Source organism: Macaca mulatta, chromosome 2 (assembly GCF_049350105.2).
Source record: "Macaca mulatta isolate MMU2019108-1 chromosome 2, T2T-MMU8v2.0, whole genome shotgun sequence".
Taxonomy (NCBI): Eukaryota; Metazoa; Chordata; class Mammalia; order Primates; family Cercopithecidae; genus Macaca; species Macaca mulatta.
Window position 1 is genome coordinate 27379731 of NC_133407.1, and position 144179 is coordinate 27523909.

Here is a 144179-nt window from a genome sequence, read left to right on the forward strand (position 1 = left end):
CAAAGGTCATGTTTAGTAATATTTTGGTTTGAAGTCATAACTAATACCATTATTTAAGTAAAATAGCCAATATGCAAATAAGTCCACATCACAGTCCGAGACTTCTCTATGATTAGGGAGGGCAATGATTTTCTTAATATAGGTTGTTAGAGAGACTCCTCATTTACATTCATCCCTAGCTAACTTTTAAATTCTCAGCCTCAGTAAATATTATCTAGGGGAAAATTAAGAGAATGCTATGATTTAATGGTACCAGGAAGACATGACAAGTTAAAACTTAGAAATGTCCTAAATCTCAGACTGAAATAACTCAAGGAAAGCAGGAAAATTTTATGGCTACAGTTTGTAAAACAAAGACAGTGTGTTAAATGAGGTTACGCAAATTCACTGGGGAGAGCTAAGAGCTCACAGAGAGCTCATAGTTACGGAGCTATCTAGAAAGTACCTGAATATCGAAATAAAACTCCTTATAGAAATCTATTTAAGGTTCTTTTAAATATTTGGAAAGCCTTTCTGAAATGGTTCCAAAAGTGTTATTAATATGAAAAAAAAATTGTTTTCCTCTTGGCTCCATGCTCACTGTCCATAATTGTGTGTAGCCAAGGGGCTCTCAGGAGGTTCAGTGAGTGGCTTTATTATGTATATTGGGTAATGAACGTAAGTGTTCTTCACTAGGAGCATTTGCAAGAAAAATTTCTTTCCTTGCTCAAAACTCTTTTCCTGTAGAAAATTTAATGCCTTTGCTCCAGTAGTTATCCAACAATTGAAGCTTCAAAGGCAAAAAATAGACTTTCCTCTGGGACCTTTATTTAATTATCAAGCACTGAAGATTATAGAGAAAAATGTTCCTTTTTTTTTCAGACATTCACTTAAATTCACATCCTTGATTTCTAATTAATGTATTCAAGATCTGAATCTAATTATCATTATTATGAGTAAAATTCCCTCATTTTATCTCATGTTCTCTAAGACTAGGGCCCTCTTAAATCCTGTAAACTCAATCTCTTTGATTAAACCTGTCATCTAAATTCAACTGTCATTTTCATTTATTTAAGCCATTCAAGAAGTGTGTATTCAAAATGGGGATACAAAATACATTAGTGCAGAATTAACTCTATGTTCTCCACAAAATAATGACCAATCAAAGATCTAGAATCAGGACAATTGCTTTTTACTGGGAATTAGACTCTGAGATGGAGTTTAGTGTGCAGGAAGTTTGTTAGGGACTGTTCTTGAGATACAACCTATGGAAGGAAAAAGAATAAGGCAGGATTGGGCAAAATGAGAACCTGACCTGCAACACAGTCCCAATGATATTCACAAGATCCTGCAGGAAGTTGTGAAGCTGGGATACACCTTCAAAGTTTTCCAACTTGGGGGTTAGACAGCTGGGCTTTGGGACCTTTGATTAGTCATTGCTTATGGGCTATCCCAGAAAGGTGACATGACTTTGAATATGTCGGGTCTCTGTATCTAAGGCAGTACCTGAAAGGGGTAAAAGCTGAGGCTTCAGTAGCTGGGAGATTAAATCCTTTATTACTGAAGGATAATGTTGGTACCAAATCACAACATCTATCACAGTGTTTTTTTCTGTTTTGTTGTGTTGTTTGTTTGTTTTTTGAGACAAGGTCTTGCTTTGTCACTCAAGCTGGAGTGCAGGAGCACGATTATGGCTTAGTGCAGCCTCAACCTCCCAGGCTCAAGCAATCCACCCACCTCAGCCTCCATAGTAGCTGGGACTATAGGTATGCACCACCACGCCCTGCTATATTTTTTTATTTTTTGTAGAGATGGGGTTTTGCCATGTTGCCCAGGCTTGTCTCAAACTCCTGAGCTCAAGCAATCTGCTTGCCTTAGCCTCCCAAAGTGCTGGGATTACAGATGTGAGCCACCGTGCCCTCTTACTATACTTGGGTAGAGTGTTCCTGAGAGCTTAAAAGCCACAGAAGTAAGATGCAAATAAGTAGTTGCAGTTTGTGTTAAGAGCAGTAGTGGAGAGTGGTTGATGTGAAGCAATCATCAGGAAAATGCACTCATTACCCCTTCCCGGGAAACTCTAGAAATACTAGAAAATGCACATTACATATCTGCACTTCTGTTTTTTCACTTGGAAAGTTGAAATGTTAATACATTCCTCACAATCAATGTTACTGGAAACATGATTGAAACCCTTCCTTTGGCCAATTAAACATCTCTTCAATAATCTCAAGCACTGAGGAAAAACAAGAGAAAGTTCTTCTCAAACAACAAAATAGGAACTTTCCACAGAGGCCTCCCAGCAAGGCAGATGCTATCTCAAGTTGATCTGATTAACAATCTATTGATATTATTTTTCACTAGCTTCTATGCCACATTTTTCAATGAAAACACTGGCTACACCAACTACTGGAACCTTGCTAGACTCCAAGTCACCAGAGCAATAAGGTTTCTCTTCTCTAAAAGGCAGATGACCAAAAGGGCATTTAACCTGCTCGTGGGAAGATTAGATTCAACACATTTTAATAGGCCTTTATCTCATCATCTTTTTTGTAATTATTCTTCTGTGAAGGAAGTGGAATTGCCCATTACATCCTTACCCTTGTTTAAACTTAGAAATGTTTGATAAACTGGTATGGTGGTCTGACCAAATGAAATCCCAGCCCATGTATCTTGTGGTATATTAACCTGCCCACTGCTTCTTGATATTCAAATCCAGAGACCATGGAAATTATATTTTAAATAAATAAAATAAGGTTAAATTAATGGATGTAAATATACTACAGAGTCATTTGCAGAACAAAGTGCATACAAGAGTGCCAGATAGAATGTAAGTGTTGTATCATTAAAATTGTGCTGTGAATGACTTTAAGAATAATAAAAATTCACTTCATAAGCTGGATTCTATTAACAATAAATGCCCAGTTACACTATTATACTTTTACTAATCCATTAAGCTGATGTTCTAAAATGACTTATACTGAAATGTTAGTATAGGATATAATAAAATACCATACTGTAGCTATAACATGTTGGATTTTAATTACTATTCTTATAAAATATGAATTAACATGGTGGCAATTCACTTGAAATCTAATTAACTTGCCTCAGTTATCTTGCTCAATTCCTGCAATATTCAAATAATCTTTACAAAGTTAACATATTAATAAGAATATGATTATGCATTTTCCCCAATTTAATTTCTATTTAATTACATTACTAAACTTGGTTTGTCTCCCAGCAAAGTATCAGTTTTGTAAAGTGTGTCTGTAATAGTCACTTGATTGTCAGTCTTAAAAATAACCCGGTGTCTTATTAATTCTGTGTAAATTATTAAATGCATCTGTGCTCAATGTCCAATGCACCAATTTTTTGCCACTCTGCACCATTGCTACTCTAGATCTTTCACAGAGTTCTTACTGCGTGAAATAAACACCATGTGGAATCATAATTAACCCATACCCTGGCATCTGCTCCAATAAATAGACTGGTATGGAAAAGGTAAGAGACTGGCAGGAGAAAGAGATGCCAGAGCAAGAGCAGTTACCACAGTCAGCTTACAGGCCATGAATAAAATAAAATAAGATGCTAAGTTATAAAGCTTGACATTGCATGTTTTAAAAAACACTGGTGATACGCTGAGTTGCTTTCATTGTTCAACATTCACGCAAAGTAGCTCAGATTTCTCTGCTAACACAGAAAAGAACGTGTTATGTAGTAGAGGAGAGGAAATCTAGTGTCCTTCTGTCAGCTAAACAGAGGCCCATCACCTGAACCCTAAGGTAACTATGTGGCACAAACTTACGGGCTTATTATTTTTCTGGTAGGATGATACACATCATGGGAGTGACCAATATGTCTTGTTATATCCAGTTCTGAGAGATTTTTCTAAGATCCCAAATTACAATAATTTCTCAGGTCTCTTTAATCCATGTCCTCCCATTTACCTGCATGTTGAAGTGAGGAGGATGGCACAAGAAGGTACAGAAAGAAACTTCTCAGGTGCATTCCTAACCATGTGCCACTTTTGCCCCTTGTCCTGGGACATTTCTAATGCTACCTCGTGCAAATGAATTCCTGACATTTTATGATCTTTAATGTCTGTCCAAAGTAGTTGTGCAGATGTCCCTGACGATTTTAACAATCCTCAGTTTATATCCCTTTCTGTAGACTGACTTACAGAGACAACTGGAAATGCATCTCAGGTACAAAGATAAGTTTTGGTCTGTTTGTTTTTCAAACAGATTTTTACTCCATTAGCTAAGAAGGAAAGGAAAAGTAAGTGCAGATGTAGGTTTCTGGCCATTCAAAGTCATCTAGCCTTGAAGATATTTGAAAGATTATTATGGGCAGATTTAGTGGGTCTTTTTTTTTTTTTTCCAATCTCAGACAGCTTTAAAATTAATATCAGCCTTTTGGGTAAATGTTTATTTTATAATTCAATAACAAGGTCTAATCAAACAGGGTCATAATGAGATAAATTGATAGGAAAAAAATCAGAAATCAGAAAATTATTCCCCCCATCCCACAGTAGTTACAAAAATTCACAGTTTAAAATACGGATAGAAGTAAGTAAATATAATAATCATCTTTTAATTCACATAAAGCCTTAGTTTCTACCAAATATCCTTATTAGTACATCAATATTGTCATTTGAGCCCAACAGAATCCTTCAACAAGATAGTCATTATAATCTCCAAACCAAAGCTCAATGAGATTAAGTGATTTAAGCAAGTTTACCTGGCTACTAAATTATGCTCCTAAAATTTGGCTTCAGAATTTTGTACTCCAAGCCCAGTTAGTGTTCCTTCCACTCTCCCTCACAGATGGGTCTTTTAAACAGATTTAGAGAAATCACAGCAAAGGCTGTAACTCATCTCTCCCTCACCTGTTGCTTCTGCTGGGAAGCTGTCTCATTAAAATCTGTGTCAGTGTCTGAACCTTTAGGCTTAATACTTTTAGGGTATTTGTGTCTATATATGTATACACACACACACACCCCCATATATATGTTTGTATGAATGTATGTATGTATACACATATAGGTACACATATATAAAAACATTATATATGTAAAATAAAACATTATGTACACACACACACACACATTTGATGTTCCATACAGATTTGGGCCCTTTCCAAATCAATGGGATTATTGTGGTTTCTTGTTCAGAATCTTAATACTGGCCGGCCTTGGTGGCTTGGGATCTGGAAGTCAGGAAGACAATGCTACTGCTGGAAAATTAAGATTAAGGCCTATGGTGACACAGGAGTAAAGCTCATAATGGAAAAGTTTTTTCTTCAGTTTCTTGCCCTCCCACTAAGAAATTCTGGGATTTGGAGACTATGAAATAGGCTCACATAACCATAAGCATCAACAATGATAAGAATATTTGCGACAAACTACATTCTAGGCAATATACAAAAACATTGACATCTATGTCCTCAAAAAATTCTCTAACATTGGTTCTGTAATGTCTCATTTATATATTAAAAAAGAGAAAAAAACCCCTGAGACCTAGAGGGTGTAAATAACTTGTCTAAGATAACAAATCTTCCTCAATGAGAGTGATAGGATTTGAAAACATGCTATTTGACTTCAGAACCTGTGCTCTGAATCACTAAGTTACACTGCCTTCGCGGTACTGGGGGAGGAATATGAAAAATGAAGTTTGGGGCACATGACTCCTAACGACTTAAGAGAAAAAATAATTGCTGTAAAAATATGACTATGCAAAGTACATAAAATCAGCTACATAAATTCTAGACTATAGGTCAGCTTTCTATTTTTTTAGTCTGCTAAATTTATGTCATGCATTTCAAGGTAGAAGCCATGGGTGATAGGAGTGGAGGGATATCACCTCTAAGGGAATCAAATTGGTTCTTGTGGGAGACAGAAGAACCTTACTCTTTTGAATGTATAAAGCTCAAGTATACATACAGTACATCAATAGATAACTAGTATATCTGTGGTATTAATATTTCATGAGAAGGTCATTTAGGAAAACAAATGCTTAGAAAGAATTCTTAGGAGAAAAAATATTAAGAAGTATTAATCTAGATAAACAATTTTTAAAATTTAAAACTAGGACCACTTTGGTAGACTTCAATGGAGACTAAATTGTAAATACCATATGAAAATGGTTAGTGAATTAACCCATCTCCAACAATTTTTGTTACATCTCTCTTGTGAAAGTGTCCATAGTTTCTTCTGATTCTTGTTCTATAAAACCATTTTGGGGAATGTAAGCTTGACTAAATTTGCTGTAGCAAAGCGGGACATGAAGGTTTGGGTAAAATCTTTCCCAGCACGCCCTTAGTGTTCATTGTATGCTTCACCATATTTCTCAGCCTCTTTCTGGGTAGGTAGGGCCAGATGACTAGGGCTGAGGCCAGTAGGCTCAGAGCAGAGGTAACGAGTCTTAACTTTTACTGCAAAGCATTCAAGAGCTGGTGGCAATGCTCCAGTTTTTCTCTTTCTCTGCCACAGGAAAGGCATATGTTCCAGATGGTGCAGCTACAAGTTGGCAGAGCCTCCATCAACTTGGGTCCCTGTGGCACAATGTGAAGTGGCCCCTGCCCACCTGCATTAGAAATATAGCTTGGGTAAAAAATCCACTATAGTTATGTTGTCACTGAAATTCTGGAGTTAATTTGTTACAGTCTGATAGTCTGGACTGTCCTGAAACATACAATGTTGGTAACTCATTTTGAGATGTGGAGTTGATATTGAGGTTTTAGATTTATTAATCCCTCCAATGACTTTACAGCCTTTGTAAAACATACTGTTGTGTAAAGTCGTAGCTTTGTGCACCACATCTGTTTCAAAAATTTCCTAATAGAAAGCCCACAGGTCTTTCCCAGAAGCAACTTGTTCTCTTCTGTTATTTCTTAAGTACTTCACTGCAATGCCTTCAATGCTGAATCTTAATAACAGAGTCAATTCACAAGGTGGGGTCCACAGGATTAAAAAGGAAAACATCATAAAGCAAATATTACCAATGCTTAGGGAATTATTTTTTATTTTTATTAAAATGTCCTTGCCTCTAGCATTCCTTTTAAGCCTAGTCTCATTTCTTTTAAATGCTGGGACTGTGGGCCAGTGCTTATTTGCATGCTAATTGCCAGCTGAAAACATTTTATGCTGATCCAAGGTCTTTAACCAATTAATGAACTGAGGAATGATGATCTTTCCTTGGAGGAAAATTGCTTACTTTAATCATCATTACTACTGAACTGCATGCCTTGTACCCATTGCCTCACACTTCAGGCTCTTTCCTGAATATATAAGTAGAGAATTAAGTAGCTGTGATTGGATGCCACTGAGTATCTCATTGCATGTATCTATACTTAGGAAACATGCCAAGCACTGGAGATATGTAACTGACACTAAATGGGCAAAAACAAAGTCTAAAAATGGTCTTCCTGCCATGTCAGAATCTTCTCAGAAGTGATTATACTCTGCCAAAGCTTTTAGATTTGAGATCATCTATGTAACCTTTAATCACACAATTATAGATGATATATTTAGAGAGTACAGAAAAATAAGATGGTTATTTCAGTGAAAGAAAAAAAAAGGAAGTTAGTGTCAAATACTAAGTGAATATCTAATCAAGATTGAAATCTGGGATGTGGCTAATGATGCTTAGGCAGAGGACCTAAATATTTGTTTTCCATACTTTATAATAGTGTTTCACTTAATCATGAGAGTTTTTCAAAATCTGTAGCACTGAAACAGCTATTTCAAAGAATTGTAATATACATAGATACACACAAACTCCTTGGAGCATGGCAGTTCCTAATTTCAATGGCCAATAGCATAATGGCCATTTTCCATGGCCTAATTTCAGTGGCCAAAAGTAGCATATCTATTCTGCTCTTTTTCCTAGGAGTTAATCTTTGTAACTAGGGACAGAGATCTGGTTCTCAATCTAAAGAGTTATTGGGAAATATACCAATATAGATAAACATCAGCAATGTTTTGTTTCTCCAAACCACCCATTTCTTGATGCTCTTCACTGAGTCCTCCTAAATTTACCAGTGCTGACAATGGGCTACAACAACTCTCTATCTGAGACAATTCCTTTTCCCAGGTATTGTGTTGTTTCACTATATTATCTGGTTCCTGAATGTAAAGAGTTGCAAAATTACTAGTACGTGTGCAGAGAAACACAGTTTTGTTTGCTTGTTTGTTTTATAAGTAACTGATATGATATACTTTAGAACATTGTCTGCCTTTGGAGGAAGGGCATTCAAAGTTTTCTATTAATTTAGGTCAGTAATCTCAGACCAATCTAATATTTTAGTCTCTGAATAACTCAGTCTCTGCTTGGGTAATCCAACAGATGTGTCTTTCAGATTTAAGTCAACCCCCTAACAAAGCTCCTCTCTTTGACCTCCTACATAGAAACTGAGAGAGGGTGAAGAATGCCTCACCAACCTCTGCTGAGCTGCCATGTTGCAAAGATTTCTGTTTATTTTGTTTGCTGCTTTAATCTCTGTCATCTAGAGCATCAATTTTCACAGAGTAGTGACTCAATAAATATTTGTTGCATCAATGAATGAATGAATATACAGGATTCTCCTTCAAAGACTCCAACCAGTAGAGGCACAATTGTGGTTCCTTTCACTGTATCACAATCTATCGAAGTCCTGGATATTACCAGGAATAAAGGAAAATAATTTTAGGTCTCTCTTCTTTTGCTACTTTTTGTCTGCCTTCTTCTCTCTGATGCCATGAGAGGAGCCTTTCTCAAACTTCCTCTTCCTGCCTGATCACCTTACATAAAACTTTTTGCTACTCTACCTACCAAGTATAGCCCCCCATCAGCTAAAGAAGGAATAATGGAATTTACTGAATTCCCTCTTTTCCCACATCTTGTTTTATAATCCAGTGTCATGCCGAACAAGTCAATATCAGATCAGTCTATCTTCTATTTTAGAAAATAAGCCTCAAGACTCAGTTTCAGGGGAGGAAAGCTGATTATATTAGGAACTGTAGGAACATTTAAAATGACCAATAAAATAAAGGTCAGGGCCATTTTGAAAGAGAAGTTCACAGTTCTTTAGAAAATGACTTAGAGAAAAAAGTGAATGGTGTAAATTTGGTGAGAGATGTCTTCCCACTAGTCACTTCATGCAGTCTGCGTTTTCTCCCTTGAGTACATACCCAAAGTGCCAATGTCAATGACTGTTTCCATGAAAAGAAAGTAGAATGGTGTACAGGTGATGGGAATTGTGAAAGCAGGATACTCGATGGAGTCCACTAGTTAAAATCTTCTCTTGGTTTGCTTTGTATGGCGTTCCCATTGTATCAAGGGTTATTTTAGTTATTAGCATTATACATCTCCATGTTTTCATCGTATCCTCTCTCCTAAAAAAGTACACTAATACCCTTTCTGAAGGAAAATAGGAAGAATGGTGTGCCAGTTGTTTTGCTTTTAGCTTGCTTGCCTATGACACAAGATGTAGAGTTAATTAGATCATCTATGTTCCAATATGACCTATGATAAACGAAGCCATTCAGATTAGTGCTATAGGTTTCACCCTTGGCTGCTCATAAGTATCTTCCAGAGAGTTTCTAGAATATACTGTTTTTTGTGCCACATCCCCAGAGATTCTGATTTAAGTTTTTCTGGGTGGGGGCCTATACATTATTTTTCTCTAAAACTCCCCAGGACTTATAATCAGAAGCTTTGGAGGCAGGATTTGGAACTGCTGTTGTAGTGAAATAAGCATTTGATTTAGGGCAGTTGTGTCACCAATTGTCTGATCCTAGGCAAGCCACATCACTTCCTGTACCTCAGATTCCTCATCTGAAAAGTGAAATATAATAATGCTAACTCACAAAGTTATTTCAAAAAACACATTTGATGGTGCACAAACATATGTTTGGAAGCTCCTAAGTTCTTTAGAAATGTTAGCTATTCTACACTTAAATCTTAAATGGTAACTTAGACTACCTTAAATGATTTAAATTAGAAAAACATGATGATGATGATGATGATGATGATGATGATGATGATGATGATGATGATAATAAACTACTGCCAACCTCAGGAGTTCTTAGTAAATCTTATATAGAATATGCTTTTTTTGTGATCTCAGAGAAGCAGTGCAATGATGGAGTTCTTTTGTTTCATACTCTGTAAACAGCTCTCCAGAGATCATAGCTAATATAAATGAACTTTATTTACAATTTATTTTTACCTGGGAAATTCTTATTTTTGTGTCTTTCTCATTACATTTATTTCCTGTGTTCAGAATGAAGTTTTAAAATGCTATGGGTTCTCAGAGAAGAGCTTGCAGATGGAATGCAAAATCTGTTTGTTATACCCATTGCTTATTTATGAAGTTAAAGGGCAGCAAGGAGCCATTTGGGTGTGCTGTTGTTTGCAATGATAAACTATTGGAACATGAAGAGGGAGAGAAACTGCCTTAAAATAGGTTGTGGGGGGAGTCGAGAGGATAGGTTACATTTGTTGCACAGCCTTCCAATACAAATATCTTTAGTAGATTGCTGAATGTAAGGAGACCACAGAAAAGGAGAAAAGCAGAACTAGCTAAGCAAATGAAGAGTTCTTTTCAGTGTCACCAAGAAGAGGTAATTGGATTCTGTAGTGAGGGCTTGATATACAGGAAATCTTTTAGACACCAGCCTAGAAACACCTATACCCCATGGCATGATTTTTACTTACCCTCTCTGAGTAGCTTCGCCTCCAGGTCAATGAGCTCTGAATCAACTTATTACCCAAGGCCATGAAACTGAAGTTGAGTCCTGGGTAAATCCCACACATACCATACCAGACAGAACCCATATAATTCCTGGGCAGATTTCTGCCACAGAAACAAAATGGAAGACTTCCAGTGGTTGAGCTAATTATGCTGTGCTTACCTCTCAATGTTGTTGAAAGACATTATCAACACATTCATCCGTTTCAGTGAAGCTTTTCCCTGGAGAGCTGTGTGACACTTAAACTCTGACTCAAATCAAGAATCCAGGACCACATATCATACGTTGGTGACCTCATGTTAAGACATCAACTGTTACCAGGATATTATTAGCATGTTTAAATCTTGACATTGCACGCTTTTGAGTGAACTTGCCCCCCATTCTATGGGCATGTCAAGCTAATTTTAGGACGAGTAAAATATATTTATGTATGAACAATCATAGAAGGAAATGGGCACGTGATCTTGAAACTATGTATGCAATAAATAGCCTCTTTGAATGAATCATCCCAGGAAATAGAGTGTTATTTCTATTCCAAGCCTTTGCTGATCTGCATTTGCTTTAAGCTTCATATTTCAACATTGCTGACATCTAGAAATGCAGTGCATAAGCTGTAGCTCTTACATCTGCCTCATCTCACTTTCCCTCTTCGCCTCAATTTTAAGGCATGTCATACATTTGACTCCAAATGTTTCACAGGTTCTTTTGATTATCTTACGGTCAGATGACCACACTTAGTGTGAGAGAAGGCATTTCAGAAACCTCAATAAATAGGTTTTCAAAAGCAATGCCAATGTTAGAAAATGATGAAGCGAAGATATGACTTCCTGCCAAGCTCCATGAAGTTTAAATCCTTCTGAAAAGATGATGAAGAGCAGGTCCTTCTGTCTCTCTCTGGATTGCCTTAGTGCCAGCCAGATGCTCAGCGGAGCCAGGCTGTTAGCACATGCCTTGCCAGGGAGCTTTAGAGAGAAACATGAGAAACAGCACACAAAGACCTTGTTCCAAAATGTTGTTATTTGGGAGGAAAAAAAATGTAGCAAAAACCTCCTGATGTTCAAATAGGATGTATTTTATACACAAACCAAATTAATAAAATGATGGATTCAAAAAAATATTTTACTCTTTATTTGGGACAACACCAGATTTTATTCCTTATTTATACCCTCAAGTGTTCCAGAATTTTTTTCAAAGCAATTGGTGAAACAGACCTGGGGTGCCACCCTTTCACTTATCGGCTGACATGAGAATGGAGACCGTTTAGATGACTGAATTCATTTACAGTGTCAGACGCAGGAAAGGCTAAAACCAGATGATTACCTTCAATGATCTTTCCATATCTGTGATAACTTGGATTTTAGTCCCAACTCTGCCACTAATTAAACAAATGGCCTTGGTCAAGTTTGCTCTACTTCATAGGGATTATGCGGGTTTATTAGTTGTTTTTCTTCCATACCCTCTACTCTATAACATTTTATGATTTCCTTCCTTCCTTCCTTCGTTCTTTCCTTCTTCCCTTCCTTCCTCTTTCTTTCTTTCTTTTTCTTTCTTTCTTTCTCTTTCTTTCTCTTTTTTTCTTTTTCTCTACTTTCCTTCTCTTTTTTCTTTTCTATTTTCTTTTCCTTCCTTCCTTCCTTCCTTCCTTCCTTCCTTCCTTCCTTCCTTCCTTCCTTCCTTCCTTCCTTCCTTCCTTTTCTCTCTTCTTTCCTTTCTTTCTCCTCCTATCTGATTTTTTAGTTCTTTCAATCCCTTCCTTCAGGTTACCTTCTGCCAGAAACATTTGAGGCAGATCCCTACCCTAACTCAGGCTTTTCATTCACTATGTCAGTGGTTCTTAGAGTGTACTCCAGCAATCTCAGCATCAGGCTGCTGCAATGCAGATTCTCAGGCTCTACTAAGATCTGCTGAATGAGAAACTCTTTAAGTGGGATTCAGCAGTCTGCATTCTATCAAGACCTCCCAGGTGCTTTTGATACCCTCTAACGTTTGGGAACTACTGCTTTAGGGCTCTTTCCTCCTTCTGTTTAACAGCCTTCATCTAGTAAAGCTATTTGAGTCCAGGTGTAAATTTCTCAGAATTACTTATAAACTTGCAGAAGGTAGAATCTACAGCCAGGAAAACTTGGAGTAGAACATTGGTTATGCCACTGTGTTCAGTCAAAACTGTGTAACTTGACTCAAGCCATTATTCTCCCTCTCTTAATCTTTAAAATGGTGATAATAATAATGCCTAATTCATAAGCCTGTGTAAGAATTATGTGTGATGCAATTTGTATCTTTAAAATGATACATGAGAGCTATTACTCTTGGGTTACATATATATTTTGGTAGGATTATTTAATGTTTTACCTAGGAAGTAAAAAGAAGAGCATTGCGAAAATTTGGGATCCACTGAGTCTGGTAGGCAGAATAAAGACCTCTTAAATATATTCATGCCTTAGTAATCCATAACCCATGAATATGTTACCTCACTTGGCAAAAGGGAATTTGCAAATGCAATTAATAATACAAGTCTTGAGATAAGAATATTATCTCAGATTATCTGAGTGAGCCAATTTTAGCACACAAGTTCTTAACAGTGGAGAACTCTTCCCACCTGCGTTCAGAGAGGGAGCGATGTCATAGCAGAAGAAGAATCACAGAGATTCTACATTACTGACATTGAAGATGGAGGAAGGAGGTCAAGACCCAAGGAATGTGGGGACTATTTAGCAACTGGAAAAGGCAAGAAAAGTCTTTTTTACAGGCTCCAGAAAGGAAAGAATATCTTGATTTTAGCAGAGCAGCACCTATGTCAGACTTCTGCAGAATTACAGCAAAATATGTTTACATTGTTTAAGTTACTATGTTGGTGATAATTTGTCAAGACAGCAATAGAAAACCAATACATTGGATCACTGGAATTATATCTGTTCAAGTGTCCTTTGATTTACCCTATCAAATAACTACCTAAAATTCTTCTAATGTGTGACTGACTAATCTTGTCCCAAGGTCTTCCTCTTGGTTAACAATTTTGACTCCCTTCTATACCAAAATGCCTCCAAGGCTACTTTGAGCTTTATCTCCTCGTCTACTCTATGAAAAGGAACTATGAGCTTTACATTAATGACAAGAAAAGCAAAGGACTTGGATTATCCATAAAAGAGATAAGCAGCCACTGAATAATTAACTGCAATCTAACTGTGGTTAAAGCTTCTTATCTAAACCAAAGATATAGTATATTCCAAGAAACTTAAGGCTGTATAGCAATATGCTGTCCCTCAAAATTCTTGAGAGTCTTTCTGAAAGATACTCACAATACATGATATTATAACTTCTATATAATTGGTATAATGTAAAGTATTACTACTACTAATGATGAGTATCATCGTGGTAATCACACTTATAAAATAAAATAGCTATTTAATAGTTCTAGTGACTAGGGAACAACAGAGAAAATCAATGATAAATTTAGGCCAATAACCTGTCTTTTAAAAACTGTTCTTTAAAAAAATGAGAATAAAACAAGCTAAGGTTAAGTATTATTCTGCTGCTTATTAGTTTTCTGTGATGCTAAGTCAAAAAGTAAAACCAATGTTTTGTTACAATCTTTACAGGCTTTTTCATATGTGCACCAACCTTGTATTATTGTGCTTCACTTCATTGCACTTCTCAGATACTGGGTTTTTTCACTAATTGAAAATGTGTGGCAACACTACTGGTGCCATTTTTTCAATAGCATATGCTCACTTTTTGTCTCTGTGTCATATTTTGGTAGTTCTAGCAATATTTCAAACTTTTAATGTTATTATTATATCTTTCATGGTGATCTGTGATTGGAGATTGTTGACATTACTATTGTAATTGTTTTGGGGTACCACAAACCACTTCCATATAGGATGGAGATCTTAATGTGCATTGGGTGTATTCTCATTCCTCTACCTACTGGCCCTTCTCTGTCTCTCCTCATTTCCTAGGACCTCCCTATTTCCTGAGACACAACATTGAAATTAAGCCAATTAATAACCTTACGATGGAGTCTAAATGTTCAACTGGAGGGAATAATCACATATCTTTCACTTTACGTCAAAAGCTAGGAACGATTAAGCTGAGGAAGGCATATTAAAGACTGAGACAGGCAGAAAGCTGGGCCTCTTTTGCCAAAGTTAGCCAAGTTGTGAATGCAAAATAAGTTTTAGAAGGAAATTAAAAGTGCTACTTCAGTGAGCACACAAACGATAAGTGAGCAAAACAGTCTCACTGGTGATCTGGAGAAAGTTTTAGTGGTCTAGACAGAAGATCAGATCAACCACAACATTCCCTTAAGACAAAGCCTAATCCAGGGTGAGGACCTAACGCTCTTCAATTCTCTGAAGGTTTAGAGAGGCAAGACAGCTTCAAAAAACAGTTGAAAGCTAGCAGAAATTGGTTCTTGAGATTCAAGAAAATAAGCTTTCTCTGTAACATGAAAGTTCAAGGTAAAACAGTAAATGCCAATGTAGAAGCCACAAGTTATCCAGAAGATCTAGCAAAGATAATTGATGGAGGTGACTACACTAAACAAAAGATTTTCAATATAGATGAAACAGCTTTTTATTGGAAGTAAATGTCATCTGGGACTTTCATAGCTAGATAGGAGATGTCAATGCCTGGCTTTGAAGCTTCAAAATACAAGCTAACTCTCCTGTTATGGGGGAATGCAGCTGGTGACTTTAAGTTGAAGCTAACGCTCACTTACCATTCTGAAAATCCTGGGGCCTTTAAGAATTAAGCTAAATCTTCTCTGCAGTGCTCTATAAATACTCAGCAAATCTGGATGACAGCATATCTGTTTACAGCATGGCTTACTGAACACTTTAAGCTCACTGTTGAGACCCACTGCTCAGAAAAATGATTCATTTCAAAACATTACTGCTTACTGGCAATGCACGCTATCTCAAGAGCTCGAATGGAAATAAATGAAGTTCTGATGAACATGAAGCTCTGATGAACATGAAGATAAATCTTGTTTTCATGCCTACTAATACAAACCCATTCTGTAGCCCATGGGTCAATAAGTAATTTTGACTTTCAAGTCTTATTTTTTCAGAAAGATCTTTTGTAAGGCTATAGCTGCATAGGTAGTGATTCCTCTGATGGAGCTGGGCAAAGTAAATGTAAAACCTTCTGGAAAGAACTTACTATTCTAGATGTCATTAAGAACATTCATAATTTACAGGAGGAAGTCAAAATGTCAACATTAACAGGAGTGTGGAAAATATTGGTTCAACCCCTTTGGATGACTTTAAGGAGTTCAAGGCTTCAATGGAAGAAATAACTACATATATAATGGAAATAGCAAGATAATTAGAATTAGAAGTGGATCCTGAAAATGTGATGAATTGTTGCAATTTCAAGATAAAACTTGAACAGATGAGAAGTTGCTTCTTCTGCATGAGCAAAAAAAGTGATTTCTTGAGATGAAATCTACTTCTGGTGAAGATGCTGTAAACACAAGAAAGAATTTAGAATATTACATAAACTTAGCTGATAAAGCAGTGGCAGGGTTTGAGAAGACTGAGTGGCTTGATCCCAGTTTTGGAAGAAGTTCTACTATGGGCCAGATTCTATCAAACAGCAATCCAATGTTACAGAGAAATCTTTTGTAATACAAAGAATCAATTGATATGGCAAACTTCATTGTTAGCTTATTTTAAGAAATTACTACCTCAAAAACCTTCAACAACCACCACCCTGATCAGCCAGCAGTCATCTACATTGAGGCAAGAGCCTCCACTAGCAAAAAGATTATGCTTCTCTGAAGGCCCATATGATTGTTAGCATTTTTAAACAAGCGGATATTTTTATATTAGGGTATGTGCATTTTTAAAGATATAATGCTATTTGACAATTAACAGACTACAATATAGTGTAAACATAACTTTTATATGCCCTGGGAAACCAAAAAAAAAATGTGATTCACTTTATTGCAATATTTGCTTTATTATGGTGGTCTGGAACTGAACCCACAATATCTTTGAGGCATGTCTGTAATTATCTATAAAAAACTTCCAAATATAACAGTGATTAATATATATAAAAGTTTAAACAAATTATTAGTGTATACTCTAATATTAGGATTTTATGTACTAAGTGTGGGATCTTGCTGTGAAATTCAGGTTGTGTAAAATTTCAACTTCAAAAAAATAATTACATTTTCTTTTAATGACAAGCTCTAATGACTTAAAGACTAATTTAAGCAAAGACAAACAAAATTACAACAACAAAAAAAATCACAACCAAAAGAGATTCTGCTAAATTCTTCTCCTAATTAATATAGAATTAATTGTAATAATAATAGAACACTAATAATCATTTTTCCTGTTTTAGAATCTATATTCTTTTGCTTTGGTTATTTTTTAGTGTATACTTTTTAGATTCCTTTTTTGCTTGGTTTACTCCTGTATGTTATATGGTCTCTAAGCCATCTGCAGCAACGAAGTAATGGGTAAAAGATGTAAACAGCTGATACTGCTTTTCATTTTTATTTGTATTCAAACTTGTACAATACATTTGGAGCACACATATTTCAAGCACACAGATGATAATTTTATGTGATGGCAAATCAATTGATCAATAATATTGACATGGTAATACTTTCATTTACAGGAAGCCACACTGGCCACTCAGATTCACCATATTTAATTCCTCCAGCCCCAAAGCCCCAAATTTTCTGTCTATTAATCTGGGTGACTTTGACTTTGAGTCTATGCCAAATGTGAACCGGGAAAAAAAGTAACCATCTAAATATTCAACCAAACACTTATTGTTTTTCAACCAATTTTTAAATTTTAGAATTAAGAATTTGAAATTTTTGAATTATATTTAATAGATAATGAGCTTTATAGTATTCTTTGTGTCTAAATCCAGGCTTTGCATGAAAGAGCCCATGGGGAAGAAAACAGAGATATATTGGGTAACATATAATTGATTTCAGGATATTTATTTTTGGAGAACATTTTCAAAATGATGTACTTAGTAACAAATTAAATATTGTACAAATTTAATTTTGAAAGCACCCTGAAGTTTTCAGCAAAACCTGTATCCTCTTAATCTTCTAATTATCCAATACATAGTGTGATTATTGACATCTAAAATATGGCAGTAAAACATTTAATAATATCATCCCATCCAGTTTGTAATGTATGAGACGGAGCTTTCCAGCTATAAATAAATATAGAAAAACCCAAAACAACTAGCTTGAAGCAAAAGTACCAAATGAGACTCCACATAGTTATTTCAGGTTTATTTATTCACATCTGTTGCTATTACTATAAAATGGTTTAAGTAGCCTTAAAAAATACAGTGTCCGCTAAGAATGTCCATGCTGGAGCAGCCTGTTTCTCCTTACTAGCACCCACACATGCTGTACCCTCAACCTTGCAGAAAAGCTTTGGCTTCAAATACACGTAACTTATTGCTAGATACCTAACTAACTGAATAATGCGGTTAGCATTGATAGGCCATGACCCAAGAGGTTTATCTGAAAAATAATCATTTTTCTAAAAAGTGATTATTTCTGTATAGGCATGATACATTATCTCTTGTTAATCCTTGCCCTATCCTGTTTATATTTCTCCTACTTTATAGACTATCTCAATAATTTAGAAGTGACTCTGGTTCCCCATCACCTGATGAATTATGCCTTAATAAAAACATCCTCAATTTATTAATCAAAGATGACAAATTGAGTTATTTTTTCCTTAATGTTCATTGCCGAGTGTATGTATGCACAGTTTTGGTGAAAAGTCAAGTACTCATTGGTAAGAATATAATGAATGACATAGAATGGACTATGAAGTGTACATCTTCTGGATTTCACACAGAAGTGAAAGTTCTCTTGATATTAATCTGCAGTTCAAATGCACCAGGTAGCTCCCTGAAGTGTAAAATTGCTAACCTCAAACTCATTTATATATTCAATGAGTATACATTGACTACCATGGCACCTCTACATTTTGTTAGGTATGGAGATGTGGCAGTGAACAAAGCAGACAAATTCCTTTTCTTTTTTTTTTTTCAGAATAAAGCTGCCAGGGAACATATATTCAGCTGAGAGTAGGAACATTAAACAAAATGGCTAACTAAAGTAAACAGCCTCTTAAAGAGTGATAAACAATATATAAGTGATACATAGTAAGTATAAAGCAGGATAAAGGAAGATGAAGTGTGAGGAATAAAGGCTAAAATTTAATATTCTACCATATGGAAATATAAAAATAAAAACTCATCCATTAACTTGGAGGGGATACTAAAAGAAAACAAATACCCCTACCCTGGTGGAGTTTACATTCTAATGTACTGGAGCAGAAAATAAAATAGATATAATCAACCAGTAAATTATATAGCATGTGAAAGGAAAGTGTTACAAAAGAGAGAGACAGAGACAGAGAGATAGAGGTAGACAAAGGGAGGAAAGTGGGATTAGGATTGTGGTTGCATGAAAGGATAGAGTCAGTTTGCAATTAAAAATATGGTGGCCAAGGCATATGAAAATGTGAAAGTAAGGAAAGAATTAAGGAAGTTGAGAATTAGCCATGTAGATATTAGGGAAAGAGCATTCCAGGCAGGAGGAATAGCTGGAACATATAATCCAAAGATGGAGTTTGTAGATTTGTTCCAAAACACCACTGAGACCCATGTGATTGGAGAATGGTGACAGTTGGGAGGAACTGTAGGAGCTGAAGTCTCAGAGGTGATGGAGGGGCTGAGGCATGTACAGCTTGGTGGGCTGTTGTGTTTACTCTCAGAGAGAATGTGAAAGCTATTGTTGAGTCTTAGCAGAGAAATTACATAATCTGACATATTTTAAAAAGTTTTTTGGGGTGTTATGTTCAGAATAGATGGTAGAGAAGCACAGGTAGAAAGAGGGAGGAGTGTTCAAGGGGCTATTTTAGTACTCCAGACAGAAAATGATGGTGGCTCAGAAAAGGATGGTAGACTTGGAGGTGGGAGGAAGTGATTAGATTTTTTGACTACTAGGGCAATATGTCAAGAGATGAGTAAAATAATGATAGATAAAGTAAAGAAGGCCAAAGAAAATAAAATTCAATACAGAATACTTTTTGGCTTTAGCCATTTGTTTTATTTACATAGGCAAAATGATTATTTTTTCTAAATGTTAGGGGACCTCAAATAGATTATTCCCTTGTCCTGAAATTCCTTCTAAAAAGTAGTTAAACAGTTTGTTTCTGAAATGAATGATTATTCATAAATTCTTATTTCAGTTGCAGACCTTGCTTACTTTTATATGTCTTTTAGGAGGACTCAAAAAATGTTCAAGAGCATATCTTTTTCTTTGTGATGAATGTTACTGATTATGACTATTGAACTACTGCAAAATGTTTCAGTTTGTGCTTGATTTTCCAGGCAGTTATATTCAAGTTTTAGTTGCAAAAACAAATAAATATATGATGAAGACATAAACCAAACTGGAATATGCAAGTGTATATTACTATTAAATAGTATATTCTAGTATATAAGATTAATAAGGCAGCATAAACATGATTGTGAGCAGACCACAGAAATATTGTTGTAATATCAGTACATGAAGTCCTTTTGAATAATGAAATCCTGTGCCATTTATTTATTCTCCAAGATGCTCTATCCAATGTAAGAATCATTAGCTAGTGGCTATTGGACACCTGAAATAAAGGTAGTCCGAACTGAATGCATTGCAAGTTTAAAATATACACCAGATATTAAGCACTTATTATAAGAAAAGAATGTAAAATCTATCACTAGTATTTGTATATGGATTACACGTTAAAATAATATTGTGAATATGTTCTTTTACATAAAATTTACTATTAAATTAAATTTTCTTTTTTATACTTTAAGTTCTGGGATACATGTGCAGGACATGCAGGTTTGTTACATAGGTATACACATCCCATTGTGGTTTGCTGCACCCATCAACCCATCATCAACATTAGGTATTTCTCCTAATGCTAATAGGTATCCCTCCTAACACAAGGAAGGGACTATCACACACCGGGGTCTGTCAAGGGGTAGGGGGCTAGGGGAAGGATAGCATTCTATTTCAGAGTAATAATAAATAGAAAGCATCTCAGGTTACAGAAGAAACACACCACCAGGGATTGGGCAGGCCTTGTTTTGAGTTCTGATAGTTTTTTACCTGTGAAGAAAATAATCTTTAGTATACTTTGTAATCTCTCTAATCAATGGTATAGCTTATTTGGAAATAATGTCCCCACTGCAGAATTTGATGAGAAGGATGAGGCAAAAAAAATACACATGAAGTGACTTAGCACATGATAAATGATTTTAATCCTCCTTCAATTTCTGGATCTATATAAAATACACATACATACTCCATTTACCCTGCCTTCATGTAGTGCTGATGTGTTATAATTCTACTCATTTTTTAACGCTTTACTTTAAATATAAATAGATTCTTTTTCAACATAATGCATTTTCTTCATGTGCTCTGAGTGATGTATTTTTTTCCCTCAAATGATATTCTACCATTCTGTTGTAAATTAAATTGTGTCTGCAACATGTGTCACTCTACTGCAGCCCCTCTTTATTTTGTTTTCTATTGAACTGTTTTGAACCCTTAATGGATGCAAAAGCTATGTGTCTTAGTCTGTTTTGTGTTGCTATAACAGAGTATCTGAGGCTGGGTAATTTATAAGGAAAAGTAGCTTATGTAGATCATGGTTCTGCACGCTGGGAAATTCAAGGAGAATGGTGCCAGTGCCTACGTAACTTCTGATGAGGGCTTTTGTGCTGTGTCACAAATGGGAGAAGGTCAAGGGGAAATGAGCATGTATGAAGAAGCAAAATCCAAGGGGCATCCTGCATTATAACAACCTACTGATGCAGGAAGGAATCCACTCTCACAAGAACTAATCCAGTCTCACCAGAGCAAAAAGTAACTTCCTATAATGAGAAGAGCATGGCACCAAGTCACTGATTAGGAATCCATCCTAATACCCCAAATGCCTTTCTTTAGGCCCACCTCCCAATTCCATCACATTGGGGATCAAATTCAACATGAGTTTGGTGGGAACAAACCATCTCCATACCATAGCACTGTGCAAATAAAATTATTTATATTACCTGACTCAGGTAAATAAGGCAATCATATAATGCTGAACATTAAAATGCTAGTTTTATGATGAAGGAAGTGGCCTGTAAGACAACTAGTAGGAAATAAATAATAAAATCTATTCCAGCACTTAGGAATAGGTGGACATTTTTTGACTTTATGAAGGCATCATAAACTGATCAATTTTATGAAAGGAGCTGAAAGACACTCTTAAGGCAGGCAGGTTATGGCGTTAGAGTCATAAAGAGAATAGAAGATAATTGGGCAAGATAATTCTGAGAACAAATATCTGCTATAGCTGAACAAATCTCTGCTATCACAGTGTTACACAGCACTAATTCAGTTGGGGTTCTCATTTTAAAAAATTCATCTTCTAAACTAGAAAGGGCTAGGTATAGTTTTTTGGGGTTTTTTGTTGTTGTTTTGTTTTGTTTTTTGTTAACTTGCTGCTGCAAATGAGGTCATAAGGAGGAAACGCAGCTATAAGAATTATACTCGCAGCTTCAGGATACAAATACCATTAAGAACTTTAATCTGAATCAATGCATACAGAGTCATGTAAAATAATGAAATTATATTTTAGTATGACTATGAAGATTTGCATGACCACCCAACCTCTCAGTAAACCAAGTTATCTTTCTTGCAATATGGGGCTTTGTTTATACTTCTATTTTAGAAACTATTTCCATTAAACAAGAATTGTAACTTACTTATGTTTTCCTGCAGCAAGTAGCACCAAAAAAAGTCCTCAAGAGGTATTTGTTGACCTGAACTAAACGCAGGAAGATAGGCTATAGGAACTGAAATTTTCTGACCCAAAGGTGATACACACACACACACACACACACACACACACAGATATATATATCTATATATACATATACATACATATATATATATATTTTGAGTCAAAGTCTCTCTCTGTGGCTCAGGCTGGAGTGCAATGGCACCATCTCAACTGATGCAACTTCCACCTCCCAGGTTCAATTGATTCTCCTACCTCAGCCTCTAGAGTAGCTGGGATTACAGGCGCGTGCTAATTTTTGTATTTTTAGTAGAGATGGGGTTTCACCATGTTGGCCAGGCTAGTCTGAAACTCCTGACCTATAATTTCTTTCTACCACAACTTTATACCATATAGAAGTATTTGAGTATAAATATCAAAGAGTTATTCTCCAATTTTACTAACTCAGAAAAAAAAATTTACCATTATGCCAAGAAGAATTTTTATAAGTTACATAAGAACTTTATGACCCAAACTAGCAAGACAATAAGCTACATCCAATAAATTGATTGAAGAACCTTGTTTTAGAGTGTTTAAAAAATATATACATATATAAACATACACACATATAGTTTAGGTACAGTGTAATATTTTCTAGAGGAAAATGAAATGACTGATTTCTTTTTAAATTAAAGTAACATGCCTATTAAATTATTTGGGAGAGTAAGATATAAAAATATATGTATCCCCCATGTTCACACTACCAAAGACAACCATTGGGCCAAATTCTATCTTCATATTGTTCACTTTTACATTGTAATGTTTCTAATTCTATTCATGTCCCAATTCCTTATTTTTTTAATATTATTTGTTATTTTCTTCAGTACTATTCTGTCTAATTGAAGGCATAATCCTTGTTATTGTATATGATGTATGATATTGGTTTATCTTAAATTTGAAAACTAATGGTCCCCGGATCAGGCTCAAACTATTTCTTAAAAAAAATATTCACTGCTTAGCATCTGCAAATGATTGTATGAGATGCTAGAAATGCAGCATGAAAACAGCAAACATAGAGTCTGCAATCATAGAGCTTATATTCTTAAAATATACACAGTTATTAATTACTTAGGAAGAATCACAGATAATAATGAAGTCATATAACAGGGACCTGGTTTGTTTTGGGTTAGGTTTGGGAGAATAATCAAGGGAGCTCTTTGAACTAATGGTCAATTGAACTCCAAAGGGTAAATAGAAGATATCTAGATTAATATGGAAGAGAGGAATGATAATCATGAAGCTTATATGTGAAGGACCTGTTGTAGGAAAAAGCAAGTCACAATCAAGATGTCAATAGAAGACCAGGGTGGTTCAAAAAGAGACAGAATGCAGGAATCGTGATCAAAGGTTAGGTGGGTAGGAGGTAGATTAACTCAGAATGAGGACAACGTGAACAATGTGAAGTCACCAAGGGATTTTAAGCAGGGAACTCATGTGGCATATCAGATTTTCATCTTCATAGACTCATTCTAGCAGTTTTGAGTGGGAAAATTTCATGTCTAGCAATATGACAAACTAGTTAACCATAGAAAAATTCCTCCTGGTTCAGGGAACTAAATTGCTTTATAACTTATTTAAAACTTTTTAAAGCATGTCTGAGCTTATGGGAAAGTAAGAGACTTTCTCCAATGCTAAAATAAAATTGCAGATTCATAAGAGAAAATGAAATGGAGAGCCCCATATGTCCTTAAAGATATAGGCCAATTCTTAACAACCCTGAGGGTGAGTCTTAGAGATCCATGCACAGGTCAATATATCTAAGCACAGTGGGGAATCGTTGGAATACCTACATAAAGACAGAATCCTTGAAGGATGAACTAGAAAAAAAAAATCTACTACATTTGAGGTATACTCACATCTCTACCCTTTGGATGTGTGGCTACAGATAGAAAAATATGTCTCCCCTGAGAATCCTTAAGATGACCAAAATATGTGACTAAAATCTACACTATCTAAAAAACCCAAGTTGAAATTTGGGTTGTAATTATCCCATAGCTTACCAGAAACATTCTCAGCTCCTCCCAGGAAAATCACATTGAAAAATGTGACTGCAGGCCACCTTCCATAGACCCAAAATTCAAAATAAAACATAATCATGAAACACATGGGGAAATACGCCACTCGAGAAAAAATCAACAGAAATAATGAACTGAACAATCAGAAAATCAAATACTGCAGATGTTGGAATTATCAGATGTAGAATATAAAATATCTGTTTTCATATTCTAAATGAATTGAAATACAGAACTAAAAGCAATAAACAAGGGCCTCAATGTGTGCAAATACATAGACACTTGCTTAATGACACTCTACAAAAAGATAATACAAGCAATGTTGAAAACTCAAAATTTTTTCATTAAAATAATAAGCAAGGATGGTTATGGTGGCTCGTGACTATAATTCTAGCACTTTTGGAGGCCAAGGTGGGAGGATTACTTGAGCTCAGGAATTCCAGATCAGCCTGGACAATTTAGTGAGACCTCATCTGTACAAAAAAAAAAAAAAAAAAAAAAAATAGCAGTGCTGGTATGTGCTTGTAGTTGAAGCTACTCGGATGCCTGAGGCGAAAGGACTTCTGAGCCCAGGAAGTTCAGTGAGCTATAATGGCACCACTGCATTCTAGCCTGGATCACAGAGTGAGACCTTGTCAAAAAAAAAAAAAAAAAGAGAAAATGGGCAACCCACCACTATAGCTATTTTCATCCAACATTTTGTGGAAGGTACTAGCCTGTACAATAAGAAAAGCAAAAGAAATACACAACTTGAATAGTTGGAAAGGAAGATGCAAGACTGTCATTATTTGCAAATGATGTGCTTGTCAATATAGAAGCCCAAAGGAATCTACAAATAAAATATTTAAAATAGGCCAGGTGTGGTGGCTCACACCTGTAATCTCAGCACTTTGGGAGGTGGAGGCAGATGAATCACCTCAGGTCAGGAGTTCAAGAACAGCCTGGCCAACATGGGGAAACCCCATCTTTATGGAAAGTACAAAAAATAGCTGGATGTGGTGGTGGGCACCTGTAATCCCAGTTACTCAGGAGACTGAGGCAGGAGAATCGCTTGAACCTGGAAAGGGGAGGTTGCAGTGAACTGAGATCACACCACTGCACTCCAGCCTGGGCGACAAGAGTGAGACTTTGTCTAAAAAAAAGAAAAAAAATTAAAATAATGCAAGAGTTTAGAAACTTTGCTAAATACAAAATTAATATAAAAATCAATTGCATCTTTATATATTATCAAACACCAGGAAATGAAATTCAAATGTCATTTGTAATAGTGAAACAAAATTCATATTGAATGAATAAACATAACAAAAATATGCAAGACCTTGAGGTAAAATACATGTAACTTTATTAAGTCATTTAAAACATATGATGTTTTGGAGTAAAAACCCAATATAACAGAATTGCTAATTTTCCTTAAATCGATTTGATCAATCGACTTTCCTTCATCGATTTGATAAAACTGCAAAGCAAAATGTAATGTGTATTTCAAAGAACTGACTCTAAAAGATTTAAGGAATAGCAAAGAGCTAAGAGGAGCCAAAACACTGCTGTAGAGAATCAACAGGAAAGATTTTTTTGATGTTAATTAAAATAGTTGTGATATAAGTATGGAATAGATCAAAGGGATGGAGAGAGCCCAGAAAAAGGTTCAAACATGGCAACATGTTTTATAATATGGCTGACAGTGCAAATCAGCAGGAAAATGCTAAAATATTCAAAATATAGTGTTGCAACAATTTGTTATGTACATGGAAAGGAAAGTTATAAAATATTTCTAATATTATATACAGAATTCAATTTCAACTTCATCAAAGATTTAAATTTAAAAAGTAGATTTTTTAGACTTTTAGAAGAAAATAGAGAATTTGGGGTAGACTTTAAACATTGTAGGATTTCCGTCCGGGCGCAGTGGCTCACGCCTGTAATCCCAGCACTTTGGGAGGCTGAGGCGGGCAGATCACGAGGTCAGGAGATCGAGACCATCCTGGCTAACACAGTGAAACCCTGTCTCTACTAAAAATACAAAAAATTAGCTGGGCATGGTGGCAAGTGCCTGTAGTCCTAGCTACTCGGGAGGCTGAGGTAGGAGAATGGCATGAACCCAGGAGGTAGAGCTTGCAGTGAGCCCAGATCATGCCATTGCACTCTAGCCTGGGTGACAGAGAGAGACCCCCATCTCAAAATATATATATATATATATATATATATATAGAGAGAGAGAGAGAGAGAGAGAGAGAGAGAGTTATATAGAGTTATATATATATATAATATATATAGATATATATATATAAAATATATATATAGAGAGAGAGAGAGAGAGAGTAGGATTTCCTAAACAAGAAAAAAAAGGCATAAAGTACCCAAAGAAAAAAATTGAGAAAATTTACTACATTAAAATTATGAATGCCTGGCTGTGTGCAGCAGCTCAGACCTGTAATCTGAGCACTTTGGGAGGCTGAGGTGGGTGGATCACTTGAGCCTGGGAGTTCTGAGACCAGCCTGTGCAACACGGCAAAACCCCATCTCTACATATATATATTTTTTTAAATTTTTATTTATTTATTTATTTATTTTTTATTTTTTAAAATTTATTTATTTTTTATTATTATTATACTTTAAGTTCTAGGGTACATGTGCATAATGTGCAGGTTTGTTACATATGTATACTTGTGCCATGTTGCTCTGCTGCACCCATCAACTCGTCAGCACCCATCAACTCGTCATTTACATCAGGTATAATTCCCAGTGCAATCCCTCCCCCCTCCCCCCTCCCCATGATAGGCCCCGGTGTGTGATGTTCCCCTTCCCGAGTCCAAGTGATCTCATTGTTCAGTTCCCACCTATGAGTGAGAACATGCGGTGTTTGGTTTTCTGTTCTTGTGATAGTTTGCTAAGAATGATGGTTTCCAGCTGCATCCATGTCCCTACAAAGGACACAAACTCATCCTTTTTGATGGCTGCATAGTATTCCATGGTGTATATGTGCCACATTTTCTGAATCCAGTCTGTCACTGATGGACATTTGGGTTGATTCCAAGTCTTTGCTATTGTGAATAGTGCCGCAATAAACATACATGTGCATGTGTCTTTATAGCAGCATGATTTATAATCCTTTGGGTATATCCCCAGTAATGGGATGGCTGGGTCATATGGTACATCTAGTTCTAGATCCTTGAGGAATCGCCATACTGTTTTCCATAATGGTTGAACTAGTTTACAATCCCACCAACAGTGTAAAAGTGTTCCTATTTCTCCACATCCTCTCCAGCACCTGTTGTTTCCTGACTTTTTAAAGATCGCCATTCTAACTGGTGTGAGATGGTATCTCATTGTGGTTTTGATTTGCGTTTCTCTGATGGCCAGTGATGATGAGCATTTTTTCATGTGTCTGTTGGCTGTATGAATGTCTTCTTTTGAGAAATGTCTGTTCATATCCTTTGCCCACTTTTTGATGGGGTTGTTTGTTTTTTTCTTGTAAATTTGTTTGAGTTCTTTGTAGGTTCTGGATATTAGCCCTTTGTCAGATGAGTAGATTGCAAAAATTTTCTCCCATTCTGTAGGTTGCCTGTTCACTCTGATGGTAGTTTCTTTTGCTGTGCAGAAGCTCTTTAATTTAATGAGATCCCATTTGTCAGTTTTGGCTTTTGCTGCCGTTGCTTTTGGTGTTTTAGACATGAAGTCTTTGCCCATGCCTATGTCCTGAATGGTACTACCATAGTGTTGGAAGTTCTGGCTAGGGCAATCAGGCAAGAGAAAGAAATCAAGGGTATTCAGTTAGGAAAAGAAGAAGTCAAATTGTCCCTCTTTGCAGATGACATGATTGTATATTTAGAAAATCCCATTGTCTCAGCCCAAAATCTCCTTAAGCTGATAAGCAACTTCAGCAAAGTCTCAGGATACAAAATTAATGTGCAAAAATCACAAGCATTCGTATACACCAGTAACAGACAAACAGAGAGCCAAATCATGAATGAACTTCTATTCACAATTACTTCAAAGAGAATAAAATACCTAGGAATCCAACTTACAAGGGATGTAAAGGACCTCTTCAAGGAGAACTACAAACCATTGCTCAGTGAAATAAAAGAGGACACAAACAAATGGAAGAACATACCATGCTCATGGATAGGAAGAATTAATATCATGAAAATGGCCATACTGCCCAAGGTTATTTATAGATTCAATGCCATCCCCATCAAGCTACCAATGAGTTTCTTCACAGAATTGGAAAAAACCGCTTTAAAGTTCATATGGAACCAAAAAGGAGCCCACATCTCCAAGACAATCCTAAGTCAAAAGAACAAAGCTGGAGGCATCATGCTACCTGACTTCAAACTATACTACAAGGCTACAGTAACCAAAACAGCATGGTACTGGTACCAAAACAGAGATATAGACCAATGGAACAGAACAGAGTCCTCAGAAATAATACCACACATCTACAGCCATCGGATCTTTGACAAACCTGAGAGAAACAAGAAATGGGGAAAGGATTCCCTATTTAATAAATGGTGCTGGTAAAATTGGCTAGCCATAAGTAGAAAGCTGAAACTGGATCCTTTCCTTACTCCTTATACGAAAATTAATTCAAGATGGATTAGAGACTTAAATGTTAGACCTAATACCATAGAAACTCTACATATATTTTTTATGTATTTTATTACATAAAAATACAAAATTAGCTGAGTGTGGTGGTGTGCAGCTGCAGTCCCAGCTACTCAGGAGGCTGAGGTGGGAGGATGGCTTGAGCCTGGGAGGCAGAGGTTGCAGTGAGCTGAGATCAAGCCACTGCACTCCAACCGGGGTGAAAGAATGAGACCCTGGCCCCTCCACCAAAAAAAAGAATGTCTGCTAATTGAAGTGCAGCATCAAAATAATATAAAGAAAAGCCATTTAATGGGAGAAGACATTTGCAACACATGTACCTGAAAAAATATTTGTTTCCAGAATTTAGAAATGATTGCTACACACCAGTAAGATGAGATAGAAATTTAATTTTTCAAATGAGTGAAGGACTTGAAAAACCTCTTCACAAAAGAAAAAATATAAATTTGCAATTAAACATATGGAATAGTGGGCAACCTCATTAGTAATAAGAATAATTCAGAATTAATACTCAGAAAGTTACCAATTCAGGCACAAAGTTAGCAAAAATTAAAAATTCAGACATTCTTAGTGTCCATAAATATGTAAAGCAATGATAATACTATACACTACTGATTGAAAATGTGCTGAATCTGTAATCCATCATTTGTCAAAAAGAAGCTATTACACACAGGTACCAGGATATATATATATATGTTATATTGTTATTTTTAACAGAAGAAAAAACAAAACAAAACTAGAAATAACTCGAAGTCCTTCAGCAGTAAAGCAAACACATAAAGCATGGAATAGTCACAAGAGAAAACCATATGGCAATGAAAATCGTTTTTAGTAACTTATCAACAAAAGTTTAAGTAATAAAAAGCTATTGTTACAGAGTATGATTTCATGATTTTACTTATATAAAGTTTTTTAAAATGCAGCTGAAAAAATTAGCCAGGTGTGGTAGTGCATGCCTGTAGTCCCAGCTACTTGAGATGCTGAGACTGGAGGATCACTTGAGCCCGGGAGTTTCAGGCTGCGGTGAACTGTTAACATGTTCATGCCACTGCACTCCAGCCTGAGCAATAGAGCAAGACCCTTTCTCTAAGAAAAAAAAAAAAAAAATGCAGCTGAGCAATTGCTTGTTCAGAGATATAGATATATCTATTGCAATGGTTAATTATTAACACAACGTTCTAAAAAGTGGTAACTTCTGGCAAGAGCGGTGGCCAAGGAGGACAATTTTGGCAGGGTTACTTAGAGCCTTTCGATGGTGTTGGTAATGGTCTAATGCATGATAGTCACATTCGTGTTCATTTTATTATTTTTTATAGTATGTGCCCATATTTGGTACTATTATATATTAATTATAATATGTGTTATAATGTGTGTTAAAACTCTTCTATAGATAAAACATATTTCATAATTTTAAAATATCTTTTTTTTACAAAAGAAGAAAGAATACACAGAAATGGATGATATTTGAAATTTTAAAAAATCACTTGATAACCTACTGAAATTTTAGAAGAAAAAGATAATGATGATGTCTTTTTCTGTTGGAGACAGAAAAGAATCAATTACTAGAGAAATATGTAGGGTTTTTTTTTAATTGACAGTATTTGTTTGTTGTTTTGATATTGTGATTGAGGCTATGTTTTAATAACAATTTCTAGTTTATTAACTTGTCCAACTTAGTGGATTTTGAAAGCATTTGCAGGAATATAGAATAATTATGTTGGTTTAGGGAGGCATTTTTTACTTATATGCCTCAGATAACTTGGACTAAATATATAATTAGCTCAGTAAATATTTGCCAAATAAATTAGATTAAAGTTTTGGAGAAGATGTAATCTTACTCATCTATAGTTAGAATTGACAATCTTAATTTTAGTAACTTGAAGTACTTTTGTAGAGTCTATATGTTATACTGATTTGCATGTGCATTCAAACAAATATGCAAATGTGTTCTCATGCTTGAAGCTTGTGCAAGTTTCTGATTTATTTCCTCTTATCTCCAAACCATGCATTTTTGCCCTGCTTTGTGATACTGTCGATGGACCTTGTAAATATTTCTTCCTTGCAGCTGGAACAATGTTAAGCTTTGTTAGTAGATGGCACCGGAGAGACCCTGCAGGAGGAGGAAATGACTTTATTTGTGCTTCTAGTGTCCTTTATTCTTCCTCCTCATGCAGCACTTGCTGATGTGCAAGACACTCACTGGCACTTACCTACAAATGACACTGGCACTCATCTGCAAACGGATTTCAGTGGTTCGCAGAGGGTCGTTTCCTGGTGAGTTTTAGTGGTGCCCATAAGAGTAGCTTTTCAGTGGCTCTCACCAGCACCCTACCAGCCAGTTTTCTGCCTTGTAGGCCTACCCTACAGCACCTCCAACAAAATTCTCTGCTATTCAGTGTGCAAAAGCCACCTTTTTAAACAAGATTTGAATCTCAACCTTGGTTAGGGGCTGGGGTAGATCCTCCCAGTGTATTTCTTTCTTAGTACTATGTCTTAGCCCTAGAGGTCATGGCTGCTTCCTAACTTCCTTGTTCTTGAATTCTTTAGAGTTTTCTTTACCTTAGAGTTTTCTTTACTCGTGGAGTTTTCATTATCCCAGAGTTTCCTTGATCCCTGCTAGTGAAGAAATTAGCAGTTAATCTCTGTGGCCATATAATAAATCTTTGTGTTAAAATTTCCCATTCAGTTTACTCAATGGTTTCTGTCTCCTGACTGGATCCTGACTGATGCTCAAATCAAATGTCTTTTTGTGATGGGTACTCCTATAATTTTATAAGAACTACCTGACCTATCACCGCTTATGTGTTCATTTCAATCTTAATCCTCTCCACTCAAAGGCTAAATTTAGAATTCTATTTAAACAGTTTTTTTTTTTTTTTTTTGCTATTAAGTAATCAGGTTTTTCACCTTTCACATAATGACTATGACAATTTTCTCTATTGGCAGCAGGCAAATTACCTCTGAAGAGTCCTTTGGAGAAACAGAATATCCAAAATTTCCATTAATTTTTTTTTTTTTTTTTTTAGATTTAAAAGCATCACATTCTCTTTGAACAATGGAAAAATAAATAAATAACAAGGGTAAATAAAAAAAACAACACCCAATACATTTAGACAAATGATATATTTGTGTGCCACACAGAATAAATGGCTTCAATAATCATAAATGAATGTCTCTGAAATCACAATATTTTTTCTCAAATCAGACTTTATTCCAGGAGATAAGTAAACTACTCATCATCATCTGACTTTGTCTTCATTTGCCACTGTTTTTCTGCTCATGGAAAATGAAAGGCCCCTTTTCTTTCACCTAAATGATTAATGGTGCATGCTAATCAAGGCACTTCTTCCGCATAGTTCACTGCAAGTGTGAGAAATATTGTCAGAAACTAAATGAACCTTTTGGAGTTGACTGATTTCTCCCAATTTTTGTGATATTACCCAACATGTAAATGACAACTTTTTAAAAAAAAAGAAAAGTAGAAAACTTGCACCAAGTAGTTTCAGATTTCTGCTACACATTTGCAAGGCAGCTAAAACACAATCTAAATAAGTTACTTTTAGATTTTTCCTGATAAAATCTCTTGCATTTATAAGGCCTTAACAAAATATATTATAAGGAAATTAAAATTTTTCTCTTATTTTAATTGCTCCACTTTCTGTTTGGGGCAAATGTGAAGTTAACTACGTTCTATGTAACCTACTTCTCTTCCAAACTTATTGTACCATTCTGGCAAACAAAATTTTACATATATTAAATCAAATATATGCTATTGTAATTGTTAAACAGAGAATGAGATGTTGAATGTTCCACTAAATTTTGTATGTATAATTTGGAAGATTAAATATCATTTCAAAAAATTCACAGAATATATACTTATTGACTAATAATTATGAATATATTATCTCTATTTTATATTCACGTGCATATATATTATTTGTGTTTATATCAACACATTCAGAAGCTCACACAAAGGTGTATGCTTATTTTTATTAAGGGTCACTAAAACAGTTTAGAAAAAGTAAAATCCATGGAATTCATGGATGTTAAACATTGGTATTGAAAGCAAATTGAACTGTTAGGATTATGGTATATTGGAGTCCAATTTGTCTATGATGAACTATGGATGTTTTTCTGTTTTATTTCTTTTTAAACCAAGATAGATAGTTATCTCACTAGAGAAAAGTTAATCCCATGGTAGTACAGAATTCAGAAAAGGTTTGGACTTAACTAGAGAGTCTGGGTTCAATTTTATGTTTGCCCTATGAATTTAGACCAATTAGCTTAGTAGTTTGGGCCTTAGTAGCCCCATCTATGATATAGGCAATACTTGTATTAGGCTATTCTTGCATTGCTGTAAAGAAACACCTGAAGTTCGGTAATTTACAGAGAAAAGAGGTTTAACTGGCCCACAGGTCTGCTGGCTTTACAGGAAGCATGGTGCTAACATTTGCTCAGCTTATGGCGAGGCCTCAGGAAGCTTACAATCATGGCAGAAGGCAAACAAGGTGCAGGTGGACTTACTTGGCAAAAGTGGAAGCAAGAGCAAGCAAGGAGGGAAGTGCCACACACTTTTAAACAAACAGATCTTGTGAGAACCCACTCACTATCATGAGGACAGCACCAAGGGGATGGTGCTAAACCATTCATGAGAAATCAACCCCCACGATCCAATCACCTTCCAACAGGCCCCATCTTGATTACATTTCAACATGAGATTTGGAGGGAACATTCAAACTATATCAGTGCCCACCTCAAACTGTTGGATGGACTAAATTAGGTAATGCGTGTAAACCACAGAGTTCAAATCTAATAACAATGTAGGTTACTTTCTTTGTCTATTATAGGCCTTTAATCTCATCTCCAGCACTTAGAGAAGCATTTGGTGCAAAAGTAATTGTGGTTTTGTCATTGAAAATAATGGCAAAAATGCAATAACTTTGGCACCAATCTAATATATAATCAAAAAACCTTTCTAAAATGGGATAGAAAGCCCAAGACTTCTGCAATTATAGTATATTTTGCCCTTTTAAGGTCCATCTAGGGATGGCTCACACAAATGAAATTGTAATCATCAATTTTTGATGATGAATTCTTGTTGCCAATTAGTGATAAGACCTGATAAATTTAGAATGAACTGAAGAAATGGAGCAAAACATAGGTCACTTTAGAATCTTATAGATTTCCCTGAATATTACTGGAGTAAAATAAACATACAGAAAATGTGCAGCCTGATGGATTTTCATACACTGAGCACCCTCGAATAACCAACACAAAGGCCAGACAACAAACACTGCAAGAACCCCAGAAGTCCCCATTCATTTCCTTCCAGCCACTACTCCCCACCCCACCCCAAGGACAAGCACTATCCAGGATTCTAATGGCAGAGATTAGTTTTGAGAATAAGTTCCATTAAAAATTTTTTCAGTTTTCTAGTCATTTAAGACCTTTAGTTAACAAATATTTATTTGGTCACTTCTAATGTTCCAGGAATGATACTGGATATACTCTAGTGAATAAGATAACATAGTCTCTTCCCTCATGGAACGTATGATCCAGTAAGTTACAAAATGGTGAAGTAAAAAAAAATAAAGAAAGAAAGCAATTCTCACCCAATAATATGCCTTTATGGAGTCAAAAATCTCAATTTATTTAGATAGCTAGAAATTGATTTATTGATACCTATAAATTACGAGTGATTTGGAATTCTCCAGATCAGCAGTCAATCATCTTTTTCACAACAGACTTAACCCTAAGGCATTATCTCTATAAATTCTACTTAGAATCCACAGTAAACTTAAAAGCTTTTATGAGCAAACAAGCAGGTATTTTAGTAAAATTATAAACTTATTAAGAAAAAGCAGGGAAATGTGGGACTATGATATTTTCTCTAGCTCATCATATTCAGTTATGTTCTATGGAGTACAAGCTGCATCATAAGTTGATAATGTTCTTCAATAAATATTTGAAAGCCACATAAGTCTAGAATATGGTGAATTATACAAAGATAAACAGATTTTAAGTAAATTATAGAATTTTACATAGCTTTTAATGTTAATATTATTTCTGATTATCCAAGGGTGAAGGGATTATATGTATAATTTTCCAAGCATATTATATCACAGAAAACATTTCTTCATGAGCCATCTTCTTAAAACAAAATTCTAGGAGAAAGATAATGTAGCATAATGGTTGTAGGGGCAGAACGATATGATACCTTTCCTCACTCATCACAAATGTCACGGCCAACACTCATATAACAAAAGACAGCTTAACAAGAGAAAACAGCAACATATTTATTTAATCAAAGTTTTATGTGCCATAGGAGTCTTCAGAAAGGCCGTTTAGATTCTTCTTGGCCTCTCTGTGTAGCTTTCCTTTCCTCTGGGTATGGGGTAGAACGCTTGTCACGTGAAAGTCTTCAGGGAAGAAGGAAGAATTTTAGAGAGTGACCATTTTAGGTTTTATGGCTTTCATTGGGAAGAAGAGTTCCAGTTTCTGTGAACCTCGGGCAAGAGGAATTTTGTCTTCTGTAACTTGTTTTGGGAGGAAAAAAAAAGGCTGAGACACCTTGCTTCTGAGACTCTAGTATCCAGTTCAAAGCACTCAGCATACCAAAGTACTATACTTGGGAGTATTGTGTTCCAAGCCATGACAAAGTTAAGAAAGTGTTTTGGTGCATAACATCTCTGTATTTAAGTATCTCCCGTAAAACAAAGTCTGGACATTTCTGAGCTATAATTCTATCATCTATAAAATAGAATTAATTTTATAAAGCACATAGAATGGTCATCAAAATCAAATGAGATACCATAAATAACCTGTTTTTGTATATTCCTTGTTGCAGAGGAGACACATGTATGTGTGGGTATGTGCATATATCTGTGTATGTGTGTCACAATAAACAGATTAAACAGATAGATAATAACAGATATTTAAGAAGATGGAATCCACATTACATGCAAAATAACTTGTTTTAACCCAGGAATTAGCATATCTGTTTGAGTGGTATAATATTGAGACTTAAAGGATCAAATTGTAGATGTAGAAATGTTGTCTTAGGCTTTCCTCCCCTATTTCCCACGTTCTTATTTTATGCTAAATGACAGGGTATCCTTAAATAGGCTCAAATTATACCACTGTTGTTCTGAATTTTAAATTACAGGACATGATAGAATACAATGTATATATAGTTCCAAGTGTTTGGTTTTCTTTTCTTTTTTTCTACTTTAATATACCTCTTTTATGATTAAATGACATCAGATATTAAAATGTTACTTACTGGAAAATGGCAAATAATCACAAGGAAATCTATGGGAGTTGGCAACATTCCTGAATATGAATAACAATGTTTGCTACTTATAAGGCACCTGTCTTCTCAAAAATTCAATTGCCTTAATGGTGTTCTACCATATCTCTTTGTAGTAAATAGGGGGCAATATTACCTATTTATTGAATTAGACATTAGAAAAGGGGACCATTTCAGTGGCCTGAAATTTCAGAATGAATGACACAAATAATATTAAAATTCAGGTATTTAAACTGACCCTCACTCTTTTGCTAGGTTGAATAGACCTTATTTCATTCATTAACAGTTAAACTTGAATTCCTTATTACTGCCATCTAAAAAGGGCATGTTAACCCAACAGAGTATTATTATTTCAATGTCAAACATAATATTATGATAGCAGAACACACTTTCATTTTCCAATGTATTCTTTTTCTCTTGAGACTTCAGATAATCGAAAGACAATAAAATACTTATATAAAAATACCATATATTTATTTTTGGAAAAACAAATATAAAAGATAAAGGGAAGATAAAAATAAATCAAAGGCAATCACTATTTCAGAGAAAGCCTCATGGAATCATTCTGGCGAAGTGGAATCTCGGTAAGTTTAGAAATGGAAGAATATTCAGAGGTTTTTATGCTAAATTGTGACATATTGAGTGCAGATGTTATTACTGGGGTCCTGGTACATGTTTAACAACAGGCTCTCAGGGACATAAAAAGTAATGGTTTACAACATTTCTCAATTTTTGTGTTGCAAATATTCCTATCTTGGACAATTTCAAACTGCCAAATTGGAGTTACTGAACAAGGAATTGGAAAAGGATATACAAACTGGTATGCGCTGACACCAGCATACCATTGGATGTTGCATTTGGGTAAACCCAAAATAAGATATATCACCAAAATCAAGGGAGTTATATATGAAATAGCTTTATTTATAGAAAGATTCATAAATTGCAATTCTATTGGAGTCAGGAAAAAAAGTAAATGGAAGAATCTAGCCAGGTGTAAGAAACAGAGAGAGATGGAGATATGGTAAACAGAAGAAAGCGATAGCTCCTCATCCTCTGTCCATAGTTTTATGCAGAAATGTGCACCTAGAAACCAGATCTTCTGATTTTTACAGAGAAGCAATATATAAAGATAATATAAATGGGCAAAGTTGTAAGATTCTAAAAAGCTCTGTGTACAACATGAATACATCTATTTCCTGCATACAGAAATGGACCTTGAGTTTGTGATCAGTGATTAGAGATTCTGGACAAGGCTCCTAAGTGCATTTAACATGTGCAAATGCAAGAATAGATATCACTCCTTTGATGCTATTCACTTTCAACAATGACTTCTTGATCTTCCCCTATTCTGCCTTTTTATACTTGCGACCGAATTCCAGGGCTTATGGCCTATAAAATGCAGTAAGAAAATAAGTGAGTCTACATGGCATCAAGTGCCTTGCATGGTCTATTTATGTGAAGGAATCAAAAGACAAAAGAGTTTTATTCTTCTATCTCAGTCATAAAGCCTCTGATGCTTCAAGAAAAGAGACAAGTGGAGAGAAGTCTTGTTCCTAAATAAAATGTTGCTAAGATAAAAAGGACCCCCTGAAGACCAAACTTTTTATGATAACTTGAAACACATGAAACTTTCTCTTGCTTTCAAATTGTATTGGTTGTATCTGTTTTTCCTCTCACTTTAAAAAAGTGGTTCCCTTGCTATTGGTAAATTATATCCTGCTGTTTTCACTTCAAATCTTTGATGCTACAAAGTTTTCTCTTCACCTTTCCTGCATCCAGTATTCCCTTGTCATTCTTTTATTAAACCCTGTGCATGCTTGAAAGTGCTCACCTCTGTGAATTCTTCCTTTCCTGAGGATCTCAGCAGAGTTAGGAGTGCCAAATGTCCAAAAATACTTGCAAAAATCTCTTTGATAATGCTTATATTATATAATAATTATTTGCTTCATTTTCTATCCCTCTACACAGGAATCCTGTTGAGGACTGGGCTATATACTTTTAAGTTTTAAAGTCTAGCATAGAGGCTGCCATACAGTAAGTGACTAATGCATATTTCTTAAGTGAGTAAAAGTTCCTGTCTTAACCTCCATTTCTTCTTCAGATTTCCATCTTCTCCATTTTCTTTCACTCTCATGCCAGCAAAGCTGATGATGAAAGAAAGAAAATAGGTATCACAAGGCCTACTCCACTGTACCCCATGGATACTGACATCTTCCTCTCTCCACTTTCTTTTTGACAGCCTGAATGGAAATATAAGGGGAAGAAATATGGGGAGCAAAAAGGACATAGATGATGGAGTCATTGATAAAGGCCATGTTGACAATTTTGAGAAATTTATATTCACTTATTCTTGGAATAGCAGAGTTATTCTCAACACTGTACCTTATTTTAGCCTTACAAATATCCTTAGAGATAATAAGAGAAAACATTACGATCCCTGTTTGAAGATGAGAATGCTGAGGAGTAAGTGCATGGCCCAATATGTCCTCCTCATCCTTTTCTACTCATATAATGCCAGTATTGATTTCTTCCAATTTAAAGGCCAGGGGATCTTCTTTCCCACGCTTAAGTCTCCTCTGACTGACAGCCTCCATGTCACCTTTTTGTTTCTTTGCCTCTTTTCCTTTGCCGTTGTCTCTATTAGCCAGCTGCACTGCAAATCAAACCCAGTGACAACTTGGTAAGAATAAGTGACTAACCTGCTAAGAAATGTCACATGGCTTCTTTTATAAAAAGAATTCTACGCTGTCTTGACATTCATCTATCAAGACTGGTTAGAGCTAATAAAGTCAGGCCTCCCACCGTACAGGTGGATGGGCTGGCTGACCCTGTATCTCAAATGACTCATGGTAATTTATAGTTCCTTGTGATAATTAGAAGTCCTACAAGAGGAAAAAGCTAAAAGCTTTCTCCAAATGATGGATGCTGTCAGGAAACAGCCCTATGTGCCTTTATTTCTTTGTGCCTCTCTAATTAAGTATCTGGAGTAGCTCGTTATAAAAGACAATGTGTGGTTTCAAAACGGCAAAGTGGGTCAGAGAGAGGGAGGCTAGCAAGAAACTAGGGATGCCTTGAGTTCCACATCAGTCCTCCACTCTGCTTGTGAGAGCATCCACAGGTGTCCACAAGCAGAGCTTAGGGCAAAACATACAACCTTTAAAGTATTCTGCTCTCCTTGCAGGATGGAGAAGAATAACAGAATCAGTAGAGAAAATCCTTTGCTTCTGGGAAGACCGAGTAGACATACTTTTCCCTATTCTTTCTACTGAGTATAACTAAAAATCCTAGATATTATATATAGGTCAAACTTAAGAACACTCTGAAAGACAAAGAGAAGAAAGTAGACTGTCTGTAGATCTTGAGACTCAAAGCTATCTACATCACTACTCTTAGTGTTGGAAATTCTAGCCAGTGCAATAAGACAGAAAAGGAAAATGAAAGGCACACAGTTTAGAAAGAAAGAAATAAAACTGCCCCTATTTGAAGATGACATGATGGTCTATGTAGAATATAATGGAGAATATACAAAAAAAGTTCCTAGAACCAATAAGTGAATTCAACAAGGCCACAGAATATAAGATAAGCTTCTGATGTATGAGAAATCAACTGTTTTTCCATATACTAGCAATAAACACACGAATGCAAAATTTAAAAAAATGCTATTTACAATCATTCAAAATAAAATGAAATAGGTGTAAATCTAACAAAATAAGGATGCTGAAATGACAATGCTGATGTGAGAAATTTTAAGGTATTTTGATAAATAAAGAAGCATACTGTTCTCATGAATTGGAAAGCACCACATAATAAGAATGTTAATTTCTGCAAATTGTTACACAAATTTACAGAAATTCCTACAAAAATTCCAGCAAGAGTTTTGATAAATATGGATAAACTCATTCTAAAATGTGTATGAGCAGGTCACGTAGCTAGAATAACTAAAACAAATTTAAAAGAAAAATGAAATGGGAGATACTAGTTTTTATTATTTCAAGATTTATTGTATAGTTGATTGCAAAATTTACTGTATGGCAAGACTGCATGGAACAGAATAGAGTGCATAAAAATAGACATACAAATATGTTCCACTGATTTCTGACAATGTTACAAAAGAAATGCAATAAATGAAAATCCACAGGTTAAAAAAATATTTTTGTGGATTTGGAAATTAGTGTTTGGACAATTTAGAATTGTCTTCTGGATTCTTCATAACAATCAATACTTGAACCTATAGGGGTGGACTCTGCCCATACACAGAAACTGAGAGTGAACAGTATTTTAAAAATTATCTTTCAAAAATGACAGTGACCAGTAAATTGAAAATAGAAAAAAATGTCATTTTTCTAAGTTGAAATAGGACTCTTTGGTTAAAACTAAGTGCTTATATGGATGCATTATTCCTGAAGTACAGCTATTTGGTTCATCATTATTAGGGATTGTCTACATTAAAAAGGGAGTAAGAGAGCTATATCCTCAAAACTACATCAAGGATTTTTCCATTGCATTCTAATCACTTTTCCTTATGAGAAACAGGGTCTTTGTCCTCTCCTTAAAGTCATGCAAACTTTTAAAAAATGGAACATAGAAAAGAGAGACTATTTGAAATCTTATTATTCTTGTTTTATACCTTAGTGGTGTCCCATAGAAATACAATGGACCACAAATGTGAGCTTGTCATAATGTGTTTTGTGTTGCTGTAACAGAATACATGAGACTGGGTAGTGTATAAGGGACATAAATTTATTTCTTACAGTTCAGGAGGTTGAGAAGTCCAAGATCAAAGAGCTGCTATCATGTGAAGCCTTTTTACTGTGTCATCCTACGATAAAGGCAAAAAGGGAACAAAGAGTGAGAGAATAAGAGGGGCCCCAACTGACTTTTATAACAAAGTCTCTCTCAATAATGAACCGACTCCCGAGATAATGGCATTAATCCATTCATGGGAACAGAGTCCTCATGACCTATACTTTTTAAAGTCCCACCTCTCAACATGATTGCACTGGGGATTAAGTTTCCAACATGAAATTTGAGAAACACATTCAAACGATGGCAAAGCCACATGTGTAATTTTAAATTTTCTAGTAGCTATCTTAAAACATTTTAAAAAGTTTAACTTATGTATATGGTATAAAGAGGGGGTCCAGTTTCAGTTTTCTGCATATGGCTAGCCAATTTTCCCAACACCATTTATTAAATGGTGAATCCTTTCCTCATTGCTTGTTTTTGTCAGGTTTGTCAAAGATCAGATGGCTGTAGATGTGTGGCGTTATTTCTGAGACTTTTGTTCTGACCCATTGGTCTATATATCTGTTTTGATACCAGTACCATGCTGTTTTGGTTACTGTAGCCTTGTAGTATAGTTTGAAGTCAGGTGGCGTGATGCCTCCAGCTTTGTTCTTTTTGCTTAGGATTGTCTTGGCTGTATGGGCGGTTTTTTGGTTTCATATGAAATTAAAAGTAGTTTTTTCTAATTATGTGAAGAAAGTCAATGGTACCTTGATGGGGATAGCATTGAATCTATCAATTACTTTGGGCGGTATGGCTGTTTTCACGAGATTGATTCTTCCTATCTATGAGCATGGAATGTTTTTCCCTTTGTTTGTGTCCTCTCTGATTTCCTTGAGCACTGGTTTGTAGTTCTCCTTGAAGAGGTCCTTCATATCCCTTGTAAGTTGTATTCCTAGGTATTTTATTCTCTTTATAGCAATTGTGAATGGGAGTTCACTCATGATTTGGCTCTCTGTCTATTATTGGTATATAGAAATGCTTGTGATTTTTGCACATTGATTTTGTATCCTGAGACTTTGCTGAAGTTGCTATCAGCTTAAGGAGATTTTGGGCTGAGACAGTGGGGTTTTCTAAATATACAATCATGTCATCCGCAAACAGAGACAATTTGATTCGCTCTCTTCCTATTTGAATACCCTTTATTTCTTTCTCTTACCTGATTGCCCTGGCCAGAACTTCCAACAGCATGTTGAATAAGAGTGGTGAGAGAGGGCATCCTTGTCTTGTGCCAGTTTTCAAAGGGAATGCTTCCAGCTTCGGCCCATTCAGTATGATATTGGCTGTGGGTTTGTCATAAATAGCTCTTATTATTTTGAGATATGTTCCATCAATACCTAGTTTATTGAGAGTTTTTACCATGAAGGGTGTTGAATTTTATCGAAGGCCTTTTCTGCATCTATTGAGATAATCATGTGGTTTTTATCATTCATTCTGTTCATGTGATGAATTATGTTTATTGTTTATTGATTTGCAACCAGCCTTGCATCCCAGGGATGAAGCTGACTTGATCATGGTGGATAAGCTTTTTGATGTGCTGCCGGATTCTGTTTGCCAGTATTTTATTGAGGATTTTCGCATTGATGTTCATCAGGGATATTGGCCTGAAATTTTCCTTTTTTTGTTGTGTCTCTGCCAGGTTTTGGTATCAGGACGATTCTGGTCTCCATGAAATGAGTTAGGGAGGAGTCCCCCTTTTTCTATTTTTTGGAATACTTTCAGAAGGAATGGTACCAGCTCCTCTTTGTACCTCTGATAAATTCATCTGTGAGTCCTTCTGGTCCTGGGCCTTTTTGGTTGGTAGACTATTAATTACTGCCTCAATTTTACAACTTGTTATTTGTCAGTTCAGGGATTCTACTTCTTCCTGGTTTAGTCTTGGGAGGGTGTATGTGTCCAGGAATTTATCCATTTCTTCTAGATTTTCTCATTTATTTGCATAGAGGTGTTTATAGTATTCTCTGATGGTAATCTGCATTTCTGTGGGATCCATGGTGATATCCCCTTTATCAATTTTTATCATGTCTATTTGATTCTTCTCTCTTTTCTTCTTTATTAGTCTGGCTAGTGTTCTATCTATTTTGTTAATCTTTTCAGAAAACCAGCTCCTGGATTCATTGATTTTTTGAAGGGTTTTCATATCTCTATCTCCTTCAGTTCTGCTCTGATCTTAGTTATTTCTTATCTTCTGCTGGATTTTTGAATTCATTTGTTCTTGCTTCTCTACTTCTTTTAATTGTGATGTTAGGGTATCAATTTTACATCTTTCCTGCTTTCTCCTGTGAGCATTTAGTGCCATAAATTTCCCTCTAAACACTGCTTTAGCTGTGTCCCAGAGATTCTGGTACATTGTGTCTTTGTCGTCATTGATTTCAAAGAACTTCCTTATTTCTGCCTTTATGTCGCTATTTACCCAGTAGTCATTCAGGAGCAGGTTGTTCAGTTTCCATGTGGTTGTGCCGTTTTGAGTGAGTTTCTTAATCCTGAGTTTTAATTTGATTTCCCTTAGTCTGAGAGACTGTTCGTTATTATTTCCATTCTTTTGCATTTGCTGAGGAGTGTTTTACTTCCAATTATGTGGTCAATTTTAGAAATAGTGTGATGTGGTGCTGAGAAGAATGCATATTCTGTTGATTTGGGGTGGAAAGTTCTGTAGATATCTATAAGGTCTGCTTGGTCCAGAGGTGAGTTCAAGTCCTGAATTTCCTTGTTAATTTTCTGTCTCATTGATCTGTCTAAAATGGGCAGTGGGGTGTTAAAGTCTCCCACTATTATTGTGTGGGTGTCTAAGTCTCTTTGGAGGTCTCTAAGAACTTGCTTTATGAATGTGTGTGCTCCTGTACTGGGTGCATATCTATTTAGCACAGTTAGCTCTTCTTATTGCATTGATCCCTTTACCATTATGTAGCGTTCTTCTTTGTTGTTTTTGATCTTTGTTGGTTTAAAGTCTGTTTTATCAGAGACTAGGATTGCAACCTCTGCTTTTTTTTTTTTCTTTCCATTTGCTTGGTAAATGTTTCTCCAACCATTTATTTTGAGCCTATATGTTTTTGCACATTAGAGTCTCTTGAATACAGCACACTGATGGGTCTTGACTCTTAATCCAATTTGCCAGTCTGTGTCTTTTAATTGGGGCATTTAGCCCGGTTACATTTAAGGTTAATATTGTTATGTATGAATTTGATCCTGTCATTATGATGCTAGCTGGTTACTGTGTCTGTTAGTTGATACAGTTTCTTCATAGTGTCGATGGTCTTTACATTTTGGTATGTTTTTGCAGTCACTGGCACCAGTTTTTCCTTTCCATATTAAGTGCTTCCTTCAGGAGCTCTTATAAGGCAGCCAGGTGGTGACAAAATCTCTCAGCATTTGCTTGTCTGTAAAGGATTTTATTTCTTCTTCGCTTATGAAGCTTAGTTTGGCTGGATATGAAATTCTTGGTTGAAAATTTTTTTCTTTAAAAATGTTGAATATTGACCCCGACTCCCTTCTGGCTTGTAGGGCTTCTACAGAGAGATCCGCTGTTAGTCTGATCGGCTTCCCTTTGTGGGTAACCAGACCTTTCTCTCTGGCTGCCCTTAATATTCTTTCCTTCATTTCAACCTTGGATAATCTGATGATTATGTGTCTTGGGGTTGCTCTTCACAAGGATTATCTTTGTGGTAGTCTCTGTATTTCCTGAATTTGAATGTTGGCCTGTCTTGCTAGGTTGGGGAAGTTCTCCTGGATAATATCCTGAAGAGTGTTTTCCAACTTGGTTCCATTTTCCCCATCACTTTCAGGTACACTAATCAAACATAGGTTTGGTGTTTTCACATAGTCCCATGTTTCTTGGAAGCTTTGTTTGTTCCTTTTCATTCTTTTTTCTCTAATCTTGTCTTTACACTTTATTTCATTAAGTTGATCTTCAATTTTTGATATCCTTTCTTCTGCTTGATATATTCAACTATTGATGCTTGTGTATGCTTCATCTAGTTCTCATGCTGTGTTTTTCAACTCCATCAGGTTATTTATGTTCTTCTCTAAACTGGTTATACTAGTTAGCAATTCCTCTAAGCTTTTGTCAAGGTTCTTAGCTTCCTTGCATTGGGGTTGAACATGCTACTTTAGCTCAGAGGAGTTTGTTATTACCCACCTTCTGAAGCCAACTTACGTCAACTCATCAAACTCATTCTTCATCCAGTTTTGTTCCCTTGCTGGTGAGGTGATGTGATACTTTGGAGGAGAAGAGGCATTCTGGTTTTTGGAATTTGCAGCCTTTTTGTGCTGGGTTTTCCTCATCTTTGTGGATTAATCTATCTTTGGTCTTTGATGCTGATGACCTTCAGATGCAGTTTTTATGTGGACATCCTTTTTGTTCACATTCATACTATTCCTTTCTTTTTGTTAGTTTTCCTTCTAATAGTCAGGTCCCTCTGCTTCAGGTCTGCTGGAGTTTGCTGGAGGTCCACTCCAGACCCTGTTAGCCTGGGTATCACCAGCAAAGACTGCAGAACAGCAAAGATTGCTGCCTGTTACTTTCTCTGGAAGCTTCGTCCCAGAGAGACATCTGCCAGATGCCAGCCAGAGCTTTCTTGTATGAGGTGTCTGTTGACCACTTCTGGGAGGTGTCTGTCGACCACAGTCTCGAGGCACAGGGCTCAGGGACCCACTTAAGAAGGCAGTCTTTCCCTTAGCAGAGCTCGAGCACTGTGCTGGGAAATCTGTTGCTCTTTTCAGAGCCAGCAGGCAGGAACATTTAATTCTGCTGAAGCTGTGACCACAGCTGCCCCTTCCCTCAGGTGCTCTTTACCAGGGAGATGGGAGTTTTATCTATAAGCCCCTCACTGGGGCTGCTGCCTTTCTTTCAGAGATGCCCTGCCCAGAGAGGAGGAATCTAGAGAGGCAGTCTGGCTACAGTGGCTTTGCTGAGCTGCTGTGGGCTTTGCCCAGTTTGAACTTCCTGGTGGCTTTGTTTACACTGTGAGGGGAAAACCGCTTACTCAAACCTGAATAATAGCAGACCCCCCTCTCCTCACCATGCTCGAGCATCCCAGGTCAACTTCAGACTGCTGTGCTGGCAGTGAGAATTTCAAGCCAGTGGATCTTAGCTTGCTGGGCTTTGTGGGGGAGGGTCTAGCCAAGCTAAACCACTTGGTTCCCTGGGTTCAGCCCCCTTTCCAGGGGAGTGAATGGTTCTGTTTTGCTGGTGTTCCAGGCACCACTGGGGTATAAAAAAAAACTCCTGCAGTTAGCTCGGTGTTTGCCCTCATGGCAGCCCAGTTTTGTGCTTGAAACCCAGGGCCCTGGTGGTGTAGGCATCTGAGGGAATCTCCTGGTCTGTGGGTTGTGAAGACCGTGGGAAATGCATAATATCTGGAATGGAATGCACCATCCTTCACTGCACAGTCCCTCATGGCTTCCCTTGGCTAGGAGAGAGAGTTCCTTGGCCCCTTGCACTTCCTGGGTGAGGCCAAGCCCCACCCTGATTCAGCTTACCCTCTGTGTACTACACCCATTATCTAACCAGTCCCAATGAGATGAGCTTGGTACCGAAGTTGGAAATGCAGAAATCACCCACCTTCTGCATTGATCTCACTGAGATCTGCAGACTGGAGCTGTTCCTATTGGGCCATGTTGCCAGCCACCCCTACTTCCTGTGTTTCTTAAAGAGTATGGAATATTGAGAGTAGTGCTTCTCAAAATTTAAAGGTCATGAAAGTTATCTAGGGATTTTCTTAAATCTACACTGATTTGATAGGTCTAGGCAGCATCCTAAGATACTACATTTCTAACAAGGCCCATAGATGATGCCAATGATGCTGGTCCACAGACCACATTTTGAATAGAAAAAGCTTCAACACTTCCATCAGAGTTACCTGTACATTGATTTAAAATTCAATTACTGTGCCTTACTTACTGAATTAGAATACTTGAACATGAGGCTTGGGAATCTGAATTGTTTGCGAAATCTCCAGGTTCTTTGTCATGATAAAATGTAAGAATTGTTTGTGTGGCCTAAGACCCAATCATTTCTACCAAACCATGCCATCAGGAGGGAATAAAAATGTTAGCCCTTGTATTCAGATGCTGGAAAGTTTTATTTTTCAATTTGTTGAAAGATTTTCCAAACTTATTTTGTGAATCTTTTATAAGATTTTGAGTTTCAAAGATGTATGTATTATTAGTTAGTTTGGGGCATTGCAGTGTTTTCTATTTATGTTGTTTTTGCTCAGAGTGAGAGGCTCCTGAACTTTTCCGTACTCCTTCATATTTTACCATCTCCCTTTGGGGAGATAATTCCATAAAAAGATACATCTGAATGAAAGGAATTATTCTACCCTTCTTTCCTAACGTGAAAACTAATGTGTTCATGGTGTGTGTGTGTGTGTGTGTGTGTGTGTGTGTGTGTGTGTGTGAAAAATATGTTGGGATTAGACTGATGAAACAGCCACCAATATACAGAGGACAATGGCTCTTTGAAGGTCCCTGTGGAGTATCACAAAGGAAATACAAGCCAGGATATCTAAGGTGGGTGGAAAACATACAAATCCAGACTCTTAAATAAAAGTCACAGAAAGGACAGAATACATGGGATGTTTATAAATGAAAGAGATAGGTTTTCTGTATCAAAATGGGGTTCTTGAAAGAGCTGTCTTCTGAAGACACAAAAAGGAATTGCACCAAAAGCAAAAATTGACAAATGGGATCTAATTAAATTTAAGAGCTTCTGCACAGCAAAAAACAAAAACACAAAAACAAACAAACAAAAAAACACTTATCAACAGAGTAAACAGTTTACAGAATGGGAGACACATGCATGCTTATGTTCACTGAAGCACTATTCACAATAGCAAAGACATGGGATCAACCTAAATGATCATCAATGATAGACTGGATAAAAAGTGTGGTATACATACATCATGGAATACTATGCAGCCATAAAAAAGAATGAGATCATGTTCTTTGCAGGAACATGGACAAAGTTGGAAGCCATTATCCTTAATGAGCTAATACAGGTACAGAAAACCAAACACCACATATTCTCATTTATAAGAGGGAGCTACATGATGAAATAACTGATAGATACTAGGCTTAATACCTGGGTGATGAAATAATTTGTGCAACAAACACCCATGACACAAATTTACCTATGTAACAAACCTGCACGTATAACCTCAAACTTAAAACAAAATTAAAAATATATATCACATTTTACCCCATAAATATACATGACTATTATTTGTCAACTAAAAATAAATAAATTAAATTTAAATAAAAATACAAATTTATTGAAAAAATAAATACATTAACAACATCACAGAAAAAAATGTGTTTTGAATAAAAATGTGTAAGTAAAGAAAACAAACATCTTTAAAAAACTTTTATATTAAACATAAAATCTTTTTTTTTTTTTTTTTTTTTTTTTTTTTTTTTTTTTTAAATAAAGAGCCGCCTTCAATAGTGATTTGACAACATTTAGTTTAGCTAATGCTTACTGGCTGAGATCATAAATGAATCATGTGCTGGACAGCAGAAAAAGGCAGAAAGAGAAAAGGATACAATCATTTCCCTCAAGACATTTGCAGTCTAGCAGAAGAGAGTTGTGTGACCTAACAGAGAGTAATGAAATGCATGTTCCTGGTAGGAGGAAAGTAAAGGAGGAAAGCACCTTTTCCAGGTCTTTTGAAAAAATTCAATAAGAAAAATCTTTACACATTAAAATTAATAATGTGCAGTAACTGGAAACAATCCACATATCCATCAACAGGTAAATGAATAAAGAAATTATAGTATGTTCATATGATAGACCATTCTCAGCAATAAAAATGAGCAAATCATTTGTGTAAATCAAATAATCTCAAAATTATGTTGAGAGAAAGAAGCCAGATATAAAACAGTGCACATTGTACAACTCAATTTCTATAAAATATAAGAAAAGGTAAGCGAATCTATGGTGTTAGAAATTATAGCACTAGTGACTTATGTTGGTGTGTATTGACTGGAAAGAGCATGCAGGTATGTGTATGTGTATATATATATGTACACACATACATGTACCTATGTATATATTTGTATATGTACATGTTATGTGTCTACATAGATGTATATATATGTGTGTATACATAGGTGTATATATAGGTATATATGATACATAAGCATATATGTATATACATAGGTATACAATGTAGGTATACATATATGTGCATATATACACATGTACACATATACATACATAGGTATATGTGTATGTATGTATATGTGTGTGTGTGTCTTTGTAATGCTTGAAGAGGCAGGTTGAGTTTATCTTACAGAAGATTAAACAACAGACATACGGAGATATTAAGATAGCCAGTTATATGGTTGGGGGTTAACTCGTTAATTTGTGAAGAAAGAGAAAGGTCATGACATTCAATTTTCATTGATGTGAGAAGCTGCTGAAACCACTATTTCAGAGAAATGGATTAAGGCAGTTGTGCATAAGGAATAGTGTTCTGATTGTGTAAGATATTTTTATTATTGTTTTTACTGGGTAAAATCTTATGTGCTATAGGTAGCAAGATGATTAGAGATGATGTCAAGGAAAGACCTATGAGGAAAAAAAGGCATTAAAAAACTATTTGAAATGGAAGGTTATTTTCTTTTTTCCCTGTAGTTCTGAAAAAGAAGCTATGTTTCTGTGAAATGTAGTTGGTGACAAATGGGAGGCATTGATAGTGAAAAACACACAAAAAACCAAAAAGGAGGGAGAACACAAAGTTTATCAAAGTTTATTATCTTAATACCATTTTGTCAGTAAGAGAAATGTTTAAAAAGGGAAACATTTGGGAAACACATTGGTGGAATGTGTTCTGTTTAGGTTTTAAACAGACATGGAAATACAGTGTCTTGGAGTGGAAGGAATTTCAGTTCAGTCAGAAGAGAAATGCTAGAGGCACCTGTCTGTTGGAATGCATTTAAGAGGTAACTGAATTTGTGTTAGATAAATTTTTCACATTTCAATTCAGGGAAGTATGATTTAATAATCTACTCAGGAAAACCCCTGGACCTCTAATGGATTTAGGCTATTTTAAATCATATATTATTCTAGTACTCCTACAGTGTGACTTCTTCCAGTAATATTCCATCTTGAGGGAATCTCAAGGGAAGGAACATGGGATTTGAAGCCAAACATTATTGGAGTTAAAGCCAAGCTTGAGTAATTGCTTAACCTCTCTTAGCCTGAATTTCCTCATAGATAAAATGGATAATTATAGCATCCACATAGGATTTGGATCCTACATGGTATCTTCTCAAATAATGATGATTACAGAATAGATATTATTGAGAATGTGAATGTACTATTAGTTTCAGGATCTCCATTATTCCCAGTATGAAAAATACAGCATTTAACTGTTTTCTCTTTTAATGGAATGATGGCATCTTTTTTCTGTTCTGTATCTCATACCTGAGTGTTACTGCAAGCAAACAAACAAAAATGATCCATGTTAAACAGCAGTGGGAGTGCATGGTAAGGTAGCAGTCCCTGTAATTTGTTAAAAGATCCATAAAATGCAATCAGCAACCATCTAAGTGATTCTTTTGTTTTTAATGAGAAAGCTTGTCTCTAGTGGAGTGTTTCTCTTTCTCAGACTCTGGCTGAAAATTTGCTCTTAAAATGAAAATTTGCTTTTAAAATAAAAACCAGCCAAGCAAAGTAAAAGGTATGATTTTCATGAACAAAAGAAAGTGTACCTGTGATATATTTGGTTTTAGCTTTAAGACAAAAATCTCACTTTCTGTTAAAATATCTTGATGTATTATGGACACAGTGGTCCTCAAATTTATATCTGAATCAAATGTCTGAATTTGCTAATCTCTTCACTGTTTCCTAAGTATTGTCTTCTGTTCTGCTGAAATAATAAATGGGTAAATAGTCATATGTGAGATACTCACATCTTTGATATGCCAACACCTTCTGTCTTAGAGGCATATTGTGCCAGATGGAATGTTTTATAAACCCTATAACAGATAAATTACATTAGATACCCTGGCTAGCACAGTGACACACAGCACCTTGATATAACTCAATTTCATGTTTACCTACATCTCAACCATTGCATTTTAAATCAGCAATAGGATAGTGTAAACTATTATGTCTGAAATGTCTGAATACAATTATAAATCTGTCCACTATGTTTGTAAAAAAAATTCAGCATCTGTTAATTATCTTCATAGCACTATTTACCCTAATTGTCAAGCCGTACAATAGCAAAGCAAGATTACTTTATAAAAATAAATTCCTATTAAAAGACAGCATCCCTTTTTATGGGTGTTCCAAAGATTATGAGAGGAAATAATTAAAACATATTTAAATCATTGTTTTGATATTACAGTTAAGTAAATGAATTAGTGCAGGGATTTTTAAAAGGAATGTTTAAAAATAAGTACCTTGAACATTGAATAAAAGGTTAATAACTTTCACTATAAACTATTATGGCTTTTTTATTCTTAAAGACAAAATGTGTTTATTTTTAACATGTGAATGGGGAAAGTAACTGTACTCGGGAGAAAACAGAAACTAAATAGACAGATAAATAATGCGTAGGTTGGTGGATGACTAGATAGATGGGTGGGTAGATGGATGGATGGATGAATAGATAACACTGCAAAGTCAAAAATTGTATTTATTTTTCCAGTTAGAATAATAAAACATTCTTGTATAGCGTGAGCGCTTAATATAAATAAGCACTTCCAGTTTATTTTTATTCATTTATTTTTATAATGATTTTATTATTTTAAGTTCCAGGGGCCATGTGCAGGATGTGCAGGTTCGTTACGTAGGTAAACGTGTGCCATGGTGGTTTGCTGCACCTACCAACCCATCACCTAGGTATTAAACCTAGCATGCATTAGCTCTTTTCCCTATACGCACTTCTAGTTTAAAAGTTTTACTGAAGATGTTGTTTTAGAGAAGAATTAACATCAGAAGTGGCCAACAGTTAAAATATTTTTAAAAATGATTTACTATACAATGGAATTTTGTCCATCCCCGACCATCACAAAGGCCTTTGTATCCACTATTGCCCAATCAATTAATTTCCAGGACACATCTCTGGAGGTCTGAATGGAAACACCAAGGATTCACAACATGCCCTTCTTACCTCCTGTGAAAGGGAACTTCTATATGAATATGTTTCCATTCCCAAAACAGGGCGATAATTATTATTCTTCATGATGTAGCTTGCCTTTACAGTCTAGTTTATTATGCAATTTAGTAGAAACCAAGAAAAGCTTAGGAAATGCCTCATGAACTTGTGGATTAAAATCATTGTCTTGATTGTACACTCCTTAATCTCATGAAGGAGACAATGAAATTTATAGCAGCATGACTAAGTGCAGAAATGGACAACCTTTTCTTTCCAATTGGTGCACTAAAATACAATTTCAGTACGCTGGTAATGGTGAGCTAATTAAAACATAAAGCACTAGTAAACTATGCAAATAAGAAATGGAATAAATTATAATCAAATTTCTAAAATCTGTCTTTTAAAAAATGGTTATTCAGTAAATGTATAATTAAAAATATGTGATTAAAAATGTACTGTACAAACAAATCTGGCCAATAATTTAGCGAAGTGTCTTTTTTAAAGTAACTCAATAAATTACAACTTTTTTTTGCTGAATTAGCTCTTTGAGAAAGAAAAAATATATATGATTAATTTTAACTTCAGTTATCCTAATTTAGTATGACTACCATTTATAATATAAAAGCTGATCTAATTAGATAGATAATGAATCTGTTTTTAAAATGTTTCTTTTTATTATATTAACATAAATAGTTTTTAGACACTACTAAAACAGGAAAAAATCTATAAACTCAACAGCCTAACATAATCATCTGCAGCATTTATTTTTATTTTTTGTCTTTTTTTCTATTCACCTTAAGAAAATGTCACACAGTCAGCCAGTTTATTCACATTTTTCTTATTTTCTGTTCTATAGTCAGCATTTTGAGTTTATTCTTCTTTGTAATACTCAATTTTAATGGCTGCAGAATATTTCATTTGATTCTGGGAGGCATAGAGCCAGATGACAGAATAGAAGCCTAAACTGCTCATCCTCCCCACAGGAACACCTATTTTTAACAACTATCTGCACATGGAAAAGCACAATCACAAGAATCAAAACTCAAGTGAACAGTCACAACACATCTTAATACTGAAAGAGGCATTGAAAATGGTCAGAGAGACAGCCTTGAATCTATACCATCACCTCTCCCCATCTTCCCACCCCTGCAGCAGCCACGTGGCATGAAGAATCTGTGCACTTGTGGGAGGGAGAGCACAGAAAGGGAAATTTTACATTGAACTTAGTGTTGCCTTGTCATAGTGTAGGGCAAAGCCAAGCTGGGCTCAGTCAGTGCCCACTCATGGAGGGGGCATTTGTACAAGACTTGGCTAGAGGGGAATCACCCATCTCAGCAGTTGAAACTTGAATTTCTAGCAAGCCTTGCTACCACAGACCAAAGTGCTCTGGTGTTCTAGGTAAACTTGAAAGGCAGTCTACGACATAAGGACTACAATTCCTAGGCAACTCCTCGTGCTGGACTGGACTCAGATCCAGAAGGCTAGGTTGGCACATGGCCTAAGGAGACACTAGCTGAGGTGACTAAGGGAGTGCTTATGACACTCCTCCCACAGGAGTGCACCCTGCACCAATGAAAGTTACTGCTTCCTTCTGCTTAAGGAAAGGAGAGCAATGGATAAAGAAGACCTTCTCTTGCATCTTGGATACCAGCTCAGCCACAGTAGACAGGGCACCAGGCAGAGTCATGAAGCTCTCATTTCAGGCCCTAGCTCATGGACCACATTTCTAGACACACCCTGGGCCAAAAAGGAGCCAGTTGCCTTGCAGTGAAGGGCCTAGTCCTCCAGGATTCATCACCTGCTGACTATAGAGCCCACTGAATAACCAGCAGTGATACCAAGATAGTAATCCATGGGCCTTGGGCTTTGGAATAGGTTGACTACAGGTGTGACCCAGCACATTGCCAGTTATAGCAGCTAGAGTGAAAGACTCCATCTTCTTAAGAAAAGCAGAAGGAAATGTGAAGGGAACTTTGTCTTGCAAGTTAGATAACAGCTCAACCACAATGGGGTAGAGAAACAAGTAGGCCCTTTGGGTCACCAAGTCCAGGCCTAGGCTCTTGGACAGCATTTTTGGACCTTCTCTGGGCCGGAGTGGGGCCTGATGCTCTGGAGGATTAGTCCCAGCCCTTGCAGAATTCACCACAAGCTGACTGAAGAGCTCTTGGCCTTTATGTAAACATTGGCAGTGGCCTGGCAGAACCCCTTTGGACCAGTGGTGGTAGTGTCCGAGGCTCCTCTGCCTCTGGAAAGGGGAGGGAAGAGTAGGTAGGACTTTGTATTGTGGTTTGAATGCCAGCTTAGCCAGAGTAGAATAGAATATAAGGCAAATTTCTAAGGTTTTTTACTTTAATGCCCGGCACACAGACAGCCTCTTTGGACCTACCTGGGTCCTAGGGTAACTCATCACCCTAAAGGGAAGGACACAAACTTGGCTGGCTTCACCATCTGATGATCGTAGAGCTCTAGGGCCTTGAGTGAACATAGAGGGTAGCCAGGTAGTGGTTACAGTGGGGCTTGGGCAAGCCCCAGTGCAGTGCTGTCTTCAAGGCTGGCCTAGTGTGGTCCCTGTGGTGGTGGCCTTAGGGGTGCTTGCATCACCACATCCCCATTTTCAGGCTGTTCAGCACAGATAGAGAGACTTCACTTGTTTGGGAGAAAGTAAGGGAAACAACAAAACTTTCCGCCTGGTAAACCAGAGAATTACTCCAGATCTTATTCAAAACCCCCAAAGGGATACATCTGTAAGTCTGCAGAAACAACAGCATTATTGGGCTTTGGGCCCAAGTCGATTTGAATACCTAGAAAGTCTTCTCAAGAAGGATGAGCACAAACAAACCCAGACTGTGAAGACTACAAAAAATATGTAACTCTTCACTGCCCAGACACTGTCAAACATCCACAAGCATCAAGACATCCAGAAAAACATGACATCACCAAACAAATGAAATAAGATACCAGGGACCAATCCTGGAGAAACAGATATGTGATGTTTCACATGAAGAATTCAAAACAGCTGTTTTGAGGAAACAAAGAAATCCAGGATAGCACAGAGAAGAAATTCAGAATTTGATCAGATAAATTTAACAAAAATATTGAGATAATTAAAAAGAATCAAGCAGAAATTCTAGAGTTGAAAAATGCAATTGACATCCTGAAAAATGCATCAGAGTCTCAGTAGCAGAATTAATCAGACAAAATAAAGATTCATGAGTTTAAGTCTATTTGAAAATACACAGTCAGATAGACAAATGAAAAGAATAAAAAGTATAAAACATGCCTATGAGATTTAGAACATAGCATCAAAAGGGCAAATTAAGGGTTATTGGCCTTAAAGAGAAGGTAAAGAAAGAGATAAGGGTAGAAAGTTTATTCAAAGGGATAATATCAGAGAAGTTCCTAATCCTAGAGAAAGATACCACCATTCAAGTGCAAGAAGGTTATAGAACACCAAGCAGATTTATTCCAAAGAAGAATACTTCAAGGCATCTAATAATCAAACTTTCAAAGGTCTAGGATAAAGAAAGGACCCTAAAAACAAGAAGATAAAAGAAACAAATAACATAAAATGGTGCTCCAATACATCCCGCAGTAGACTTTTCAGTGGAAACATTACAGGCCAGGAGAGGGTGGTGTGACATGTGCTGAAGGAAAAAACAAAAACAAAAAAAAACAAAACAAAAACTTTTACCCTAGAGTAGTATATCTGATGAAAATATTCTTCAAGCATGAAGGAGAAATAAAGACCTTCCCAGATAAACAAAAACTAAGGGATTTCATCAACACTCAACCTGTCCTGCAAGAAATGCTAAAGGCAGGTCTTTAATGAGCAAGAAGAAATTATCTGAAGGTATAAAACTTCCTGGTGATAGTAAGCACACATAAAAACTCAGAATATTACCAAAAGCAACGGCAGCAAAAGCCAAAATTGACAAATGGGATCTCATTAAACTAAAGAGCTTCTGCACAGCAAAAGAAACTACCATCAGAGTGAACAGGCAACCTACAGAATGGGAGAAAATTTTTGCAATCTACTCATCTGACAAAGGGCTAATATCCAGAACCTACAAAGAACTCAAACAAATTTACAAGAAAAAAACAAACAACCCCATCAAAAAGTGGGCAAAGGATATGAACAGACATTTCTCAAAAGAAGACATTCATACAGCCAACAGACACATGAAAAAATGCTCATCATCACTGGCCATCAGAGAAACGCAAATCAAAATCACAATGAGATACCATCTCACACCAGTTAGAATGGCGATCTTTAAAAAGTCAGGAAACAACAGGTGCTGGAGAGGATGTGGAGAAATAGGAACACTTTTACACTGTTGGTGGGATTGTAAACTAGTTCAACCATTATGGAAAACAGTATGGCGATTCCTCAAGGATCTAGAACTAGATGTACCATATGACCCAGCCATCCCATTACTGGGGATATACCCAAAGGATTATAAATTATGCTGCTATAAAGACACATGCACACGTATGTTTATTGCAGCACTATTCACAATAGCAAAGACTTGGAATCAACCCAAATGTCCATCAGTGACAGATTGGATTAAGAAAATGTGGCACATATACACCATGGAATACTATGCAGCCATAAAAAAGGATGAGTTTGAGTCCTTTGTAGGGACTTGGATGCAGCTGGAATCCATCATTCTTAGCAAACTATCACAAGAACAGAAAACCAAACACCGCATGTTCTCACTCATAGGTGGGAACTGAACAATGAGATCACTCGGACTCAGGAAGGGGAACATCACACACCGGGGCCTATCATGGGGAGGGGGGAGGGGGGAAGGATTGCATTGGGAGTTATACCTGATGTAAATGACGAGTTGATGGGTGCAGCACAGCAACATGGCACAAGTATACATATGTAACAAACCTGCACGTTATGCACATGTACCCTACAACTTAAAGTATAATAATAATAAATAAATTTTAAAAAAAAACCTCAGAATATTATAACACTGTAATTGTGGTGTGTGAACTACTCTTAAGTAGAAAGATGAACTGATTAACCAACCCAAAGGAATAACTACAACAAATTTTAAGACATAGACAATACAATAAGATATAAAAATAAACAACAAAAATTTTAAAAGTGGGAGGATGAAGTTAAAATGTGGAGTTTTTATTAGTTTACTTTTTGCATTCCTGTTTGTTTATGCAATCAGTTTTAAGTTGTTGTCTACAGTTTAAAATACTGAGTTATAAGATATATTTGCAAGCTCCATGGTAACCTTAAACCAAAAAAAAAAACAATAGATACACAAAAATTAAAAAGCAAGAAACTAAATTATATCCCAAGAGAAAATCATCTTCACTAAAGGAAGACAGGAAGGAAGAAAAGAAGGAATGCCACAAAACAACCAGAAAACAAATAACAAAATGGCATGAGTAAGTCCCTACTTGTGAATAATAACACTAAATGAAAATAGATTAATTCTTGAATAAAAAGACATCCAATGGTGGAATAAATGAGAAAAACAAGATCCAATGATTTGTTGCCTTCAAGAAATACCCTTTACCTATGAAGATAAACAGACTGAAAATAAAGGGATGAAAGAAAATATTCCATGCCATTGGAAACCAAGAAAAAAAAGCAGGAATAGCTATACTTATATAAGACAAAATATATTTCAAGAAAAAAACTCTAAGAAAATACAAAGAAGGTCATTGAATATAAAGGGGTCAATCCAACAACAATATATAATGATTGTAAATATATTAAGATATGCACCCAACACTGGAGCACTCAGACATATAAAACCAATATTATTAGAGCTAAAGAAAGAGATAGACCTTAACACAATGGTAAGTGGAGACTTCAACACCCACTTTCAGCATTGAACAGATGTCCAAGATAGAAAATCAACAAAGAAATATCGGACTTAATCTGTACTATAGACCATATGGACCTACTAAATATTTACAGAACATTTTATCTGAAGGCTGCATAACACACATTATTTTCCTCAGCATATTGATTATTCTCAAGGATAGACAATAAGTTAGGTCACAAAATCAGTCTTAAATATTTTTAATGAAATAATATCAAGCATCTTCTTTCATCACAATTAAATAAAACTAGATATCAACAAGAAGAGGAATTTAGAAAACTATAGAAACACGTGGAAATTAAACAATATGTTCCTGAATGACCATGGGATAATGAGAAAATTAAGAAGAAAATTGAAAAATTATTTGAAACAAATGATAATGGAAACAACACACCAAAACCTATGGAATACAGTGAAAGCAATACAAAGAGGGAAATTTATAGCTATAAGAGTCTACATGGCGTAAACCCGGGAGGCGGAGCTTGCAGTGAGCCGAGATCGCGCCACTGCACTCCAGCCTGGGTGACAGAGCCAGACTCCGTCTCAAAAAAAAAAAAAAAAAAAAAGAAAAAAAGAGTCTACATCAACAAAGAAGGAAAACTTCAAATAAGTAATCTATTTATGCATCTAAAGAACTAGAAAAGTAAGAGCAAACAAAATCCAACGTTAGTAGAAATAAAGATCAGGGCAGAATAAATAAATTTAAATTAAAAAACACAATACAAAAAATAAGCAAAAAAGAAAGTTGATTTTTTAAAAGATAAAATTGATGAAACTTTAGCCAGACTACTGAAGAAAGAAAGGGAGAAGACCTAAATAAATAAAATCAGATATGAAAAAGGAGACATTACAATGAATAGTGCAGAAATTCAAAGGAACATTAGTGGCTGCTATGAGCAACTGTATGCCAATGAATTGGAAAATCTACAGGAAATGAATTAATTCCTAGACACATACAATCTACAATTGAATATTGTAATATTGAACTATGAAGAAATTCACAAGCTGAACAGATCAATAACAAGTAATGAGATCAAAGCCATAATAAAAACTCTCACAGTAAACAAATGCCCAGGACTAAATGGCTTCACTGCTGAATTTACATAAACATTTAGAGAACTAATACCAATCTTACTCAAACTACTCTGAAAATTGAGGAGGACAGAATATTCCAAACTCATCCTAGAAAGTCAGTATTATTCTGATACCAAAACCAGACAAAGAAATATAAAAAAAAAGAAAACTACTGGCCATTCTCTCTGATGAACATTGATGCAAAAATTCTCAACAAAATACTAGCAAATTAAATTCAACAGTAGATTAAAAAGATCTTTCATTATGACCAAGTGGGATTTATCTCAGAGATGCAAGGATGGCTCAACATATGCAAATCAATCAATGTGTTACATCATATCAACAGAATGAAGAAAAAAACTATGATTACTTCAATTGATGTGGAAAAAGCATTTGATAAGATTCAACATTCTTTCATAATAAAAATCCTCACAAAACAAGGTATAGAAGGAACTTACCTCAACATAATAAAAGCCATATATAACAGACTCACAGCTAGTATACCGAATGGGGAAAAACTGAAAGCCTTTCCTCCAAGATCTGGAACACGACAAGGATACCCATTGTCACTACTGTTATACAATATAGTACTGGAAGTCCTAATTAGAGCAATCAGACAACAGAAAGAAATAAAAGGCAACCACATGGGAAGAGACATCAAATTATCTTTTTATTACAGATGATATATTATATTTTGAATGGATATCAAATTATGTTTTTTTGCAGATGATGTATTATATTTGGAAAACCTAAAGACTTCACCCAAACAACTGAACAACTATTAGAATTGATACACAAACTTAGTTAATTTACAGGATACAATATTAAGGTACAAAAATCAGTAGTATTTCTATATGCCAAAAGTGAACAATCTAAAAAGAATACAGAAAAGCAATCCCATTTGTAATAGCCACAAATAAAATTAAATACCTAGAAATTAACTTAACCAAAGAAGGGAAAGCTCTCCACAATGAAAACTGTAACACGTTAATGAAATAAATTGAAGGGGTCACCACAAAATGGAAAAGCTATTTCATGTTCACATAATGGAAGAATCAATGGTATTAAAATGTTCATACCATGCAAAGCAATCAACAGATTCAATGCAATCACTATAAAAATAACAATGACATTCTTTACAGAAATAGAAAAAAAAAAAATCCTAAAAGTAATATGGAAGCACAAAAGACTCAGAATAGCCAAAGCTATCCTGAACAAAAAGAACAAAATAGGAAGAATAACATTACCTGACTTCAAAATATATGGCAGAGCTGTAGTAACCAACACAGCATAGTACTAGCATAAAAACAGACACACAGACCAACGGAACAGAATAGAGAACCCGGAAACAAATCCACACATGCACAGTGAACTCGTTTTTGATGAAGGTGCCAAGAATATACATTGAGGAAAGGACTATCTTTTCAACAATTGGTGCTGGGAAAACTGGATATTCAGATGCAGAAGAATAAAACCAGACATCTATCTCTTGGCATATACAAAACTCCAGTCAAAATGGATTAAAGCCTTAAATCTAAGACATCAACCTATTAAAACTACTAAACAAAACATTGGGGAAACTCCAGGACATCAATCTGGGCAAAGATTTCCTGAACAATAATTATCACACAAGCAGGGGCAATCAAAGCAAAAATGGACAGGTGGAATCACATCAGGTTAAAAATCTTCCATCCAGCAAAGGAACAATTAACAAAGTGAAGAGACAAACTACAAAATGGGAGAAAATATTCACAAACTACCCATTTGACAAAGGATTAATAACCAGAATATATAAGGATCTCAAACAACTTTATATAAATAAATAATAATCCAGTTTAAAAATGGGTAAGAGATTTGAACAGACATTTCTCAAAAGAAGACCAACAAATTGCCAACAGATGTATGAAATGGTGATCAGCATTACTGATCATCAGAGAAATGCAAATCAAAACTACAATGAGATATGATCTCACCCAAGTTAAAATGGCTTATATCCAAAAGACGGGCAATAAAAAATGCTAGAGAGGATATGAAGACAAGGAAACCCTTGTAGATCATTGGTGGGAATGTATATTAGCACAGCCACTATGGAGAACAGTTAGGAGGTTCCTCAGAAAAGCAAAAATAGAGCTACTATGTGATTCAGCAATCCCACTGCTGAGTATATACCTAAAAGAAATCAGTATATAAAGGGGATAGCTGCACACTTTTTTTTTTTCCAGCACTATTCAAAATAGCAAAGATTTGGAAGCAAACTAAGTGTTCATCAACAGATTAATGAATAAAGAAAATGTGATACATATACACAATGGAATACTCTTCAGCCCTAAAGAATGAGATCCTGTCATTTGCAACAACATGGATGGAAATGGAGGTCATTATGTTACACGAAATGGGCCAGGCACAGAAAAAAAAAATACTATGTTCTCACTTACTTGTGGGATGTAAAAATAAAAACAATCAAACTCATGTAGATAGAGAATAGAAGGATTGTTACTGGAGCCTACGAAGGGGAGTAGGATGGTGAGAGAGGTAGGGATGCTTAGTGCATAAAAAGAAAAAAATAGTTAGAAGTAACAAGTAATATGAGTATTTGATAGCACAGCAGACTGACTATAGTCAAAGTAATTTAAATGGACATTTTGAAATAACTAAAATAGTACAATTAGATTGTAATATCAAAGATAAATGAGGGGATGGACACTCCATTATTTTATGATGCAATTGTTCCATGTTGCATTTCTGTATCAAAATATTTCATGTACCCCATAAATATATACACTTACTATGTGCCCACAAAAATTAAAACTTAAAAAAAAAACCTTAAAGTTTATTCTGTGCTGTATTCTTTTAAAAAATATTTCACCTGTGGTTTTAAGCCATTCCTTTGTTATTGGACATGGCCATTTTCTTATCTGTTGGGAGATAAGAAAACTGCTCTGTTGTAATTTGAATAGAATTACGATTTTTTGAATGGTTTGTAAGAAGTAGAATTTCTAGCTCAGAGTGCATAAACTTGGAATTTTTCTTAGTTTTCTGTTATGCTTATTTCTTATTAGACCTTGAACAAAAGATACTTAGTCTACACTTTTAAAATGCATGTGAATAAACTTTATTGTCAAGGTGTTCTTTCCGTTATTGAAATGTTTCCAACTAAGCTTGTGAAAGCTATGGATTCAAAGGAACTAAGTTGGACTCCATGAACTTCCTCTTCTTTACTTTGTGGCCTGCAGCAAACTGCTTAATTTTTCTTGGCTTTGATTTTTCCAAGTATACAAAAATACAGTATTCGTATCTACCTTTTGAGACTTTTGAATATTAAAGAAGAAAATACATGAAAAGTACTTTGTATAGTGACTGGCAAATTGCCTCAGTAGTGTTAGTCATTCCTCAAAAACTGACATTGATATTGATCATTATATCTCCTTACTCCCTCAAAAACTTTCATTAAATTTCATATTTTTAAAAATCTTCAAAAACACATTAATTTAAAATTAATGGTACTCAGCTAAAATGTGCTAAGAGGTCTTAAATGGACTGGACATTTCCCTCCTCGAATTGGTCAATAGTTTGGGCTTCTTACAAACTCTCTGGGGCAGTTCTCTGTATGATTGATTGAACTGGCCAGGTAGTCAATCTGAATTGACTCTTAAAAGAGTATTTATCAAATAGATGTGCATCTGAGTGGCGTCTATGGCTGTAGGCATTCACATCTTACATTCCCACATTGACATGAGGATGTAATATGCTCCTCTCAAGCTTTAATTTGGCAAGAAATCTCTGCCTCTTAAAGAAAGGATGTGACAGCTGTCTGAGGAGGCATGCAATATAAGGGAGGAATTATACAGTTGCAAAGACATGACTCTGCTCTGTCATTACCATCATCATCATTTAATATTTATCAGGGCGGCCACACTGTGCTGGGTGCTTTCCAGGCTGCAGGCATCACTATGCCACAGAAGAGAGAACCAGATGAAAGATGAAACTAACACCCAGGCGCCATCAAATGGACATGCAATATTTACAAAGATGCTACTCATTTCCGAGGCTTGAGGTTATTCATGCTGGTGGGAAACTTCCCTGCCTGCAATAATGGGCCTTCAAAAGAAGTAAAGGTGAGGTTTGAGAATCTTTTTAAGCAATGACCTTGCTATTGCTTTAAAAGATAGATTGTTATTTTTAGAGTAGGCTCTCTCTCTCTTTCTTATTTTTCTCTGGAGGAGGAGTGGACAGTGTAAATGGATGTCTTATTTCTTAAGTATCATATTTAAAGTGCTAAATCACTGAGAACCATTCATTTCTGAGAGGTTACTATAGAGTAATAGCAAGTAGTCTCTACTGAAGTAAAGAGTTATGTTTTGATGTGAGCCACAATCAATCAACAATTTTAAATTTGATTGTATATTTTTGCTATAATAATGTATTAATGTTTTTATTGTAAAGCTAATAGGCATTCTTTGGAGAATTTATGAAAAGTACAAAAAATGTGTAAAGAATATAATAAAAGCTGCTTTCTTAAATTCAGCATATTTAACATTTACTGTACTGTATTTCTTTACAGTCATTTTTCCATTTAGAAAAGGTTTTTCTCTGGAGACTTCTAATTTTGCTTTCATCATTAAAATGTAGGTGATCTCTTTCTTCAACTTTAATATCTAATTAATAAAAAATTCTTTATGACAGATAACTAGAAATTATATTCCTAGGACAAAAAAAGCTCACCCGTGTTACATTTTGATGGATACCAACAAATTCTTGAAACACACACACGCGAAAATCCATTCCCAAAAGAAGTCTATGAGAATTGAATCTATTTATGCCCTTATAAGACCTGAATACTAAGTTGTTAACAAATTTTATTATGGTTAAGTGCGATATTTTATTGTTTTTCATAATTTTTGATTCCCTGATAATTAGTTAGTTCAAGAATTCTTTCTTGTGTTTATTGTCCATTTTAGATTCTTATTATGCAAATATATTATTTATTTTATCACTTAAAATTTGACTTTCTGTTTTTCTCATCTATTCCAGCTCTTTGTACTTTCTAGTGTTAAAGCAAAAATTGCTTCTAAGTTAAACATGTAAGGACGACTTCATCTAAAACTATTGCAATAGCAGAAAGAAAGGTCAGAGCTCAGTCTGAAGTCAACTGTGCTAAATCAGAAGGTGGAGACTTTTCAAGCCCTGGAGATTGTGTACAACAAAGGTCATCTGTGTTTGATAATTAGCTTTAACCCTTAAAGAAGCAACTTGTCTCATATCTAAATAAATGAGAGGAGAAAGTTATACAACTTGAAACAAGGCACCGTCTTTTTCTCTGAAGTTAGGCTCCTATCCACCCATAGAAACTGAGGGATGGGAGCACTATCTCCCCTGATAATTATATTTTGAAAAGATGTTTCCAGGTCCTTGAGAAAGACATTTCCGGATTCTAAAACTGGCAAGAAGCTTTTAAAAAAAGATTTACATATATTTCTAAAGAACTTAAAAAAAGAATCTACAATTTACAAATTTTATACAGAAAATGCTCTGAGAAAAGGAAGACCAGGGCCTGGAGTCTGAAAGAAGTCTGTCTACAAGTTTAGTATAGCTGAGGGGAACATTAAGGCTATCTTGGTCATAGATTACTGTTTTCTTGACATATACATTGAAAATACATGTTTTCTCCAGATCTGCCACTTACATTTTAACTTTATTTATGTCCTTTTAAAAATGTATATGCTTTCAGAAGAATTTTAAGTTTGGTTAAGTTATTAAAGTTTCTGTAATTTGTGTTGGGTATAAAAGGCTCTCTCTATTTTGAAAACATACTGTCTTCTGTTTTCTAGCACATTAAAAATATATTTTCTCCAAATTTTGTAGCTAAATATCATAATACCATTTATTTAATAGTCCATTTCTTTTTCTCAAGGTGTAAATGCCAGCTCTAGTTTATACCATGCTGTATTTATAGAACTGTGGGCCTACTGTCAATCTCACTCCAGAAATCTATTTGTTTATAATTCATGGATTAGGAGTAGACAACTATGCAAAGAACAGAGAGTAGAGTACTGAGAAAACAGAAAATATAAAAGTCCCGAGATGGAAAGACTTCACATTTTTAAAATGAATAGGTGATTGGCATGACTAGAGTATGGTAAGTTAGGAGAAGGACAGTTCAAGGTGAAATTAAGAAGCCTGGGGTCAAGGAGGGAAGAACCAGGATGGCTAATTACATGCAGCCAGGAAGAGCTTCTCCCATCAAGAGACCAGAACGTTAAGAATACCATCGCACTCTGAGCATCTATTTAGAAGGAAGACATTGAGAGTGGACAGAGAGAGGACACAGACCCCAGGCTAAAGGGGAAGGAAGTTGGGAACCATGCACAAGGTTGCCAAGCACCAGGACTTGCTCCTGACCTCAAGTGGGTCCTGGGGAAGGTGTGAGTTAAATAGGCATGGAGTAGCTCACTCTCACCACAGACCTCCAGAATCCTACCTGCAGGAAACCCCGTAGCCTCCACGGACATTTGAGCTCTCAGGGAGAACAGTTTGGGGAGTCAGCAGGGACAGTACTCCAGCCTGCATAAAGCCCAGAGGGTCTGGCTTAGGAAAGTCTACAGTGGAGCACAGCCAGAGATACTCATCTCCCAAGGCTCACCATGCTCCTCTAGCTGGCTTTGGACTTTGACGACACTTGGATCTGAACAGAACAGGGCTATCCTGCCCATGGGATGTGGCCAGTCTGACTTGAGTGTCCCTCTCTATGTCAGTCTCCACCAGGGTTACTGCCTGGCCACACCCACTTGCAATGCAGCTTCAAATGCCTAACCAGGGCACATCACAGAAGTTACTGCCATAGCTCCTTTGGTGACCGATCGTGCCTAACCACCAGAGAGCTCCTGCAGATGCGTCCCCACCAGCATGTACCCACCTGCAGCCTCCTCCCACAGCTTTGTCAGAGTGTACTTGCCTGCAGTCTCCCACCACTGCTTAGCTGGCATGCCCACGTAGACATTGCTGCTCCACCACCAGAGGCACTCATGTGTGTGCATGGACTTTGCTACAACCATTCTGCCCCTGTGGGTATGCGTGTGGGCAGGCCCCACTGCCACCACTCTGACAAAACACTTTTGCCAACATTACCCTATTAGAGTGTTTTTGCCAATGGATTGAGAACATGTCGGCCCCTCCATGCAGGAGGTGCTTAACCTTGAGGTACCAGAGAACAAAGCCGTGGGACTGGTCCTAGTCCCCCCAAAATAGGACATGCAGCCCTGGAGTGCTGAGCTGAGACTCGGTTCACTAAAATCATCTAGAAGTGAAACTGGTCAACTGCACTCAACTTATACCATAGTCAAACCCTCAAGAGCAGCAAATAACGTAAAAGCAAAATGGCCCAAAGAAAGGACAGCAACTTCAAAAATTATAGGAACATCAGGCCACAAAGATGAGAAAGAACCAGTGTCACAGCTCTGGCAATTCTAAAAGCCAGCATCTTCTTACCTTCAAATAACCACACTAGTTCCTCAGCAATGGTTCTTGGCCACACTGAAATGGGTAAAATGACAGACACAGGATTCAGAATGTAGATGGCAATGGAGATAATCAATATCAGGAAGAAAGATGAAACAAAATCCAAGGAATCTAAGGAATCAAGTAATACAATTCAAGAGCTAAAAGACAAAATAGCTATATCAGGAAAGAGCCAAAGTGATCTGATAAGGCTGAAAAATTCACTACAAGAATTTTGTAATATAATTGGAAGTATTAACAACAGAATAGACTAAGCTGAGGAAAGAATCTCAGAGCTTGAAGACTGATTCTTTGACTCAACACAGTGAGACAAAAATTAAAAAAAATAATAATTAAAAAAAAAAACAAACTTCTAAGAAATATGGGATTATGTAAAGAAACCAAACCTATGACCAACTGTTGTCCTTGAAAGAGAGAGAAAGAACAAGCAACTTGGAAAACACATTTCAGGCTATTATCCATGAAAACATCCCCAACCTTGCTAGAGAGGTAAAAATCAAATTCAGAAAATTCAGAGAGCTCCTATAAAATACTATATGAGAAGACTATCTGATGACAGACATTGTCATCAGATTCTCCAAGGTCAAAATGAAAGAAAAATTGTTAAAGGCAGCTAGAGAGAAGCAGCAGGTCACCTACGAAGGGAAGCCCATCAGGCTAACAGCAAACCTTTCGGCAGAAACCCCACAAGCCAGAAGAGATTGAGGGCCTATATTCATCATTCGTAAAGAAAAGCATTTCCAAACAAGAATTTCATTTCCAGCCAAACTAACCATCATTCACAATGGAGAAATAAGGTTCTTTTAAGTTAAAGCAAATGATAAGGAAATTGATTACCACTAGACCTGCCTTATAAGAGGCCCTCAAGGGAGTACAACAGATGGAAACAAAAGACTATTGCCAGCCACCAAAAAACACACTTCACTACATAGGCCATTGACACTATAGAGCAACTGCAGAATCAGGTGTACATAACAACTAGCTAACAATGTGAAGACAGGATCAAATCTGCACATATCTCTATTAACCTTAAATGTAAATGGGCTAAATGACACACTTAAAAGGCACAGAGCGGCAAGTTAGAGAAAGAAGAAAGATGAAACTGTATGCTGTCTGTATGAGACTCATCTCACATGCAATGACACCCATAGATTCAAGTAAAGAGATGGTGAAAGATCTACCAAGCAAACAGAACACAAAAAAGAGCAATGGTTGCTATTCTTATTTCAGATAAAACAGACTTTAAACCAACAAAAATTAGAAAGCATAAAGAAGGGCATTACATAATGATAAATTATTCAATTCAACAAGAACCCTTAACTATATGTACCCAGCATCAGATCACCAAGATTCATAAAACAAGTTCTTGAAGACTTATGAAGAGATTTGGATAACCACACAACAATAACAGGAAACTTCAACACCCCACTGACAGTATTAGACAGATTGTTAAGGTAGAAAACTAACAAAGATATTTGGGATCTAAACTCAATACATGACCAAATAGACCTAACAGACATCTACAGAGCACTTCACCCGACAACAACAGAATAAACATTCTTCTCGTCTTCACATGGCACATTCTCTAATATCAACTACCTGCTCAGCCATAAAGCAATTCTCAACAATTTTTTAAAAGAAATCCTACTAACCACATTCTTGGACCACAGAGCAATAAAAATGAAAGTCAATTCCAAGATGTCTCAAAATGATACAATTACATGGAAGTTAAACAATCTGCTCCTGAATAACTTTTGGGTAAACAATGAAATTAAGGCAGAAATCAAGAAATTCTTTGAAACTAATAAAAATAAAGATACAACATACCAAATTCTTTGGGACACAGCTAAAGCAGTATTAACAGGGAAGTTTATAGTGCTAAAGGTCCACAAGAAAAAGTTAGAAAGATCTCAAATTAACAAACTAACATCACGCCTACAGGAACTAGAAAAACAAGAGCAAACCAACCATAAAGCTAGCAGAAGAAAAGAAATAACCCAAATTAGCACTGAACTGAAGGAAATCCAGATGCAACAAATCATATAAAAGTTCAACAAATTAAAAAAATTTGTTCTTTGAAAGAATAAATAAGATTGATAGATCATTAGCTAAACTAATACAGAAAAGAAAAGATCCAAATAAACACTGTAAGAAATGACAAAGGGAATGTTACCAGTAACCCCACAGAAATACAAAAATTCCTCATAGATTATTGCAAAAAGCTCTATGTATAAAAACTAGAAAACCTAGAAAGAATGGATAAATTCCTGGAAAGTTAAAACCTCCCAAGATTGAACCAGAAAAAAATTAAATTTCTGAACAAATCAATAATGAATACCAAAATTAACTCAGTAATTTTAAAAACCTGACAACCAGAAAATGCCCTGGACCAGATGGATTCACAGCCAAGTTATATCATATGTACAAAAAGAGACGATAAGAATCTTATTGAAACTATTCCAAAATATAGAGGAGGAAGGACTCTTCCTTACTCGTTCTACGACACCAGCATCATTCTGTACCAAAACCTATCACAGATGCAACGAAAAAAAAAATCTTCAGGCCAATGTCCCTGATGAACATAGATTCAACAATACTCAATAATCAACAATACTCAGTAAAAGACTAGCTAACCAAATCCAGCAGCACATCAAAAACCCAATCCACCATAATCAAGTAGGCTTTATTCCTGGGATGCAAGTTTGGTTCCATATAGGTAAATCAATAAATGTGATGCCGCACATAAATAGGAATAAAAATAAAAACCACATGATCATCTAAATAGATGCAGAAAAGGCTTTTGTTAAAATTCAACATCCCTTCATGTTACAAACCCTCAACAAACAAAGCATCAAAGGAATATACTTGAAAATAATAAAGTCCACATATGAAAAACCAACAGCCAACATTATATTGAATGAGCAAAATCTAAAAGCATTCCCCTTAAGAACCAGAACAAGACAAGGATGCTCACTCTCACAACTCCTGTTCAACATAGTACTGGAAGTCCTATCCAGATCAATCAGGCAAGAGAGAGCAAATAAAGGCATTCAAATAGGAAGAAAGAAAGTCAAACTCTCTGTCTTTGCAGACATTATAATTTTATACCTAGAAAACCCCACACAGTCTCTGCCCAAAGGCTCCTACATCTGATAAACAATTTTAACAAACCTTCAGGATACAAAATTAATATTAAAAGTCAGTAGTGGCCGGGCGCGGTGGCTCAAGCCTGTAATCCCAGCACTTTGGGAGGCCGAGACGGGCGGATCACGAGGTCAGGAGATCGAGACCATCCTGGCTAACACGGTGAAACCCCTCTCTACTAAAAAATACAAAAAAGTAGCCGGGTGAGGTGGCGGGCGCCTGTAGTCCCAGCTATTCGGGAGGCTGAGGCAGGAGAATGGCGTAAACCTGGGAGGCGGAGCTTGCAGTGAGCTGAGATCCGGCCACTGCACCCCAGCCTGGGCGGCAGAGCAAGACTCCGTCTCAAAAAAAAAAAAAAAAAAAAAAAAAAAAAAGTCAGTAGTATTTCTATACCCTAATAAGCTCTAAATGGAAAGCCAAATCAAGAATACAATCCTATTCATAATAACCACAAAAAGAATAAAATGTCTGTGGAGACAGCTAACCAGGAAGTGAGAGATCTCTACAATGAGAATTATAAAACAATGCTGAAAGAAACCAGAGACATCACAAACAAATGGGAAAAAATCCATGTTCATGGATAGGAAGAACAAATATTGTTAAAATGTCCATACAGCCCAAAGCAATGTACAGATTTAATGCTATTCCAATAAAATTACGAACAACATTTTTCACAGGATTTTGTTAAAAATATGCTAAAATTAATATGGACCCATGGAGGAGCCCGAATAGCCAATGCAGTCCTAAGCAAAAAGAACAAAGCCAGAGTTATCACACTACCTGACTTTAAACTATATTACAAGGCTACAGTAACCAAAACAACATGGTACCGGTACAAAAACAGACATATAGACCAATGGAAAAACTTGGAGAACTGAGAAATAAAGCTACACACCTAAAATGCACATGTGATCTTTGAGAAAGTTAACATGAACAAGCAAGAAGGAATAGACTCACTATTCAGTAAATGGTGCTGGGATAGCTGGCTAGTCATGTGCTGTAGATTGAAACTGGACCCTCTCTTTACACCATATACAATAATCAAATCAAGATAGATTAAGGACTGAAATGTAAAACCTAAAACTATAAAAACCCTAGAAGAAAACTTAGGAAATATTACTCTGGACATAGGCCTTGGCAAAGATTTCATGACAAAGACTCCAAAAGCAATTGCAACAAAAAAATTGGCAAATGGTACCTAGTTAAACTAAAGAACTTCTTCACAATAAAAGAAATTATCAACACAAAAGGAATGGGAGAAAATATTTGCAAACTATCCATCTGAAAAAGGACTAATATCCTGAATCTATAGGAACTTAAATCAAAAAGCAAAACAGCAACATCATCATTCAAAAAGGGGCAAAGGACATGAACAGATGCTTCTCAAAAAGAAGACATACACATGGCCAAGAAACATATCTAAAAATGCTACACATCACTAATCATTAGAAAAATGCCAAGTCAAAACCACTATGAAATACCATCTCACAACAGTCCGCATGGCTATTTATTAAAACAGATGCTGGCAAGGCTGCAGAGAAAAGGGAATGCTTATGCACTGCTGGTGGGAATGTAAATTAGTTAATCCACCATAGAACACAGTTTGGACATTTCTCAAAACTTAAAACAGAATTAACATTTGACCCAGCAACCCCATTACTAGGTATATTCCCAAAGGAATATAAATTATTCTACCATAAAAATACATGCATGTCTATGTTCAACACAATAGCAAAGATATGGAATCAATATAGATGTCCATTGTAAGTGAACTGGCTAAAGAAATGTGGTACATGTACACCACGGAATACTATGTGGTCATAAAAAACAACAAAATCATATCCTGTGCAGCAATATGGATACAGCTGTAGGCCATTTCCTTCAGCAAATAAATGTAGGAGCATAAAACCAAATACTGCATGTTCTCACTTATAAGTGGAAGACAAACATTGAGTTTCTATGGACACAAAGAAGGGAACAATAGATACCAGGACCTACTTGAGGGTGGAAGGAGTGAGAGGGTGAGGATCAAAAAACTACCTATTGGGTACTATGCTTACTACCTGGGTGATAAAATCATTTGTATACCAAACCTGAGTGACACACAATTTGCCACTGCAACAAATCTACTCATGTACCCCCGTGAACCTAATATCAAAGTTGGAAGGAAACAAAGAAAGAAAAGATGGTGGCACAGATTTTGCAGGACCCTGTAGTCTCTCTGCTTGGTGACACTCATAAGTACTGTAGGTAGACAAATCTCTGGTCAGGGCTCCTCTGGAGAAGATTGAATATAGATAAATTCTCTCCCTTCTTCAGGCCACCCATGACTTCTCACTTTCTCAGACCAAACAGTCATGTCTGCAATAGGCAAACTTCTAAAGAGGATCAGTGAAGCTTGGCCTAGTAAAGATTTACCAGGAGAGATGAGCTCCTGGTGGTCAGCTGAAGAAGCTCAGGGTCTTCTCATGGACACAATCCATGAGAATTAGGGATGAGGTAAGCCATCTATGCTCAGGCATGAACATCTATGGCTTACATCTATGAGGTAAGCCATCAGAAGCTCAGGGGCTTCTCATGGACAGAATCCATGAGAATTAGGGATGAGGCAAGCCATCTATGCTCAGGTTTTTGTAAGGGCCCACTAAAAGTTTTCACTGCTGGCATAAAATAAATTACTATACGGCGTGTCAAGAAAATAGCATGTCCCTTTGCTGTCTTTGTTGAGTCTTATAGTGGAACAAGATGTATATGATGTGAAAGAAGGCATTGCAGATTTGGAAGAAACTGAGAAACCAAGGAGAGGGTATATTTGATAACCCAATAAGGACTAACAAAAGGGAACAAGAAAGCTCTGCAAAAAGTAGGGTGAAATGGCAAAAAGAGACAAGAATAACATGTAAGCAAATGTGGCATGATTTATTGGGAGCAGAAACACCCCTAGAAAAAAGTAAACAAGCAACCTAATGCTACATTAGAAGCTTTATGGAGGAAACTACACCTGAACAGCACTTTCAGCTTTTTCTTCTGCTCCTCCAGCTGAAGAGAAAGACAACTCCGCCTCTCCTTCTAATGGCCCAGCCTATCTTGGGTGGATTTCACCCTGGCCCTTCAAGATTAGGAGCTGGGCCAAAGTTGACCCCATGTTTGAGCAATAGGGGATAAATTCATTCCCTATATTGAGCTCACCATTTACTAGTTCCCCTCAAATTAGAAGAAGACTTGCCACAGTAAATTCTGAGATGGAATGTACTTTAACCCATGAAAATTCAGGAAGACACCCGGGTCAATGGGCTGCCATGAATGGTTATGGGGGACAAACAATCCACATAAAAAGGACTTTAATACATCTAGGTACTGGAAGAGCTCCCCCAATATACCTTCCAATATAAGGTATTGGAAGAGCTCCCCCAGCCTTATATTTGGTGTTTATTTCCCCTATCCCAGAAAACATTTTAGGCATGGATATTCTGCTAAGAAAGACTTTTCAAACTTCAGTGGGATAATGCAGATTGAAATACCTATAGTAAAGCCTGTTGTCAGGGGAAAGGCAAAATGGGAATGCATTTAACTCCCTTTCCCTAGGTGGGCTGTCAACATTAAACAATAGAAATTGACTGGGGAGTACACTGAAATAAGTGCAACTATTGAGGAACTGGCAGAGGTGCCTATTATCTGCCCAGCTCAAAGCCAATTTAACAGTCCTGTCTAGCCTGTATACAAACTAGATGGTACCTGACAGATGACCATGGTTTACTTGGAAATTGAATGAGGTAACCCTGTCCATACATGCTGCAGCTTCAAGGTTTACTCAGGTAGTCAACCACATAGTGCCAGTGCTGCAGATAGCATGCTGCCTTAGATTTCGCTGATGCCCGGTTATGCCTGTAATCCCAGCACTATGGGAGGCTGAGGTGGGTGGATCACCTGAAGTCAGGAGTTCGAGACCAGCCTGTCTAACATGGTAAAAACCTATCTCTACTAAAAATGCAAAAAATTTGCTGGGCTTGGTGGGTGCGTGCCTGTAATCCCAACTACTCAGGAGGCTGAGGCAGGAAAATCGCTTGAACCCATCTTGTCTTTCTTGCATTTATTATATTGATGACATTACCTTAGACTTTGAAGATTTTAAAGTGTTGTAAGAAAGCCTTACAGCACTGTGTGCTCATCTATGGGAATGATCCCTCAAGATCCAGAGCTTAGGGTCTCAGTGAAGATTTTGGGGGTTACATAGCCAGATAAGACTTCTTTGGTACCAGGTACAGTATCAAACTGACAAAGTCAGACAATTTACTCTGAAAATGGTAAAGGAAATCCAAACATCTTTGGGTCTTTTGGATTATTGGAGAGCATTTATCCACACTTAGCCCAATGTTTGAGACCACTATACAGACTTATTATAAATGGGCCACATTGGGCCTGGGACACATTACAGCAGGAAGCTTTGAAAAGGATAAAGTGGTAATATAAACAGGCAGAAGCCTCAGGAACACTTTTAGAGGATATGGTGTTGGATGTGACTGCTACTCCTCAAGGTATCAGTTGGATCTTGTGACAACCAAAGTATGGTAAATTAGTCCTTTAAGGATTTCTATCACAATTATAGAAAAGAGCTGAAACCAGATACTCTCTCAATGACCAAGTGCTAGCTGTATATACTGTTTTACAGTAAGCAAGACGGTTAACAAAGACTCTTCTGTAGCTGTGAGAATAGGTCTACCAATCAAGGGATGGATAGGAGGATTCTTTAAATGACTCCCTTCTGCTATAGTCCAAACATTTTCTTTGAATAAATAACATGTCTATTTACAACAACGAAATATCTGGAAATTAGTCCATTAAGCCTAGAATTGCTTGCTATGTTAGACCCTGTTATAAATGAGTAACCAAAGGACACTCTTTCACCCCCTTCTATTCCAGCGCCTGACGCAATAGGAGAAAGAATGTTACTCACGCTGGACAATACAGATGGTTCTAGCAGGGGAACTTCCTATACTTGAACCAGTTGCTTTACAATCACAAACTGATACAATATGGTTTGATATAGGTACACATTAGAGTTGTCAGTGGACTGAGTTGTGAGCTTCTTGGTTGGTAATCAGACATGAGCCCTGACCCCTACCCTTTGCACTGATAGCCCATGTGGCTAGCCCAATGGGAATTAGAAAAGTGGATGATTATGCACAAACGCATATCAGGCATGAACATGTGGCAAGACATATGGAAGAAAGAGCAACACCCTGCTGCTGATTTAACCGTATATCATGTGGTCACACACAAAGATTCAGTTCCAGAAAATATAGAAGCTGACACCCTTAAAAAACTAGGACCATTGTGCCAGTCCAGGCCACTGAACTGGCAACGTGGGTACCTAACAAAAGTGGTCTTAGAAGTGCAAGAATAGGCTGGGAGATAGCCAAGGGTGCAGGATTGCCCTTAAATTATAGTGACCTCTTAACAGCTGTTACTGTTTATTATATCTTGATTGTGTCCATGACATATACTGTATCAAGCAGGACACATTCATAGGGTTTTTTGCCTTGTAACAGATTGGCAAGTGGATTATATAGAACATCTCCTTGTAAGCCAAGAAAAGAAATATGTGTCAACCTGCATGGACACTGCTGTTGGACTGCTGCAACGTTTCCTTGTAAGTAAACTAATAAACCAGTACTACTAAGGGTTCAGAGGCTCCAAGTACTATGTATAGATATCCTCAGCACATTGACAGTGACCAAGGAGTCAATTTTGCTAGACATGATGTGCAGGACTGGGCCAGGGAACACAGTGCAGCATAGCATTTTCATCTCCTATATAATCACCAAGAAGTGAGATTAACTGAAAGGAATAAAACATGGTCTGTTGAAAACACAAATTCAAACTTTACTTGGGGAACCTACATTGCACAGGTGGATGAATGTGTTACCAGGAGCCTTTATTTCTTTAAATTCAGCCAAAGTGGAGACACATGCCTCAAATGACAGGTTGAAACAACTGTCCCTAAAGTCTGCCACTGTTTGCACATGGGTAACTGAGACAACTACTTTGCTCCCAGACCTGATTGTCAATCAGCGTGTTTTGCACGTAAAAACACCAATGGACATACTACCAGGAAAGGGAAGACTCCACTGGGACTTGGGCTGGCAAATATCTTCAGGCTGGATAGGCTATTTCCTGCTGGAGAGTGGAGAATATCCTAAAGAGTTAGAATGGTACCTGTTGATCCTATTAATACTGGATTCACAATCACCCACTATAAATGGTCAGGAGAAACATATGGCATGGTGGTGGCATCTCTAATACGGTGTACTCCCAACCAAATTACTTTGACAACCACCGCTGTCCCATGATCCCTGGGCAACATATTTGGTATACAACCCTCTTAGAAAAGTCAAGAACTCCTTTTTTACTAACTGCTGTAGATGAATCTACTGGTGTCATCCTAATAGTTGGAGAACTTCTCTTGCAAGAACCCCATTTTTCTTTCTTTTAAACTTCAGTTATTACGTTTTGTTGCTACTATCACCAGCTGTCACCTTTGAAGCCAATCTTTTCCTACAATGGATCCAAGACTATTCTATCAGCTTACAGAAAACACTTGTTGCATGTGTGGCCTTATGCCACTCACCAACGTTTCTGGCCTGCTGTGGTGGTTATCTCCCTTCCAAGGATGAGATTAGATAGAATATCACGAATATAGAACTGCTTCCCCAAATTGCATGACGGTATTGAATGCAAGTATGACAAGAGAGAAAATAATCCAATGGCCCATTAATACTACTGTTTCTGAAAGAGGACACAGGAAGAGTTTCTCTATCAATAAAACCAGCTCACTTACTCTCCAACTGGCAATACTCCAGTAAATTTGCCTGGCTATTCTAGGAACAAATGAATCATTCTAAAAATACCTTACCAAATAGCATGAGGAATATGATATGGATACCAAGAGACAAATGTTCACATACTAAAATATTACAAAGTAATGACTGGCATGGTATAGAATGGGCACTGCATCCAGGAATTTATTGGTTGGCTCCAAATGGAACTTCCTGCATGTATGGCATCAACTTATGACCTTGGTTACACCCCAGATGATTAAAAAGATGTTCTTTTGGTTATACATGGGCACAAGATCAGATAGTTCACACCCTTACAAAGCCTGCAAATCTGCCTTATTTGAAATACAACTGGGCCACATTTATTTTTGGTCTGATCATTTGACCTCTATTTTTCTTCCTCAACTGGACATTAAATATGTTATTTGGCATGTGGAAATTGTAACACAATTATACTAAGAAAGCTTTGAACAATAGCCACATGGGAATCTCTCTTTTAAACATGGAAATCCCTCTTATGAGAAACGCTGTCCTGCACAATTGCATGGTTTTAGGCATATTAGTGCACAAGGAGGGATTTGTGCAATCATAAAAACTGAATGCTGTGCTTATATTCCTGATGAGTCATATAATATCACTAAATTAATGACTAAGATGAATACCCAAATAACTGATCTCTCAGACCGAACCTCCACTTTGATTGGTTTCATAGCTGGTTTGGTTTGCTTCCTGGGGTACCTACTGGCAGAAGCCGCTTCTTAATTTAGGTGTTATATTTATATGTTGCTTACTGTCTTGTCTTTGCCTTTACTGTTGCTGTGGCATCTGTCTCCAGTGGAGACAATGCACTACTGCTGAAGCCATGAAATATCAAGAAAGCTTCCTCTAGGCCCAGGAACTATCCCAGACATCCCATGTGGAATTGTAAGGACCAGTTTTGAGGAGTGGAGTGGAAGAAAACAGATTGTTGCATGGACACAGTGATGCCATCTTGAAGCAAAGCAACCATAATGACTGATATCTGACTCAAGCATACCAAGGTGTTCTGCAGCAAGGTCTTTCAGCAATGCGTGTAGCATAGATAACTCCTCATAAAGATGCTTATCTAACATCGCCGGTGGTCACAGTCAGTAAGAAAGTCTTATAAGTAACCAGCTTCACGTGCCTTTACCATAAAGGCTTGCTATATAAAAGATTCTTCCTAGAGGGTAGGTATAAAGATCTGCTGTTTCACAACCACCCAAGACATTGCTTCTGTTCATAAGTCCCTATTAAATAATTTCTTTCTGAGAAACTAAATCCCTCAGCTCCCTCGGCCTTTGAGGACAGGTTTGCATATACTTACTCACCATGCAACAGTAACAGTATTTTCCTTCTTTCAAAATGACTTTCAGTATTAATGCAATTAGTGATCATTTAAAGATTAATGTTTGCATCATAAGTTGCATGAGCATATCTAAACAACCCTATAAAGTCCCACTGTTGTTAGTGCTTTTGGGGGGAATGGGGGAAACTGGTCACATATTCTCAGAAGCCCATGTTTAAATCATTGCAGAAATATAATGTTAATAATACCCTACACTTTAAAATGTACACATGTGTGACCACATACACAATCACATTTGAGTCTCACAACATCCTTAGAAGATAATGTCAATTGTTATTATCCCCATCTTACAGTTAAAGAAAACAGGTTCAGAAACAGGAAATCACTTTCTGAATGATGTATAGGAACAGCAGATGAATCTGAAACTCAGTTTTTCTAATTCTGCAACTGTAGCTTTTTCAAATACACTGTTCTTCCTTCCTCTTTTTATTTAACTAGGAAGGAGAAAATATTGCCACTATGTTCTTTACATCTTTTTCTCAGGACAAGCATTAGGAAAATGAACAATTAGGTCACTATTATAGAGCCAAAAAACACTGTTACTTCTTAGTCAAGAAGGCAGAAAGATTGTGCTAACAGAACCTTGAACCAATGAATAACCTTTTATCATGAATTATAATGTAACACCTGTAACATTTAGCCGTAACAATATTTTAATTTAGTAGAACTTCCTATAATAATGTTAGCACACATATGTGAAAATCAAGCAGAAGGAAATATTGAAAGGATCATAGTGAAGATCATTACACAAATGACCTACACTCTCAGAATATTTATAAGTAAAGAAAGAATTATTCTAATTTCTCATTCAAGAAATAAAATTTAAGACAATTTCTTGGCCCATGGTGAATAAGAAGCTGCTGATGGCTAAATTGAACAGATTTTCAGACTCTCCATGTTCATTTTTTTCCTTGTAATTCCTCTTCTCCATTTCTCTTATTTCCCTTGACAGGTTCTATCAAGACATATGAGCTTTTTCTAGAAATATGTATTTGAAAGAGGTATTTACTGTGTTTTAAGGATGATATTAGTTCTTTGGGGGAAAAAATAGGAAACTTGAAAATGATAAGCTGTATTTCCAAGCAACAAGTGTTACCCCTACTGTGTCATCCTAATGCATATTAATTTAAAATATAACATATCCTGGCCGGGTGTGGTGGCTCATGCCGGTAATCCCTGCACTTTGGGAGGCCAAGGCGGGTGGATCACAAGGTCATGAGATCGAGACCATCCTGGCTAATATGATGAAACCCTGTCTCTACTAAAAATACGAAAAATTAGCCGGGTGTGGTGGCAGGCGCCTGTAGTCCCAGCTACTTGGGAGGCTGAGGCAGGAAAATGGTGTGAACCCGGGAGGCGGAGCTTGCAGTGAACCTAGATCGCGCCACTGCACTCCAGCCTGGGCGACACAGCAAGACTGCATCTCAAAAACAAAAAAAGAAAAGAAAAAGTATATATAACATATCCTAAGCTTTTGTAGTCATTGGTTAATGTATATGAAATAATGATGCGTCCTTTTGAGTACTGCAATTCAAGAATTTCCAGATAGCACTGAAGATAGAAACCTCTTTCCTTTGTTATAGTAAGAGGATAGACTTTATGCTCTCAATGTATAGTTCCTTCCACCCAAAATTCTTCAGAACCATGGGTCATTTGACTTTCTTATAGCAATTTAGGGAGTATATCACTTGGCACATAATTAGTAATGCATGGGGATTCCAGATATGTATTTTGGGAGGAAATATATTTTTCTGAGTTGAGTATACCATTTTCAACATGCAAACCCACTCTGACAAACTAAGCTAGGTAAATTGGCCATGTCAGGTCAGCTTGGCTGCCCTTGTGTTGTTTCAAATGCAGAACAATGTCCTAGTAATGCTATATTTTATTTCTACAGTCTCTATGTGCTATAAAGGAAGGTGCTAAACAAGATTAATAACAACCGAAAAGTTAGTGCAGGATAAACCCACAAATAATTTAATTATTCCTTGTGGATTCATAATATAACCTTTATTGTGAAAATCACAACACAACAAAACAAATCTCAAACATGCATATATATGATGTATGTGTGTGTGTGTGTGTGTGTGTGCACGTGTGTGTGTGTGTAAAAATAAGAGTAAAGGAGTTGACTGGAATACAGATCCGTCTTATAGCTGGGAGGATCCATTTCTCTTTTGCTTCAGGAAAGATAGGTCTCCCTTGATTCTTTATGTTTTCTGTTTACCAGATTAAGATTCCAGATGAGCTAAAGTCCTTGTTTTAATTAAGACAAGAAGGAGACAGTCAGAGTATTTCTTTTAAAATAAACTACAGTCCACTTTCTACATGAAAGGAATCAGGAGCCGGAAGACGAAAAGAATAGAACAGCAAAGGGAATAGGAAAATGTGTTGGATCATGCCACTGATTGTTACAAAAAATTAATTTGTTCTTTGTTGTGAACCTTTTCATCAGGAGAACCTCCATCATGCACAACATGATGTTTCCAATGAATGTCCTCAAGGCAACAGGAATAAAAATTCATTCTAGATCTAAGCAATTAACTAATGCTGCAATTGAACAGGAGCAATCAATACAGGTCCAAACAATAACATTTAAACAAATAAGAAAGACCTTAGATCAAGAGGGGACATAATTAAAAGGCAACCTCTTGAGAAAAGAGAAAGTTTTGAGGTTAAAAAAATTCAGCCTCAATAGAAAGAAACATATTGAAACACGTAACCATATTTCAAAATAATTCATCTTTAAAGAAAAATACTAGATCTTGTTTTTTATTCATTCACAATGGGATATTGAACCCGAGTCAACAGAAGATAGAAAGAGCTGTTTTATAGGATTTTCATTACAACTAGTTTGATTGTCTTTGTTCATGTTAACTTGTGAGATCTCAGGGTACAGATGATCTTTATCTTTATCTTTTTTTCAGAGAAGAAAATGGAAATGAAGAGACATACGATGAAATGTACTCAGGTGGTAGAGTTAGAAAGAAACTGGTTTTATAAGTCCTTGTCAAACATGATTTTCTACAAAATATTGTATGCTTTAAAGAAGCTAAAGCAACATAAAAATATTTTAAGGAGACAATTTCTCTTAAATATGATGTGATTTCTAAATTTTGGTGCCTTGTTTTGAAATCTGAGGTTGAATTAGTTTTTAGGAACATGTGGATCTCCCTGAGGAGTCTATTTTAGAAGTTTTCTTAAATTATTTTTTAAATTGTATTTTTGAAACAATTTTAGACATTAAAAGAGTTGCAAAAATAGTACAAAGAATTCCTTATACCCTTTATCCAGATTTTCCATGTGTTAACATCTTATATAACTACAGTTCATTGAAAAATCAGAGATTAACCTTGATACAATATTAATACTTAAATCTACAGACCAATTTCTCCAACTGACCAATAAATGTCCTTATAGTGACCCAGGATCCAATGCAGGGTCAGAGGATGCGTTTTGTTGTCGTGACTTCTTACTTTCGTTCAATCTGGAAGGGTTCCTCTGTTGACCATTTGTCTTTCATAACCTTGACACTTTGAAAGATTACTGGAGAGGTAATATGTAAAATGTTTCTTAGTTTGACTTAGTTTGATGTTTTCTTATGATTATGCATTTTTGTAAGAGTACCACAGAAGCAACGCTGTGCCTTCTCAGCACATCCAGCTTGTCCCAGGCTGGGGATATCCATGTTTCATTATTGGTGAAGTTAAGGTGATGTCTAAAAGTTTCTCCACTTTAAAAGTTACCACATTTTGGTTTATGATTAATAAGTAACATATAGGGAGATACTTAAAAACTGTATAAATATTTTTTTTCTCATAAGGCCTTTGCCTAACATCTATAGTTAACTCTTGGCTGAAACAATTATTCCATTTCTTTCATTCCTTCTAGATTTATTAGTTGGAATTCTACTTTAAGGAAGACCTGTCTGTAACCTACTATTTGTTTTTATTTAAACTGTTTAATCAATAGTAACTCATGGCTTCCTGTTTTACTTTATGGGCAATAATCTAACAGTATCATTATTTTCCTTCTCAAATTGTTCTTCTGAAACAATTTTGAAAATCAATCCATCAGAAATGTCAGAAAAACAGGTTACAAAGGTAATTTGGTATGAGTTGATAAGATCTCTTAGAGTTAAGGTTCTATGCTATGGGTGTGTTCTCACATAGGAATGTGACTGAAATACAATTTACTACCTTTCCTTTCTTTGTCTCAGTTGCATTAATGAATCAGAGCTCATTACTGGATTTGAAAAATGTTTTTCTGAGCTGAAGTCTGATGATCTGCCCTTAGACCAAATCCTTTGTTAAAAAAATATTTATTTAAGTTTTATTTACATACCATACCTGTACATATTTTCACAGTACATGTGATAATCTGATACATTCATATAGTCAAAACAAGGTAATTGAAAAATCTATTATCTTAAATATTTATCTTTTATTTATGCCAGGAACATTCAAATTATTATTTTCTAGCTGTTTTGAAATATATAATTAAATAATACTAACTTCAGTTATCCTACTAATCTATCCAATGCCAGGTCTTATTTTTTCTAAGTGCATATTTATACCTATTAATCAACCTCTCTTTATACCCCCTTTGCCTTTCTCAGATTGTGGTAACCACCAACTTACTCCTTGTCTTCTAGGGATCCACTTTTTTAGCTCCCACATATAAGTGGCAATGTACTTAGATTATTTCACTTAACTAGTGATCTCCAGTTCCATCCACATTGCTGCATTTAACATAATTTTATTTTTTATATCTGAATAATATTCCATTGTGTGTATACACAGATTTTCTTTATCCACTCACCCATTAATGGATACTTATGTTGATTCCATATTTTGGCTATTGTGAATAGTGCTAAACGTGGGAGCGCAGATACCTCTTTGATATAGTAATTTCCTTTCTCTTGGATATATACCCAGTAGTGAAATTGCTGCATTGTATTATAGCACTATTTTTAGATTTTTTGTTTAGTTTTAATTTTTTTGAGGAACATTTACACTGTTTTCCATAGCACTATTTTACATTCCCACCAACAGTGTACAATATTAGTAATTCCCCTTTCTTCATGTCCTCACCAGCATCTGTTATCCTCTGCCTTTTTGATAAAGAGTCACTCTAATTAAGTGAGCAGATACTTCGTTGTGATTTTGACTTGCATTTCTCTTATGCTTAGTGATGCTGAGCATTTCTTCATATGTGTTGGCCATTTATATGTCTTATTTTGAGAAACATTTATTCACATCTTTTGCTCATTTTTTAATTGGATTACTTACTTTTTTGTTATTTAGTTGTTTGACCTCCTTATATATTCTTGTTATTAATCCCTTGTTAGATGGCTAATTTGTAAATACTATCTCCCATTCTGGGGGTTGTCTCTTCAGTTTGTTGATTGTTTCCTTTGCTGTGCAGATTTTTAGCTGAATGTGATTTCATTTGTTTATTTTTGTTTTTGTTGTCTGTGTTTTTGAGGTCTTACACAAAAGAATCTTTGATCAGACCAATGTCCTGGAACACTCCCCCAAAGTCTTCTACTACTTTCACAGTTTGAGGCCTTAGATTTAAGTCTTTAATCCATTTTGATGTGATTTTTGTATTTGGTGAGAGGTAGTGATATAGTTTTATTTTTTCTCATTTGTTTATCTAGTTTTCTTAACATCATTTATTGAAAAGAGTGTCCTTTCCCCATTGTATGTTCTTGGTGCCTTTGTTGAAAATCAGTCGGCTTTAAATGTATGCATTTATATTCTATTCCACTGGTCTATGTGTCTGTTTTTATTCCAGTACTATGCTGATTTGATGACTATAGCATTTTAGTATATTTTGAGGTCAGGTGTAGTGTAATGCCTCCAGCTTTGTTTTTTGCTTAGGATTTCCTTGGCACTCTAGCATTTTTGTGGGGCTATATAAACTTTAGGATTACTTTTTCTCTTTCTGGGAATAGTATAGGGTGTTTTTGATAGGGATTGCATAGAATCTGTAATTGCTTTGGATACTATCGTCATTTTAATAGTACTAATTCTTCCAATCCACAAGCATGGAATATTCTTTCATTTTTTTTGTAATCTCTTCAATTTCTTTCATCAGTGTTTTATAGTTTTCCTTGTATAGATCTTTTACTTTTTGATTAAATTGATTCCTATACATTTTATATTCTTTGTAGCTGTTGTACATGAGACTGCCTTCTTGCTTTTTTTTCACATTGTTTGCTGATGGTATATATAAATGCTACTGATTTCTGTATGTTGATTTTGTATCTTGCAATTTTAAATTAATGTATCAGTTCTAAGAGTATTTTATTGAAGTCTAGCTTTTTTAAACTCTAATATTATGTTGTCTGCATACAAAGCTAATTTGACTTCTTCCTTACAATTTGGATACCTTATTGCTTCCTTTTGCCTAATTGCTCTAGCCAGGACTTCCAGTACTATGTTAAATAAAAGTAATAATTGAGGAAATGCTTTCATTTTTTTCCTATTGGGTATAATGTTGACTGTGGGTTTGTTATATATAACTTTTAGTGATTTGAGTATGTTCTTTCTATACTTGATTGAGGGTTTTTATCATAAAGGGATGTTGAATTTTATTGAATGCTTTGTCAGCATCTGTTGAAATGATCATATGGTTTCTGTTCTTGTGATGTATCATGTTTAGTGATTTACATATCTTGAACCATCCTTGCATCCCTGAGAAGAATCTCATTTGATCATGGTGAATGATCTTTTTAATATTTTGTTGAATTTGGTTTGCTAGTATTTTGTTGAGGATGTTTGCACCTGTGTTCATCAGTGATATTGGCATGTAGTTTCCTTTTTTTTTTGAGACAGTGTCTCACTCTGTCGTTCAGGCTGGAGTGCAGTGGCACAATCTTGGCTTACTGCAAGCTCCACCTCCTGGGTTCACGCCATTCTCCCGCTTCAGCTTCCCAAGTAGCTGGGACTACAGGCACCCACCACCACGACTGGCTACTTTTCTTTTTCTTTTTTTCTTTTTTCTTTTTTGTATTTTTAGTAGAGATGGGGTTTCACTATGTTAGCCATGATGGTCTTGATCTCCTGACCTCGTGATGCCTCGGCTTCCCAAAATGCTGGAATTACAGGTGTAAGCCACTGTGCCCAGCCGTAGTTTCCTCTGTGTGTGTGTGTGTGTGTGTGTGTGTGTGTGTGTGTGTGTGTGTCCTTTTCTGGTTTTGGTATCAGGGTAATCTGGCTTCATAGAATGATTTAGGAAGTATTCCTTCCTCTTCAATTTTTTTGAAGAGCTTGAGTGGAATTGGTATTAGCTGTTCTTTAAATCTTTGGTGGAATTCAGTAGGAAAGCCATCAGGTCCTGGACTTTTCTTGCATGTGAGACTTTTTATTACTGCTTCAATCTCATTACTTGTTATTGGTTCGTTCAGATTTTCTATTTTCTACTTATTTTCTTTCTAGGCCAAATCTTTGAGCTCAGCTAGACTCTTCCCTTGCTCTGCTTTCTACTCTGCCTATCACTAGATCTTTTCACATACCTCTTCCTTATATTTCTTGAAAAAACCCAAACCAAAGAAAAACCTTTTAAGTTTCTTATTTATCAAAGGCATTCTTAAGTTGATGAATATTAAATTCATCAAAATATTATTAATTTTAAAAATTATTAATATCACTCCTCACTCATGTAGCTTTTCACAATGTACAGGCTCTCTTATTTAGGCTCTACTCAACCAGAATTTAAATGTAAATGGCAAGTTTGGTAAATTCAGATAACACAGATAGAGTGTGATAAAAAGGAAGGAAGACAGCCAACAAAAGGTGAGCTACTAAGCCAACAGCCAACAAAAGGTGAGCTACTAAGCCAACAGCCAACAAAAGGTGAGCTACTAAGCCAACTGATGTGCTTTGGCTGTGTCCCTCCCCAAAATCTCATTTTGAGTTGTAGTTCCCATAATCCTCACGTGTTGTGGAAGGGACCAGGTAGAGATAATTGAATTATGGGGGCGGTTTTCCCCATCTTGTTCTCATGATAGTGAGTTAGTTCTCATGAGATCAGATGGTTTTATAAGGTGTTTCCCCTGCTGTTCGCTCTGCACTCCTCCTTGCCTGCTACCATGTAAGACATGCCTTTGCTCCTCCTCTGCCATGATTGTGAGGCCTCCCCATCCATGTGAAACTGTGAGTCCATTAAACCTCTTTTTCTTTATGAGTTACCCAGTCTTGGGTATGTCCTTATTAGCAGCCTAAGAATGGGCTAATATACCAACTAACATGGTACATAACTTGACCTAGATCCTGCTTGGAAACTCTGGAAATTGATCACCAAGCTTGATAGCACAGTTCATAGAAAACATGCAACATAATTATCCAACTTGAAGTATAAGGAAACTGGAATATTTATATACAGATTACTGCAGAACCATTGGTGGAGAGTTGCTCATGGAAGTGTTAGTTCGTCAGCACTCCACCTGTTCGGTATGTGCATACACACATATAGGCAATGGAGCCTTCCACAGTTCCAGCATCCTCAGGTGCACAGCTTTAGACACTAGAAGTTGGGTGTTGGCCAAAGGACTCAGATACTCATTTCCAAGTTCTGCTGCATAGTTTATTCAATGCTAAAAGAGAATCATGCCAAGTAGCCAGAGTAGGTGTAATTTTTGTCTTATGAATTAAGCGAGGTTTGGAAAACCTAAGTGACAAACTTAAAGTCACATAGTATAACATATGTACATGAAGGATATAGTTAGACAATCAGAGAGCATAGGGAAAATACAGTCTGTACTTCCATTTGCTAGAGATTGGAGTTATTAGTATCAGTTTGACCCTTACAGGAGAGAGATTTGCTGCTCAGCTTTCCGAAGTGAACTCTGGGACCTCTCAGCCACATGAAGTCTTCAGACTTAGTTCAAATTGCAAAATGGCATAAACCATTCCCATTTCTCAGTGATTTACATTTGGCTGCTCTGCTCAATTGATACCACAGTATAATGACCCATATTTCATTTCTTGCTGACTTACCTGCACATTAGGCAGTTTCTATTAAAGTCCTAATGTACCAAAGCAAGGTAAATGGATGATCAGGAGGTTGTTACATACAGCTCAAAGTTTCCACAGAGTCATCCACCTTGAGACATAGTCAGGCTAATTCTTTGAATCTAAAAAATAAGAAATACCTGTGTTAATTCGACACTAAAAATAAAGCAAGTGTTCCATATTTTTAATAGAGATAAATGCAGTTACAGATCTAAGAAATAATAATCGAACTAGTGAGCAGTCAAAATGCTCTGATAAGGTATCTATAATTTATTCATTCAGCCTTTCATTCATAATTTTTCTATTGAATCTCTTTTATGTGCTTGACTTTGTGCTAAGTATCAATGCTACAAAAATAAGTATCACAGTCTCTGTTTTTATAGAACTCATGCTCATAGATAAGTGTGGATTCAAAAACTTTACTGGAAGCTGGAAACATTTAGATGCAATATATAATGTAGTCTACAACAGAATATATGATGATAAAAATGAAAGTGAAATAACAGACTGGAGCCAGATTGTGAAGAGCCTTGACTGTGATGACAGGGCTGTGATGATAAGAACTCACTGAAATTTACTTTCCAACAGTAGAATGATTCAAGTATCAATAGCAAGAAAATGAAGAAAATAATTTACCACAAAGAAAACTATGTAACCTGCTTCTTGAGTATTATTCTCCATTTTTAAAGAAATGCCAAGTTATTAAAAACAACCTCTTAGGACTATATCAGCCACTGATCACAATTTTTGAATACCTTTGACTTGCTTATTTTCCTAGAGAAGACATCCATTGCTTACTGATATTTTATCCATGGCTCTGGCCCACCTTCAGAGGGCATTCAAGAAATCAATGGAAAGATATGGGAAATGTTATAAGCTATAGATACTTCTATTGGTTAGACTTCAGAAATTTTTTCAAAGGAGATTTATGAGTATGTATCTCAAGAAAATTATTTTATTCTATTGGCTCTGTGCTTACAATAAAAATATGAGATGAGAATGTCTTAGAAATATAACACCAACAGCAAATTATTCTTGAGGTTTTGTTGTGAGATACAATTGTGAATAACATGAGTAGACTCATTACCATCTTCACCTGGGAACTGGAGAGATGGTGAAACAGAGCTGCATCATGAAAAGAGCATGACGCCCCTGAAATTGATAAGGAAATTAAGTAAAGTTTCAGCATACAAAATCATGTACAAAAATCAGTAGCATTGTTATACACCAGCAGCATTCTAGCTGACAAACAAATCTGGAACACATCTCATTTACAATAGCTACAAAGCAAATTAAATACCTAGGAATCCATCTAACCTAGGAGGTGAATGACCTCTACAAGGAGAACTACAAAGAACTGTTGAAAGAGATCAGAGACAACACAAATAAACAGCAAATATTCCATGCACATTGAATAGAAGAGTCAATATAGTTAAAATGGTCATACTTGCCCAAGGCAATTTACAGATCAATACTATTCCTATTAAAAGACCAATGTCATTTTTCACAGAATTAGAAAAATCTATTGAAAGTCACTGGGAACCAAAAAAGTGCCTGAATAACCAAAGCAATCCTAAACAAAAAGAACGAAGCTGGAGACATCATACTACTTGACTCCAAACTATATTACAAGACTACAGTAATAAAAATAGTATAGTACTGGTACAAACATAGACACATAGAACAGTGGAACAGAATAGAGAACCCAGAAATAAACCTGCATGCCTTAAACCTTCTGATCTTTTGCAAAATCAACAACAAAAAAAGCAACAGGAAAAGTACTTCCTATTCAATAAATGGTGTTGGGAAGAATGAAAATGGACCTCTACTTTCCACTATCTATGAAAATTAACTGAAGATGGATTAAAGATTTAAATGTAAAACCTAACACTATAAAAATCCTAGAAGAAAACGTAGGAAATACCCTTCTCAACATAGGCTTTGGCAAAGAAGTTATGGCTAAATTCCCAAAAGTAATTGCAATAAACCAGAAATTGACAAATGGGATCTAATTAAACTAAAGAGCTCCTGCGCAGCAAAAGAAATTGCTAACAGAGTAAACAGCCTACAGAATGGGAGAAAATATTTGTACACTATGAGTGTGACAATGATCTAATAGCCTGAATCTACAAGGCACTTAAATCAACAAGCAAAAAACAAACAATCCAATTAGAAAATGGGCAAAGGACATAAACAGATACTTCTCAAAAGAATATATACAGCTTGCCAACAAACATATAAAAAAATGCTCAACATCCCTAATCATCACAGAAATGCAAATCAAAACCACAATGAGATACCATCTCATACCAGTCAGAATGGCTATTATTAAAAAGTCAAGACACAGCAGATGTGTGATACTGCAGAGGAAAGGGAATGCTTATACATTGAGGGTGGGAATGAAAAAGAGTTTAGCCACTGTAGAGAGCAATTTGGAAATATTTCAGGGAACATAAAAATAGAATTGTCATTTGACTCAACAATCCCACTCCTGGGTAGGTACCCAAATGAAAATAATTCATTCTGTCTTAAAGACATATGCACCTGTATGCTCATTGTAGCACTATTCACAATAGCAAAAACGTGGAATCAACCTAAATGCCCATCAGCAATAGGTTGAATAAAGAAGATGTCATACATATGCACCATGGAATACTATGTAGTCATATAAAACAACAAAATCATGTCCTTTGCAGAAATATGATGGAGCTGGAGGCCATTATCCTAAACAACCTAACACAAGAACCGAAAACCAAGTACTGCATGTTCTCACTTACAAGTAGAAGCTAAACATTGAATACACTTGATTGTAAATATGAGAACAATAGACACTGGGCATCATTATATGGGAGGGAGGAAGGGGGGCGGGCTGAAGAACCACATATTAGGGCCTATGTGTATAGCCTGGGTGACAGGATTTTGGGATCCCAAGGCACAGCATCACACAATTTACCCGTGTAACAACCTAAAATACAATTTCTACCCATGCAGGGATATTATTAGTCTTGGGTACTGTGAGAAGTAGAATAATGGTCCCTCACAGATGTCCATGTTCTAATCTTCAGAAACATTGAATATATTACATTATATGGCAAATGATAATTAATGTACCGAATTGAATTAAGTTTGCTATCAGCTAACCTTAATTTAGGGACATGATCGAGATTATCCAGGTCCTTAAATAGAGAGATGGCAGTGTGAGGACTCAGCTGGGTATTGAAGACTTTGAAGATTAAGGAATGGGTCTATAGGCCAGGGAATGTGTGGGTGATTTCCAGGAGCAGGAAAGAGCAAGAAAATCGATTCTCCCTAGAACCTTCATTAGGACCACAGTTCTGCTGACATGTTGGGTTTAACCAGCTGAGACCCATTTCAGACCTCTGACTTCCAGAAATGAACAATAATAAATTTGTATTGTTTTAAGCCATTAAGTTTGTAGCAATTTTTTAAACCAGCAGTGGAAAACTAATATGAACTGAAACACAGCAAAGACTACATGTCTGGGTGAGTCTATGCAGGCATATTTTATAAAGAATAAAAACACAATCAATTAAAATACTGTCACAATTTAGGAGGGCACAGAGAGCTACAAGTAAAACACATATACACCTGCACACACAAAGGCCAAGTAGATATGAGTTTTAATGCAAAAATATTTAATTAAATTATATCTAATATTTTATACACTGCATATAGAAAGATACATACTTTCTACACAAAACATTTGAGTGCTTGGGTTTAGAAATACAAAACCGTATATAACATCTTTTTGAGGAAAAAGGGGTTAGAAGATCTTCTTATTGCTACAATCAAGTTTTTTTTATTATTACTTGCTGTATTTCTAAACTCTTCTGCTGGTTAGTATTACATGGAGGCCTAGACAACATCACTGAGAGATGTACAGTAATTCTAATCAATGCCATCTCTATATTGTTATTTTCTCTCCCCATCACTGCCATTCTTTTCTTTCTGTTTTCCCTCATGTCATCATCACATTTTAGTATTCAATGCATTTAGGATTGAATAATAAATACTAATCACCAAGACACTCAATGATGTTATTTTATCACATACTTAAGGTTAAGCACTGCAAGATAAAATGAACAGAAAATAATCAAACATAGGCATAAGGTGAGCCCAGAACATCTTTTCATGCCACAAAATAATAGATTATTCAATGAATGATGGAGATATATTAAAAATATACTTCAGCTAGTTTAAAGGGGCTCTAACTAGCCAAATCTGGGACAATTGGAACATACAAATAAAAATGCAAACTAATAAATATGGAATTATTGATGGTGTGAAACTCACACATAAATGCTGAAATTAGTGAGTAAAAGTTTCATTAAAAAAATACCTATAATCTCATGGTACAGCCCCACAAATTAGTTACTAATTACAAAGAAAAAATTAATATAGGCATACCTCATCTTATTGCGTTTAATTTTTAAAATTGTGCTTTGTAGATACTGCGTTTTTCACAAATTGAAGGTTTATGGCAACTGTGTTGGCAAATCTATTGGTACCATTTCCAACAGTATGTACTCACTTTGTAATTCTATGTACATTTTGGTAATTCTCACACTATTTCAAAGTTTTTCATTATTATATTTGTTATGGTGATCTGTGATCAGTAATCTTCAAGGTTACTATTGTAATTGTTTTGGGGTGCTAAGAAATGCACCCATATGAGATGGTAAAATTAATCAATAAATGTTGTGGTGTTCTGACTGCTCCACTGATTGTCTGTTTCTCTGTCTCTCTCCTACTTTTTTGGCCTCCCTATTCCAGGAAATACAACCATATTGAAATTAAGCTAGTTAATAACCCTAAAATGGCATCTAAGTGTTCAAGTGTTAAAGTTCAAGACACACATCTTGCACTTTAAATCAAAAGCTAAAAATAATTCAGCTTAGTGAGGAAGACATGTTGAAAACCACCATAGACTGAAAGATAGGCATCTAGATGTGACCAAATAGATAGCAAAGGTGTGAATGAAAAAACATTCTTCAAGGAAATTAAAAGTGCTATTCCAGTAAACACTCAAATGATAAGACAGTAAAACAGCCTTATTGCTGATATGAAGAAAGTTTTTCTGCTCCAGACATACCAAACCAGCCATGACATTCCCTTAAGCCAAAGCCTATTCCAAAGTAAGGACCTAACTCTTTTCAAGTCTATGAAGACTGAGAGAGGTGAGAAAGCTGCAGAAGAAAAGTTTGAAGCTATCAGAAATTGATTCACGATGTTTAAGGAAAGAAACCATCTCTCTAACATAAAAATACAAGGTGAAACAGCAAGTGTTGATGAAGAAGCTGCTGCAAGTTATCCAGCAGATGTAGATAAGACAATTGTTGAAGGTACTACACTAAACAAGCTATTTTTGATGCAGATGAAACAACCTTCTATTCAAAGAAGATGTCATCTAAGACTTGCATAGCTGGAGAGGAGAAATCGATGCCTGGGTTTGATGCAAAGCTTCAAAATATAGGCTGACTCTCTTTCTAGGGGCTAATGCAACTGCTGACTAAGTTGAAGCCAATGCTTATTGACCATTTAACAAATCCTAGGGTGCTTAACAATTATGCTACATCTACTCTGCCTGTGTTCTCTAAATGAAACAACAAAGCCAGGATCACAGCACATCTGTTTACATCATGGCTTACTAAATATTTCAACCCATTGTTGAGAACCACTGCTCAGGAAAAAAATAATTCCTTTCAAAACATTCCTGCTTATTGACAGTGGACATAGTCACCCAAGAGTTCGGATGGAGATGTACAGGGAGATTACTCTTGTATTTATGCCCACTAACACGTCAATTCTGCAGCCCATGGGTCCAGAAGTAATTCTGACTTTCAAATCTTACTATTTAAGAAATACATTTCATAAGGCTATAGCTGCTATAGATAGTGATTCCTTTATGGATCTAGGAAAAGCCTTTATGGATCTAGGAAAAGTAAATTGAAAACATTCTGGAAAGGTTTTATCATTCTAGATGCCTTAAATAACATTTGTGATTCGTAAGAGGAGTTCAAAGTATTAACATAAAGAGTAGTTTGGAAGAAGTTGATTCCAACCCTTATGGAATATTTTCAATGGTTCAAAACTTCAGTGGAGGAAATCACTGCAGATGATTATAGCAAGAGAAATAGAATTGGAAGTAATAGCAAAAGAAGTAGAATTAGAAGTAAAGCCTGAAGATGCTACTGAATTGCTACAATTTCATGACAGATATTGAAAGGATGAGGAGTTACTTACTTATAAATATGCAAAGAAAGTGTTCTCTTGCATTGGAATCTGTTTCTGGTGAATATGCTATAAACATGGTTGAAATGACAATGAAGACCTTGGAATATTATATAAACCTGCTTAATTAAACAGTGGCAGTGGTTAAGATACTGACTCCTATTTGAAAGAGGTTCTACTTGGGTAAAATGCTATCAAACAGCATACCATGCCACAGAGAAATGTTTTGTGAAAGGAAGAGTCAATTGAAATGGCAAACTTCAATGTTATCTTACTTTAAGAAATTGCCACAGCCACCCAGTCTTCAATAACCACCACTCTGATCAGTCAGCCAGCATCGTCATCAAGGCAAGAACCTCCACCAGCAAAAGAAATTATGACTTGCTGAAGGCTCAGGTGATTATTAGTATTCTTTATCAATACAGTATTTTTAATTTAAATATTTACATAGCTTTTTAGGCATAGTGCTATTGCACACTTAATAGACTACAAGATAGTGTAAAGATAACATTTATATACACTGGAAACCAAAACATTTGTGTGACTCACTTTGTTGCATTATTCACTTTATCTGGTAGTCTGCAATTGAGCCTGAGATATATCTGAGGTGTCTATAACATTATGGTGGAGAAATCTAGCAGAAACCACCCTAAATAAGAAACTAAATGTATTATCACTAAATTTGGGGAAAAAATATCATGTGCCTCTTGATAAGCTACACTGAGAAGGAAATAACATCATTTCTGAGGTATTCCTGCCCAAAATATATAAAACCTGAATAATATCATGGAGATATATTAGATAAACCCAAATTGAAAGAAATGCTATAGAAAAACTGGCCTGTATTCTTTCAAAATATTAGACCAAAGAAATTTTTCAAATGAAAGGAATCTAAGAAGAGATGACAAAAAAATGCAACATGTGATTCTGAATTGAGTCCTGAATCAAGGAACAAGAGGCATAAAGGGTATTATATTATTAAGCAACTGACAAAATTTGAATAGGACTGGGGATTAATTAATATTAAATCAATAGTAAATGTCCTGATTTACATAATTGCAATGTGAGTGAATAAAAGATTATCTTTATTCTTAGGCAATACATACCAAAATGGTTATAGATAAAGGGATATAGATAAATATGCATTTACATCTTAGTATCAAATGGGATGAAATTTAAAACTAGGTGAATGTAGGTAAATGATATACAAGAGTTCATTTTATTCTTGCAACTTTCTTGTATATTTAAAATTACATCAAAATTTTAAGTTATAAGTAATAGCAATTAGTTCAGGTTTTATGCCTTCCAGAGAAGTTGACAACACCAGGTATTGATGAATACATAGAAACACTGGAGGCAGTATTTAAGTTGCTACAACTGCATTGAAGAAGAAGTGATATTATATCTAGTAACTTGATGATCTTTATACCTGTGGTAGGCTGAATGCTATCCCATTAATTATTTCTACATTCTAATCTGTTGATCATGTGAATGTGTTACTTTAAATGGCAGGAGGGTCTTTGAAACATGATTAAGTTAAAGATCTTGAGCTGGAGAGATAATCTTGAATTATGTAAATGGGCCCAATGTCGTATAAGTCTCTTCAAAGGGTGGTAGGAGTGTCAGAGTCAAAGAAGGAGATGTGATAACATAAATGGTCAGTATCAGAGAGACTTGAAGATCCTACACTGCTGGCTTTGAAGATGGAGAAGTGGGCCAGGAACCAAGGAGCACAGGCAGCCTCCAGAAAGTGGACAAAGTAAGCAAACAGATCCTTCCCTCGACCCTCTGGAGTAAGTGTGGCCCCGCAGTCCCCTTGATTTTGGCCCACTTCAGACCCTGGCCTGCAGAACTCTAAGATAATAAATTTGCATTATTCAAAGCTACTAACTTTGTGGTAATTCATTACAACAGCAATAGGAAACTAATGTAACAGCTTATGTTACTTAAAATACTTAAAATACTTATGGCCAGTATTTATATTTCTAGGTATAGGGTTTACAGAAACTCTCATTTATGTGGCCAAAACATGTAGACATAGTTTGTAATAGAAATATTGGCACCATGGAATGCCCACCAATGGGGAAATAGATAGTCTAGTCATCTGATGAAACACCAAATGACTGAATCAGGAAATATGTCAGCATAGATAAATCACAAAAATACAATGTTAAGTGAAACAAAACAAAGATTTGCTCTTTAAAATGTAGGTTCAAAAGGATATCATATATGTAAATTCTTAAAACATTAAAAACATTACTGTCTATTAAGGGTGCTTGTATATACAAAAATGTATTTTTATAGCATGAAATCATATATGGACAGCATACATATCCAGTGAAGCATCACATCTGAAAGAAGGGTAGTGAAACTGAGGAAAAAATGTCCAAAGGTTCAACCAAATAAATGTAACAATTAGTAAGATTTGCTTAATGAATGTGGCCAGTGAGGAGAGAGAAGTCAGTTAGACTCTGGCATTTTTAACTCAAAAAATGGAATATTTGTTGATAACTAAGCAAGAGTGGGAATAAAGAAGAGCATGTTTGGGGGAGAAAGTATTTTTTTTTTTAATTTCAGTCACTAAAGTTTGAGTATTTTCTCTAAGATATTTACAAGGCGTGATATAGGGCTGTATAAAAGTTGCTGGAACTTTCTTGAACAAAAGCATGGACTCCAGAAAATATGTGGGGTATCAGAAAGGAAGACAATAGAGTGCTTGCTGCTATTGCGTTGTTTGGCTATAGCACAGCTTACATGCAACAGAGGGGGATTAAAATGCTCTCAGAATGTAATTTGGGTATCAAGTCTTTTAAGGGCCGTAAACTCTAAGCCTGAGACCTATGATTCTGGAACTAGGAATTTTTCACTACCACACAAATCTTAGGCTATTATGTTAATTTGCACCATAAGACACTTCTAAATGTTCAATTTGCTGAGAAAATGATTAAAATTGCTTCCAGGTACAATTTTTTTATTTAAAAATCTTTTATTCTTTTCTTTTTTGCCTTAGAACACTGCAGAAAAATGTGTTCATAAACTTCAAGACCTTTTAAGATATCAAACATATTTTTAAAGTCAATGAATAATAATGAAAATGGCCTAAGAGGCTTTCTGCTCTATCTTTCTGCCAGCATATTGTTGTTCATATTAATAGACTTTGCTGCATGTTATCTACTTTGGCTTAACCATCCACTAGGGATAAAACTATTGAAGTAATTTGCAGTTTCTTCCCGTGTCAAGTCATCACCGTGGGTCAGATCAATTTCTGTTATTTTCATAGTAAATTCTTGTTTCTGTGACATTTAGCCTATCTAGATCTTGGCTTAGCTCCTAAAAGAGAAAGCAATTTCTTCCTCTCCTTAAGGCATATTTATTTCATCTTTCTGTATACTTTCTAGATAGTTCGTTATCAAATTATATGATAGTATACAGACCCAGCAATGTAAATATTTCTTTATAAATTAATCTTCTTGTGACTCCCTCCCACCATACCCATTGTGCTGCACAAGAAGAGCCTAGGATATCACCAAGATACTGCCTTCTCTGTTTCTTCTCATTTATTGGTATTTGGTTCAAGAAAAAGTGCTAGCCACTTATTTATATAATATAAAAATAACAGTTACTTAAGAAAGAATTTAAAATCTTTTTTAACTGCCAAACAAAAATTATGGTGATATTGGTTTGAATCTGTGTTCCTACCCAAATCTCACATCAAATTGTAATCTCCAGTGTTGGAAATGGAGCCCAGGAGGGAGTGACTAGATCATGAGGACTGTTTCCCATGATTGGTTTATCACCATCCTCTTGATATTGTCCTCATAGTGGTGAGTGAGTTCTCACAAAATTAGGTTGTTTTAAAGTGTGTAGCACCTCCCCCACCTTCTCTCTTGCTCCTGCCAGGTAAGATACCTGTTTCTCCTTTGTCTTCTGCTATAATTGGAAGCTTCCTGGGACCTCCCCAGGAGCAGAAGCTTCTATGTTTCCTGTATAGCCTGCAAAACCATAAGCCAATTAAAACTCTTTTCTTATTACCCAACCTAAAGTATTTATTTATAGCAATGGGAGAATGGCCAAATATATATGGCTTTTTCGATTTTCAGTTTAAAACTATGTTTAGGATTTGTGTGTGTTTGTGTGTGTGTGAATGTGGAAGAATCATCTTTGTATGGTAGGACTCTAGTTGCCTGGGAAAACAATATTGGCCAGAAGCAGTTACTGTACATACTGTGTTTAAGTCACCAGTATTCTTATCTACAAAAAAATCTTACCTAATTCAGGGTGTATTTAGGGTTTACTAGTCCTTTGCACAAATCAATTTAAAAGCAAAATGGGATTCTTATAGGAAAAAAAAGAAATGTGAAGGAGAAGGTCAAACTGGATAAGAAAGGAAGAAGAAGTATTTGTGACCATCTTTAGAGCACTGTTTCTCTGAGACTTGAATACTTGATTCCAACTAATTTCCCATTGTCATAACAATGCACTATTTATGAGCTGAATCCCAATTCATCCTTGCTCATGCCTCTGGCATGTTTTTATCTCTAATGTATAGCATCTTTCAATATATTATCATTCCATGAGTGTCTTCTTTATTTTCCCTTCCAGGTCATTTCTAATGGAATGCTACCCATGTTAAGTGCAACCCTGTTTGTCCTCTAAAAAAATCTTGGTGTTGTTTCCCCAAGTGAAACTACAAAGAATAAAAACAAGGCCAGTATGCTTAGATTCTTTTAAATTAAAATGTCCTGAGCCATATACTGAGAAATGTAAAATAATCCAAATTAAAAATATATGAATTATCCCTTCCCTCCATTAATGTGCCAATTCCGTCAACAGAAGCAATTATATAGGTTTTGTTTACGTGTTCCTTATTAACCTACGTATATCTCATTCATTCCTCATTATGCAGTGAGTATTTGCAGGATTTCTTCAGTGATGTTTTTCTAATATTTAACTGATTATTAAAAATAAAATTTAGCAGATGTTAACATTTCAATTCTAAGTAATTTAGGTCAACATTAGTTGTAAATATTAATACACAAATATCTCAAACATGTTGCAGGTCCAGTTCAAGACCACCACAATAAAATGAATATCACAATAAAGTGACTCACACAAATTTTTTGGTTTTGCAGTGGATATAAAAGTTATGTGTACACTATAGTGTAGAGTAGACTATTAACTATGTAAAAGCATTATGTCTAAAATATATACCTATCTTAATTAAAAATACTTTATTGCTGAAAAATGCTGATGATCATCTGAGCCTTCACTTTTGCTGGTAGAGGATCTTGCCTTGATGTTGATGGCTTCAGACTGATCAGAGTGGTGGTTGCTGAAAGCTGAAGTGGCTGTGGCAATTTCTTAAAATAAGACTAATAAATTTTGCTACATGGAATCACTCTCCCTTTCACAAAAGATTTTTCTGTGGCATGTGATGCTGTTTGATAGCATTTTACTCACAGTAGAACTTTTTTCAAAACTGAAGTCAATCTTCTCATATCCTGCTGCTGCTTTGTCAAGTAGGTTTATATTATATTCTAAGTCTTTCATTGTCATTTCAGCAATGTTCACAGCATTTCACCAGGAGTAGATTTCATCTAAATAAATCACTTTCTATGTTCATCCATAGAAGCAACTCCTCATCTGTTCAAATTTTATTATGAGATTGCAGCAATTCACTCACATCTTTAGGCTCTATTTCTAATTCCAGTTCTGTTGCTATTTCCACCATATTTGTAGTGACTTCCTCCACTGAAGTCTTGAACCCCTGAAAGTCATCCACGAGGGTTGAAAACGACTTCTTCCATGTGCCCCTTAATGTTGATATCTAAACATTGTTCATGAATCAAAAATGTTCTTTATGGCATCTAGAATAATAAATGCTTTCTAAAAAGTTTTCAATTTAGTTTTTCTAGATTCATAAAGGAATAACTGTCTATGGTAGCTATATAGCCTTATGAAATGTATTTTTTAAAAAATAAGACTTGAAAGTCAAAATTGCTTCTGTATCCATGGGCTTCAGAATGGGTGTGTATTAGTAAGCATGAAAACGACAGTAATCTCCTTGTATATCTCCGTCAGAACTCCTGGGTGAACAAGTGCATTGACAAAGAGCAGTAATGTTTTGAAAGAAATTCTTTTTTCTGAACAGTGGTTGAAGTGGTTCTGATCAATGGTTGGTAAAAAATATTTAGTAAACCATTATGTAAACAGATGTACTGTGATCCTGGCTTTGCTTCATTTAGAGAATACAGGCAAAGTAGTCTTGGCATAACCGTTAAGAGCTCTAGGATTTTGGAATGTTCAATAAGCATTGAACCTCAACTTAAAGTCACAAGATGTATTAGGCCCCAGGAAGAGAGTCATTCTATACTTTGAAGTTTTGCATCAAACGCAGGTATCAATTTCTTCTCTCTGGCTATGCAAGTCCTAGATGGCATCTTCTTTGAGTAGAGGGCTGTTTCATCTACATTGAACATATCTTGTGTAGTGTAGTCAGCTTCAACAATTGCCTAGCTAGGTCATCTCCATAATTTTCTGCAGCTTCTACATCAGTATTTGCTTCACCACCTTGCACTTTTATGTTATAGAGATGGCTTATTTTCTTAAAGCTCATGAACAAATTTCTTTTAGCTTCTAACTTTTCTTTTATGGCTTTCTTTTTTTTTCTTTTTGATTTATTTATTATTATTATACTTTAAGTTGTAGGGTACATGTGCATAACGTGCAGGTTTGTTACATATGTATACTTGTGCCATGTTGCTCTGCTGCACCCATCAACTCGTCATTTACATCAGGTATAACTCCCAATGCAATCCCTCCCCACTCCCCGCTCCCCATGATAGGCCCCGGTGTGTGATGTTCCCCTTCCTGAGTCCGAGTGATCTCATTGTTCAGTTCCCACCTATGAGTGAGAACATGCCGTGTTTGGTTTTCTGTTCTTGTGATAGTTTGCTAAGAATGATGGATTCCGGCTGCATCCAAGTCCCTACAAAGGACTCAAACTCATCCTTTTTTATGGCTGCATAGCATTCCATGGTGTATATGTGCCACATTTTCTTAATCCAATCTGTCACTGATGGACATTTGGGTTGATTCCAAGTCTTTGCTATTGTGAATAGTGCTGCAATAAACATACGTGTGCATGTGTCTTTATAGCAGCATAATTTATAATCCTTTGGGTATATACCCAGTAATGGGATGGCTGGGTCATATGGTACATCTAGTTCTAGATCCTTGAGGAATCGCCATACTGTTTTCCATAATGGTTGAACTAGTTTACAATCCCACCAACAGTGTAAAAGTGTTCCTATTTCTCCACATCCTCTCCAGCACCTGTTGTTTCCTGACTTTTTAATGATTGCCATTCTAACTGGTGTGAGATGGTATCTCATTGTGGTTTTGATTTGCATTTCTCTGATGGCCAGTGATGATGAGCATTTTTTCATGTGTCTGTTGGCTGTATGAATGTCTTCTTTTGAGAAATGTCTGTTCATATCCTTTGCCCACTTTTTGATGGGGTTGTTTGTTTTTTTCTTGTAAATTTGTTTGAGTTCTTTGTAGGTTCTGGATATTAGCCCTTTGTCAGATGAGTAGATTGCAAAAATTTTCTCCCATTCTGTAGGTTGCCTGTTCACTCTGATGGTAGTTTCTTTTGCTGTGCAGAAGCTCTTTAGTTTAATGAGATCCCATTTGTCAATTTTGGCTTTTGCTGCCGTTGCTTTTGGTGTTTTAGACATGAAGTCTTTGCCCATGCCTATGTCCTGAATGGTACTACCTAGGTTTTCCTCTAGGATTTTTATGGTATTAGGTCTAACATTTAAGTCTCTAATCCATCTTGAATTAATTTTCGTATAAGGAGTAAGGAAAGGATCCAGTTTCAGCTTTCTACTTATGGCTAGCCAATTTTCCCAGCACCATTTATTAAATAGGGAATCCTTTCCCCATTTCTTGTTTCTCTCAGGTTTGTCAAAGATCAGATGGCTGTAGATGTGTGGTATTATTTCTGAGGACTCTGTTCTGTTCCATTGGTCTATATCTCTGTTTTGGTACCAGTACCATGCTGTTTTGGTTACTGTAGCCTTGTAGTATAGTTTGAAGTCAGGTAGCGTGATGCCTCCAGCTTTGTTCTTTTGACTTAGGATTATCTTGGAGATGCGGGCTCTTTTTTGGTTCCATATGAACTTTAAAGCAGCTTTTTCCAATTCCGTGAAGAAACTCATTGGTAGCTTGATGGGGATGGCACTGAATCTATAAATAACCTTGGGCAGTATGGCCATTTTCACGATATTGATTCTTCCTATCCATGAGCATGGTATGTTCTTCCATTTGTTTGTGTCCTCTTTTATTTCACTGAGCACTGGTTTGTAGTTCTCCTTGAAGAGGTCCTTCATATCCCTTGTAAGTTGTATTCCTAGGTATTTTATTCTCTTTATAGCAATTGTGAATGGAAGTTCATTCCTGATTTGGCTCTCTGTTTGTCTGTTACTGGTGTATAAGAATGCTTGTGATTTTTGCACATTAATTTTGTATCCTGAGACTTTGCTGAAGTTGCTTATCAGCTTAAGGAGATTTTGGGCTGAGACAATGGGGTTTTCTAAATATACAATCATGTCGTCTGCAAAGAGGGACAATTTGACTTCTTCTTTTCCTAACTGAATACCCTTGATTTCTTTCTCTTGCCTGATTGCCATAGCCAGAACTTCCAACACTATGTTGAATAGGAGTGGTGAGAGAGGGTATCCCTGTCTTGTGCCAGTTTTCAAAGGGAATTTTTCCAGTTTTTGCCCATTCAGTGTGATATTGGCTGTGGGTTTGTCATAAATCGCTCTTATTATTTTGAGGTACGTTCCATCAATACCGAATTTATTGATCGTTTTTAGCATGAAGGGCTGTTGAATTTTGTCAAAAGCCTTTTCTGCATCTATTGAGATAATCATGTGGTTCTTGTCTTTGGTTCTGTTTATATGCTGGATTATGTTTATTGATTTGCGAATGTTGAACCAGCCTTGCATCCCAGGGATGAAGCCCACTTGATCATGGTGGATAAGCTTTTTGAAGTGTTGCTGAATCCGGTTTGCCAGTATTTTATTGAGGATTTTTGCATGAATGTTCATCAGGGATATTGGTCTAAAATTCTCTTTTTTTGTTGTGTCTCTGCCAGGCTTTGGTATCAGGATGATGTTGGCCTCATAAAATGAGTTAGGGAGGATTCCCTCTTTTTCTATTGATTGGAATAGTTTCAGAAGGAATGGTACCAACTCCTCCTTGTACCTCTGGTAGAATTCAGCTGTGAATCCATCTGGTCCTGGACTTTTTTTGGTTGGTAGGCTATTAATTGTTGCCTCAATTTCAGAGCCTGCTATTGGTCTATTCAGGGATTCAACTTCTTCCTGGTTTAGTCTTGGAAGAGTGTGAGTGTCCAGGAAATTATCCATTTCTTCTAGATTTTCCAGTTTATTTGCGTAGAGGTGTTTATAGTATTCTCTGATGGTAGTTTGTATTTCTGTGGGGTCGGTGGTGATATCCCCTTTATCATTTTTAATTGCGTCGATTTGATTCTTCTCTCTTTTCTTCTTTATTAGTCTGGCTAGTGGGCTGTCAATTTTGTTGATCTTTTCAAAAAACCAACTCCTGGATTCATTGATTTTTTTGGAGGGTGTTTTGTGTCTCTATCTCCTTCAGTTCTGCTCTGATCTTAGTTATTTCTTGCCTTCTGCTAGCTTTCGAATGTGTTTGCTCTTGCTTCGCTAGTTCTTTTAATTGCGATGTTAGAGTGTCAATTTTAGATCTTTCCTGCTTTCTCTTGTGGGCATTTAGTGCTATAAATTTCCCTCTACACACTGCTTTAAATGTGTCCCAGAGATTCTGGTATGTTGTATCTTTGTTGTCATTGGTTTCAAAGAACATCTTTATTTCTGCCTTCATTTCGTTATGTACCCAGTAGTCATTCAGGAGCAGGTTGTTCAGTTTCCATGTAGTTGAGCGGTTTTGATTGAGTTTCTTAGTCCTGAGTTCTAGTTTGATTGCACTGTGGTCTGAGAGACAGTTTGTTATAATTTCTGTTCTTGTACATTTGCTGAGGAGTGCTTTACTTCCAATTATGTGGTCAATTTTGGAGTAAGTATGATGTGGTGCTGAGAAGAATGTATATTCTGTTGATTTGGGGTGGAGAGTTCTATAGATGTCTATTAGGTCTGCTTGCTGCAGAGATGAGTTCAATTCCTGGATATCCTTGTTAACTTTCTGTCTCGTTGATCTGTCTAATGTTGACAGTGGAGTGTTGAAGTCTCCCATTATTATTGTATGGGAGTCTAAGTCTCTTTGTAAGTCTCTAAGGACTTGCTTTATGAATCTGTGTGCTCCTGTATTGGGTGCATATATATTTAGGATAGTTAGCTCTTCCTGTTGAATTGATCCCTTTACCATTATGTAATGGCCTTCTTTGTCTCTTTTGATCTTTGATAGTTTAAAGTCTGTTTTATCAGAGACTAATATTGCAACCCCTGCTTTTTTTTGTTCTCCATTTGCTTGGTAAATCTTCCTCCATCCCTTTATTTTGAGTCTATGTATGTCTCTGCGTGTGAGATGGGTCTCCTGAATACAGCAGACTGATGGGTCTTGACTCTTTATCCAGTTTGCCAGTCTGTGTCTTTTAATTGGAGCATTTAGTCCATTTACATTTAAGGTTAATATTGTTATGTGTGAACTTGATCCTGCCATTATGATATTAACTGGTTATTTTGCTCATTAGTTGATGCAGTTTCTTCCTAACCTCAATGGTCTTTACATTTTGGCATGTTTTTGCAATGGCTGGTACCGGTTGTTCCTTTCCATGTTTAGTGCTTCCTTCAGGGTCTCTTGTAAGGCAGGCCTAGTGGTGACAAAATCTCTAAGCATTTGCTTATCCGTAAAGGATTTTATTTCTCCTTCACTTATGAAACTTAGATTGGCTGGATATGAAATTCTGGGTTGAAAATTCTTTTCTTTAAGAACGTTGAATATTGGCCCCCACTCTCTTCTGGCTTGTAGAGTTTCTGCTGAGAGATCTGCTGTTAGTCTGATGGGCTTCCCTTTGTGGGTAACCCGACCTTTCTCTCTGGCTGCCCTTAAGATTTTTTCCTTCATTTCAACTTTGGTGAATCTGGCAATTATGTGTCTTGGAGTTGCTCTTCTCGAGGAGTATCTTTGTGGCGTTCTCTGTATTTCCTGGATTTGAATGTTGGCCTGCCCTACTAGGTTGGGGAAGTTCTCCTGGATGATATCCTGAAGAGTGTTTTCCAACTTGGTTCCATTTTCCCCCTCACTTTCGGGCACCCCAATCAGACGTAGATTTGGTCTTTTTACATAATCCCATACTTCTTGCAGGCTTTGTTCATTTCTTTTTCTTCTTTTTTCTTTTGGTTTCTCTTCTCGCTTCATTTCATTCATTTGCTCCTCAATCGCTGATACTCTTTCTTCCAGTTGATCGAGTCGGTTACTGAAGCTTGTGCATTTGTCATGTATTTCTCGTGTCATGGTTTTCATCTCTTTCATTTCGTTTATGACCTTCTCTGCATTAATTACTCTAGCCATCAATTCTTCCACTTTTTTTTCAAGATTTTTAGTTTCTTTGCGCTGGGTACGTAATTCCTCCTTTAGCTCTGAGAAATTTGATGGACTGAAGCCTTCTTCTCTCATCTCGTCAAAGTCATTCTCCGTCCAGCTTTGATCCGTTGCTGGCGATGAGCTGCGCTCCTTTGCCGGGGGAGATGTGCTCTTATTTTTTGAATTTCCAGCTTTTCTGCCCCGCTTTTTCCCCATCTTTGTGGTTTTATCTGCCTCTGGTCTTTGATGATGGTGATGTACTGATGGGGTTTTGGTGTAGGTGTCCTTCCTGTTTGATAGTTTTCCTTCTAACAGTCAGGACCCTCAGCTGTAGGTCTGTTGGAGATTGCTTGAGGTCCACTCCAGACCCTGTTTGCCTGGGTATCAGCAGCAGAGGCTGCAGACGATAGAATATTTCTGAACAGCGAGTGTACCTGTCTGATTCTTGCTTTGGAAGCTTCCTCTCAGGGGTGTACTCCTCCCTGTGAGGTGTGGGGTGTCAGACTCCCCCTAGTGGGGGATGTCTCCCAGTTAGGCTACTCAGGGGTCAGGGACCCACTTGAGCAGGGAGTCTGTCCCTTCTCAGATCTCAACCTCCGTGTTGGGAGATCCACTGCTCTCTTCAAAGCTGTCAGACAGAGTCGTTTGCGTCTGCAGAGGTGTCTGCTGCGTTTGTTTAGTTTACTGTGCCCTGTCCCCAGCGGTGGAGTCTACAGAGACAGGCAGGTTTCCTTGAGCTGCTGTGAGCTCCACCCAGTTCGAGCTTCCCAGCAGCTTTGTTTACCTACTTAACCCTCAGCAATGGCGGGCGCCCCTCCCCCAGCCTCGCTGCTGCCTTGCCGGTAGATCACAGACTGCTGCGCTAGCAATGAGGGAGGCTCCGTGGGTGTGGGACCCTCCCGGCCAGGTGTGGGATATGATCTCCTGGTGTGCCTGTTTGCTTAAAGCGCAGTATTGGGGTGGGAGTTACCCGATTTTCCAGGTGTTGTGTGTCTCAGTTCCCCTGGCTAGGAAAAGGGACTCCCTTCCCCCTTGCGCTTCCCAGGTGAGGCAATGCCTCGCCCTGCTTCAGCTCTGTCTGGTCGGGCTGCAGCAGCTGACCAGCACCGATCGTCCGGCACTCCCCAGTGAGATGAACCCAGTACCTCAGTTGAAAATGCAGAAATCACCGGTCTTCTGTGTTGCTCGCGCTGGGAGTTGGAGACTGGAGCTGCTCCTATTCGGCCATCTTGCTCCGCCCCCCTACAAAAAAAATCTCTTTTATGGCTTTCTCACTTCTCTCAGACTTCATAGAATTGAAAAGAGTTAAAAAAAAAAAAAAAGAATTGAAAAAGAGTTAAAGTCCTTGCTCTGGATTAGGCTTTGCCTTAAGGGAATGTTGTAGTTAGTTTGATCTTCTGTCCAGATCAGTAAAACTTTCTTCATATCAGTAATAAGGATGTTTTGCATTCTTATTATTTGTGTGTTTACCGCAGTGGCACTTTTAATTTTCTTCAGAATGTTTTCTGTTCATTCCCAAATTCACTAGCTGTTTGGTGACATCTAGACACCTAGCTTTTGGCATATGTTGGTTTTCAACATGCCTTCCTCACTAAGCTGAATCATTTCTAGCTTTTGATTTAAAGTGTAAGTCATGTGACTCTTCCTTTCACCTGAACACTTACATGCCATTGTAGGATTATTAATTGGCTTAATTTCAATATGATTGTATCTCAGGAAATAGGAAGGTCCAAAGAGGACGAGAGGGATGAGGGAACAGTCAACCAGTAGAGGAGTCAAAACACACTCTACCTTTATGGATTAAATTTGCTGTCTCATATGGATGCATTTCTTAGTACCCCAAAACAATTAAATAGCAATTTCAAAGATTACAGACCACAGATCATTATAACAGATATAACAATTAAAATGACTGAAATAATATGTTGAGAATTACCAAAATGTGACACAGAAACACAAAGTGAGCCCACACTATTGGAAAAAAATGGCACCAAAGACTTACTAGATGCATTTTATCCACAAACCTCAATTTGTAAAAAAGCATATCTGTATAGCACAGTAAAGTGAATTGCAATCAAATCAGGTATGCCAGTATATATTAATGTAAATGTAACAGCCAATGTCATTTATTTCATTTTGAAGTATTTTTTCAAATAGTTGACAAAACCCATGCTGCACTATTGATATAGACTGACTGGGAAAGACCAAAAATGAGCTACACGGTGTTTGCAAAGGTACAGAGATAAAATAAAGCACGAATGTGTTAGGGATAGAGTCAAGTAGTAATATAAATATATTTAGGCTGTTGGTTGTGGAAACATCTGATGAAGATTATTACAACTCACCTTGAAAATCAAGAATATTCAATTCTTTTTTCTGAACAGTGAGTCTCAATGGTTGGTAAAAAATATTTAGTAAACCATTATGTAAACAGATGTACTGTGATCCTGGCTTTGTTTCATTTAGAGAATACAGGCAAAGTAGTCTTGGCATAACCGTTAAAAATCAGAAAATAATCTCCACTTGTCAAGGGTGGGGCCAGGTGCAGATAATTGAATTATGGCGGGGGGGTTTCCCCAATACTGTTCTCATGGTAGTGAATAAATTTCTTGAGATCTGATGGTTTTATAAATGGGAGTTCCCCTGCACAAGCTCTCTTGCCTGCTACCACGTAAGACATGCCTTTGCTTCTCCTTTACCTTCCACCATGCTTGTGAGGCCTCCCCAGCCATGTGGAACTGTGAGACCATTAAATCTCTTTCTTTTGTAAATTACCCAGTCTCTAGTGTGTCTTTATTAGCAGTGTGAGAACAGACTAATACAACTATTATACCTGTCTGTCGCTTTTTGTCAGCATCACTCTCTGAACTACATAGACATATGAAACTTTGCTCTGTCATACAAATTATGGTAAAGTGGTGTTAGAGTAGCCATCAGTTTTCACTTACATTCACATTTCTGTAGATGCACATAATAGATTTACAGTAAAATTTATTTTCTTTTTTTATCTCTCTTTGTATGGGATTTAATAAAATATAAGTTTTGTAAGTCTTCTGCTTATGTGTTCATTGCATATGCTGATTATTGGAGACCAGTATAAAAAATTCCCACATAGCATTTAAGTTCCTTAATAACACAAAATATCAATATAGCAATCCTGAGAACAGTATGGATAATAAACAGTTTATGACCTTTATGTTTGTACTTAAGACAAGCCAAACTTTGCAGTTATGTAGGTTGCATGTTTTTAGTAAGAAAGCTGAACATGAAGTATCAGTACATACTTTGCTGAGAATTAGCATATGCTTATTTTTTCGTTTGTGTTCACACAAAAACAATAGAAGAACACTTGTTCATGAGTGCCTGGATTAAAGAAAGAAATGTTTGGAGTCCTTAACTTCTTCCCCAAGATAAATATTTAAAGAAATTAGAACATTTTCTCCCCTTAGAACAATCATAAATTTCTTCCTATAATAGATTCATTGTAGATTCTGAAAATCAAGATGAATCTGCCCAGAAACCCAAGCCCATTCTGTCTCACCTCCAGGACTCAAGACTGTTCAAATCATTAAATAATTTCACATTTGACAGAAGGCATAGACAATGTGGAAAAAGTCAAATAGTATTAGCTATTATGATTTATGAAGATTAAATAAATATAGACCTACATAGAACTTAAGGGCCTTTTTCCCTGAGAGGAGAAGAAATAGTACAACATTTAAACATGTTATTTATGTAACTTTGGTAACTATTATTTAATTTTTTATATACTATATATATAATTTTGAAGCTATGCAATGCATATCTTAAATCAATAAACAGATATATATTATCTACTGCCTAAAGAACTGTGTGATAGGCATTACGGGATAGTCCATGTGGTAGATAGAATTCTAAGACAGTTCTCAAGATTCATGCCCCCCTGGTATGTGTATCTCATATCATCCTTTTCCCTGAATGTGAGCAGAAGATATGGATATGATGCAATATCACTACAGGGATTTTTCAGGTATAATGATGTTAAAAATAAGTTGAATTTATTTAATCAAAGTCAATTTACTGTGTCAACAGGAAAAGAGAAATTAACAGAGAGAAATGGAAAGGAGATGGCAATGTTGCTATTGGCATAGAAATAGCACAAGCTATTCCAAGCCTAGGAAATTCAAAGGGAGATAAAAGGGCAGCTCATGGAGAAGAAAATACAGTGGTCCTCACTGGGCCTTCATGGGCTTTGGGAACACCAGCAGCAGGTTTAGTTTAGGAATTTTCTGAGAGTGACTCTAGAGATAGGACAAAAGTCTGTGCACATTGATTTTGATTGAAAAGCTCATTAAGTCCTTCCTTACCCCCCTTGATATCTTCATCAGATGCTTCCACAACGAACAGCCTAAATATATTTATATTACTACTTGACTCTGTCCCTAACACATTCGTGCTTTATTTTATCTCTGTACCTTTGCAAACACTGTTTAGCTCATTTTTAGTCTTTCCCAGTCAGTCTGAATTAACCTCTTCATCTGTATTTATAAGAAGTTTCCATCAGACACAGTGAATCTCTTTGTCATAGCACTGAGCCACTGCTTTGTGATTATCTATTACCTTAACTGTCTCACTTTACTATGGACTCGCTGAATTTATGTAACAGGTCTTTAATCTCTGTACCTTTAGTTTATCAGACATTGTCTGACACATATTAAGTGAATACTGCTTTTTTTTTTTTTTTAAATGGAGTCTCGCCCTGCCACCCAGGCTGGAGTGCAATGGCACAGTCTCAGCTCACTGCAACCTCTGCCTCCCAGGTTCAAGCGATTCTCCTGCCTCAGCTTCCTGAGTACCTGGGATTACAGGCGCGTGCCACCATACCCGGCCGATTTTTTGTATCTTTAGCAGAGACGTGTTTTCACCATGTTGGCCAGACTGGTCTCAAACTCCTGACCTCGTGATCCACCTGCCTTGGCCTCTCAAAGTGTTGGGATTACAGGCATGAGCCACCATGCCCCGCCTAAGTGAATACTGCTTTCATGAGTGAATTGATATAAAACACATGCTTCCCAGTCCCAGTAACCACAAACATCAGTTTTGAAAAATAATTTGAATAGTTACACAGTCTTCATTCTATCAGCTTCACTTTGTTAGGGTTAAAAGACACAGATATTTTATGAAGACCTCTAAAACAGCTGGTGGTGCAATTCAATGGAGGTCTTGGGAAAAAGAAAGTCAGAACCACACAGAAGTGCCGCAATTGGAAGTAGGGTCAATATGGGGTGACTAGACAAAATGAGGATAAAGGAAATTGCCGCAAAGGCTAGAGTAAGAGATTTGCCAAAAATTGTGCATATGGAATTTTTTTGTCTAATTTTGCTATTTCTCTAGTACACAAATGTCAAGCATAAAGCGCTATGAATGGTGCATGGAAACATCAGCAGATCTTTCTATTTAAATGTAATCCTGCTGCTAGAACAGACTTTATTTTGATATATGACAATACCTTCTGATCTTTTTTCCCTTGTTCTTCATTATGGAGTACATTTCTAGAATAATAGGATGTCTCTCTTTTAGTAGCACATCTGTTTCTGTTCCATCGTCTTCACTTGAAATCATAATTTCCTCTTTGGGAATGTACAATTGGTGGCAAGTAGAGATGATTATGATGTAATAAACAGAAATGATGACTTCAGGTGGGTAATAATAGTTAAGAAACCACAGATTTTGCTTCCAAGTAAATTCTCCCGCTGATTAAAATGAGAAAAAAGGAAACCAAAGTATGTGTAATGCCTGTGCAGAATGGCCTTAGAATTGAATGACTAGTCAATCAGATCTTCTCTCATTTGAGGTTGCCTATTTCTTATGGTTTGTGTCACAGCTGTTGTGACTAAATACATTTATTTTATATATATATGTGTGTGTGTATATATATATATATGTGTGTGTGTGTATATATATATATTTTTAAATCACCTCCAGGTTGTTATTACCTTGTGTGAAGAGTATAAACTTTCTTTGGAATTGACTTCGATTGACTTTTGGCTGAAAGACTTTGTTTTGTGACTTTAGGCATACTACTTAGTTATTTTGAGCTTCAATGCCTTCCTCAGTAAAACTTCAAAAAAATAAATCTTCTTTGTTCTTAAATTTTAGATAATATTTTTTAAATACTTATCAGAGTGTCTGGCCCGTGAAAGTGTTCAATATATGGCAGTTACGATAGTTCTTCTGTGAAAAATCATCCCGATCGTCATATGTTAGCTGTCTTTAGTATTTAGTATTCAGTAACATCTTTTCCAGTGTTGGTTTCAGGCCCCACAGCTCCAATTCCACATTTTCCCTTTCAGCTCAGGTAATCTCACTTCCGTTTTCCTACCTGCTTATATTCATCTGACCAAAGATTGGCTTCTGCCCAACTGAATTTCCACAAAACAGCATTTTAAACACTTAAAATACTGATAGATTCCTCTTAAATAAAAAAAGAATTCTTATGGAGCCCTAGTATAGACTTCAATTATGTTTATTATTATGATTCTTCTTCCTCGTTTTTTCTTTTCTTTCTTTTTTTTTTTTTTTTTGAGTCAGAGTCTTACTCTGTGGCCCATGCTGGAGTGCAGTGGTGCAATCACAGCTCACTGCAACCTCCGCCTCTGGGGCTCAAGCGATTCTCGTGCCTCAGCCTCCTGAGTAGCTGGGGCTACAGGCTCGTGCCACCACGCCTAGCTAATTTTTTGTATTTTAGTAGAGATGGGGTTTCTCCATGTTGCCCAGGGTGGTCTTCAACTCCTGAGTTCAGGAGATCCACCCGCCTCAGCCTCCCAAAGTGCTGGGATTACAGGAAGGAAAGAAAGGCCACTGCGCCCGGCCTACTATGCTTCTTAAATAAATAAATACACATACTAAATTAAGTATAGATTCTTTTGCTTAAAAATTCTTTATATTTGTAAATAACAACAAAATTAACAAATTAATGACAGAAATCTACCAAATTAGAAAAAGAAAACTAAATGTAAACATTATCTTGAGACTTCTAAAACCCACACATTAATTTTAGCTCTGTGTGTGTGTGTGTGTGCAGGCGTGCATCTGTGTGCTTCACTTGCTTTAATCTTAGGAAAATGTAATTATAACATGTATACTCTTTTGTGACTGGCTTCTTTTCCTGATCATTATGTTGTGATATCTACTCATTTGTCTCTAGGATGAATAAATTCTTACCATTTTGCCTTCTCTTGTGTTATTACCTCGATAATTAATTTCTCAGAAATTGACATATTATTGGTCTTTTTGGTGGATATTGTAAGATACCATGGGCTTGCCCTTCAGGAATGATGGACTTTTTCTCCCAGCTACTGATAGTGCTGTCAGCAGAACGCCCTAGCTGATATTCCCCTTGAGTACTGCCTAGCTGAAGAAAGCTGCATGCTCTTTTATTGGAGGGGTTTGGATAGAATGACCCAAGCAGCCCAATTCTCCCTCTGCCTACTCCTGCTTCCTTCCTTCCCAAGAATATTCCCCAATAGACTTAGTGCATGCCAAACTCATTCTTAGAGTCCGCTTCCTTCAGAATTCACAGTGTGATAGCCATGATCAGGTAACCCAAGGCAGTCAGAGAAATTCTTCTGGTTTCCATGCATTTAGATGCTTCCATATTATCTAGTTATCTAAATTAATTAACCTATAAAAATTAAAGAGAAGTCATCTCTCAATAAGATAAATAGAGCATTAAGCTGATTGGTTGCAAATACTGATAGAAATTTACTCTAGGCAAAGATAGAAGAGGCAGGACATAATTGACAATTTTTCTTTCTGGAAAAAGGAGAAAGAGTCTTGTCTCCACTTTTGGTAGACCTGGACTCAACTATTTGCAGCTTTAATGCTAGCCCCTGTACATACTATATCTGAAATTATGTAAAATATCCATTTTAATACACTGTAAATAATGATTTGAGATAACATATTTGTGTAACTATACACATAGACACATTTCTTAAATCTAGAAAACCACAAACAAAAATAACTTTTTTTTCTAAGTAAAGATGTTTACTATATATGCTAATTTCAGTCTTCCTCTAGGACTAAAAGATTTGTTTATACTTAAACAGCATTTATACTCATTTATACTAACTTCAAAAAGTAAAGGCACTGTCAAAAAATGAAGTATGTATTGATTTTAAAACCACCAAGTATACCAAATCAGAAAGAATCTAGTGACAAAATATTGCTGTATTTGGATGCATCATTAACCCCTAAATGTATTGAATGTAAAGTATACAGAGAATGGAAGAATAACTATAAAGTATCCAGAACACTGCCTAGAAGAGAGTAAATATCCAATCAACCAGTAGTTTTATTTCTCCATTTCTACTGTTTATCATACTGTTACACAAATAAACATGTATATAAGCAAACACACATGCACACTTATACATATATACGTATACACATACACACAACACACACACATCCTAGTCTTTTCAGGCTTTTGTGACCCTTGACTATTACTGCACTTAACCATTTTATTTTGTATTTAATATAATAATTTATAAACAAAAATAATATGTCTCATAATTCAGTTAATATCATCAAACAAACTTATGGTGATATTTTTGCACCATTATTATAAAAACTAAAGAATTAGACCAACATAGTTTATGACAGAAATAATAGTCAAATTCTTGCTTTTTTCTATTAAAAACCTGGATATATTTCCTAATCAAGTCTAGCATACAAAATTACATCAATAGAAGAATCAAAATTTATTGTGTTATTTACCATGATTGTGGTTCTCAACAGACTCTTTGTTTTCAGAATATTTTACTGAATTTCCATTATTTCTTATAAATATCTAGCCTCACAATTTCCACAGATTTGAAAGGAAGGTGACCAATACCAAATTGATTCTCACCGTTTTGCCTGGTTTAATAGTATTGTGTAGATGAGATTAATATTAACATATAATAATACATAAAGTTAGTTCACAGGATGTGTTTAAATTGGCCCATACAGCTATAAGTGATGGGTTAAAAATAAAGTTAAGAATTATCTTCTAATTGTAGAATAAAGTGATGACATTTAGTTTCTGTAGATTCCTTCAATAAAGGGTTGCATTGTTCTGTTGCATTCAGAGAGGGTTTAGAATCCAGAAATTAATGATTTTTCTTGGAATGACTTCAGACACAAAATGCACAGTTCACCCAGCACCCACACCATTTTACTGAAGGATAGTTTTCTGACTCTTCTTTCTTTGAGCCTCTTCTACATCACAAAGCTTCAGCCATCCCATAAAGAAAGAACTCAAGCATCTGCCTCAAGAATTTTTGTCAGCTTCCACATAAATTTAATTCAAGTCCATATCAAATTAGTATTTATAAAACTTTTTTCCTCTGTTTGGTGAAAACCGCTTTTTAAAAAAACACTTTTGGGAAAATATAGATGTTTAAGCAAATGTAGACACACAGTGTATTAGAATTCAATACAAAATCTAGCCGAGAGACAAGAGCCAGCTGGCTCCCTGATGGTCCCAAACGCAGCAGGAAAGATCCACTCCTCCATGCAATTCCCACTGTCAGTTCCTCTCACGTAAAGAAGCAGCTCGTTTTATTGAGTTACATTTTGGAACTCTAATTAGACCATTTAACTAGTGGGAAAGACAATTGTGCATTAAAAGGGCATGCACATAGACACAGATGTCATCCTTTCCAGTGTATTCTCCCTCTCTCTTTCCTCTGGTTTCCCGGATGTCAAAGCAGGAAGCCATTCTGGGGCCTTCTCTGAGGGAAGTTTTAGATAGTTCTGGAGCTGCTTTTTGGCTTTTCTGCTTATGTTGCAACATCAGTAGGACAGCTTAGATCATCTGTCTTGAAATGTTTCAGTTTCTCACAGTGTACTATGGCTCAGTAATCAATTAGCTTCTAAAAGTCAGCCTATAGGAAAATTTAGACACAAGCAGAGGGAAATACCTTTGAAGGCTATGGGTTAAATCACTTTTCCAGAATGCTGTGCATTGTAGTTATGGGCACAAGCCCAGCTAACAATACAATCAGCCTTTAACTTCCCTTTGTCAGTGTGCTTGTTTACACATTTTCCTTAGGATCTTCAGTGGAAGGTATGAATCCATTTTGGGCAGAATTTAGGGTCCTACATCTTCAGATTATAACAGAGTATTAATATAATTACTGAATGTCCAAAATTATATTACACTTGTCAAAAAAAATAACTCATAGGAACAGGAGATTCTCATGGCAATTTTTAGGGCAATGTAGTTAGTATCTGGGATGATGCTTCTGTCTTTGTCTTCTACTCTCATGGCAGTTTGAAATCCATTTGTTTCATAAAGTACAATAAGAAGATGAAAGAAGACATCCTCACCTGTATTGAACAGTGTTAAACCACTGAAATCTGGAATCTGTTTATTGCAATAACTAGTGTTAATCACTTTAATTAATGCATTCCTGGGAGGAAATCCTTCATAAGTGCTTTCACATAGGAAGAGCTAAATAACCTTCATCTCTTACTTCTCATTTCTTCTCCAACGTTATACACACCCTTATGAGAGACGTTTAAAGTTTCACATACTTCAATCCTTCATTCAATCTCTGCTCCATTTCTACAATTTTTACAACAAAAAGTTTGCTAATTTGGCATTATCTTCCATATATTTTTTGAAGTGAACTAACGTATCTCTGGCCATGGCCTTCATCCAAATGTAACTGTATCTATTACCCTACTATCAAGTATTATTTTAGGCATATGATTAAATATGTGTGCAGTGTTCATATATGGTATGTTCATATAATGTATATGTATACATATTATGTATATATATTGCTCTAAGCAGTAACTTCAGTAAAATTTGTCATGGAATAGAGATAGATATTTCTACATTGATCTTTAGAGATAATACTGTTTTCTTCATGATTGTACTTTAAAATATTTGTCAATGACAATACTGAATAAAACTTAGGCTTGGACAACTGGGTTGAAATTTGTTGACAATTTGCTGAATTGCTCAGACTTTCCATCTGTAAAATGGAAAGGATATTTGCTCAGATACTTCACTGGGCAATCATTCAATCATTCATTCACTCAACGACTATATTTATTGAGTGTATATTATGTGACATTATTATTCTAAAGTAGTTATTCAGTAAGTAAAAGGAGGAAAAGACTGCTTTCAAAAGGCATAAGTATCTGCGAAGGCATTTTGAAAGGTGTTTAACTCTACTTAAATATAAATACATATCATTTTGAAAGTTATGAGGAAATTCACATTGCTTGATTTAGAAACTATACTCCTAGGGTATTTTTCCAAGGACATTTAGGAGAAGGAAAAAGAACATGGACAACTATTTATTGAACTCTTACCATATTCTAGTTAGTGCTTCCCAATAAAACATTCTGTAATGTTGTAAATGTTCTTTACCTGCTGTAGAATATGGTAGGCACATATGACTATTGAGTATTTGAAATGTAGTATGCAACTAGGATTTAAATATTTAATTTTATTTAATTTTAATTAATTCAAACTTAATTTAAGTAGCCATGTATGGCTAGTGACTATCATATTGGACTGCACAGTGAGACACATACTAAGCAATTTACAGAAATTACATTTCTTAATTATTATTATGATCTTTCTATTAATTTTATTCTACAGATATGAAAACCGTAGCTTGGGGAAATTAAATAACCTGCAAAGGTCACCAACTTTGAAAGTGGTGTATTGAAATTTGAGGCCAGGTAGTGTGATACTGTAGCTTGTGTTCTGCTAGGCTACTTCTTTATGCATATTGACTTCCAATGATAGGAAAATTGTTGCATATACTTGGGCCTAACATGAGATAAAAACCTGTGAAACTACTGAGTGAAAATTGTTACAACAATTTACAGAAGGAAATGCCTTATGACAAATGAAAATGGAAGAATGCAAAAGAATATAGACTTTAAAAGTATAATTATATGCAAATAATATGAGCAAGTTGATAGTAATATACAAATTTGAACACACATTCTTTTTCAGTGATAAAATTATGGATAAATTTCAAGAGTCTTTAGTGTTGTCTTTTACTAGGTTTAATTTTGTTTTTGTTGATTGTTCTTTGGATTAAGTATAACAATGATATATGTGGAAGATGGTGGAGAAGTTCCTTTAACTGTTCTTCAAATGAGGACAGTCATAAAACAGAATGAGAGTTTATAAACATTGTTGCATGGCTACCCTGCTACCCTATAGCTTTCACTCTTTTTCTTGCTAACAGGTCCCAAATTTTTTTACAAAAAGAAAACACCCAATTTCATAGAATTAAAACATAGGATGAAACATCCTTTATCTAAGCTACTTATGACTATTTCATTCTTCTTTGCCATCTCCGCACTTTTTCAGCCTCCCTTGCAGCCACAGATGACCATATTATGTGATTTTTAGCTAAGTAGAGATAAAGAGAGGTTACTTGAGAAATCTGAAAAGGAATTTACTCTTTATCAAAGGAACGCCCCTTTTCTATTTGCCTTCACTTTTTGTTTGAAATATGATATTGTGGTGTCCTCTACAAAAGAGGGTAGCTCCTATTTTGTACCCATGAGCGGAGAACTAGAGGTAAGCAAAAATGCCCACAATCCTGACATAATTGAGATGATTCTTTTAGAGGAGTACTTTCATAACTCATATGTGGTTTAAATTTTTTCTTTTTTAAAGTCACTTTATGTTCTATTACCTAGAACGTAAAACTTTCCTAATGCGTTTAAAGCCCCTTGCGTCACAAACTGTGGGTTTCCATTGTGTAGAAGATGCAAAAAGTTGGGAGACTTGGGTTTTGGCTCACCTCCACAGTAAAGGTAAAGGCTTTCCATGAATCTCTGTAAAATACAGAGCCTCCATGTACTCCATCAGATTACGACTGAAAAGACCTGCTAACCAGCATAGTTGAAATCTATAAAGCAACAGGACTCCAAAGATCCATAAATGTATATTTTTAAATTCTGCTTCATTAACATGAATATATTAAAGTTACTGAAGTCTTTCTACAGATGATATTTGGTCTGGCATTTCTGTAAGTAGAAGAGATTATCTTTTGCTTACAATTTGTCACTTCGTACTGGCCTGTAGATCACAGCACTTTAGAAGCTTAACCCTTTTAAGTTAGGCTTTCTTCCAGCATTTACAAAAGTCCTTTCAGCAGACTGACAAAAATAGCAGCAGCAGTGAAGCAATTAGATGTAATCCCAAACATCTGCAGTTCAAACCAGATCCTTAAATGCTTTTTCCTATTTTAGTTACACACCGATTCAAAATTCTCATTTAAGGTCCCAACAAACTGAAAAGAGTAGAAAATCTTTCAAATAATATACATTTAAATTCAGCTCTAAATACTGCCATCCAATTCTCATGGCAAGTATTGGCCATCAATATTGGTGAAACTTAGTGCAATAAAGTTATTTTGTGCCTGATTCACTGGCACAAAATAACTATGATTTGGTTTTCTGTTTAATTTAGGAAACATTTTACAATGACTTGTTAGTCCTAGGTGTTCTCGAAAGTTGGACATAAAGATAAATATGGTACAATCCCTTCCCTCAAATATCATAGTCTAAGGATAGTTTACAATCTTTTTTGATCCTACTTATACTATTCTGTCACGGATACATAACACTGCAGACTGTAGTATAAGGTCTATGATTAAATACTGGGGGAGGGAGGTGCTACATACTTTAGACCTATGGTAAAACATGTTTTCACTGCTTGTACTATTAAACAAATGAACAACCCATAAAAGTTAGTTAACTTTCAAAGTGGAAAGTGGACAATTTTCTCACCTAAGTCAGTAGACTATAGATCTAAATTAATTACAATAATAATGAGAAGACAGCTTAAGTGTTGTTACATTACACAATGTGTTGGAATTTTACAAGTATCTATAATGCCATTTTCTTTCGCTAAATAGCCATAGTATCTTGCCTCTGCCTGATCAAATAAAACAGTTTTTGATTGACAGCTAACTTTCTTCAAATAGCTTTTTTTTAAGAATGGAAGCTATGTTACACTAGTTGTGTTTGGTACTGATTTCTAGAATATTGGTCTCTTGAGGATCTTTCCTGAGATAGTTTTAAAGAGGTTACACATGTGCATAATCTCTCTCTCTCTCTCTTTCAGTCTCCCCAACCCCCATCAAAAAGAGAAAGAAAGAAAGGAAAGAAAGAAAGAAAGAAAGAAAGAAAGAAAGAAAGAAAGAAAGAAAGAAAGAGAGAGAGAGAAAGAGAGAGAGAAGGAAGGAAGGAGAAAGAAAGAAAAAGAAAGAAAGAAAGAAAGAAAAAAAAAGAAAGAAAGAAGAAAGAGAAAGAAAGAAAGAGAAAGAAAGAAAGAAAGAAAGAAAGAAGGAAGGAAGGAAGGAAGGAAGGAAGGAAGGAAGGAAGGAAGGAAGGGAGAGAGAGAAAGAAAGAAAGCTACAATCCTGTGTTTCACAAAGGTTAATAACAACTCTAAAATAGAGATTTCAGGCTGGGTGCAGTGGCTCAAGCCTGAAATCCCAGCACTTTGGGAGGCTGAGGCGGGCAAATCACTTGAGGCCAGGAGTTCAAGCCAGTCTGGCCAAAACAGCAAAATCCTGTCTCTACTAAAAATACAAATATATATATATATATATATATATATATATATATATATATATATATATATATATGCAGGGCTTGGTGGCGTATGCCTGTAATCCCAGTCAACTGGGAGGCTGAGGCACGAGTCATACTTATCATCACAAAAGTGACACTCCATCTTTTTTGCCATATAATCTACACTAACTGTGGAAGTGAACTCTCATATTTAATAGGTTAAAAGCAAGTCACAGGTCTCACCCATACTCAAGAGGTGGGGAATACCCAAAGCCATGCACATTGGTAAGTGGAAATTGCCGGGTGTCATCTCTAGATCTATCTGCCACAGAGTCTCCTTTTCTTTGGAGGGACGTTGAAATTCAAATAAAACACATATAGACAATAAAATTTTTTTAGTCAGTGAACTCTAAAATTTCTTTAGAGTTCATTATATCTTGCTGGCTCTTTAAACTTTAGAGGTAGTTGTTTACCTCTGAATTATAAAAAATATATTCACTTAATATAATCAAAACTTTATGTAGTTAGTGTGGAAATTGTGAATTACAGTGATTCATTCAACATTTATGAGCCCATCACCCAAATTAACAACCAAAATACTACCAAATTCCAGTGAAAATCATACGCTACTATTGCCTACTTATATCCCCTTACATTCCCTCAGAGGCAATTTCTATCTAAAATTTTACATTTGTTATTCCATAATTTATTTAAACAGCTTTACCCCATAAGCTCTTTCTAAATAGAATATTATTTATGCTTACTTATTTTTAAGCTTTACAAAAATTGTATCATATACATACCATATAGACATTCATACTCTCTTTGAATTAATTATTTTCACTCAACTAATTCCCAGCATTGTCAACCCCAGCTCTGTAACATAGACTGGGAGAAAAATCTTGTTCAGGAGTATCAGAGTCTCAAACAAGAAGTTTCTCATTAAATGTATTCTTACTAGCAAAAAGCAAAACATAACAAAATATCCATACAAGTACATAAACACAAAGCACAAAACAAGTAAACAAGAAACTACTGGATGCAACTCAAATGTCTATGTTTTTCTTTTATTTTATCTTTGCTATTTTCATGCTTGAATTTCCATTTTTTTCTTCCATAAAATGCATGCCACTATACCATATTGTATTAGCAAGAATTTAGGAAAGTAAAACAGATGTCAAATGTCTTCAATTACATATAGAATGTTCAAGAGAACACTTCAAGTTATGACACTGCAACTGACAGCCCTACGGACTAGGATTGCAAAACAAGGAAGAAAAAGCAAATTTCTGGATGGATGGTAAGATAATAGGTGCACTTACTTTTGGATGAAGGCCACAGCCAAAGATATGTTAGTTCACTTCAAAAAATATATGGAAGATAATGCCAAATTAGCAAACTTTTTGTGGTAAAAATTGTAGAAATGGAGCAGAGATTGAATGAAGGATTGAAATATGTGAAACTTTAAACGTCTCTCATAAGGGTGTGTATAACGTTGGAGAAGAAATGAGAAGTAAGAGATGAAGGTTATTTAGCTCTTCCTATGTGAAAGCACTTATGAAGGATTTCCTCCCAGGAATGCATTAATTAAAGTGATTAACACTAGTTATTGCAATAAACAGATTCCAGATTTCAGTGGTTTAACACTGTTCAATACAGGTGAGGATGTCTTCTTTCATCTTCTTATTGCACTTTATGAAACAAATGGATTTCAAGCTGCCATGAGAGTAGAAGACAAAGACAGAAGCATCACCCTAGATATTAACTGCATTATCCTAAAAATGAAACACATGACTTCAGACTCTTGGCCATATCTAATCACATAGCCCCAACCTAACTGTAAACATGTCTGGGGAATGAGTAGAAAGCATGCACATATTTGTTGAGCCTAAGTCATATTTCTAGAACCAGTATATTCCTTGTTCCTTTCTTTACATACAGTAAATACACTCAACCTCTCTCACACTGATTATAAGAAATGTACCACTCTGGTGGGGGATGTTGATATTGCTGGAGGCTGTGGGAAGTGGGAGAGGAGTGTGTCCATACCTTCTGTTCAGTCTTGTTCAAATCTAAAACTGATCTAAAAAATAAAGTCGATTGCAAAGAAACATTTATTTTAAAAAATCCCCTTACAAGGAGCCAATACAAAGTTCCACACAGACTCTGCATCCTCAAAGTCTACCATCTCTGGGTGTGGAGTGGCACTTTCTTCATCTTACTGGGGTAGCACATCATAGTCTTGAGATCATAGAATGACATTGCTCATTATCTTACCCTCCACACCAATGTGCAATGCTGCAATAGGATAACTACAACATGCACCCTTATTTTGTAAAGGGAAGAATAGGAGACATACAGCAGTTGCTGGAACATAAGTCTAAATCCCACTAGACAGACATAATTAACTCCAACTCTGAGGAATAGGAAGGTAATGCCTTGATTAGGCTCTGCTTCTGCTGAGAAGTTCTTATTTGTCCATTGTGCCCGAGCTCTGCCCTCCTCATTTTTCATTTTCTTTCTCAACCATCTCCTGCACTGGGCTTTGTAGGGTAGCTTATCTCTAGAATTTTGTGGCTTATTCTAGAGCCACAAAATTCTCAACTCACTTTCTGTTCTTAGAAACCGCAGTGGCTCGCGTCTGTAATCCTAGCACTTAGGGAGGCTGAGGTGGGTGGATCACGAGGTTAGGAGATTGAGACCATCCTGGCTAACATGGTGAAACCCCATCTCTACTAAAAATACAAAAAAGTAGCCGGGTATGGTGGCAGGTGCCTGTAGCCCCAGCTACACAGGAGGCTGAGGCAGGAGAATGGTGTGAACCCGGGAGGCAGAGCTTGCAGTGAGCCAAGATCCTGCCACTGCACTCCAGCCTGGGCGACAGAACAAGACTCCATCTCAAAAAAAAGAAAAAGAAGAAAAGAAAGAAAAGAAAGAGAAAGAAAGAAAGAAAAAGAAAGAAAGAAAGGAAGGAAGGAAGGAAGGAAGGAAGGAAGGAAGGAAGGAAGGAAGGAAGAAAGAAAGAAAGAAAGAAAGGAGGGAGGGAGGGAGGGAGGGAGGGAGGGAGGAAGGGTCCCAAAGCCATTTTAAAAATCTTAAAAAGCCAAAGAGAACCTGGGAAATCTAAATGAGCACATGTATATTTGTTGAACAAATGCTTCAGGTATATGGAATTTGTGGTCTAGGATAGAATGTGAAAATGTGAACAAATAGCTATAATACAAAGCATAATTAAATTAATGTCACAATTGAGAGCTACACACAGCATCAAGAGCATTCAAGGAAAAGGGGAAATCAATCCAAATGAAAGGATTGAGTGCAGTAGATTGGCTCATAATACTCTAACCTCACCTCCTATCTCTTATCTCCCGCCACAAATTCTGCACTAGAACAATCTCAGTTTCTCAGTTACTGCTGTTTGCAATTTTGCTTCCCTTTCTGTGCCTTTGCAGATGCTACTTCTGCTTAAAATTTTCTCTTCCATTGAGCACTTGATCAATTTTCATTAATGTTAAAAACTCATTCAGGTAAAAATTCCTCAATGAAATCATCTCTGACCAGGAGAGAGCTAGCTGTCCTCTCTTTTGTTCTTCCATGGAATTTTACTTGCTCTTGTTTTACCCCAAGAATTAAGCATGTCAAATGGCACATCAAGGGAGCTAACATATACCTTTGAACATTGCCCTCAGCCATTTATTCTTAGGCATATTTTGGCCTTATTTATTTTGTATGGTTATAATTATACTGTAAATACAGTTGCATAACCAAGCATCTTTTACAGTTAACCTTGATACGATAAGGCTTTCACTACATAATTCTAAAATATTATATCATATTCCAATGAGAGCTTGCACCAGTTGACTTGTCCGTATCTTTTTGGCTAAACACAGTTGTTTCCTATTTTTCATAAATAACAGACAAACATGTGTTTTGGGATCCCCTCGGGCGAGTAATCATGAATCTCATTGACTTATTTTATGTCATAAGTGGGATACTAAACCATTCCTTATTTTCTCACTAGCACTACTGGATAGAAATTTTCTTCTAGGTTACTAAATGACCTCTAGGAGTTGAGAATGTACTTGTCCCCAAGAATAAGCCATGTTATCTGTTTCAGTTATGAATATCTGCATAATAAACCATCTCAAAACTTAATGGCTAAAAATAATTTTATGATTTCTCTAAGGATTGGCTAAAGCCAGCTGGGTAGTTCTGCACCATGTGATGTCAGCTACAGCTGCATCATCTGGGATTTATTTGAGCTGGAACATCCAAAATGGCTTTCTCACATGGCTGAGAGATGACATGTTCTTTTGGCTGGGAGTTCAACTGAAGCTGTTGACCAGAACTCACACTCATAGCCTCTCCACGTGATGGTTTCTGAGAAGCAGATGGATTTTGAGAGGGAGTATCCAAAGAGTAATTGTTCTAAGAGTGAACAAGCAGAGGCTGATAGAGATTTTAGAGGCTAAACTTGGAATTAGCACAATGTGATTTCTACCATGTTCTACTGTTTGAGTAGTCACATGGCAAAAATAATAAAAAAATTCAAGTGAAGGGCAAATTAATTCTTTTTCTTTTCAAGACTGTGGCAAAGAATTTGATAGTCATCTTTAAGCCACCACATACCCAGTGATCAGGTATTTCAAGTTTCATGAGAAATGTTTAATCCTCTTAATTTAATTGAAAGACCTCAACATTCTGATTTGCCATGAGAATCTCCTGTTGCTATGAGTTTTTTATTGACAAATGCAGTATAATTTCAGACATTCAGTATGATTGCTCTAAATGTAATTAAACTTAAATAAATCTGTGGTGGAAAAATTGCATAATGTATTTCTCTAGGCAAGAGCACTCTATAATTTTTCTATATGTGCTTCACCATTTTCTCTTCCCTATTTCACCATTACTTGTTTTTGTTTCTGCATCAAGAGATTAGCATCTCTAATGGTTATTCCCTGAAAACATAGTAAGAAAATGTGGAACCAGTGATCCCAGTGCCTATGGCTGGGCTCAATAAGTCAGACTGAAATGATGGCAAGCTTGGCAACACTGCCTACTATTTCTCATGTCACATTTACAGGCCAGTCACTGGTTAAGAAAGAAGGAAGTTTGGGCGGGCATGGTGACTCACGCCTGTAATCCCAGCACTTTGGGAGGCCAAGGAGGGCAGATCACGATGTCAGGAGATCGAGACCATCCTGGCTAACATGGTGAGGGTGGATCACGAGGTCAGGAGATTGAGACCATCCTGGCTAACACGGTGAGGGCGGATCACGAGGTCAGGAGATCGAGGCCATCCTAGCTAACACGGTGAAACCCCATCTCTATTAAAAATACAGAAAAAATTAGCCAGATGTGGTGGCAGGCACCTATTGTCCCAGCTACTCGGGAGGCTGAGGCAGGAGAATGGTGTGAACCTGGGAGATGGAGCTTGCAGTGAGCCGAGATTGTGCCACTGCACTCCAGCCTGGGCGACAGAGTGAGACTCCGTCTCGGAAAAAAAAAAAAAAAAAAAAAAAAGAAAGAAAGGAAGAAGGAAGTTCACAGTTGCATTCTGACATGGAATGCTGGAGAGATCAACCCAGAAACAGCCTTTAAGAGGGAGAAAGGATGTTTAATAGATGGTTTTTATGAGTCATTCTTTTGTGGAGCACACGAAATGGTGTTCATGCTGCTCCATCTAAAAATACGAACTGTTTGAGTTTGTGACCTCGTTAAAAATATAAATTTAATTAGGTTTACAGATCTTTATAGCTCATAAAACTCATAATGACCACTCAAGTTTTGCTAGCTCCAGATTCTTGTTTCAAGTCAGGCTGAAGTTAGTAACAACAGTCCCTGCTCTCAAAACTGAGGGAGACCTGAGAGATTCCATGTCATTGCCTGAAGTTCACACATTACAGTTATTACTGGAGGCTGACACTCATTATCCACCTCGAAACTCTAAGGAGTGTATCTATGCTTTTCAAAGGTGCCTTTTTCAATAGAGACAGACAGAGGATATAAGATGAGCAGCTATGTTAAAAATGTAAAGTCTGCACCAACCCTTCATTTCTCCATCTTAGACATTTTGCTGGAAACTACCATCCAACTCTGTTTGCAAAGGATGTTTCTCAAGGCTCAGCTACCCTCAGTTAGACAGACAGGAAGTTCAATCAAAATCTATGCTGAAGAATTTGAGACAGTATATATTTTTTCTACTCATAAAACTTTAATTGCTACTTATATATATAAGAAACATATTGATAAACTTCAGGTGCATATTCAGATAGTTATCAGAAATTTTCTTACTTTGATACTATGGAGGCAACTCAAAATTTAGCATGCCCAAGAATGAAATAATTTTCTTTCCTCAAAAGTTTCTATCACAATTAATGGCACCACTATCCATCCCACCATTCAAGACAGAAACTGAGGCATATTGTCTGAAATTTAACCCCTAGGCTTTGGGGATTGTACCACATAAATATAGCCCAAGTCGAGAATTTCCTACAATTTGTTCTGTAAAACAGTAGTTTCACAAAATGCCCCAGTGGAAATAAATTCTTTATTTTTATTTTTTTAACTTTAATTTTAGGTTCAGGGGTACGTGTGAAGGTTAAGTAGGTAAATTGCATGTCACAGGGGTTTGCTGTACAGATTATTTCACCACACAGGTAAAAAGCATAGTACCTAGTGGGTAGTTTTTCAATCCTCACCCTGCTCACTTCCTTCACCCTTGAGTAGGCCTGGTTTCTGTTGTTACCTTCTTTGTGTCCCTATGTTCTCAATGGTTAGCTCCCAGTTATAAGTGAGAACATGCAATATTTGGTTTTCTGTCCTAGTATTAGTTCACTTAGGGTAATGGCTTCCATGTTGCTGCAAAAGACATGATCTCATTCTTTTTTATGGCTATGTAGTATTCCATGGCATATATGCACCAAATTTTCTTTATTTAGCCTACTCTTGACAGGCATTTAGGTTGATTCCACATCTTTGCTATTGTGAATAGTGCTGCAATGGATATACATATGCATGTGTATTTATGATAGAAGACCTTATATTACTTTGGGATATACCCAATAATGGATTGCTGGGTTGAACAGTAATTCTGCTTTGAGTTCTTTGAGAAATCACCAAATTGCTTTCCACAATGGTTGAACTAATTTACATTCCCACCAGAGTATAAGGGTTTCTTTTTCTTTGCCACCTCACTAGCATCTATTATTTTTTAACTTTTTAAGAGCAGCCATTCTGACTGATGTGAGACAGTATCTAATTGCAGTTTTAATTTGCATTTATCTAATGTTTGGTGATATTGCACATTTTCTCACATGCTGGTTGACTGCATATACGTCTTCTTTTGAAAAGTGTCTGTTCATGTCCTTTACTCACTTTTTAATGGGATTATTTTTCCTTGTGTATTTGTTTAAATTCCTCATAGATGTTGGATATTAGACCTTTGTCAGATGCATAGTTTGCAAATATTTTCTTCCATTCTGTAGACTGTTTATTCTTTGGATAGTTTATTTTGCTGTGCAGAAGCTCTTTAGTTTATTTAGGTCCCAGTTGTCAATTTTTGTTTTTATTGTAATTGCTTTTGGTTTCTTCATCATGAGATCTTTGCCAGATCCTGTGTCCAGAATTATACTTCTTAGGTTATCCTCCAGGTGGTTTATAGTTTTAGGTTTTAAATGTAAGTCTTTAATCCATTTGAGATGATTTTTTATATTATGTAAGGAACGGGTCTGGTTTCAATCTTCTGCACGTGGCTAGTCAGTTATCCCAGCACCATTTTTTGAATAGGGACTCTATTAAGTCAATTTGGTAAAGTGTTGAGTTCAGATCCTGAATATCTGTTAATTTTCTGCCTTAATGATCTGTCTGATACTGTTGGTGGGGTGTTAAAGTCTCCCCTTATTATTGTATGGAAATCTAAGTCTCTTTGTAGGTCTCTAATAACTTGCTTTATGTATCTGGGTGCTACTGTTTTGGGTGTATTTACAGTAGTCAGGTGTTCTTGTTTTATCATTATGTAATGTCCATTATACCACATGTTTCTGTCTGTACATCGTTTTCTACACTATTCCTTTTACCCGAAATGCCCTCATTACAATGTTCTCATATTCAAGCTTTAAGATTTAGTTTACACAGAATATCCTTGGAAACCTCAACCACCAACAGAGTTCATTACTTCCCCGCAAATTACATTTTATAATTTATGTTTCTGTGCTTCATTCATATTTGCATTCTAAGCTCAGCCAAACACCAAACATATAAGTGGCTAATAAATGTTAATTGAATAAATGATCTAAATTTAACTTTAATAAACATTTACCATCATATCCTGTGTTCTGCATCTTGATAGTTGTGGCAAAACCAGTACAAAGGAAAGCATGACAGGTTCTACTATGCAGAAGCTTCCAATTAATATTATGGTAAGATACTTCTGATAGGCCAATGAAACATAGTTACATAAATGAAGCAAAAAACTAGTATGTGCTAGATATGGTTATAGAAAACATATTCTAGCTTGGGATTGGTGGGGGTAAATGTGTAGGCAGACAGTTTCTGGATATAATAAGCAGATCTATAAAAATGTCTCAGTGTTTTGACAAGTAGTACAAGAAATGACATTATAGAAAACATGTATATATGTATATTCATACATACTGTAGGTCTCAGTGTTAGTGATAGTTTCTTGGAAACAGTGACTTTAAGCAAAATAATGTATAACAAAACATCTTTTTCTCATTTCAACAGTATAACTGAACTGTGTTGAATAAAACAAAGTCATTTGAGGACCTTCTGTACATTGTTTTGCTTGAAGTACCAGTTTCCAAGAACCTATTGGTGACATTAAATGAGGACTGAACTCTAAGTATATAAATTTGAACAAGGACCTACCTGCAAATGGAGCAGTATATGTTATTCTGGAGAATAACGTTTATGTGAGTGGTATTGAAGTGTTGAAGGTGGATAGGGAGAAGGAAGAGAATAAAATATGGTGGAAGCTAAGGTCAGAAAACTAGTTATCAGCTCCATAGTGAAGAATTTCCAACAGCTAAGTGAATTATTTAGACTTGGTTCTCTCTTTATCTGGGCCTTACAAAGATGACTCCCCATCCTAAACTCACACCGGCCCCACAGAGGAATAGCAGATGATAAGATCAAGGTCTTACAGACTTTATCCTGCAGCTGGGTCTAGATTTGACAAAGAAGAGTAGAAGGTGGAGGGCTCAGAACACAGAACATGTGTTGAATGAAACAAAGTCATTTGAGGACCTTCTGTACATTGTTTTGCTTGAAGTACCAGTTTGCAAGAACCTACTGGTGACATTAAATGAGGACTGAACTCTAGGAAAGACCAGGTAGGTTTTTTGAAAATGTCCAAGTAATTTAGTTAGAATTTTAAGTAGAAAAGGAACAGTGGAAAAACAATTGTAGGAAACTCTTGTTTTATAAAAAATAAGAACTGTATATTTATGAAACATGTTCTTTTTTTCATGCATTCTTTCCCTGTGTTCTTGGCATTTCTACTGAGATATTTTTGCTTTTATGTTAATTACTGGGTGTCAGTGTATGGCTGCTCTGTGACACAGCATTGGACAATGCAATCAAAGGCTTTCAAAGTCACTTGTTTTATGGAACAAAGTTTTTTCCTAGTTTCAATGGGAGTTACATTTACTATCACAAGAAGTGTAGAGAACAACAAGTTCTTGTAAAATCCTGTGCGAATTTCTGTATAAATAAAATGTAGAGGCAAATAACTTATTTCCTTACATTTGCTAAAGCAGATGCTATAGTCCTGAGCATTTCACTCAGCCTATTTTCTAGTCGAAGGTAAAGCCAAAAGGAAAAAACAGTGTTATTTATATTCTTTTGATTCATAGAGAAAATTGTTTCTCTCTGGAGCTGAAGAAGGAAAATCTCTAGTTTTTGAAAAACTCTATGTGATGAACACACATATACATGCTTATATACAGAAGTTGTGAAAATGCATTTTAATTCATCCACAGGTTTCACTGCAAAATATTCATAAAACCTTCTGGGTCAAATTTACCAATGTAGATGCCTGAGTTATTCCTGCTAGATAAAATTAAGTCAAACTGTCATTTTGCATTACAAACAGAAGATCGAGGACGCACAATTTAACATCTGCATGCATAGTAAGCAGTTGGGCCAGTACAAACAGTTGCTGTGATGTGGACAAATGAATTTGAATCCACACACTTTCTTCATGCATTATTCAGATGGCTTTATGTGTAAATTTGGGTTTTTAAGTATGAAAAAAACCGATAGTTTGATCAAGCGCAAGTACGTTAAGTGAGGACCCTCAAAATGAAGCAAATTTGTTAATAAAATGTAACATAATGGAAATCTGGACACAGGAAACACCTGGCACATAATTTTGGCAGATAATTAGATAATTGAATACCTATGACAGCCAGTTAATTGTCATAATCAGTGAATAATTTATTCCAGACATAATCTCATTCACTCCTTTCTTATGTACAAAAGGACGTGTTGCCAGATGTGCACGAGGCATAATTTCAGTTCTGCTTTTACAAGGGAATTTGACTTCTATTAGTCTACCTTGGCAAGATGTAGCCCTTTAACTGGCGCTTTCAGAAAACAGCAATTTGGAGACAGCTTTCGCATTCAGACCTTTAAAAGAGAATTATTTTTATTCAGTTAAAATAGAGTTGGTGGTGAAGAAGAAAATAATTGTACTCGGTATTTTCAAAAGAAACCTACTTATTAATAGTCACTTTAAATCTTAAAAGAGATTTTTTAGACTTTATCATATATTAAGAAATTGGAAAACAGTATACAAAACTGGAAAAAACTAGAGATACAGTCACACATTTAAACATTCTTTCATTGCCTTTTCAAGTAAGATTTAGTGTCTGCGCACTTTAGACACAGGCCACCTTGTCACAAGTCTCTGTGTGGCTCTCCTGGGAATCTCTGAATTTGAGGGAAAGAAAGTGCATCTTCAGTGCCCGACATGGATCTACTGCATGGAGAACAGTTGTCATAGAAAATCACCTTGATTTTCACAGAATTTATGTGAATCATAAATTTTTGTTGAAATAGGCCATTGACAATTGGATAGTTTGTTATTGCAGCATAACACATCTATCCTACTTTGTACAGAACTTTTTTGATTCCTCAGGAATTCAGTGTAAAATTACTCCCTATGATATACAGCTCTAAAAAGAAACTGAAACGGAAATTTTTTCATGCTCTCATATAGAAGCATCAGTCAACAATCAAAAACTAAACCAAAAAGAAACTAATTACCAGTTTTGTCATTGATGAAAAAATATATTACATATTAACCCTATTCAGGAAATGCAGCTTTTAGATGGATGAATTGCTCACCCAAACAAAAATGGATTTCACTTTTTAAAGAATATGAGGATAGTGGTATTGGAAAAAACAGTTTCAAACTTTGCTACCACTCCCAACCATATTGACAGAGATGGAAAAAACTAGACTCAAGAAAGCTGATTAATTTTTTCAAGTAGTGGAATCAAAATTTGAATACAGGTCGCTATAACTCTAGTCTGTCACTGCACATTTCTCAGGGTAGGTGAATCCTCCACAAGATTTATAGTTGAAAAGACATTAACATTTGTGGCAGAAAAAGGTTGGTGTTCACCAATATTTATGCTGTCTTTCCTGAGCAGCCAGTGGTACATTTTCCATCCTCCCTTGCATCTGGTGCATGTGTGAATGTTCTTGCAAATGAAACATAAGTACAAATGATGTGTACTGCTTCCAGATTCAGATAATTAAGGAGTGTATGTGCCTTCTCTATCCTTGCTCTCTGTCTATTCAACACTAATGTTTTAAAGGACAATCATGAGGACAATATGTTCCAGAAGGCATAGTCTGCTGGGTGTGTGAATGACTTTGTGGGATAGAAACCCCACCCCCAAATCCCCCATGCCAGAGTCCTTGCTGAAAATAAGTTTGAATTTGTCATGTTATCTGACAGAGAAGTAGATTTGGGGTTTGGAAACTGAAATTTTGGAATTTATCTATTATTGAAGTTAGCAGACTAATAACATAATAAAGAAAAGAAATGAAGTGACTTTTGTGGAAATCAGGCCTTCATAAAAGAAAAGGAATTTTGGGGGAAGAGGAATATTTCTTTACTCTCCAGATAGGTCATTTACTATTCCTATTCTAAGCCTGGTCCTTGTGGAGACAGGAAAAATCTTACTGAAAAGGAAAAGAAGGTCAGAACAAAGTGAAGAGAAAAAAAAAAAATACAGAGTCAATTAAAAGAAGTTCCCATTTTAATTAACGAAAAATAATAGAGTATGAGAATAAAGTTAACTAGCAGAGCTTCCTTGGTAACTTTGCAAGCAGATATTTTTAATGTAGCTAGTTCAAATTGAATATGTGTAAGTATCAAATATACATGGGATGTCAAAGACTTTGTACCAAACAAAATACCTCATTAAAATGTTTATATTATTGTAAGTTTGAATATTGGATCGAATAAAATGCAGTAATGAAATTAATTTTGCCTCTTGCTACTAGGAAGTTTAAATTACATAGAGGCCATTATATTTGTGCTGGACAACATAGTGTTGAGAGATTCACAGGGTGTTTCACTTGCTCCTTCAGAGTGGGGGCTGGGGGCCAGATATACGATGACAAACACTTGTCCAGAGAGGCAACTTTGTCAAGAAAATGTGAAAGGAAATGAGAGGTCAGATTGTCCTAATAGAATTTAAAGCATATTATTTATTAAATGAATGTACAAATGAATAAAGAGTACCTTTTCAAAAACACAGTTCAATGACTCTCCATAAAAGGCAAAGAAAACAATCAGACTCTCCCCATCAAAATTGTAAAACACCACTTTGTTACATTCTGTAACCAACATGCTGTGAGTCTTAGAGCAATTTAAAGTCATTATGCCTCAGTTTCCTAGTATTTAAAATAGTGAATATTACATTTGCTTTGTTTACATAATTATGAAAATCAAATTTGAAAACACGCATTAAAGCACTTTAAGAAAGCATGTAAGTGCGCTTCTATGGTAAGAAAGAAAATATCTGCAAATTAGGGGATTTGATACCTGAACTGAGAGAATAGAGCTCTTTCTAGATAATGTTTGAGCTGACAAGTGAGTACATTTGAATGATTAATGGACATTTAAAAAGTTTCTTTTCTTTCTAAATCATATTAAGGATTAAATTAGACTTTTATCTTAAAATAGCAATGCAACTACTTCTATGATAAAACAACATTTTAAAAAAGTGACGACATACACTTTTAGCTTCAAATTTGTTCTCTGTCCCTTCAAGCTTATTCTATCACTATATAAAACTAAGCAATGTAATATAGAACAATTCTCAATAGCCAGGTAACTTACATTGATGTAAACCTGATATTTTAAAACTTATAACAGTACTACATTGCATGAAAAATTATATATGCAATAAACATATAATATATGTATATTCATATATATATGAATTTTTGAATGGGAAACATATTTTAGGTCTTAGAGAATATATCCCACAAGTTTTTGGGAAAGAACAATGTCTTTTTATTTCTGTATCTGCAAGGCTGATCTCAGATTTTGAGTTCTAATTATATGTCTACTTTTACAGCCTATTGAATTATACCCCTAGTCACTGGCATTTTATGTTTCCATTTAATATAAATAATTGCATTTCTGCTTACTATATGTTTCTTTTATTCTGTCATTCTTTGCATAAGTGTAATACAATTATTGTATAGGTATGAATGTGTCATTTTTCCCACACAGCCTCAAAACTTTAAATTATTTTTTTAAATGTCTAATCTTTGTTAATTTGATAGGTTAGATTAGCATTTTATTCAGATTTTGAGTTGCATTTGTTTAATTAACAGAGTCTAAACCTATTATTTGAACTAACTGGCCACTAAGCATATTTCTTTTATTTTTTATCTTTGTCTATTTTAATGTTTGTATATCATTTTATTATTTATCTTAAATACATTTTATATGGAAAAGTTATCAACTCTTTTCCATCCCATAGACTTCAAATACTTTTCCAAATATGTCCCTATTTTGTAACTTGTTTTAATTATGTCCTTACTCATATTGGAGTTATACTACTGGTACTTGACTCATGGTCATTTAATTAAATAGCACATATTTTACTTCATCGGCTTTGTATGCCAGGTTATACAATGCAGTAGTCTAAAGGGGGCTTGGGTGATAAAATTCTTGGGTTCAAACCCCAACCCTAATATCCAACTGCTGTATGATCTTATGTGTGTTGTTTAACTCCTTCTGGTTTTAAGTTTCTAATTTTAAAAGTGAAGGTAGTAATGCTGATGCCTTCATAAGAGGGCTATTTTAAGGATTAAACATGATAATACAGGTAAAACTAGGATAATGTCTTAAACATAATAATTAGTCATCAAGTGATAGCTGTTATTCTTATAAGAAACTGAATTATCATGGATATAAGAGTCAGTTTCTCATCTCCATTTTGTTACATTTGTTATATCTGAGGTTTAAAGTCATGGGCTGGGAATCACTGAAAAACACAGGAAGAACACCAGATTGTTCTTTACTCAGGTCCAGATTATCTTACGATTTTGTAGAAATGTTACATAACTTATATATGCAGAAAAATAATGTAAACTTCTTGAGGTCTGGGATTGGATTTTCTGCTCTCTATGCCCCAGAAACCTCACAAAATATTAGGCAATATTAGAGGTGACCCATGATAACAAAACACTAATAAAAACCACCTTCATTTCTGAGGATTGGCATAGTAATGGCAGGTCCATGAAAGTAATGTCTCCTTTTAGTGCTGCTTTTCTTTAGGTTCTAAGAGAAAAGAAGTAACGAGTACATTTTTGACCATATCTGAGGACCTCTTGGTGTGTGAGAAGTTATTTTCTTTTTTTTTTTTTTTTTTTTTTTTTTTTTTTTTGAGACGGAGTCTCACGCTGTTGCCCAGGCTGGAGTGCAGTGGCGCGATCTCGGCTCACTGCAAGCTCCGCCTCCCGGGTTCCCGCCATTCTCCTGCCTCAGCCTCCTGAGTAGCTGGGACTACAGGCGCCCGCCACCGCGCCCGGCTAATTTTTTGTATTTTTAGTAGAGACGGGGTTTCACTGTGGTCTCGATCTCCTGACCTTGTGATCCGCCCGCCTCGGCCTCTCAAAGTGCTGGGATTACAGGCTTGAGCCACCGCGCCCGGCCTGTGAGAAGTTATTTTCTTAGTGGAACATAACTTTTCTTTTATGTTAAGTTTGAAATTTTCCATGTTGGGCTTCCAAAATAGCAATTATTCTCAAAAAGATGGATGGCCATTCAATTACGTCTTAGCAGGAGTAGAATAGTTTGCCGTTGTGTGCCACTGATGCCCTTTTATCACCTATAATATCTCCCAACTACTTTGTCTACAAAGGACTAAGCAGCTGTGCACAATGGGAAAAACTGAGCTCTGATATCAGATAAGCCTGCAATTGATTTTGAGATCAGTCATCTGCTAACTGTGTGACATTAGAAAATACTTACATTCTCTGACCTCTAGTTTTATCTCATATAAAAAGGGAATCAGAATACCTACCTTACTGGATTGATATGAGAATTAAAGATAATGCATGGCAAGAATGTAGTATGCAGTAGGTGCTAAATGAATGATAGTTAATATCAATATAAAGACTAAAATTTTCATACATTCATTTTCCTCAACTGTTTCCAGGAAAGTAATGAGTTACTATATGAGAGAATAGTCTGACATATTTTTGTGGCTCCCAATGGCATCACCAAATCTAATGATCAGTGATGAAGAGAATGAGATAATTTAGTCAAAAATTTAATCAGCCCTGCATTAAATTTTATCTATGACACTGATTTTAGGTAATTATTTAAACTTTCCAAGTACCATTTTTCCATCTAAAAATGAAAATAATAGAAGTATCTCATAAAGTGGTTTGTTATTTTAACACCTAAAAGGGTTTGGTACGTTAGTCACTCCCCTTTTAGGTGTTAAAATGATTAAATAAGATAATACATTAAAAGCCCCTAGCACATTTCCAGTCACATGAGTGTTCAATAAAGACATACTTATTGTAAGCTGGAGACCAAGTTATTGGAATTTCCTTTTATATGTCTACTTGTCTCCTTTTGTATGTCTAAGCATTTAAAAAAAATTGTTTGGGTTGTCCGTGGCATTTGAACCAGATCTACTCTATCTGGAATAGGTGCTCAGTAAAATAAGACTGAGACCTACTGGACTGCAGTCTCAAAAGGTTAGGCATTCTAAGTCACAGGATAAGACAGGAGGTCAGCACAAGATACAGTCACAAAGACCTTGCTGATAGAACAGCATGAGGTAAAGAAAATGACCAAATCCCACCCAAACCAAGATTGTGAAGAAAGTGACCTGTGGTCATCCTCACTGCTCATTATACTCTAATTATAATGCATTAGCATACTAAAACACACTCCCACCAGCACCATGACAGTTTATAAATGCCATGACAACATCAGAAAGTTACCCTATATGGTCTAAAAAGGGGAGGAAGCCTCAGTGTCAGGAATTGCCCACCCCTTTCCCAGAAAACTCATGAATAATCTATTTTTGTTTGTTTAGCATATAGTCAAGAAATAATCATAAAAATAGCCAACCAGCAGCCCTTGGGGCTGCTCTGCCTATGGAGTAACCATTTATTCCTTTAATTCTTAATAAACTTGCTTTCACTTTACTCTATGGACTCACCCTGAAATCTTTCTTGCATGAGATTTAAGGACCCTTTCTTGGGGTCAGAGTTTGGACCCCTTTCTGGTACCAGGGTGACATCAGTGAAAATGGTGAATTTAATGACTTCTGAAAGCCTGACCCTCCGTTAAATCAGCAATAAAAATCCCTGAAAAATAATAGTCGGAATCAACTTTTAAAAACTTTGGAAATTAACCAAAGCTTTGCAGCAACCCAAGTCATATTTAGTCAAAAAAAGAATGACTATCGGTAAGACCAGTGAGATTTCTGGTGTTTTAACTTACACGAGTCCCTTCTCCAAATCCCCAGCTCAGTGGTAGTCCTGAGTATATCAGCTCACGTTGCCGGTAATACAGGGAGAAATATCAATCTCATTATTTGAACCCACTCAAACTCACCTCCTGCTAAACACCTCTCCATTGTGGGTGGAGTAGGTCACAGAGCTTTCTAAAGTGTTTTAACATCTCTAATGGGTCAAAGAAGACCTCCCAGAGGAAATGAGAAAATACTTGAGTTGAATGTAAAATAAAACACAACAAAATAGATAAAATGCTAGTGCTAAGAGGTTAATCTATAGTTGTAAACACCTACAAGTAGCAAAGAAGAAAGATCTCAAATAAATAAACCTAAACCTCTACCTTAAGAAACTAGATATGACAGACTGAACGTGGTGGCTTACGCCTGTAATCCCATCACTTCGGGAGGCCGAGGGGGGCGGATCACCCGAGGTCAGGATTTCCAGACCAGCTGGCCAAAAAGGTGAAATCGCATCTCTACTAAAAGTACAAAAATGAGCTGGCCATGGTGGCGGGTGCGTGTAATCCCAGCTGCTCAGGAGACTGAGGTGAGAGAATCGCTTGAACCTGGGAGGCTGAGGTTGCAGTGTGCCGAGATCTGCCATTGCACTCCAGCCTGGGCGACAAGAGTGAGACTCCGTCTCAAAAAACAAACAAAGGAAACTAGGTAAGAAAAGCAAATTATGTTCAAAATGAGAAAGAGAAAGGAAATAATAAAGACTATTATGGGGGAAAAATCAGTGAACTTGATGAAAAATATTTAAATGGCATATTTATTGTTGGCACAGTATGAGTAAAACAAGTGGTTGACTGAATGTGATTTAATCTTCCACTTTTCATCATTTTGGCACCATCCAGAGACATCCATAATGAATGTAAAGCAACAGGATTAAACAGGTCATAAAAGACAACAAAAGGCTTGCCTTTTTCCTCAGCTGGAATGTATTTTGCCTCTAAGTGAGAGTCACCTGCATTTCAGACTTAAGCACACCTGCATCACAGTCTGGGATAAATGGCTTATAATAGATGTGCACTGGGATATGTTCCTTGTCCATCTTCATTGCCTTGTGGGAAAGGATTAGGAAAATATTGTTGATAAGTTACTTCTTTCAAATTATGTAAAATAGTTTCACAAGAGTAATTGCTACTGTTATAGTTTCGTAGGTGTTCTTATGTAAATTTTAAATTCATACTAATAATGTATTATAAAGTTTCTTTCATGTGTATAATATTTTCACCTTATTAAAGTACCCTTAACTGCATGATCCCGCTTAGTGATGTCACAATATTGGACTTTCACAAAGCACGCAAAAAAACTTCTACAAACTACTCTGTGTAACTATTCTGAGCCACAGATGCAGAGAACAAATATGTCATCTCTTTATTCTTTAATTAATAATTCTTTAATTAATCATGCAAATTCATCTTGACTTATTAGCAGGAATCTCATCAGTTCTCACCAAGGCTTATTTCCGTCTGCCCTTTAGCTGTTCAGGGATCCCAGAGGTTATCTCATTCCAAAGGTAAATCAGCTTCCTCCTGACATCAGGAGTAGAAAAATCTGGAGCCTGGTGAAAGTAATACTGCTGTCATTATTGAAGCAGAATCCTGCACAGTCCTTCAGAAATGTGTCTACCTGATAATACAAGGTCCATCTACCTACACAGCTCCTAATGTGGTGCCACTCATAGGCTCCAAATTATAACTTTTTGAGTTCACACGCACGTATGTAGTTAGTATTACCCAAAACAAATCTCTTGCTGGATATTTGGATTTACAGCACTACTAGAGTTGTCAGAGTTAAACTTCTTCTTTCCCCCTAGCAACTCAGGTTACTCAAGCTTAGATTTTCTGCTTCTCAAAGGTGACGTTATTCCAAGAATCTCATTAAACTTACCTGCTGCCAATACTGGTTGAAAGTCAAGTAAATCTGCCTAACACTAAAATTTAAAAAATAAAGAAAACCTTTCTTGAGAGTGCTCAGGTTCTTAGTTGTATATTTTAAGAAGGTAGAAACTAGCATATGGGCCAACACAATACCATTTATAAAATGACTATGGATTAAAATGTTATTTACACAGCACCTGTAATAATTTTCAATAAAATAATATTTTTATCTGAAATGAGTGAAGGGGAATGTAACTGTCTATTTGCTTCCAAGTAGATGCTGGAATTCTTAGAAAAAGTCCCCCTTCTGCTTCCCAGTTAGCAATTTGACATACCAGAAATCACAGGAGCTGTGGCCTTGGTCATGTCACAAAGGAGACTATGAAGAGCTGGTCTCCATACCCCAGGCCATTTAAACAGTTCCTAAATAAGTAGTTCTGTTACAGATAAACTGAAATCTCAATGCACAGACCTAAGAAACTGTGATATTTTAAAGATCTCTTTTAAAAAGCAGCCCTTTGTTAAAAATTTACACCTTGGCAGGTACTGTCTACCCTCTAGAAATAACATCATCTAAGAACTTAAAAACTATCAAGAACAAGCTTTTCATTCAAGGTTTTACATTTATAGATTTTAAACATATCTCTCATACTTTGTTGTCTCCTTCTAACATTTATTCATTCAAAATAAATGAGTTTAGAATAAACTATATATGCAGAAATATAAAGATAAAATGGACTTGCCGTTAAGAAATTCACATTTTAGTAGATGTGTCAACAAATGACTAGAAAGCTGTATAACAAGTTCTTCAATGGAACTATGAACAGAGTGCAAAAGAAACACAGAGAGTGGCTAACTATCTGCAAGAATGTGTCAGAGCAGAGATGGGAATTGAGCTGGTTCTCAGAAAGGTGTGAGCATGGCTGGGCTCCCCATCTGCCACTCTACTAATTATCAGGATTGATTTGTTAGATTGTGTGCAGTTCAGCACTGTCCTTTTCTTCCCACAACACAAATCTCCCCAGTAAACACTAGAGGCTTTTCTACAGAAGAGAATAACATTCTTAAATAACGGGAGATGGTTTTTGAAATGATGATAGATTAATACCTGTGTTTCTACATTAGAAAATTCTCTGAATATTCATTTGAAAGTTGTATTGAATGATTCCTCAGGTGAAGAAGAAACAGATGGCCATTCTAAGTAGAGAGAAATATATATGTATTTCTCTTAAAGATTACAGAGAGAGGTAATAAAGGACAAAATAATTCCACTGGGCTTGGTAATCGAGAGCCCACTATAACCCACTATAAAGGGAAAGAGACAGAGTTAAGGGTGAAGGACACAGATTGTAGGCTGAGTGTACAAAGACAGGTTGTCAGGTCCTTCTGTGACAATGGGAGCAAAACAGGTTTTATTTAAGGGAGATATGCAGTTAAGTTTGATTTTTGCAGAGATAATCATCTGGGAACATAGAAGATGGACAAAAGTAAGAAGGAATAGTGATGAGATCAGTTAGGAAAGGGTTGCCATGAGGCAAGGGCAAATAGGGACATTGGCCAGATAGTAGCAATATTAACATAAAAAGGCAACTGGATTCAAAACTCTGTGGACTGGATGACACAGGATTTGGCAACTGATTCACTGATGTGGGGAGATAAAGCGGAGTCTATCCCAGACAAACTGGTGGCTATTAATCTAGGATAGTAAGTGAAAGATAAAAGAATAGATTGTGAGGGATGATGGGACCATAGTGTCGGACACAGAAAGTGTTAAGTTTTAGGGGCAAGAATGAGACCTGATGGTACACAATAGGAAATTGAAAATATGAACCTGGAATTTTATGTAAAATTTGGAACTAGAAATCCAAATGTAAGAGGGCACCAGTATTAACAGGGTAGCCGCAGTCATGGTTATTTAAGAGAAAACATAGAAAAGGAATTTAGAATGAGACAAGTAGAAGATCCAGCACAAAACCTGGGGAACAACATTTACCTGGTGGCAGAGAAAGAAAATCCAATGAAGGGAATGAAAGATACCTAGTTAGAGATATAAGAAAATATAACTTCCCTTTAAAATGATTTTATCCATGGATTAAATCATTCTACAGCATTTGTTGTATACTTACTCTATGCTAGTTACTTATGAGGGCTGGAAATAAAATTATGCATAAAGAAAACACATTTACTGCTCATATAGAGTTTACATATGTGTCCGCAAGAGAATGATGAGTTCACATTTGGAGAGTCTTAAGTTGTGTAAAAAACAGAAAGGTCTCTATAAAAATATATAAAGACAGGACAAAAAAAATCTATTTCTTAAGAGACAGATGAAGAGGAAAAAATGAGGAAGAACTTTATAAAGGAAAGAATACAGATATAGAGGAAGAACCAGGATAAATTGGTTCCTGTAATATGAAGGGATTAAAGCCCTTTGTGAAATAGTGTGTTAATGAAAACACATTATCAGGGGGAATTACTAAAGTGGAGGTTATTGGTAACTTTAGAAAGCAGCTATGATAAAGAGAAAGCAAAAATGTAGATTATTGAGTTGAATGAGAATAGAGAAGTATGGAAATTGGACATATGTATTTGTTTCCACACCTTTCTGAATTTACATTAAAAAGCTTTTTAAAGAGGCATAAACCCACAGAGAATGAGAGAATATGTGAGAATGATAGCACCAATATTTGGTGACTAGAAAAATTCAGATGAGTGGTAGTAATTGAGCTTATCAGAGAGAGTTGACACCAAACCTGCTGGATGCATAGAAGTTTAATAACTGATAAGGTCCCTAGATTTGATTATCACTCCATTAAAAAAAAAAAACGCAAGCGAAAGAGACATAGTGAACAATACAACATAGGGTGTCCCTGCAAAATAAAAAATGTGGATAATTCTGTAAGAAAATTGATCTTGTTTCCTCAGTAAACAAATACCAGTAAATAAAATAAATGTAGAAGAAATTGTTAATAGATTAAGAGCTAATTAACAGATATGTGTGGAATTTGTCTGGATTCAGACATGGACAAAATTTCAAACTCACTTAGGAGATGATTAGGGAAATTTGAACACTGAATAGGTATTTTGCGATTTTTAAAAAAAAATTTGTAGATGTGTAATTGCTACTGTGTTAATGTTTCTGAGTTTATCTTTTACAGTAACATAGTGAAGTGTTTCTGAGTGAATGAGTTTGTGATTTCCTTTAAAGTACTCCAATAGTTTTGGTGGTGGGGCAGGGCAAAAACTGGGATTTGGAGAAAATAGATGAAAAAAGATTGGCTATATATTGATGATTGTTGTAACAGGGTGCTTTGGCTGGGGTATTTGATATTTTTCTCTCTATGGTTGTGATTGATATTTTCATAACAAGAGATTTGAAGAAAGAATCAAATAAAATTATCTGAAATATACTGTTAAAAATTGAGAGATGAGAAATTAATTGGATTATTACTCTTTCTTCAAAAACATCACTAAATATATTGGAGAAGCTTAATAATGAAAGGAACAAAAACACTGGCAAAGTATAGCGTTGTTTATTTATTCATTTACATGATATTTGCTGACATTCAAGTGATGTGCTAGATAGGAAGATTTAGAAAATATAATTTTAGAAAAAGCAGGAGAAAGAGACATGTTGAACATTGTGAAACATTGAGAAACACTGAGAGTGTGAAATATTAACAAATGCCAATGTAGAATCTAGAACTGTTCTATCTAATACAGTAGTCACTAGTCATATTTGGCTATTGAACATCTGAATGTGGCTAGCAAAAAACTTAACATTTCATTTTATTTAATTTTAATTTATTCAAAATTTAAAACCTAAGCAGTGTAAAATACATTTGTGTTACACAACTTTATTATTTTGATAGAGCTATATTTCACTTTATTGCATCATGTGAGATATTATTGTCGTATTTTATTGCACACGTTGGGAACACTAATCACTTCTAGTATTACACATAAGCTATTCACCAATCTAGTTGGTGTCTATGGATTGATTCAGTTTGAATGATATTTCACTATGTACTGATTTAAGATTGTAGTGTTTTTATTGGAATATTTTATGCAAACAGCAGCAGTTACAACAGTACCTATATAAATTGCAATTGATAAATAAATGGATTAAAATATGTATTATTATTTTATGATTAATTTAAACAAATTGCTTTTCTAGTTTGAAAAATAAATATGGCAATTAAAATTTAATGCACTGAAAAGCATATTTTCATGATAAAAACTCTCAACATATTTGGTATAGGGGTAACATAACTCAACATAATAAAGGCCATGTATGACAGGCCACAGCTAACATTATACTCAATGGTAAAAGCCAGAAAGCTCCTTCTCTAAGATCAGGAACAAGACCAGGATGTCTACTCCTGTCACTTTTATGCAACAAAATACAGCAAGTCTTAGCCACAGCAATTAGGCAACAGAAAGATTTAAAGGCATCTAAATCAGAAGAAAATAATTAATTTGTCTCTGCAGACAATATAATCTTACCATCTAGAACTCTAAAGATACCAACTAAAAACTATTAGAACTAATTTAAAGTCTGTAAAGTTGCAGGATACAAAAATTAACATACAAAAATCAGTAGTTTCCAATACTAATGATGAACTTTCCAAAAAAGAAATCAGAAAAATCAAACTTACAATAGCTAAAAAAAATACCCCAAACAAAACAAAACAAACATAAAATACTTAGGAATAAGGGCTGGGTGCAGTGCCTCACGCCTGTAATCCCAGCACTTTGGGAGGCCAAGGTGGGAGAATCATGAGGTCAGGAGATCGAGACCATCCTGGCTAACACAGTGAAACCCCATCTCTACTAAAAAATATAAAAAATTAGCCAGGTGTGCTGGCGGGTGCCTCTAGTCCCAGCTACTGGGGAGGCTGAGGTAGGAGAATGGTGTGAACCTGGGAGGCGGAGCTTGCAGTAAACTGAGATCGCACCACTGCCCTCCAGCCTGGACAACAGAGCAAGACTCCATCTCAAAAAAAAAAAAAAAAATACTTAGGAATAAATTTAACCAAAGAGGCGAAGAGTCTACACACCATACCTAAAAAACTTCGATGAAAGAAACTGAAGAAGACACAAATATAGACAGAAAAGTATCCTATGTTCATGGATTGTTAAAATATTTCATTATGCAATGAGATCTATAGATTCAATGTAATCTCTATCAAAATTCCAGTAGCATTTTTCACAGAAATAGGAAGAAAATCCTAAAATTCACATGGAACCACAAGACACTAATAGCCAAAGCAATCTTTAACAAAAAGAACAAAGCTAGACGCATCATACCACCTGAATTTAAAATCTACTACAAAGCTATAGTCATTGGAACAGCATTGTATTGGCCTAAAAACAGATATCTAGACCAATGGAACAGAATATACAGCCTAGAAATAAATTCATCCATTTACCATCAATTGATTTTTGACAAAGATGCTAAGATTACACAATGTAGAAAGGGCAGCCTCTTCAATAAGTGGTGTTGGAAGAATTGTATATGTATATGTAGAAGAATAAAATTGGGGTCAGGCACGTTGGCTCACACCTGTAATCTCAGTACTTCAGGAGGCCGAGGCGGGTG